Below are 119,567 nucleotides of genomic sequence, written 5' to 3' on the forward strand. Positions count from 1 at the left end.
CTCTCATAGGAACAGCTGCTAAATGCAGCGCATTTAAAGAATTTAAGCAACTGGACTTAGGAAACATATACGCTGCCAACCTCTAACCTCCCACCTGCAGGGATCTGACACCTTGCCGGCTAGGGAGCGCAAAACAAAGTAATAAAAAAATAAAAAAAGAAACCTCTGCGCCGACTTCAGTAGGGCTTGTCTGCAGGCTTGGAAGAATTTCCGAAATAAGCTTCGACGTAAAGTTGGAATGAAATCAGCTGGCTCGAAGCCAGAATTGCTCAGTGTAATTGGTTTTGGAAGCGGCTTGTAAGGAAATCGTTACGCAACTTGTGACACAGTGTTAGAACGTTAGAGCAGGATACGGAAGCTAAAAGCGTTCGACACTTCAAAGAATTCAAACGCGAATGCACAAGTGCAGAACGTCGTTGGTATGAGTGATCTGGGTCGCAAAGGGGTGATGCAACTAGACGACGTCTCGGCGTTAGATGCGCTCGGCAGCCGTTCGCGTCTCTACTTCTGCATCGTTCATTTCACTTCGCGTAAAGATGCTGCCATGCGCATCGCGTCAATTACGCATTCTCGCCAAGTGCGTACAGGCGGTTGCCGACTCACTCCCGAAACCTGTACGCGAGTTAACGCAATGCCGTAGATTATGACGTCATTCAATGAGGGTGTCCCGCCAGCCGCCGTGCCAGACTGGAGCCGGCACGCTAAACCGAGGGTGCCGAGGGAGGGGTCTCGTTATCGATTTATTTCGGAAAAGCGGTAGAGGCCGCTCCGGTTTCGTTTGCATCGATCGGCTCAGCCTCACATTCGTAAAATAATAGGTGCAGTACCTGTTGCGAGCCATTTAATGCGGGATACGGCGGGAACAGAGTTAGCGCGAGAATGGAATGACGCAATTCCTGGAAACCCGACGCACAAATTACGTCTGTCTGATAACTGAGAGGGTCGATTTTTCCCGCGGTTAGCTCGCGCGAGTTGGTGTGTCCTGCATGGCGAAACATGTACGGCGAACTGATTGAAACGCAGAAGGCACAGAAAGTGCGTTGTGCGTGTCCAGATTAAGCATGATTGAGTAATAAAAACAACAGCATATTTATGGAAGCGATACCAACTGAAGTAAGTAAAGGTGAAGTTGTTCTGCTTTCTCGATAAAGTCGTTTGCGAGCGTATAGTTCTTGTGTCGTGTCTTGCGCAATTCGCCTCGTTTGCATAACATCTTTCAATGCACTGCAACAACAAACAGCACACATATCAGCCGTTAGTATACTCAGTCAGCCTCTGCACATATTTATCTGCGTCCAAAAAATCTCGCGGTGAAATTATAATCTTGACCACGTTGCACGTAGGTTCGAACTGCTAAACCTAGGTAAAATCGACTTAAAAAATGTCGAATTGAATACGTCCAGCTGCCTCACAGATTTCCAGAAAAAAAAAAAAAAAAGAAAGACTCGTTCGAAACAGCGAAGACCAAATTCCAAAATTGTTTGTGGAAATTTCCAAAATTGTTTGTGGAACAGTGTTCCGCTTGTGCGCATCTGGACACCGCGTTACGACTATACCTATATTCTGGAGAGTGTTATGAGGAAACGCTTTCTACGTCAAGTGGTCAAGTGGATGCAGCTAGCACAGAACCGGGTTAAGTGGAGAAATATGGGAGAGGCCTTCGCCCTGCAGTGGGTATAATCAGGCTGATGATGATGATGATGATGCTTTCTACGTAGCATACGTGCTGCCGAAAAACGTTACTTCAGACTACGTGAAAAATAAAAAATTAAAAAAAAATCACTGCTAATTACTAAAAGAGAGCCTGGCTCTCTTAACCGGTCCATTTCAGGGGAAGATGATTATGATTCGCCTTTTGCTTTCCGTTCTGGTTCCCCCTCCCCCCCCCCCCCCCCCTTTTTTTTTTATCGTCAAGGGAAGAGGAGCAACGAACGATGCAGCAACCACGTTTGGATGAGAGCCAACTTCGCTGTCGTTAAAGAAAACGCTGGTAGTGCGCATTTGGGTTTCTTAAGACGGAGCTGTAAAGGAAAGCATCTGCGATTTGGGGCAGTCGTGATATCTAGTCTTCCACGAAGTAATAACCAGTGCTTGGCGGGATCGAATCCCGGCCTCGGCGGCAGCTTTTCGATGGAGGCGAAAAGCAAGGCGCCCGTGTGCTGTGCGATGTCATCATCATCATCATCAGCCTGATTATACCCTCTGCAGGGCTAAGGCCTCCATGTGCGATGTCAGGGCACGTTAAAGAACCCCAGGTGGTCTAAATTTCCGGAGTCCTCCACTACAGCGTCTCTCATAGCCTGAGTTGCTTTGGGACGTTAAACCCCACAAACCAAACCACACCAAGCCAAACCAGTGCTTGGCAGTGGAAACATCCATGAAATAAACTGCGTCGAACGTTATGCAGATTTTCGACTATGGGCATTCGTACTATCGCAGAAATTCAAGAACGCAGGATCATAGAGAATTTTTTGAAGAACGCCTATTATGAGCATCATTCTGTTAGCAAGAAATAGTAAGTAACTACATTGAATAGAATACTTTCTTTCCTCTTTTGCGAACATTTTGAAGTCTCAATTGGCTTTACTTGTATCAATGTGTAATTCAGCTAGAGTATGCTTAAGCGAAACGTTCTCATAGAACCTTGGCTGACCTGAAACCCAGACAATGGCAGCCGCGACAGGGGTATGTAAAGTTCAGATTACTTCTTTTAAATTTTCGTAGGAGGTATAAATATCACGATGAATCTTCTGTTGGAGGCATTTTATATTGGGTTTACTGATTATGATGAGAATACTCATTTTGTTCAACGTTCTCGTAACATAGCTCAAGATTCGACACTGATCTCTGCCGGTGCTTGGAGTACAGAGTTCGGAGTCCTCAAAGGCCATTTTCTTCAGTGCTGCCGCCGGCATGTCACTCCCTGTCGCAGCGCCTCTTCAGACCAGCCATTGTTTCTGGGACCAATCACTAAATGGCTGGCCTACGTGCACGCGCCGGTCGCTTGCCGCATGCGCCGGACTCCCACGCAAAAACGAGGCGCTTTTCGTCACTCCTTGGCAGAAAGAGGGAGAAAGAGAAAAGAGTACCGTTAAAAGGCGGCGCGAGTGGAGTTGCTAATGCAGCGCCGCGTCACGGCGGTCCGGGAGGCAAGAGAAGAAAGAGGGAAGGAGGCCACGAAGGGGTCATTGATTTGAAGGCGTGTCGCAATTCGGGGAGACATTGGGTCACCTTCTCGGCGGCCGCGCTTTGTCGCAGGAACGACGTACACGAAATGACTGGCATGTTGTCCGCAACAGTAGTAAATCCAGATATGCGACTAGAAAAATTACGCTAACCGCAACCGCGATGCTTCGCGGGTTTCTCTACTACAGCGGGCAACACGCACTATACGATGGAGTTCAAACGGTGGCCGACGCGCGGCGCTCGCTCTGCGTGGTGTTCGAGCGGTAGTTTCCTTAGCTCGCATGACATGACGTGCGTGATCTGCCGCGTGAGCAGTTAACAATGGATGTAGGGCCTGCGCGCGTTCGAGGTCCACCGTCAGCGCGCGAGGCGCCGGCAGCGTAAACACAGCGTGCAGGCGGCGCGGCTGCCGGCTGTGGCTCAGGCTCGACCTTTTGTTGTGACACACCCGCACACACCCCTCGAACGGCCGCGGGGGAGCGTTCGCGCAGGCTGTGACGAAAGCCGTGACGTCAACGTCTGCGCAGGGGGCTGGGCCGACGGGCGCATGCGTGGCACGACCGGGAGCTGCTGCTAGCGCTCCGCGACCCGCGGCTCTCGTTGGGCAAGGCACCTAGACACAGGGCTCGAAGCTCGCGCTCGGGGAATACGTGCGAGCCGCTGACTGCCGCCATGGAGACCGACCAGCTAAGGCTCAGCGAGATGGCGTACCTGCACGTTCCGGACAAGGAGCGTTCCAAGAGTCCGTCGCCAGCCGACTCACTCGCCTCCTCGGCCACCGACATCTCCACGCTTCCCATCCACGACAGGACTCCGCACCACGACGAACACGTGAGTTGGTTCGCTCAGTCATCTGCGCGGGGGTCACGCCAGAGGTCAGCCTCCCGGGAGCCAATGGGGGCTGGGGGCTCGGCCCGAACGGGGCCAGACATAGCGGCTGCCGCGCAGCTCGTGCAACGGTACACGCCGGCCGGCTTCCCCGGCACTAATTTTTCGCTGGACTCCATCGATCCTGCCCGGCTAGCCACGTATCTGCCACACTGCGGCAGGCAGAGGGTGAAAGCCACGTCACTCGACGATCACTATGGGCTCGCCGTGCTTCGGGGTTTCTCGCCGAGTGACTCTCCGCCACACGGCGAAGTTGGCGGGCGGTGAAGCCAGCTTGGCAGGACGGGGAGCCCGTACGATTTCGACGTTGCGTCCCGGGACGCAGCCGACGCTTGCGCCGCGCGCTTGCCTGTGCGGGCTAAATATATATCGGACCTCGGAAAATACCGGACGGCGCTGCGCTCCAGCCGGCGGAGTGACAGGCCCCCCTCCAGTGGCCCAGAGCCCCCGCAGCGGCGGCGACGCTTCCAAACTGCTAGCGGCTGATGCTAGAGGCGATGTCCTTCTGGTACAGCGTCGAGAACGTCCTTACGGTTCCGCTCCTTCGATTCATATCGGGAGCAGATGCAGTGGCAGGTGCAATTCTTGGCGGGCTTCATACCAGAGGTGTCCATTTTACTTTTCTCATTAAATTGGTATACCATTCGAGAATGATTGGTTTTTTATTAGCGCTGTTTCACGTCTCGGTATAACAGGGTTTTATTTGTAATAGTTAGTTATTTTCTGTTGTTAGAGATGCAACAATATGAAATGGAAATTCATCGGCATTCGAGAACTGTCGTGTTGCAAGACCTCAACGCCCGACTGACAGTTTTCCCGGGCCTTGGTAACGCTCTTTTTTCTTTTTGCGCGGTAGCTGCTGTTGGTAATCTATTGGGTAGAAATAGCGAGCGCAGTGAGAAAAATGCAGCCGAACTATGCAAATGAAATTAACATCTACAGTACTAGACAGGAAGAGCAAATTAATGAATGAAAATTTACTTTCGTAACATATGTTCACAAGCGAGTTGAATCTCGTGTTATATGTAAAGAAAAAAAAAATAAAATAAGGGATACATAAACACACATATTTCGCTTTGTTACTCTTTAATGCCTCTTGAAATGCCTTGATTAACCGACTTCGCACTTAAAAGCCTTCAGAGTGCGCCTGTGGTGATAAAAGTTGAGGTCGTAATGACCGTAATAAAAAAAAGAAATATGGTACGAGTCGCCAAATGATACATTGCTTATAAGCGTCACAGTTGTGACTAGTTATGCCTGATGAAGAAACTGCATTTGATTAAAAGCGTATCACATCCGCAGAGCTCCGGCGGGAGAGCTTCAAGTAGACGGTTTTTTGTTTTTATTTTTTGTTGCGACCTGTCTGGTGCATGCGCGACTTGACGCTTGATTCATTGCTCCTCCAATTACCCCCTTTTCTGTGTTGATTGCGCTTTAAAGCGATGTATTGCCACTTCAACACAGCGACGCTAATTGGGCTGCGAAGTAACAATATAAAAGTACAAAATAAGAAAGCCGCATTTCAAACTAAATTTCTTAGAATAAGCGCCCCTCTACTGCACATTACAAATTACCACGGAGCAAGCTGCCATCGAAGGAGATCTAGACACATTGTATCTAAATTGGCAACCCTTCTAGTGATGCAGGTGCCCGCACCGTTTTTGGCTGGACGTGTTTGCACCAGGCGATACAGACTGGTGAGATCTGCTTGCGAAATCGGCTGTTTTGTCTTTTTTCCTTTTCTTTTTATATTTAATCGTAGAATGCTGCAGGCTGGGCCTAAGTGTGGCTTTAAATATTTCATTCGAAATGTGGCTGGGAGAGGCAATTTCGATCCAGCTATAGACCTTCTGGAGATAGAGAAAATGGACTTTTCAGCTTCGAGCAAATGCAACCTTTCGGCTGTTCTAGTATCTCGCAAATGGAACCTGTTAGTGTAATATGCCTTGAAAACGCGTGCAGTTTGGTTTCAAAACAAGAGCCATGAATAAGGCAATGAGGGTACCGTTTCTTTTATCTTGGGAAAGGGGAGGGTGCAATTTTCAGTGAATAATGAGGTAACGTGCACCGATTGTTCTGAGCTCTCTTCTCGATGGTAGTATATCGCAGGCTAATGTAACGACCCCAAATTCTGTCTTGCACATAATTCGCTTTCAGCCACCCAACATTGAACACAAACCAAAGAGATCAGGGAGACTGGAAAAGTCACAAAAATGGTTTTAAAATGAATAAACAAACAAACAAATAAACGAAATAGCAAATAGCATTAGGCCTCGTGGCTGCTTGCACTTGATTGTCTAATGCAAACTGATATAGCGCATCATGGAGAGCATCGTTTTTATACTTTTGCATTCGCAGCTGCTCCGGTGTCATTGAAAGCGCGCTCCCAAATCTACGGTCTTCGGATCTGATGTCAGCCGGAAAGCCATTCAAGCGGCGTTTCGAAAAATACTTGCTGTTCTTTATGAATCACTCCCGATTTCCTTCTGAAACATTCATACAAAGACTTCAAGCAATGCCGTATCTCGTCCATATAATTCGAGTAGTATAAAACAGTGGACTGCTAGCTGCCGCCGTCTCCACAACGAAATGCAGAAGTGCGCGTATGCAACACAACTGCAAAGCTGCTGGGCAGCATTACACAGCAGCTGCAATGGCTACAGGGCTACGTTAAAACTCATGCGGTGTTTAGTTGTGTCTCCACGGCTTCTCTACAGTGATGAAGGTACACAGATTAGATCGTTCGCTCTTTTATTTATTTATTTATTTATTTATTTATTTATTTATTTATTTATTTATTTATTTATTTATTTATTTATTTATTTATTTATTTATTTATTTATTTATTTATTTATTTATTTATTTATTTATTTATTTATTTATTTATTTATTTATTTATTTATTTATTTATTTATTTATTTATTTATTTATTTATGCATGCATGCATGCATTCATTTCAACATACTGCCGTTCTTTTGAGCTCTTTCTGGAGAATGGGATTGGAGGGCATAGTGTCGAGAACAAAGGACAGGCCATTGTAAAATAATAGAGGAAACATGAACAATACAGACAATATACAAAGAAAAAAAAGCTCTAAATGTTCAATATTCGATAAAAAAAAAATATGTTGAATGGAAGAGATAAGAGCCAATTTGGCTGCGCGCAGCTTGGTGCTGACAGAGGCGTCGTAAAGAACAGACGAGTCATACTGTACGCTTATCTCCATTCACTTAGGCACAGTCGGATCATTTTTTCGCCATATCTCGTCACGGAAAGTTACTTTGCCCGCCTCATTGCAGTTGTGCACCCGTCCTTTGACGTCACGATGTTGCAGTAGGTTCAACATTCTCAGAAACCGAGACCATGTTGAACAAAGTATTGACAAGAGGCATAGTTAGTGATGATGTATGCAGCTCACAAGAGAGCGCTGTATAAAACTAAATTGCCATCGCCTCTTGGCACGTCGGCCAAGATGGAGAGGGTGCACAACACATAAAGAAGACGCGGTCTCACCTTGTTCACACCTGTGTGCGAGGGCTTGGTTAAGATATGGGGTGAGGGAGGGGAGGGGGTATATAGGGTTGGTCGGTCGGCAGAGTAACAGTGAATGAAACAGGTAACGCGTGGCCTGGACCGGCACGTGTTCGCGCATGGTGGGAGACAAACATATGAAGTGACGCAGGCGCTCCGCTCGACTAGTCAGCAGACACGCCACGCGGTGCAGTCGAGACCGTAGTGCCTTGTCATTAGCGGCCATGTCAAGGCTTCTTAGTCCTTTGTGTTACGAGGGAACTGATCATGAGGTCTCTCTTCTGATGTTTCTCACCTTGTTGAAAGTCCTTTGAAAGGCTTCGAAGCGATCAGGATTTATTACTACAAGCTTAAAAAGGAGCCTGCTCCGGGTCTTCGATGCAGCCAGCGATGACGTTTCGCAGAAGTTTGGTTAAGAAGCTTAAACACAATAAAAATCATCATCATCCTCTGAGTAGGTGTCGCTGCAAGCCGAACTTTATTCCCCCTTAAATTGCCCCTATTTGTTTTCATCCGCGACTTTGATAGGCCCTCCGGCACCCACTGTTACGTTTTTCTTGCGCTGCTATCGACTCTAACAGCGAACACAAAAGTAAAATAAAAAAAAAAGGAAACAGTTCTAATTCTTTCCAAACATCTTGAAAGCTTAGAAAACTTGCTGGGTAATGAGAGCTCTGAGGGCCTCTGACCACACTCTCAGCATCGTCGTGCACCGCCGCGCTTGCTTTCGGCTTTGACGTATCAGCCAATACTTAAAGGTGGGTAAATTAATGCTTCCCAGTATTTAACATCATATGCTTGTCAATAAATGATTAAGGCTGGTTATGCAGAAAAGGGTTGTTCAATTGGGGCTGCTCTTGACGACATGTACAGGTGTATATTTTCAGCTTCAATTCCAACGCCACTCACACGGTTTAGTATTTTTATGCTATATATATGTGTGTGTGTGTGGGCACAAAAATATTTGTATGAAAACATTCGCAATAATTCAATAAACTAGAAGAGAAAAATCACTTTTTTCGACAACGTGTGGAAAGAGTTACTGACAACTGAAAGTGTCCGTTATCGTAGAGCCAGTATAAGACTGCGGTGCCTAATTAACCTTATCGACATTTAAAAGCGAGTGACTATCAGCGCAGCAGCAATGGATAGTGATACCACGGTAGCATCGTTACTAACATTCTGCGCTTAAGCAGTGCGCTGCGCGGGTGACTACACCTGCACTAACATCTGGTTACTGAAACACTTTACAGCATAAGAAAAAAATATATATCAGTGTGCGCTAAGTTTGACGCGTACCTCACTTGCAGTAATCTTATTGTAAGCGAATTTGAACAGAGCGACTTTTTTGGAATGTCGTTGGACGGGCGCATAGAAGTCCTGCTGCCTATGATATTCAATACGCTGAGCTGACATTATATGCACTTGTAGTTGAAATACGTCGTGGCAGAACAGAGTAACAGCAGTGCGTGACTTGACGAACGCCGTGCGAACTTTGCAGGCTCTGTCGGCAGTATATAATGACGTTGTCTGAGGAGAGCTTGGCATCTCAGCTGCGTAGAGCAAACTAACTGGAAAGACGATTGCTTCGAAGAGCTGCATTAGCCACGTCTCTCAGAACGCAGTGACCTCTCGAAGAAGAAGCAATGTACGCGTTTCGTACATTACACCATAAGTATTTTTTTTCTTTAGTTATCTTCCTTTTACGCCAACAGCTAACGCAGCAGATAAACGGGTTCACTCACACAATATAGTTGTCGGGACAGTAGTTCTCTTTATCTGCTGAAGCCCTTAATCACAGGGGTGCCAGGGGTGCCCAAGAGCTCACTTTATTGCTGAGCTTTGCCGCGGTGGCGCAGTGGTTAAGATGTTCGACTACTGTGCCGGAGTATACACGGGTTCGATCCCTGTCGCCGGCGGCTACGTTTCAGTGGAGGCGAAACGGAGTGGAGTCCGTGCGCTGTGCGATGTCAGTGTACGTTAAAGAACCCTAGGTTGTCGAAATTTCTCGAGGCCCCCACTACGGCTCTATAGCCTGAGTCGCTTTGGGACGTTAAACCCTACAAACCAAACCAAACATTTATATGTCGATGTCATTTTTGCGCTCTTCATTTCATGGATCTTGTTGACGAGCGTTTTATGGCCTTATGTTGAGTTCTATTCGTTATCAGTTGTTTTTATAACTTTTAGACAGCATCGCTTTTTTAAGTAAAAACGCTAAAATTGGAGAGAAACTTAAACGAATTACATAAAATCCGTGCCCATAACGGTACTGTGGTGACGTGATTGCTTCAATGGACGACCGTAGCATAATCACATGATAGGGAAACATTATTGATGCGTTACGAACGCACACTACGCCAGAACCAGCAAAGAAATAGCTTTAAACAACAACAGCCAATTAGGCTCACTTCCGGAACGGCTTTAGCCAGCCTGACAAAAGTGACTCGCAAGAGGATTATCACGCGCGACTCCCTAGTAAGTTTTTAATCCTCGGTAATCGGCTTGACATCAAAGGCGATGCCGTGCTTGTCCCACTATGGCTGACAGGCAAAACGAGTTCACTACACCGGCCTTGTATGCCTGCCACATCTTCGCAAAGAGGCGAAAACTTCTTCAGTGACAGGTCCACAAGCAGGCACGTCTCCGGACCTATAGTGCTGCGCTCCCACTAAAATGTGCGTGAGGTTGATAACGGCTTGCGAAGCTCACGAATTCGTTCGCACAATTCACTGACAGGCTTTGGCGTTCTCTGAATTTTTGGGTGCCTAGTTTCACAATCTCTCTTCTTTGAAATGACAGGCGAAAATGAGGTGTAATATATTCTAAACAAAATTAGAGACACGATCGAGAATTCAGGCTCTTGCGATCTCCAAAGTCGCGCAATAAAACATGTTTTGTTTTTAATAGTCCCATGTTTAACGCACATACATAGCGCCGTATGGTGCTAATTAGAGTCTACTTCGTTGCTGATATGACACTTGCTATAGAGTGGCAATAATCTTCAATAAAGGAAGACAGAAAGTGATTAAGTAATTACAGGTCACCCAATATCTGTATTTCCTTTCTTCTACAGGGGGTTATAACGCGTAATTCATTGGGAACCTCACAACTTCTAACTAGAACACACTGTTATAAATGACTGCCAGTATGGATTTACCAAGAACAAGTCAACAGAACATGCATTACTTGATTAGAAGGAATATATATATATATATATGAGGCAATATTGAATCAAAGAAGCTTACTTTTGGAACTTTTGTAGATTTTAGTAAGGCGTTTGATACGCTTAATTAATCATAACACCATTTTTGCTAAACTAGAGCATTGTGGTATGCGTGGCCATTGTTTCTACCTTCTCAAGTCGTATATGTGCTCGCGATCACAATACGTCGTCATCAATAATTGCCGCTCTGATGTCCTACATGTTTGAAATGGCGTGCCACAGGGTAGTGTCCTATTGGCCCTATACGTTTTAACATATGTATAATTCACACCGTTAATATAAACAATAACATAAAATTTACTATTTATGCTATGACACCATCTTGTTTTGCTTCTCCATTGAACTGAATCATCTAACATAGTTGAATCAACTAACTTGCGAACATAGTATTGACTGCTCTGTTGAAATGGTCGTCCTAAAGTTCATTGACATAATTAAAAAATGGCAATAATATTTCATGCTAAAGTCAAGTTAGTTGGGAATGCACAACCTACATTTTCAGTGGCACGCAAATAATATGTCCAACCTTTTGCGTCACTTGGCAGATATTTTACGCCTTCAGTGTCATGGAATGTTCAGATAAACAAGGTCCATACCATGCTTTCTAATTACGTAGGTATCGCCTCTCACAACAAATATATTCTACCTGCCAAAACAAAACGACCCTTAATATGCATTCTTTTTCTCATATCGAAGGTATTGTTCTTTGGTACAGGGAAATGCCACTGAATTTACAAAACCTTTTTGCTCTGCAGGAGAAAATGCTTAGCCAGTACAAATTGCTCCTATGACGCCCCAACTCGTCCAAACGAATAAAAAAATAATACCAGTCCTTAAGCTGTTAGAGTACAGGTTTGCTTGGTTTTGTAAAAAGCAGATGGCACTACCGCCGGTGCCACACAACGCCCCCTACTCTACTAAATACCCTTATACGTTTGTGGCGCTTAGACGTAAAGCAAACTATGTTTTTGCTATGTTGAAATATACACATACCAAAACAAGTCTTCTCGTTATAACAACCTAAACAAAATTACTTTTTCTGCCCTTCGAGAAATGCTCATTGATTAGTTTGCAATGGCGATGAAATGCATGTGTCCACCATTATTATTATTTTTTCGCTTTCATTGTGTAATATTTCTCCTTTCTGTATACAGTTTTTAAACCGTGAATTGTTGATTCTATATACTGCTGCTTGTTTTTTGTCACCGACGCTTTTTGCGAGACAAAAGCGAAATAAGCATTCATTCATTCATTCATTCATTCATTCATTCATTCATTCATTCATTCATTCATTCATTCATTCATTCATTCATTCATTCATTCATTCATTCATTCATTCTATGTAACATTTGGGCACAAATGCTTCAGTCAGGACACACCAGTACCTATAGTTTCAATACTGCTCTCAAATTATTCGGCTCCCCTCGCCCGATCAAAACCAGCCAATCTCTTCTGCTTCAGCGGTCACCTGCCCTTCAACAGAAGTGGCAGTAAAAATAACCAAAGACAAGGCTTTTTCGTTTGTTCTTATACAAATAAAAATTAGCACTAGAATATTTTAATCGGGTTGCATTAAGCTTAAACTGAACTTCATGTCTGCCATCCACGAATGCAGAAAGAAAGAGCAAGAAATTTTGCGCTTGTAAAAACACTAGTTTTGGAATCCGTCCTTTCAGGGCTTTCCACGTGCCTGATCCTCCGGGTCTGATCGCTTGTTGAGGAAACCTTCACCTATGACTCATTGCAGCAGCTGCGACGGCTAACAGGAATTCCTGTCAGCCATGTTTTGCAGTCGCGTTGATTACGTCACTGCATCCATCTTCAAGCAACCGCGACTACTAAAGCAGGGATGAGGGAGAGAAATGGTTGCGTTCGCTTCATTTTGGCAAGCACGAGAGAGAAAAATATGCTTTAAATGTTGGATGGCGTTGGCTTTAAGTTGAAGCGAACTCGAAACGTTTATTTGCGCAAGACAATTCCGCGCACTCAGTGCTCTTTGACTGGTGTTTCCTAGCGAGATAGGAAGAGGAGAAAGGGGGAGAGTTATAAGAAGTTAACCACAACAATGGCAACCAAAACAGTGTTTTAGATGTCCTGTGGTTGCGATGTTTCATCGTCCGTACCGTCAAGCGAGATAGGAAGAGGGGAAGATGAAAGAAGGAGAATGGCAACCAGAAGAGTGCTTTGGATGTCCTGTGGTTGCGATGTCTCATCGTATTTCCAGTACGCAGTACGCCGGCGAAAAACAAAAACAAAAAAAGAACTAGCATTGTTCAATTCCACGCGTGGAAACAAAGTTTACCTCCGGCTTCCTTACTCGATCCTTTAGTTTTCATATTTTTCTCTCCCTCCCTCAGTCGACTCTCGTTTTCCGCGGACTGTGTACAGGCAGCGTTTTCTGCGTAAACGACGAGACGTGCCGCACGAGCACACCTGCTTCCGCTGACGACGTCAGCGATGAGCTTTTGTTTACTATACTTGTTATAGCCGTGTGTCGGACAGCGCCGTCTGGGCTCATTTATCAGCCTCAGCTTCCGGGACAGGCCACTCAGATTACCCACAAGCACACAAAAAAGGAAAAGAAGAGTAGCTCGTCGAAAATGTTTAGAATACGTTTCACATAGTTTCCATGTCCGGGAAAGCTCAATCGCTCTCCAGCACTCGCGGCGTCTGGGAAATTTTTAAGCTGCATTGTCGAACCGCTTTTGTTAGGATTTCGCCACCCTTATTTCTTTTTCTTTTTTAATTACTGCTATTCTGCAGGCTATACATCTTTTCATTCAATTCTTGGCTCATTCTTCCGAAGTGCTTTTTTTTTTTTCTGCCTGGCAATTGCCGCGTTTATGTTTTGAATAATAAAGATATCTTTGCCATTGTATACACAGCCTCCATAATGGACGCCATTTCATTCATTCAACCACCTGGTATGGGAGACTATGAGAGCGCGGCGTTGAAATATATAATAAAGGTATGGTGGTTCGTCTGAGACAAAGGTGATTAAGGACGTTTAAAGCGCAGCATGCCTGGAGGAGCGCTCAGACTGTAGAGAGCTCGGCCAGCAGCAGCAGTAGGTCGTAAACTTTTATCCTCTCTTCTTGAAAAGATATACAGCTATATACCACACCGTTAGGCATGGAATAGTTGTATCAGGCGTCCCAGCTAGATGTAACTTAGCTTTTCTAACAAAAAAGTAAAACAGCCTGTCCTATACCCCGGTGACGCGACATTAATTATTCCCCCGGGCGTGCTCCATTTGCGGACACTTGTTAGGTTGCATTCACTTCGCTACTCGCTTAATCACTAATCATGTAATTAGTGCCTCTATTATCTCACACATACTCACGACGATACAGTCGTAAGGCATCATGTTATGTGAAAGGCGTTCACCCAACGCAGGTATAAATCCTCTCTTTGATCAAGCCGTATAGGTCCATATGCCATCCCATATACCTACCCCCTGCAGTCGGGCTGACTCAGCCCGATTCGATGGTCATAGCATATACAGGAGCCCGACAGCCGGTTTTCAGCCCGATAGGCCGACTATACTCGTCGAGTTTATGTAAACTCCCTGTATGGTACCCTGTGGCAAACTTTTCAACCAGCAGTTTTAGAAGGCGATCTGCAAATTTTGAATCAATACTTTGTTTTTGAAGGCAGTGCAACAAACTTTAATTGTTTCATAATAACTAATTAGCTAACTTTACAGAGTTAAAAAGTGTAGATTAGGCAACGTGACTCCCAACAGCCTTAACTTGGTTTCACTGAGCTCCTATTCTCTGCCATTTTTAAAAACTTATTTAGCTGGGATACCTGATGTATGTCGCGCTGCGGACCGGCATCAGCTGAGCTGGTTGTGGATATTGTCGTCGCCTTTAGCAACACTCAATGCAAACAGATAATTTTTCCCTTTGCCTTAACGTGTATCACAGTACTTGTATGGCATCACTTATGACCTAAGGCCTCAATAAATTGATAGCACGCGGTTCTTGTAGTATGGTGACGAATTGGTCGAATGCAGGCTTACGGGCTTTTCTTTTTTGCCTGCCTGATGATCGGCTGCGGACAGCATCTGGACGAGACGCTTGCAGAGACTTGAGTCTTCAATGTTGACTCTGCTCTTTATAAAAAACCAACTGACAGAGATATAACCGAATAGACCACTAATTCCAGCAGCTGTACCGCCGTCGGCCCCTGCGCCATTCTAAAAAAAAACCCTTCAAATTGTATCGTGCACTACGGTCTGGGTTCGACAACAGGGTTGTGATTCCGTGCACTTTGGATAATTTAGTTCGTGCCAGATATGGTCAGGAACACTGGTATCTACTGGAATTGTGTATTGAACATTTGAACATGAACATCTATGAATATTTTTTATGTCGTCGTAGTAGTAGGATACAACTAAAGCAAAAATCGACAGATGCCTCTAAAAGACGCTCTTCAGCCAATAACATCGACCGAATTTTACGAAGCCGCGGCTAATCTGACTAGGCCATTTAAGTACTCTTCCATTTGGCGCAACCAGTATTGTCACGCTGACATACGTTCCCAAGGTGGTTACCCATGACGTCATGAGAATCGATCGACTCTACTGGCTGCAGGACCTCCTTTGAGGGGAATTTTCCACTTCACTCTTTAGTTGTATCCGGCTGCAGTTTCCGCTCCAATATAAAATTTTTGAGTGACGTCCGCTTTTTCGCGCTGGGCATGTGCTTATGTATTGACGTCATGTATATATTTTTTTCATGGAAATTCAGCTATTAATTGGAAGCCGCTGCACAGACTGCTCATGACTAATTCCACGATACGACGGGAAGCTGCTGTGGTCAACTTTTTAATATCACTTTTTTTCCTCGGGTTTTGCTCCTTTCTTTTAAGTTTCAATTCCTATTTGTATGCAGCTTACCTTTTTCGCTGTCTATTTTCTGTTCTTTCTGCTTCGTTTTGCTCCCCCTTTGTCGGCCTTGGGTAGTTGACGTGTGTCACTGTACACAACAGCACCTGAGGCAGCAATGACAACAACAACAAAAACAAGGCGCTTGAATTGTTATTTCATCACATGTGTGCACAGTCCTGGGCTTGCGCAAACCGCGGGGATCCCGTCGTCGGCCCCTGTTGTCCCATATTTACCGCTCTCCCACGAAAAGCCCTGTGTGCGGTCTCGTAAAAGCGTTCCAACTCCGAACCCCGATTCGGCGCCACCCCTCGGCACAGCTGGGCTCGAGTCGGAGCTACGGACAGCGGCAGCGCCCGCGTCAAAGTGCGCGTACGGACGACGACATATTCGCATCCTGGCGCCGGCCCGCGCCCAGTTGGCTTTTCGCCTCTCTCGACAGCTGTGCGGAGGGGCTGGGTCTACAGACCACAGCTGCCCCCCCCCCCCCCCCCCCTCTCTCGCCTTCGTAACCCGTCCTCATGGAACAAGGGTTGGGAGCCAGCTCCCTCCACGGCACTCAGCTGTGGCCGCCGCCGCGTTTAGTTCGCTGTCATCAACCTGGGAGAAATTCCTTCTATCGGTTGGAATGCAGCGACGGGTGTCTAGACTCAGTGTCCTCTTTGACCTCTTCGTGTATAGCTACGAGAAGTATTAGTGGCAATACTTAGTTTGCACGCAAGAAGCAGTTTTATTTACTCTGTCATGCTGAAAAGAAAAACATTGAAGGAATTATACCACGTCTCGGCAAATACTATGAAAGAACAAAAATGCACGCCTCTGTCTCACAGTTAGGAATTAACCACATACTAGAGAGCAACCAAGCGTTCTGTTTTACCTTGCTTCCACTTGTACTTTTCCTACTCATCCCGGTCGATGTACGTTCTATGACAGCTCCGAGCAAGCATGCAAACTCTCAACATTCAAATAAAAACAGTCAATATATTTTCGAGGGGCCACGCTATTCCACGCACAATGAATAAAGAAGAAACATCAGAGAGCCGCGTGACTCGCGATCTCTTGTGGTCGTTTCCGAAAGCTTGGGCTCAATCTGCACTAGAGTGCAGTTGAGAACTTCGCATGAAAGCCGCAAGGGGCGCGACAGTCGGCGAATGTTCACAGCAATAGCCAATAGCGGGTTGTTTCTCAGAGTACAAGGCCTTCGGTAAAGTTTCGAAGTGATACGAATAACCACTCCGCTGTTCGAGCTCTTCAGTTGCAAAAATCCTCGCAGACACAGCGTAAAAAAAAAAAAAAATAATAAATAGTACAAATACACAGGTCTAATATATAGCGGCCCTCAGATTGTAGCGTCACCTGTGACGGCAAAATGGAAACTATCTTGGGCTGATCGCCAGCACTAGAGCGTCGCCAGTAAGTCCTGACCTTTTTGCAAGACGACTCACCAACCGCTGAGGGCAATCGGATCTCTAATGCCATCATCCGACGTCGCCTTTAGTCTCGTGTTGACTTTCCGGTCAGCAGAACTCACTTTCGCGCCAGCCTTTTTCCGGGAATCAAAGCTCGGAGCTCAGCTGTCCACGCAGTAACGCTAAGGCGTCTAGTAACCCCGTTGCACTTTCTGCGGTGACGCAGGCAAGTGTTGCCTAGCTCCGCGCAGAGATGGCGGCACCAGACAGGCCTCGATTCGAGCTGTCTCCTCGGCGCGCTTTTCCAGCGCAAGTTTCGCAGTTTCACACACGATGCGCTCGTGCAGCGGTACCCTGTCGTACGGTGGCAGGCGATTGGACGTTTCAAAAAGTGGTGCAGCATGACGCCACGAGAACCCAATTTCGTACCTAGCCCGTCCTTTACTTTCGGTATGTGTTTAAATTCAGCGCGCGGTTGAAACGGGCCGCGTGTTTCGAACGAGTTTCTTTTCCTGCATTCTCCTCGTTCAGCACGTGGCAGCACGCCTACGCTCAGACGAGGGCACGGTTAGGTTGTGCATTTTTAGCAAGCGCGCCGTGTGACGTCACACATTCTCCCGAGACGCGTCTAGAAGCAGCCCGCATTTCGAGGTCTTCCTTTTGTTGGGCGGACAAATGGCGTCTTCGGCTTACGCGCAGAATTCGTTAGCGAGAAGCGGGGAAGAGGAGGATTGCAGATGGCTTAAGTGGATACGGCCGCATATCTATGCTGCTGCTATTTGTAATGAAGCCCACGATGTCTTTTCCTGCCGTGCTGGTAGATCTGGTGCTGTATTCGAAAGCATTGGTGACAGATATGCCGTCTTTGCCAAAAGATAACCTGTCTGGATGTGTTGCTTATTACTGGCAAAAGTGGGAAGACCTTACGGCTTCCTTAAAGGACTATAGAGACCAAATTTTGGTGTCATTTTTCTTCTTGTTAAGGATGCGTAAGCCATTCCAGTATATCAATCTGCACGCGAGTTTACCCTACGACCGCTGAATAATTTATAACTGAATTTTCTTTTCTCAAGAGTTTCGGTTTCAGCAGCCGAGAGATGGCTATGACGTCACAATCAAGTTTTAACGCGCGCCATGAAAAACAGCGGTATAATTGGAGATCCTTCACTTGTAGTGATTCCTATTCTTGAGGCAGATTGACTTCATCACTGTAGTGAATTTAAACGGCACAGAATTGATTATATACTTGTATTTTCATCCCTCAAGTGTCCTATGCTCGACTTTGACGTCACAGTCATCGATCGGCCGTTGAAACCGAAACCGAAACATATGAGAAAAGAAATTCGATTATAAATTATTCAGCAGTTGTAGGCGAATATGACGTGGTGGTGCGTGTATACAGTAATGTCTTGGGCATCATTACAAAGGATAAAACGCGCTATGCTCCTTTAAAGATCCCACCAGGCATTGACGGTTGAGGAGCAAGAGTTCTCCCTGCCTTGCAGGAGTTTATAGCGTTAGTTGCGGCATACGTCCTCCGCTATATATGGCTGAGATGCAAAGCATGGAACCCGTTCGCATTTGGAAAAGACTGTACAGGGCACAAAACATTACCTGCAAATGTAACAGCGTCGAAATGCACCCTAAAATGTTCTCATTGCCCCAGGTCAATGTTTCAGTCATCGCGGCCTTGTGCTGTTTCAAGGTAGGTCATTTTCCATCACACGTATACTGTGCGTGACACATAACCGTACTCCTTTCTTTCTGCCGTTCCATCCCTTCTCAGAATCCTCCCTCAATTCCTCAAGGCATGGCTCAGTTGTCCGCCTGAAGTCAGCCTCTTATCGTGCCTTTCCTTCCTGCGTAAACTCCCCATCCTCCCCTCTCTTTTCGGTGTACAGAACGCGAAGCAATTCCACAAATGGCCTATAAATGACCGCTCTAAAGACTTCGTAGTGAAGCACTCAATATTAATTTTAGACGACCTCTTAAAAAAGCATTGACACCGTATGCACACGGACTTTTCTGCACTTCCCCTCCATCGAAATGCAGGCGCCGAAGCCGGTGTTCGATCCTGCTACCTTTGGCTTAGCTGTGACATGCAATAGAAACTAAGAGCAATTTCCTTTCGCCTAATGTGTGCACTAATTATACGGACGGGGCCACCTGACTTTGAGCCACCTTAATATGGATACATTTTTGAAGGTAACTGAACTTCAAGGCTCCAAACCGTCGTATGAGTAATGTCTATATGTCACGCTTCATTGAAAATTTTTTGGGCCATTTTTCACGTCAAACGATACTCACAACATCAAGCCGACTGGGGTGTGTGTGAGCAATTTATGCAAACTCCAAAAAATTCAACCGCGGAAGAGGGACCATATTATGAAACAATATTTAGGCGGACAAACAAAATTCAGGTAGGCACAGGATTTTAACACGTGCATGACTGACCGAGGAGAGAACGCACATAGTCATTGTTGCGCCGTTTTTGTAATTCGTGTCTTTTGCTTCTGGTGTTGACACTCCGGCCCTTCTGTTCGCTCTTATTTTTCATTTAGGGCACCGATATCCTGATGAAATCAAATCAGCTTATTTCGATATGAACGAACGGAGTGCTTTTACTTTGTGATTATCATCATTCCAATCCATCCTCCCTCATTTTCTTCATTGCGCAGGTGTGGGCTATGCTCCACTATGTAACACTCGCTAGTTCGTTCCTTTTCCTCCCCGTTTTACAACTGTTACAACACTGTAAATGGGGTATTAGTCAAATATTTAGGTTTTTCAGGTTTTTCCCTTTCAAAATGACCCTTAAAGGGGGAAGTGCAACAGCCTAAATCATCACAGAGAAATTGCGAGCCCGGATTGGAGCCATAGTCGAACCTCAAGATAGCGTTGCAATGGAAGTAAATTGCAAAAAAGAAAGCAATCAGAAAGTATCGAACTCCAGAAACCGAAGCACAGAGTCTCGAGCACAAACCAACAGTTGTGGTACGCTGGGGGTAATGGGCGCACTTCACGGACGCTACCCTCAATTACCTGGATAACCATAAGCAAATGAGCATTAACCAAACTACAGTCTGTGAACTTACACAAAGCGAAACTGCTGATACCTACGCATATTATTCGGAGTATATAACGGTACCTCAGGTTCTAGACGACAAGCCAATTAGTTACCGCCGTGCCCCACATATATGTTCCGTGTTCATCTTCTTAGTGGAAATCATTTAACAATACGTATTTACTGCCGTATTGTAGGGGTAACACTAAGAGATAGGAAGCGTGCAGAGTGGGTCAGAGCAATAACTCAAGTTACTGAGGCTAGTGGAAATCAAGAAGAAGAAATGGGCATGGGCAGGACATGTAGTGCGAAGAGAGGATAACCGGTGGTCGCTTAGGGTAACAAACTGGATTCCAAGGGAAGGAAAGCGTAGCAGGGGGCGGCAGAAAGTTAGGTGGGTGGATGAGGTTAAGAAGTTCGCAGGGGTCAAGTGGATGCAGCTAGCACCGGATCGGGTTAATTGGAGAAATATGGGAGAGGCCTTCGCCCTGCAGTGGGTACAGTCCGATAGTCCGGCCGATGATGATGCTGCTGATGATGATGATTTTACCGGCTGCGCGCGGTTTCCCGGCGTCGAGGAAGGAGTGAAAAAGAACACGTACCGCTAATAGAGGTATTTAAACATACCAGGGTCGAGTATAAGAGGGAGAAGCGGTAACGAGTTCGCGCAAGCCCTTGGAACCGGAGCACTTCACGGGATCCTCCGCGAAGTGGCGCGAGCCTCCATCACTGATGGCTGTTACCTAAGCAAGTGTGAAGAGCGCGAAAAGCTTGGCGACCGGGAGCTGCAGGCCAAACCCACGTTTATAGCGCGCTCTTATTTCTCCCATATGGCGAACACTTGCGCACACACGGCCGCACCCTCTTATACCAAGTCAGCGAGGTTGCCGAGGTGTTTTATTTTAGGTTTCTTGCTTTTTCTGTCACGTTTCTTCTTTTCTTCTTTTTTACCTTCTTCTGCGCTCGCCTAATCTTCGCGCGCTTGAATGGAGGCGCGCGCTCAGTTATTTACGCGCCACTTCGGCTTATTTGCTCGATCTTGACCTGTTACGCTTAGAAAGGTCTGGTTTGTCACGTAGTCCAAAGTGCAGTTCACCGGCGTGTCTCCAACCTATGCCATACTGAAGACCTAATTAAATGAAGGAATGGCGTTTCAAACTGGGATAATTGGTTATTTCACGGACAGGCACTTTTGCGAATCGTAGTACTGTCAACAGGACTAAGGGTAAGAACAACGCATCAGCAAATATGCAAGATATAGGACATGACTGTGAATCTCAGAACTTCGCCGTTTTACTGCCCTTTTCTGAAATGTTCTGAGAGGAAAATGTTGGCGGTTGATGACGGGCCGATGCAAAATGCTACTTTCTTTTTTCTGCGCACGGAGCTGATAGTTCCGATAGCTCTGGTAGAATTTATGATACAGTGCTGAAGACCAAGAGAGATAATTGACAAGCTTTCCTCGACACCAACAGCAATCGCCTTCTCTTGGTCATCATTGGCTAAAACGGTGTAAATGAATGGGAGAATGTTTAACTTGTAATTTTTGTAAAGCCAGGAAGTGCTGCGAGATTCGAACATTATGATTATCACGGCCGACTCTTCTCTTCAAGCCACAGATCAGAGACGCACCGAATATTCAAAATTCGCGGCGGGAATCTTGCCTTTTCCGCGCCACTCCACATGTAGTGACAGCCGCGCAAATGTGAATAGTTTATCCAGAATTCCTCGCCTTATTAGTAACTGCAAAACTAGTTTTTTTTACAGTCATATAATTTTGTTTCTAAAGATTAAGTTCAGTGTGAAGATGAAACAAAACCACAAGAATGCTTATGAGTGAGTTATCGTATGGGCTAAAGCAGACGATGATTCAAGGAAGTAGGCTGTCGTGAAGGTGATGTGATAAAACCTTCGAAGCAATGCAGTTTGCGTCAAGGACATGTTGTCATTTCACGCTTCACCGTCTGAACAATGGCAGAGCTTACGATCGCTCACGAGGCGTTCCGTGCATGTTATTGCGGTCGCTCTCGGTGCGGAGCAGATGTGCGGCTCTTCTACACGTCTGCTGTTTTCATTATCAGCTAAGCACAGCGCACACGTTCTTTCAGCTAACGTAGATAGATTCGCATTAGTCCTAGCTGGCGCACGTGCAGAAAGTCTACCCGTTGTCCCGTCGTGAGTTTAGGTGGCGATTATGTTATCATCTTGAATCCTAACGCAAAAAAAAAAAAAAAGCTTGGCATGCTTTAAAGTCATGTTTTATACATTAGAATTATTTAATCTCCTTTAACAGTAAAAGACGAAAGAAATTTTCAGTACATCTTTAAAGACGCGTCGTGCGGGCATAGGCATAAAGCAGAGTTCGTTCCCAAGCGCCCGAAAGAGAAGTTTAGTTTAGTTTAGTTTATGGGCTGTAACGTCCCAAAGCAACTCAGGCTATGAGAAAATAGTGTTCCATAATCGTCAAATGCTCTCCTATCTCGTACAACGCATAGAACATTCTTTTATACCCCTATGGAACTCTCAAGTAGAACAAAAATCGCATTTCCTCGTTTTTTATTTTACAAAAAAAAAAAAAAAAAGAAGTTAAACCATAAACTTGGAGAACTATCGAAGGTGCACTTCTATATATCGATGTGAAAGCATACCCACGTGCTGAAACAAGTGCTAATTTCGGGAACCGTATTTCTGAATCGCCAATAGACTGTATGAGCCTGTCTTTTACAATTAATTCATTTATGTGCACGGACACGCACGCGTTGTTTTATCATTTATCGATGGTCGGTAATGAGTTAATTGGCTAATTTTATTTGTGCCAAGCAGAGAAGAGGAATACATGTATTTAGCATTGAGAAATTTTCCCCTACGAATTACAGCACGAAATGATTGGGGGAAATAAACTCTTAATTAAGAGTTATTGACCTCAACTTCCTCGGCATTCTTTTTCTTTTCTCTTGACGCTCCTCAAATTTATACCTTGGTATAAATTTGAGGAGCGTCAAGAGAAAAGAAAAAGAATGCCGAGGAAGTTGAGGTCAATAACTCAGCTTTTCAAAACGGAAACTGTAACAGTAAGAATGTCAAATGCAATGCGATGTGAAATATACCTTGGCACCGGATTTGTTTTGTACATGTGCAGGGGCGCTCAATGGCAAAAGGAACAATGACTTTTCACAAAAAGACGAATTAATCCAATATTTCACTACTGCTGTCGGTAATGACTTTTTTGTATTAGATGCGTAGATGAATTTCAGTTAGACCACAGGAAAACAGTGTGCTTGACACTGAAAATTACGCCGTAACCGTTTATCGAATTCTGAAACTTCTTTTCCTTTCATTTTCGAGGGACCCTTCGCAGTCTTGCGCAAAAGTAGAGAGATCAAGGGAACTAACTGAACGGCGTGCCAGCGTTTTCTGAGAGTGCAGTGGCTGTCTACGAGGTATGCATGCAGCGCCTTCCAGCTCCTATTGGGCCTTTATTTTCCTTCGTGGTTCGGCCCTATCCGTCTATCATCATCTCCGGCTAGCGGGATAACGTTAAAAGTTTTCGGCCACGGCTGCTTGGACGCAGTCCTCGTTCCTACTACGACTCTTGGATGCGACTTCCCAGCCGAGGTGCGTACGTGCGTCTCCTATGAGTGACGCATCGTCAGCAGCATCGCGTTTTCAGAAGGAAGAGGAGGGCGGGGAGGGTGAAGACCAGGCGGATGCCAGCCGACGAAGGCACGGAGGCAGCAGCAGCAGTCACACACGTCGGCATATAAACGCCGGCTGCCAGTGCTGCAGAATTTGGCGCTCCCCCTATCAGCGGCCATCGTGCGACTCTTATTTCGGTCCAAGGTCGAGGCCCGAGCTTCTCCGGGCCACGGTTTATTTAGACCAACAATCGCACACCGGTGCGGCGCTGCCGCTCGTCGCAGTGGCCGGCGCGACAGGTCGGGGCGCCGCATGAAATGACCCTCCTCTTCCCTGTCATCGCCCACGCTCTTCGAGATGGCGCTCGAGACGGGACAGTTATCACGTAGTCCTCTCGGCGAATGCGGGAGAAACGGACACCGCTTGGGAAACGGCGGAGAAAAGCGTACCTCTCCTACTTCGACAAGGGGTGGAAAGGACAGCTCATAGATGAATCCAATGCACTTCGCCACGTATTAGCCAGGCCCTAAGAGTCGCGGGCAATTAATGATGTCAGCATGCACGTTGACTTTGCGGACATACAAGGTGTTAATTAGGGTGATGGGAAGCCATCTTCTCGTTGTCCCGTATGTTGCGTGTGACAACGCGTGATAATACAACTGCATTAGGGAACACCATTCGTCAGTTCGTTTTTATGGGCATACTTATTGAGAATAACCACATTGACATGTAGAAGTGGCACCTACGTCAGATACTATTTGCACCAGAAGAATCAAACTGTAGCTAATTAAATCCTCGTTCACTAAATCATCGACACCTGAAGAAGGCCATGATGATCTGAAAAACATTCGCAGTAGTATGCGAACACTAGACGGCAGTGGGAATTGTTTTTCATTATCAGCCTGAAGGCACGTAAACAAGATACGATGTTAAAACACGCCTTGCGGCAAGTGTGCATGGCGCGATGGATCCCGCTTGGTGGCGCCTGCCACTGGGCGATGGTAGGGTGTCTTGATGCGCACGCCCCTGTCCGGCGTCGAGAGGGCACGCATCGAGACATCAGAGGTGATTCCATTCCTAGTGGTCCATTTGCGACGACGTGTCCAAACCGTCACCATATGGCACCCAAGTTTGCTCAGCCACAGCGCAAGCGAGCGCTGCGGGTAGCCCTCTTTCCATACCCGGACTGGGCGTTTCACGTGGTAGCCAATACGCTTGAAATTTGAAATTTCAAATAACTAGGCGATGTCGATACTGAAAACAACTTCTAGTATTTGGTTGGCGTTGCCTGGAGGCTAAAAATAAAGTTAATATTCCTAATAGCGACAGGGAATTTTTGATAGGACCGGATTGTTCCTAACGCCATATCCATTCTCGGAATGGCATTTTGCTGCTTATTGCTGATCACTTGGCACTTTCGGTATTCCCAAAAGTTCAGAAAGCTGGAATCAGAATGGTGAAGTGGCAACGTTCGACAAGTTTTTATCATTTAGTCATGCTGGATAACATTTCCTGCCTACAAGCAATCATCGAAAAGCACTCTTTGTCGTTCGATCAGCAGATTTGTTCATCGAGCTTCAGGAAAAATATGGACACATCCGTTTTAGTGAGAAATCACTACCTCATGAGGCCTAAACGGCTCGCGGTGTCGTTGCGTCACGAAATTGGCAAGCGCTGCGAACTCGTGCTTGGCTAATTGGAAGAGAAGGTGAGATCAGACTCCATCCAACATTACAGAACCCTTGAATGTCGAGTCACGACATGCTGACTTTTAGGCCACACAAGCGCCTTCATACGGTGTAATTAATGCGTGGTTTTATACTCTGTCAACAGTGGCAGCTTGGGCAATATACGTCAGAATCCTCCTTTTGAGCGTGCCCCTGGAAGGTGATGGCGACAATACAACGGCAACGTGAAATGCATCTATCATCTACAGAAATAAACTACGGCAAACTATTGTTTTCGAAAGTTATATTATGTTTAGACAAGTTAAGCTCTGTACTCTTTTTTTTTTTTTTATAACACGTGTCGCTACCTACCGACTTCTTTGACAGTCACTTCTGCTTGTATCGGGATGACAAACCTAGGAGCTTTATTTAGGCCTCCTGGAGTAACAAAAGGCGGCAAAATCGCAGCACCAACGTTTCACGAAAAAAAAAAAAATATTACGGGCGCCAGTAAAACCACATAAACGAAAAGGGAACAACGAACGGGTTGTCCGCAGAGGAACATAAAATGACTTCGCTTCAAGCTGCCGGAGAGTTTTGGCTGGCTGCCGAGAGGGGGCGGGCGTATCCCAACGGCGTGAGTGAAGGCAAGACAGATGGAGAACGGAGCACGGACCTCGCCGTGCGCGTAACGGTGCATTACCCCGCCCGACACGTGCCGCTTTTGCGCTGGTGTTTTCGGCACAAGCGACTTGGACACGAGGTCGGTGCGGAGGAGTCACTCGGCAGCTGAGAATGCGTGTGGAACTCCAGGCGAGCGTCAAAGGAAAGAGTGTAGCTTCAGCAAGGACCTCATGGAGCAAACGAAGTTTAACATTCTAGCATTTATTGAATTTAAGTTCAATTTCAGCATTTCAGTTCAGCCGCTTACTGTATATGTGAATAGAGTGAATAGAGCTACCCGCGGTGGCAAACCTTGAAAATGGCTTAGATAATAACGCTGACAATGATGGATTTTTGGGCGCAATGGCAGCTTTGTCTAAAGAATGCAATGGTACAAGGTACTTTTTTTTTTTTTTTACGCAAGGTGGGATCACAAACTTATTTCCCAAGCTCTGCGCTCCAGTGGGTTTGCTTCTGTGGTCAACGAAGCAGCAAATACTGACACAAAAGGTATTTATTGTTGCAACAGCAATGATGCGGTCCAGCGATATGATGAAGAGTCAGCACATCCGACGTCCCGAGAAAGTTGCGAGCAAGTGTGAATTCACGAAAAGGGAGATCACACTCTCAGAAGCCATATGATATGACCTTGCAAGGTTCGTTCCCAAGAGGCTTTGTTTCACCGGCGAAGAGCAGATGCGCACCGAAACGTCCGCACTATGCGACTATGCCAAGGTCGAAGTCAAAGAAACCCGTTGTTGTCGTTGTTTTTTCACGGCTTCTCTATCACGGCTTCTCGGAAGCTAGTGCTGCGTGCACTGCATGCTTTGCAAGTGCCCTCTCTTGACAATACTCCGTGCCATTGCGGGAAAGCTGAGGCTGGGAACACAACCTTGACCCAGTTCCCACAAGATTTGATGACATCACCACTGCGCATATCGATATACGTCATAAAATAGATACGCACATAGTAATGAATCAGGGTGTACGTGTTTTCAATATTTTCGCCGAAGTGATTTGAGCCCAGTACATGAAAGTACTTGCCCCGGAACATCACTTATGCGACTTTTAAACCCGGAGAGAACCAGTATAAATTAGGCTGGAAATTTAGTCAGCAACATACACAAGTGAAGGCAAGCCATGTGGCCTGGATGAATACCAATTTCTCGACCGTTGAAGAGTAGAATTTGTAACTAAAAACTACCAATTGCAATCGATACCATCTCGGAAACTTGCTGTATCTATGTGTCCGCTATGAGGCATCTGTCAACTGTCGCTATTCTTGTTTTAATCTACGACACATCCGATAGGAATCGTTACATTCGTTGTGTTTATAAAATTTCATTTCCTAGTTGAATCAACTAAGCGCTACCGCAGGCGCGAGACATATGTGGTCGAATCCAAGAGCCTGTCCCTGCATTACACACAGCACTATCTAAGTGACACGAGAGCGAAGCGGTCACGTCGTGTCTGCCACGCTGTTCGCTCCATTCCTTTATTGCAAAGGCTATCCCGGTTCCGGTTTTCATTTAAAGCTCTGGCACGCTAATCACCCTGTCAAGCCTTCAAGGTCCGGGGGCGTGCCAAGGTGCACGCTGGTTGTCCCTTCCGTCGATGACGCTGCTTGTATTCCGTTAATGACATTCGCCATGCATCGGCATATCTTTCACTGTTAGGCAAATTGCGCTTTCTAAAGCCGCTGCTACCACGCCAATGCATCAAGTGAGCACTGGACGCCGGAGTCGTGACGGAACTTTGCGCTTTCATCCTCGTCCTCTCAAGCTTACAACTACAGGGACGACTCATTTCTTCGGGCAAAAAAAAAAAAAAAAGAGAACCGTAACCCGCTAGCCTCCCGTGTTGTATTGCGCACAGCTACCGGGGCGTCCGTATAAAAGCCTGAAAAGAAGCGTACGCATATTGCAGACGAGTCCGCGTAAACATGATCCGCATAGATGACTAGCTAGACGGAACTTACCGGACTTAGTGTACATGGGTAGCTCCCGCGTTATGATTTAAAATGTCGATTCTCTTTCATATACGGAAAACTGTTATATATGCCACTCAATTTATGACAGCATAAATCACGCGCACTCATCGGTAAATTGCAGCTGAGTGAATAATTTGGTCCTGGCTGCAGAACAAAAGTAGGTTCTGGAGCGCGGGTGGCGTGGAAGTATATGTTTTCGTTAACGCCATCTATGAGTAATCTGTTTACTTATCGCAAACGAGTATCAACGCTAGAAGAAAAGTTTTGCACCTGCTAAGTCGTCCGAAGTTACTTAGGGATTCGGAAGTATAAAAAATGTATGGAACAAACGACAAAGCGAAAGAGTTTGTGCGCACTCAGCTCGCATAACAAAATGAGTGAGTTTACAAGTCCGTCACCATTTACTGGGGGGAGGAGGTGGAGGAGGAGGCCGCGGATCTGGGATGCAGCAGTGCAGGAAGGGTGGCTCACACGAGATGAGGCGCCGGAAAGGAGTCAGCAACACGTCGCATGTGGCACAATGTTGTGGTTTCCACTGTTTACAACAGACGAGGAGTGGGCGGGCGACCTCGCAGATGCGAGGAGGATCGGAAGAAGGAGGAGGCGCACGTGCGCGGACGCTCGTCGTCCGTTGCGCTCGCGAGAAGAAAGCCAGCGACCGCGTGCCCTTCGCGCCAATTGGGGCCAGTCGCGGATTGCCGGCACCCGATATTGTTCGCTACGCTTCCGCCACTTCACCCGGTTTCCCAGATTACGCCGTGATGATCTTTGTATGGCGCGTCTGAAGGAGAGAAAATGAAACCCTAGCGAATCAGGACAGCTCATAAGACTCGGGTCAATGCAAGCTCTCCTGAATGGCACAACGCCATGTTCCTAACAAACGGAAGTTCTTCTCAAATGAAGCCTTGTTCTGTATACGGCTATCCTACCATAGGTATTAAGGGAGAAAAGAAACGATGAGGTGATGCACGTAAGACTCTTAAAAAGGGAATGCGAGAGCATTCGACATCTCAGCTTCATTTTCCTTGCATGCTTGGGTCAGTTACATTGCGGCATTTGTCGGAACATCACCAAACACCCATTGTTGTTGAGGTAGGTAAGTGATGGTGGTGGCAAAAATATTAAGACTTTGTATTTTTTTAGAATGGGCCAAGGGACCAGTTGTTTTTAGTTGCCACCTGTGAATGGCGTGCTGTGATTGGTCATTCGTGATCACGTGACGTCTATGATGTCAGTACCTCGACCAATCAGGAAATTTCGTCTCACGACCGCAGGGTTTTGGTGTGACGGAAGCATTGATACCATGGAACTGAACACCCAGAGCGAACAGCTGGGAGAATGTGGCTAATCAAGAATATATTGTTGCGCATGCGGACGCCTAAGCCGACTGGTTGAACCTCTACAGAGAAACTGGATTGTTGTACACATGACTTGCTTTATATCGTTAGATTCCTTCCGGTTTATGAATTGTTAAGTGCGGCGAAGACAAATGCAGCGCACCGTTCTAGCAGTAGCTCATGCTACCTGGGCGGCTAGGTATAGTTGCAGTTAGATTTATATTTATCGGATGTTTTTAAAGAGATATAAGAAATGTTCAGTAGATAGCGCAGAGCTTGAACACGTATACTCGGTTCAAGTTAGGGATTTCAGAACTCCAAGCTCGGACTTAATGATTGATTAAATAGCTGAAACTTTGATGCGCGTTTGCAACCAGGTGAGATAATTTTTCTTACACGGGTGTGTCCACATGCGCGTGCTAAGAGATGAAACGAAAGTAATAGCCTTTTCTATTCTCGATCGTTCCTTGTTTATGCAGGTTTCGTGCAGGGACCTTCAAAGCCGTTTACGTGCTGTAATTACTAGGGGGCATACATCGATCACCATAAGGCGTGGACTCCTCACGCTCCCTCAGTAATATACTCCCTCAGCTCATCCTCTCCATCCCACGCATACTAATGTCAGATTTACGTTCAAAAAATCTCGCGAATATTTACATTCTCTCATACTCACTGCTCACGTTCACTGAGCTGTAGACGGGTCTATTGCGCGTCTAGAACCAGTTACAAGGAAACTTTCCAAAAGCTCCACTACAAACTATAGACCCCTTCACCCCCGCGCGATGGTAGCGTACATTTCTGGCTGTCACCCGACGATTAATAGCATTGTCTTGTAGACGGCTGCTGGGAATCTTCGCCAACGTTCACACGTCATCTTTTTTTTTTTTTTTTTTTTTTATCCTAATGAGCTTCCGGACCTCCCAGAAATTGGCATAAATTTGCAGCATGCAAAACTTATACATATAAGGGTCACACTTTGCAAGGCGCTCGCAGGTAGCTGCACTTGCAAAAACATGTAGTCGTCTGAGTTTTCCCCTGAACCACGCAAGTATAATGAAACTTTTGTGGCGTAGAAGAACCAGACCGACGTTATTGCCTGATGTTCACAAATATATTTTATCTGGCCTGCTCAGTCAGGCGGCGCTCAGCTAAAGTTCCATCTTGTCAGACGTCGAATCTGCGCTGCTCGCAGACCGCGCGGGAGCTCGCACTTGTCGTTGTCTTCGGCCGGACCATAGTCTCAAGTGGAAGGACGCTACACTCTCAGCCTCTTCGGAACTTTTAAGCCCTGGAAACTAGAGGCGAGTGTTGTTCGTAGGTTTGTAGCATTTTAGCCTCCCAAGGTGACTTAGGCTATGACGCCATAGTGGAGGGCTGCGGATAATTTCGATAGCCTGTGGTTCTCTAATGTACACTGACATCGCACAGCACACGTGGACGCCTTGCTTTTCGCCTCCATCGAAAACCGGCCCCACAGCCGGAATTCGATCCCGCGTCCTTGGATTCGGCAGTCGAGCGCCATAAGCACTGAACGACTGTGGCGGACGAAAAAGGTATGAGGAACACTTAAGCTTCGCCTTTAAGGGTCTGACGCGATAGTGTAATCTACCAGCCTACATATAAAGCACCGCTTTAACCAACAAACGTGCCTGCGTAGCCTATATTATAATTCAAGAGCAATGGAAGGTTGATTCTTATTCCACCTTCCAACCTCAGAGGAGCAACCCAAGTTGGTAGCTCCTCTCAACTTTCTGATATCATGTGGTTTTGTTGAGCCGAACAAACCATCGAAAAATCAGAGCCTGATGACGCCGACACCGAGACCGACGAGGACGCCAGATTTTCGTGACGTGCCATTTAATGCCATCGAGTTAATATTTGGAATCATGGTGACGCAGAATCTTCCCGGAAGCAAATCTGGCGCCCTACCGTTTTTGAGAAATATTTGTTTGTTGTGGCCGTGATAGTCGCATTGCTTCGTACCTCTTTCGCTTCTTTCCAAGACAGTGTGCGAAGATCGCTACTCAAAATATGACGATCATTTGTGGAAGCCAGGGTGACGCGCTGATGGAACTGGACACCGAGGCCTGCACTTTCGTCACCCGCCGAAACTCATCGGGGTTGCCAAATCTCGTCGGCGGGGTGAGAGCGATGGACACGCGCGTAGTCACATGAGAACGGCCGTCTCAAAAACTGTCCCCTCAGCATCGACGGTGGCGACAAAGACGACGGATGGGCGCGGAGTTGGCGGCGCGCCAGAGCGAGAAATAAAGGAATTGATCCCACGTGCCTCGAGGGCGGATGGAAAAAAAGTAAGAGAGATGGGGAATTGATCCGAGTAACGGACCTTCTCTCGTTGCTACTGGCATTTCAGGCAAACAGAAGAGACGAACCACTTACCGCCCTGCGCCCTGGAGCCATCAGTTGTGAGTAGGAAAGTGGCATACATGCCGAAGCGCCGTTCTGGAGACTTAAGAACTGTGCCAATGTGTTAGCACAAGGTCGGGAAAAGGTGGCTGCAGCAATAAGAACAAAAGGACGAGCAACGTCCTCACTTTTTTTTTTTGCAAGACGCAAACGCTGCTGGCTCTTTTCGGCATCTTGTAGTAACACAAATTAAAAAAAATGTTAATTTACTCTGCTAGGTGTAGTCGTTTTTCGCTTGACTACTGAAATGTGCGCTCTGGCTTTCTTAATTCAGGTTATTTAAATATATTAAAAAAAATGGTCAACTGTTCCGCTTACGGCGTTTACTGAGCATGGTCCACTTCCTAACCGAACCGTATTTCAAAAGAAAAAAAAAAGTTACAGCACAATTCTCAGCGCCTTGGAAGAGTGCTTCTCTAAAATGAGTTTTACTTGTATGACATGCTCGTTCTTGAGACGTTGCTAGCGCTTGAAGCGCTGATTCAATATAATCCCTAGTTCGTTGATACTCTATATATGGTGTCTCCTGTCATCATACGTACAGCTCTTCAAAGTCAGCAGAATTCAAGCGTGCTGCCCCCGTCTTGCGTTCTACGTAACCATGTGTGCCTACAAAACTAGCCCTGTAATTTTCGAACGGCTTATTTTTGTCATAGGCGAAGCAGGTGCCTGCACACTCGTGTTATCTCTAGAAACGACGCGTGAGCACAAATGTGAAGCAGTCTTCAGTTTCAAATGTCTGGAATTCATTCTGATAGCCCCATTGCGTTTGATATGGTCCTACGGTTTGCTCAAGCTATCTAGTGAAGTGGTCCATACGAACATCAGCATGGCTCCTGGTTCACGCGGTGTATGGAGAATTTAGCAGGCAGTAAAAGTGAAGTTTCTCTTCTGCGTACCTATCTTATGACGTGGGTGTCTTTGAAGCGTTTCATCATTGCGATCACAACCATCTCCTACGTGAAAAAACCTTCAACGATTACCCTCCAAACAGCCGTGTGCAGTAAAATAACTCGCAATCATTTCTGCAAAGCGCTTTAAAAGGAATATGGGCGCGAGAAAAAAAAAAAACGCATACCAAAAAGACATCTTGATCGATAGAGCAAGCCCTGCACGTTCCCCAACTCCCCCCGCCCTCCTGGATTCGCAATACCAGTACAGTTTCCAACACCACTCACTGCAGAACTTGGCTGCAATGTGCCCTTTCCTTCTCTTGGAATCTATTTAGCGAAACAAGAGCGTCGGCCACCTCTTTCCATTGCTTGCCACGCCAAAGTATCTTTCTCGGTTAAGCGAATCTGTTCAAACGGGTGCAACTGCTAGCAAGTAACTTTTGTCGTTACTTAAGCCAGCGCTAACACTACAGACAGTCCTGTCAAAGTGGAGCCCGCTGTTTCGGGGGTTCACCTAGGTGGGCTGTCACGCTGCCTCCGCTGGTGGCGTCCGTTTTCGACAGCCAGCCGCGTCAGCCGCCCCGGCTTGACAGCTCGACGGCGACCCACGCGAGCTGGCCTCGTCTCCTGGTCGGATCGACGCGCCCCGCTGCACGTCAGCTCGTTCGCATTCAGGAGTGCTCTCAGCGCGCGGTGACCTTGGGGAATGCCGGCAGTGACGCAGCACTCTTACGTAAGGTTCGACCTCGATCTGATTGACATCGGGGTGCGCTTATGTGTGGAGGCGCCGGGCCACGGGTTGACGTGCGCGGGCGCTCCGATGGACGGCGACCAAGACTTGTCTGCCGTCTGCATTGGAAACTGCGAGCCACCTCTGTCGTCACTGCTAACTGCGATACGTGCTTAAAACGTAGGCGCATTCTAGTTTTGCCATACGTACCGAATTTCAGAAAATAAAACGTTCAGGACGCTGGAACCTCTATAGTGAGACTATTTTTGTCCAACGGCAATCAGTTTTATTCCCCTGCTTTTTAGGGCTGTTGTGAACTATAGATCCATGCAATAGAAAAAAAAAAGCATAAAATATGACTGAGACTTCGCAGACATCCTGCAAACCCTTTATTGTATTGTGTTTTAAATGTCTTTGAATGATATTGGTATTTGAATGATATTATTCTATAAGAATGCGATTTTATTGTGCTGTAAGTCAATGTGCCGAGGCTCCTATCAATTAATAATTTTCTCGGATATTTATCGTTTGCCTGAATGGGCGGATACAGAAATGTAATGCGAATAATGCAGAACAGCCTGAAGATTTTGCTACCGTGGCATTTTCTTGGAAATAAAATAATTCCCTCCTTAGCACAATTCACCGTTGTATATGCGCAGCCTTCGCAAAAGGTATCCAGGCTGTCCTTACCGCTTCCATCCTATCAAGAACATTTCATCTATAAGACCAAAATGTCGATGAAGGTCCGCATGACGCCGGTTCCCCTCGCAGCCGGGGAGTTCTAGAGACCGTACCACCGCCGATCCACCACCAGCGCGCTTTTTCCATGGCCACTGCAGCCTGGCCACTTTCGGTTAAGTTTCGGTTAGGCAACTCAGTAGCTATTAACGCCAGACGATACATCGGCAATATGTCCGAATTACTGTTCTTCGTTTTCAATTGCAATCATTCGGAATCCAAAAAGAAAAACAAAAACGGCAGAAAATTTCTGGGTAGAGAGGAGGACTATAACTTTGAAGCAGCGTGGTGGTTTGAATCTTCTCTACTAACGACACCTGACATGAAGAATTTCTCCAGAGGCCTATACCTGCGTCTCTTTTAGGCAGAATAAGCAGCGAATGCAAATGATTCCTGCCCATTTTCGTGCGCCAGTTTTTTTTTTTTTTTTTTACTTATTTTTTTGCGACTGGCTGCTTAGCGCCTATAACCTTACCGCTCACGAGGAGCCGTCTTAGTGCAGAATAAAACTTGTTCCTACACTTGCTCTTCAATGCATTGCGAGCTTAGACTTTACAACGGAAGAAACGTGGGGCTGAATTCGAGCCCCACCATGAACATTGTAGAGTTCTACGACCAGCGCAGACGTTGGTCGTTGAAGTTTTTACAAGAACTGGGAATGTCGCGCTATAACACAGCTGAAGTATTTTTTAATCACAATAGCGGTTTTGACCAGTTGGTTCATAATTAGCACATAAGGACTAGCGCAAAAAAAAAAAAAAAAAAAAAAGATGACAAAGAAACGCAGAAAGACAGCGCCCGCCCTGAAGGTTTTTGTTGATTTGAGCTGTCTATGGCGACTTTGTTACCGATCGCCGTTCCGAAACTGCGAAGGTGCCTCATGCACCGCATTTAATTGTGAACATAGCTCCCCTATATGCGCTTGTTAGCAGCATCCGCGAAGCCAGTGGACCGTCCAACGTCTAGCACTGTGCAAAGGCATGTGTCATTACCTTATGCAGTTACCTTTAGAACGGAACATGCCCTGCTATTCCTTTCTCTGAAACGCCTCTTGATCATATAGGCTATTGGTGAACGAGAAAGGACTCATATTATAGTGCGTATGCGGCTTGAAGAAAACAGCACGCGTAATATGCAACCCTAGGATCCATCTATGTAACATACTGTCTCCTTTTTAAGGATAATTGAGGAAGGAACTTAGCGAGGATGTCACTTCGACTGTTTTCACCTTTAAGACCTAGTTCGCAAGAGAGGTTGCAAGTCTAACGAAAGAGGTTTGAAGGAGGACTTACGAAGCAGCCTCGATATTGCGCTGCACTACGTGCTTAGCTTATATCCCGCTTCAAGTCTCTATGAGGTTGTCGTAATCCTGCTTTACAACGGTTATGCAGTCTTCGTTGTTTGTACACCACACGCAGTAACTTGTCGACAACAGCGTTAAAATATCCAAAACACGTCTCCAGAGTAGACCACGTATTGAATCCTCCACCACAGCGCAAGCTTTGCGTTCCTAGCAGGTATAACGTTCAGTTCACCGAAGCATGCCACGCGGACGGGCTGCTTCGTAATGACGGTCGCTTTTTTTACAGCGACTTCATTCGCTCCTAATATTCGTTCTTTACGTGTCTTTTCTTTTTTTACCAAACAGGAACAGCGTTTCGAAAGCATCTCTTTTACTTTAAGCACGACGTGCGCAGCATCTGAAACGTGGCATTGCAGCGCGGTGCGTTCATGTCGAGACATGTTCACATGGAGGCTCTGTGCCTGAGTGTTCCGCGTTCCAACGTTACCAACTCTCGAGGAACGCCGGCATCATCCTGGTCCGCGTCCCTAGTTTCAGGATGTCGCAAGATCCAACTGTCTCTCGAGCCCGGTAAGCGAGAGCAACTTGTGCCTCCGCACAAGCACTCGAGAAGGAAGGTCTCCCAAGCATCTTTTATGGGGTCGGATGGGTGGGGTAGGGAGGGAAGCGGGGACCCGTTTACAGGGCCACACCATGCGGGATAGGGAACGGGATTCTCTATCTACGGCGCCTCATCTTCTTTCTTACACAATAATTGTTTTCGCTCTCTCCCTCTCTCTCTCTTGAGGAAGGCTGCGGAGAAGGCTTGCGTAAAAAAAAGTGGCTCATGATTTACTGGAATCGGTATATTTAATTTATGTATTTATTTTTGTCGACAGGCCTCCTGTTCTGCACACAAGTAAGTATGGTCGCTATATCTGTGTCAGAAGGCACTATATCGCCAGTTTCTCGTGAGATGCTTGGAATTTCGAGAAGCAATACCCTGTAAATGAGGTGCTATGAAAATACGCGTACATACTGCAGATGCTTCGGTATCGAGCGAAATATATGTGTCAGTTGATTGAACGGCTTTTCTGGAGCTCTACTGATGCGCTAGGCTGTTATAATTAGTACGTGCTACGGGTACCTGAACCGCTGCCACGCTGATCCTTATCTTCTGAAATTAAAATTTCACAAGTACTGAGAGTGCGCATACATACCTGAAGTTCTATTTCTACGCCTTTCCTTCGCCATGCCCTAACTTGCATCGTTTATCCGTTATCCTTACCGAGTTTTCTTGCATGTATGTATACATAAATGCAATCTATTATCGAGTATATCCCCAACGGACTTCAGACACGTGATGCTATTAATAATATACTGTCGCGGTATAGGTTCCTTTCTGCAACCTGGCAGCGAAATGCCGCACAAATTTTTGCTCTTCTGCTCACTGGCTTCGGGAGGAGCTAGGTCACCCATTTCAAAAGAGTGTTAATGAATGCGAAACTTCAGAATGGGCACGAAGAAGAGGTTCCGTTGTTTTTTGGATACCGCAAGCAACTCGCAACCTTACGTCACCTTATGGTACTAAACCGTCGAAGAGCGTTACGTTGACTACTTCTCCTGCAGGGCGTACCTGATCGAAAGTTTCCTTGATTCAAATATTTCTTGCAAGAAATTGCATAATCTTTTCATGACGGCTTCTTTCCGTTGTTTTTTGGATACCGCAAGCAATCTCGCAACCTTACGTCACCTTATGGCACTAAACCGTCGAAGAGCGTTACGTTGACTACTTCTCCTGCAGGGCGTACCTGATCGAAAGTTTCCTTGATTCAAATATTTCTTGCAAGAAATTGCATAATCTTTTCATGACGGCTTCTTTCCGTTGTTTTTTGGATACCGCAAGCAATCTCGCAACCTTACGCCACCTTATGGTACTAAACCGTCGAAGAGCGTTACGTTGGCTACTTCTCCTGCTGGGCGTACCTGATCGAAAGTTTCCTTGATTCAACTATTTCTTGCAAGAAATTGCATATTCTTTTCATGACGGCTTCTTTCCGTTGTTCTTTGGGTACCGCAAGCAATCTCGCAACCTTACGTCACCTTATGGTACTAAACCGTCGAAGAGCGTTACGTTGACTACTTCTCCTGCAGGGCGTACCTGATCGAAAGTTTCCTTGATTCAACTATTTCTTGCAAGAAATTGCATAATCTTTTCGTGACGGCTTCTTTCCGTTGTTCTTTGGATACCGCAAGCAATCTCGCAACCTTACGTCACCTTATGGTACTAAACCGTCGAAGAGCGCTACGTTGACTACTTCTCCTGCAGGGCGTACCTGATCGAAAGTTTCCTTGATTCAACTATTTCTTGTAAGAAATTGCATAATCTTTTCGTGACGGCTTCTTTCCGTTGTTCTTTGGATACCACAAGCAATCTCGCAACCCTACGTCACTTTATGGTACTAAACCGTCGAAGAGCGTTACGTTGACTACTTCTCCTGCAGGGCGTACCTGATCGAAAGTTTCCTTGATTCAAATATTTCTTGCAAGAAATTGCATAATCTTTTCATGACGGCTTCTTTCCGTTGTTGTTTGGATACCGCAAGCAATCTTGCAACCTTACGCCACCTTATGGTACTAAACCGTCGAAGAGCGTTACGTTGACTACTTCTCCTGCAGGGCGTACCTGATCGAACGTTTCCTTGATTCAACTATTTCTTGCAAGAAATTGCATAATCTTTTCATGACGGCTTCTTTCCGTTGTTGTTTGGATACCGCAAGCAATCTTGCATCCTTACGCCATCTTATGGTACTAAACCGTCGAAGAGCGTTACGTTGACTACTTCTCCTGCAGGGCGTACCTGATCGAACGTTTCCTTGGTTCAACTATTTTTTGCAAGATATTGCATAATCTTTTTGTGACGGCTTGTTTACGTGCTGGGGACGCCAATACTTGTAACGCATATACTCGACATATACGCTGGCCTGAATTCTGCTTGAGCAATCGTGTTCTGCGAACGTAGACACGCGTATATGAAATACGCGTTTTCAGACGACAGGGAACAGGCAGGCTGCCTTGACGGCCACTTCTGTCAGTTTACACAAGAGCGCGCTAGTCAAAGCGCTGAAATGTTTTCATTGTGCCATTTTTCATGACAGCGCGTGCTAGGACCTGAGCTTCTGAGAACTTCTTGCGCAGTGTACGTCTTCATATGGTTACAATGTTATAAAAATACTACGCATGGACACCCTCAGTAGATTGCTATCAAGTCGTCACTATAGCGGTTCCGATGTGTAAAACAACGCTATCAAATCCAGAAGTTCTGTTAGACAATTCACTTAGACATTCTTTAGGGTTGGTTGCAAAATAATAATAATAATAATAATAATAATAATAATAATAATAATAATAATAATAATAATAATAATAATAATAATAATAATAATAATAATAATAATAATAATAATAATAATAATAATGATAATAATAATAATAATTATTATTATTATTTCTAGTCCGCACGACACGCTGACATGGTACGAACGCCCTCTGCGAACTTACTACTTGCTTATAATGTTCCAGGCCTGCAACCTCTAGGGACATTTAAGCATCGTCAACGAACTGGATGACATGGCAGCACCACGTTGCTCTTGAAAGGACGAATCTTTCAGAGCGGGCGCTGGGTATACTGATCGCACTATTCACTCATCCAGCGTGATTAGCTTGCGCTGGAGACGGGGCTTGCTTGATGAGTGTTTGCTAAACCGTACGCAGAAGCGGTTATGGGGTGGAGTCTAAGCGGTGACAACGGCTTGTCGCAGAATGGTCTCCCTATATAACCTATTGCTTGTTACACGAACCTATACGGACGACTGCACTCAGTCACTTCCTTTTTACGCCAATTTGAGACCGTCCGCTTGCCTTCCTGTCGTACTTCAGCCCATTTACACAACGTTATACGTTGAATGTCGTCATACTCACGGTGCGTGACGAATGTATGGCTTGACCATCCGTGGCCTTTGTGACCTGTCGCAAGCGGACGCATGGATGTTGCGCAGTTATTCTTGGAAGACTAGAGGCGAGTCTCGAAGAGTGTCCTTAACTTCCGAGACACTTGAACAGGTGGCTTTTCTTGTTCACTCCGTATAGAAGACTCATGACGGACTTTCCTAGCATGCCTTCTACAGAATCGCTCCTCGACCGCCAGCGATATGGTCGTCTCACCTACCGTTGCCGATCGCAGTTAGCTTGATAAATCGAGATTTTTTTTCTGTCGTGGATTTTGCTAGCTGCAAATCAAAATGCGGAACTGTGGGTGTGTACTAACTTTTTCTCTTTCCTCCGTATTGATCTTTGGTAGATTCCATTTTTTTATTGTTTGTAAAGGTGACCCTATAAAACGTAATGCCCACACACGTGCTCAAAGGATAAAATTACGGTATATATATACGGCCAGATTTTGTGTCGAAATGAGCCAAGTCCTGCTGAATGCAAACTGGGAGAATGCGTAACCTTGAAATCGGCACACGCCGCAGTGTCATCTAAGCTGATAATATGTTTGATATGCTGCGCTGGTTCCGTTTTTGGATCTGGCTAATTTTGAAAAAAAAAAAAGAAAAAGAGGCTTCCATATATCGTACCTTCATTTTATACGCGTGTGCATGTGTATACATAAAAATGCAGGATAACATACCTTAAAAAAAAGGAGAGTGGGGGGGGGGGGGGCGGGGGGGGGGAGCGAGCTAAGGAGTATACATTGCTGGCATTCGACATTGACAATACTTTGACCGCAAAATGTTTTAGGACCGGCAGCCTGTCGGTTTCGATAACAGCCACATCAGCCTGTGGAACCACGAACTCATGTACTGCTCCCAGCACGTGTCTAGAGACGGAAGCAGTCCAAAAGGTGCAGATGGTGCACAGCTGGCTCCACGGGGTATGCGCTGGCACGTGAATGCCATGAAGCGCAACGCACGCGTTATAGGAGGGGCCGTAGCACGAAGCATTCGCAAGTGACCTTACTGTGTATACGCTACACAAGTGCATCTCTAAAGAGTAATAAGCGGAAATGCGCGAAGTAAGTGCACGCCGGAGACAACGGTACCGACTACGAGGAAGACTACGACTACTGGTACGTGCGTGAGTACCCCAAGTACTATACTACTACTATACGAGACAGCATATATATTTCGTGGTCAATGTGCACCCGAGTTGCGCATCATTCTCCTGGCTGTAATGGTCGATGGCCTGCTTTGTGTTGTACCTGGTGAGACTGCAAGGCGTTTGGGCCGTTCAGCTCCAGTTTGATTTCCTCTCCCTAATTTACATGAGAGCTAGTTTCACACTCATACAATTTCATACGATCGCATGCTGTCTCCAGTTTGAGATTGAATCTAACAAAACCTGATGAAATTTATGAAACTTTCATTTAGGTCTGTGTTCTTGAATGGGAGGGTAACCCAATACGACATCCCTGTTTTTAAATGTCATCTCAAAAGAAACAGCACTGTGAACTAAACTATAAACTATACAAGCAACAAGGCTTCAGTCGCGCGGCAAGCCAACGTCACGCTACGGAATTCACAGGTGTTCATTCAGCGTCGCACAGGGTGCCACCGAGCTCCGCGACCTAACATATTATTAGGTGTATTCACCTTCGCCAGAGCGTCTGCCGCTTAACTGCCATCCCAATGCTGCACTCTGTAAAGCCACTGCGAAGAGAACATTGCACCAGCGTGTACGGTTTATGCACTCATTTTATTATGTTCAGTGAGATAACTATTCATAAGGGCCGGGTTCGCAGACTAAACAGAGTAGCATTGGACAGGCGTCAACGACCTTGCTCCTCGCTCATTCTGACTCCCCCAACGTACGCTTGAACGAGTGCCGTGGTGCGCTAGCTGTGACACGCGCAAAGGTTACAAAAGCTCTGCGATTGTTTTTATGACGACCGGCATCAATCAGTCTCTCCTTTCTGCATGGACAGCGCGCTTAAGTGACGCCACTTGGATGTCCACCTGAAACTTCGCATTTCCACGACTAGGGGGCCGTTCCGCTTTCTGCCAAAGCGCATTTGTAAATTCCTTATCCTTAAGTTTTTTTCTTCTTTGTTTTAACTACAGAACCTGATATAATGCTGCAGACGTCAAATGAATCGCATCGCAATGCGCTTATTCCACCATGGACACCTTTGCCACAGTCACTCACTGCATGAAAGGACGAGATACGCTTTCACGGAGATACATATATGCACGCGTGGGCCACGCATGGCTTGTGCTTAACAACAGAGGCTGCATTAGCAGGTAGGGATCAGGAAAATGAGAAAAATAAAGAATGACTCCTGCGGAGCCAGCTGCATTGTTAGTTTTGCCCAGAAAGAGATAGATGGAAAGAGGGAATAAAAAAAAGAAGGAAAGGCGGTGAATGCGCCGGCGGCCACAGCCGTCCAGGACAGAGGCAGCGTTCAGCCGCGCGCACAACCCTTTTGGCGGCCTTCGCCGTACCCATCGCCTTTGGCTCCGCTGTCCGCCCAACAGGTTTCATAACTGCAGCAGCAGCGGCGGCGGCGATCATGCCAAAGAAGAAGCGATAACCATCCAAAACGCGCCTTGTGAGGAGTACATACACGCGCACGCTGGCAGTTCTATGACATATCCGTCGACCCCCCGCCGTGACTCCTCTGGACGCGCCTGTGGTGTAGTATAGTGCGGAGCGATTCGATGCCGTGATTATTAACTCGCATAAACAGCGTCTCAGGAAGGAGACGGAGAAAGAGCCGCGGACGTGCGTGCGTGTGTGCGCGAACACTTACGTAAGCCGGGGAGTGGGGCAAAGAGCGGGCAGCGGAGGTGGCGAAGAAGACGACGTTCAAATGTGGCGCCCGTGTACAGACACAGCATCACAGGACCCGTCCGACCAGCGAGAAGGAGAGTTCTTTCCCCGCCCGTCTATTAAAGCCCGGCGCGTGAGCGCACGCGCACATTCCGCAAGCCATGAGTGCCACGAAAGGACAGCTCGCCGCAGCCGCCGCAGCCACTCTCACAGCGGCAACAGGCAAGCGGAAAAAGGTAAGAGACTCCTTCGCACGTGACCCCCAGTCCCCCCGCCTCGGCCCTCTCCGTGAGGATGCAACAAGACGCCGCCGTGTTCCCCAGGAGCCTGCGTGAGACCGCTCACACCGCGAGAGGTGGTCATCCGCGACTATCCGCTGATTCATCCGCGCACGTGGGCCTCGGCACGCGACTGACTACCGTGTTTCCATCTTCGCTCTGTTTACACTTCGAACAGCTACAATACAAGAGATTGTTTTCATTCAAATCTTAAGTGTTTTCATATGATGTAATAGTTGCAGTATCGCACGCTTGCTTTTGACCCTGGGGGCTTCCCTCCGAGGAGTTCATTCTTCTGTGCAACTGAGCCATTTCCTAGATGCCGCTGGATTCCCGAAGCTCGTTTAAGCTACGTCGCGTGTTTTTCCCAACGTTAACGTCGCTATTGCCTCAGCGGGTTTGGCCCGCAGTAGTCCGCGCACAGCATCGCAGTTCGAAACGAGCTCCCATTGGATCGCAACCAGACAGTCTCAACGGAATTAGTCGTGGAATGTCCTGAATGCAGCCTTTGCTACATATGTATTCGCAAGACGAGCTGCAAACTTTAAGGTGAATATGTCCCAGAACTGTAATTTAGTCGTCATATTGCATGAAGTGGCTTCAACTGGAATAGAGGTTAACGGTGTCTGCAAACTGTTTCTCTGCCTGAGAATGGCTGGAGGTAGTGGAAACTCAAAGCGCAGGAATAAAGAAAGAGGCGTTTCCTCCGAAAAGACATTTCTTTTCGATTGCCCGCTTGGAGGAAAGTGAAGGGGGAAACGCACTGAAACGAGTTGTGAAACATGCCTGATGCTAGGCGATAAGCAGCACGAGCGTACTTCGACATAGCAAAGGAAAGTTGCAGGACAATGACGGCTCGGTCGACCTTGCGTGTAATATGTTCGGTTGGCATACAACTGCACTTGGAACAGTTTCGTGGCGTCAGCTAAGTAAAGAGCTGCTGTTGCAGGCCAACTTTTACTTATTCTTGTAGTAGATGGGGTGGAACTAAACTGCAGCTATATACTCACAATCAGTCAATGCCATTTCCTGGCATCTCTGTTTCCTACAGAGAAATATTTCGATGTCGTACTTTTCGAACGGAACCCTAAGCACTCCCACTAACGAGCTTGCATTTCTTATGCTGTGACGATAGCAGGAAGCTGGCAAAAGCAAGGGTAGCACCGGTATAAGGCATATCAATGGGAGTCTTGCTTTTGTCCATTAGGCATCGATTACGTTATTGAATAGTACCTCGCTTCATCTTTGACCGCGCCTGTTAGTGAGCCATTGCCTCCGTACTGTTCCTTGTTTAGAAGTATACGCGAACTTGGAGTCGATTCCGGATATTATTCTGCGTTACATACAAGGCCATTTTTGTTTCGTCATACGAAAACAGAATGCGAAAGCAGGAGCTCGAGAAAGGTAGCAGGACTAATGCGGCAGCAAGTGTTATTGAAGTGCCTCGCCCTTTCCACGGTGTGTAGTGGAAGTTACACAGCTGCTAGCCATGACGGCTCATATTCTTGAGTCTGTTCGGACGTTAAAATCATTCTTCATTGGTCGTCGCTTTGGCTGTTATCGTACATCGGGGCTGTCATGACTGCTGAGGTCACGGAGGCGAACCAGTTATGAATTGTTTGCAGGGACAGACAGGGATTCTATGCATGAATTGCCGGCGACAGGTGTATCCTTCTGGAAGTTAACAGCTCAAGACGCAGAGACAGGGACATGAAACAAACGATAAACTTCTGTCTCTGTCCGTACGTTCTACGCTGTTAACTTCCAGAGGAATAACCAACATGCTCAGTCTTCAGATAGGGGCATTCTACACTGTAGAACTAGCAGCCTGTAAGACTGTAGTGCGAATGCGGGCAACTCTTCAGCTCTATAGAGCTTTCGTAGTCAGGAGCGCTCGTGTCAATCCCCTCTGCTTCGGGTCCGAGCACCGACCACGCACTCTAAAAAGAAAAAAAAAAAGAACAATAATTTAACAATGACACGACGGCAATTCCCTAGAGTGTTATCGTGCTTTCGGTGTTTGCGTTCAAAGGTATGTGCTTCAAGCGTAACTTCAGTCAACGCCACGACAGCACTTCAAGACAATTTTTGGAGATTTTCAGCTCAGCATCATTACACGCAATACGTCCATTAATTCGTTTGTTACCGCCAGAGGTAACAAACGTTTGTGATTACCGAGGTTGCTAATACTACACTTCTTGAGACAAGAAAGAAAATTAAATACAACGTAAAGCGCGAGATACCAAACACCAATTCCTAAAGTGTGTCTCCGTAATCTCGAGGGGGTTTGAAAAAAACAAACAAACAAAAAAACAAGAACTTTTATAGGACGCAATCGCAGCGAGCTCCGAATGAGAAACCCTTCCACGAGGAGGGAAAGAGTAGCTGTCTGTGCGTACATAAAAGAGAGATGAAAGAAATAAATGGTCCTTTGAAACCGAGGTCATTTCATTTGCGGCGATGTGCGCCCTTGGCCACTCGGTGCCCTCTCGCGCAAGAGCGCGTCGACGGGAGCCGGACCCGCGCCTGGCTGCTGGTGATTGAAAGAGTCGGCCGGCGGCGTGGCTCCGTCACAACATAGTATCACTGCCGCCTTGGCGGCGCGATGTAATTTCGGCTTGCCTCGAAGACAGTGCACGGCGTGCCTCCACGCACCACCAAGGCGAGCGTTCCCGACAGGAAAAGTGTGAAGAAAAAGAACGGCATTTTTTTTTTTTTTCCTTCAAGACCGCTGGGCCGCGGTGCGCTCAGCACTGCAGTACCTGAATGAGCGAAGAAAAGATTTGCGCTGCCAGGAACCGATCACCCTCTGACAAGCTGCATTGAGAAAGCAGCGACACGGGTTGCCAGTGAAGGCGTATACACATAGCTTTCTCTTGCTTGTCCTTTAGCCAAGCACGCTGGCTAAATTCATTCGATATGATCGATTTGGCATTCGATACGATCGCGAGCAAGGCTAACGAGTGTTTACGTGCGAGGCTTCGAGTTAAGCCAGCAATCGTTCGCAGGAGGCCTGTCTGACTCGTATAGCGGGCCAACCCGGGATTAGGCGGAAGTTCGCAACAGCTCGGCTTGATTTAGGGCTTTTTCGAGCTTCGTTTCTGTCTTGTAGGCAGTCACCGAGTCCTGAGGACAAACCGGAACTGTCAAATAGCGAGGACAAATAATTTTTGCCAAGTTTTCGCCTATAGGGGAAGCCGAACAGACACTGAATGAAGTCATGAAAAGGAGCCCCTGTTTCTTACCTCCCGTACATGCGCATGAAGTGAGGGTCTTGCTTGTTTAGTATATAAAACCGCGCCAGGTGTTTCCGGTATCAGGTGCATGGATGAAAAACCAGGATGCTATTTTGTCCATTGCATCTTTAAGCACTGCTAGTTGCCTATATGTGCATTGCCAACGCAAACCATTCGCCGGTCATTACTCTCGGGGGAACCTTACCGTCCCCTTGCGGTCGGAGGGCATTACTACGAAATGATGGGGAGTGGCCGCCGTTGCAAACTCCGTTTCGGCTTTGTGTTGGCCAAATAGTGGGCGTTTAAACACACAGCTAACGAATGCACAAGCACCATATGCACTAGCGTGTGCGCCGGCGAGCCATTAGACCTGTTTGGTCGAGGCAATTTGCGCGAGGCTGACGGGCACGAGTGGAGAGTCTCCTGTGAAGCGCCGTGGGTGTGTGTAGCCTCGAGCCCTCCAAAAAGTATTCAAGGCGTCGGCTAAGTGCGCGTGCGTGCAGGGTTGTGCAGTGCTTGAAGCCTTGGCCCGAGTTCATTAGCAAGTTGTTAACCCTGGCTGACTCAAAAGAAGCGACGAGAAGAAGTCTCAAGCGAGAAGGAGTCGTCTGCTCGGTGACTCACTGCGAGGTGGTGAGGTGGCTGCGAGAGCTTAAAATAAAAGGGAAAAAAGGCAAAAGAAAATTTGTCGAAAAAAAAAATAAAATAAATTTAGGAAAATAACTACACGCAGAGCCTCTCTTTGCCTCACTCTTTGTCAAGGCGGCTAATTGACGTTGACGCGATGCTTTGACAAGAAAACGGCGTTCAATACGTTCTTGGCATCTTTAATCACATCAGTTGCGTTAAATGAACCACATGGTATATGGATCATCGAAACAGGAATCATAAGCAATAGTTGAAGCAGTATGTAATAAGGCTAGATAGTGCACGTTATAGCGGGAAGCCTTTATAAAAATGGGCTATAGGCCTTCTATAAACTTTTCATTATAACATTTTGTCGTCATTCTTTACACCTGTTTCTTTTGTTTATAGACACCATGTATAGTTATCTACAGATTAAAGTCTGTCCTCTTCATTTTCTTTCATGTTAGTCAATCTATATAGACTATTCATTGACTAAAAGCTTCATTTCCTTTCGTCTATAGACAGTGTCTAAACAAATGTTTAAAGAGATTGTATGTCCACACATCTAAACTCTCTATAGACCTTATTGACAGAAGTCGACGGACACTACGGGCTGCAAAAAAACATTTTGTATTAACCATCGTGTTGTCTTTCACTCTGGCCAGATGTATCTCTTACGAAGGACGATGACGTCTAATGCGGTACCGGCTCGCAGCTCAAACATGAATACTTTCGTCAAGAATTTGGACTTTTTGCAAGAGGTTGGATGAGGTGGCATGGGCTGTTGAGTGCCGCGTTTGGTTAGCTGACTGGCCGCCGGCAGTGAAATTTTCACGAAGAGAAACGGCCATTTAACGGCCAAAAAGCTATAGAGCTGCAGCTGAAAAATGTCAGCACTCAAATACTTGTTTCAAGTGAGTAGATTAAAAGGTGCAATCTAGGCGTTAGATGCTGTACACATCGATGGTTTAGTCAGCTTACTCAGTGAGCATCATAAAATTTTAGAGATTACTGATGTTTCGAGCACATAACTCTTACTGTGCTTAATTCCGAGAACTATATGGCTCTGAATTTTAACTAAGGTTTAGATCCTTGTTACTGGTGTTACTTACGCTTAGTTACTTTTGCAATCCACGCCGTTACATCAGAAGTGCTCAAGCATAGTGATTACATGTAGTACGAGCGAGAGTCATTGTCTACCCAACGATGTCTGGTCAAATCCCAACCGCGACGGCTGCTTTTCGACGTAGGTGAAAAGCAAAGCGTCCGTGTGCTGTGCTATGTCAGTGCAAGTTAAAAAAAAAATCAGGTGGTAGAAATTTTCGGAGCCCTCCACTACGGCTTCTTTCATAGCTTCAGTCACTTCGGGACGTTAAACCACATGAACTAAACCAAACCAGCAAGGATCACTTTAAGTTGCGATAGAACTCTTTTGATAATTGTACAGAACAGCGTATAGCTGTAGCAAAGCTATATAGATAATAGCGTACATGTACTGGACGTCTAGGGACATTAGTTATTTGTTGCCCAACTCTCATATTACGGTGACATTGCGAAACGCCGAGGCGCCAGATTAATTGATCAATGGCAGGTGTTTGACGCAATCATGGGCAGAAAAGCGAGCAATGATCATCTGCAATGACCAGGGAGGTGTCTGTCGAGCCGAAATAGGCGTGCAATAATAAACGCCTACGTCACTGAAGCGCGTAGTAAATGACTTCGAGCAGCGAGGAAGGTGGTGATCGATGACAAATGCAGTGATTAGTTCGCGGCGCTTGATCACAAAAAATAGGGCAATGCTCAGACAGAGTAGACGCAATGGTTCATTTGTAGATTGATTTACAGGAAAAGAAAGATGCATCATCTGTCACGCTTTTCAGTGGACACCTTAACCGCGCCGTTAGGGAAGGAATATCGCCTTAACTACAGGCCTCCAACGATTTTTATCACACGTTCCGAAAACTTCTGGCAACTCCCGACAACACCCGAGCCGAAAGTAGGGCACGGCGACGGCATATACGACCGAATGAGGTTTATATACGCTCTCACGTAATATTTTATGTAGGTCAACAATACGATCTCTGCAGTCGTTTCATACTCATATGGCCCAGTCACTCGTGCGCATATAGTGCGAAGGCTGTGAATTCTCGGCTTATAAAAATATTATTCGACGAAGCAACTCGCCCAGGGCCGCTGTGGGTTCCTGATTTGTTGCAGTTTTGCGCTGGTTCCAAGCCGAAAATTGACGACGGTGTAGCTACCGTAGTAAGTTGACAGCGATTGCCCTCGCACTCTTCACTTTGACCGATGGGAGTCGCCTCATTCGTGTCTTGCTTGTGACAACCTTCTTGATCGATATGGAGAGACACCGACCTGCCTAGAGTTCTTTCCAGGGCCATTGAGGAGGGCACGAGCTTCCTGTTTCTCCCTTTGACGTTAAAAAAAAAGAAAAAGAAAAAAAAACCAGCATGCATCGCTCGGTCGCGGACATAAGGCGTGTATACAGGAATCTATTTTTTTTTTTTTTCGGGACGAGCCCGAGATAATAACTCGCGTAGGCAGGAGGGGAAAGGCGGAGGAGATGCTGGGTCGTAGGCGCCCAACTGCAGCACTGCCAAGAATTTGGTGTGAAGGGGAACGAACAGAAATGAATCCCCTGCCCCCTCCCCACATCCTTGGCTGGGTTCCTAAGGACGCCGAAGAAAAAATGGACTTTTAATTTCGCACTTCATCCCTTCAAGATGGCATTTTTTCAATACCTTTTGTCAATAAATAAATAAATAAATAAATAAATAAATAAATAAATAAATAAATAAATAAATAAATAAATAAATAAATAAATAAATAAATAAATAAATAAATAAATAAATAAATAAATAAATAAATTAGAATAATGATTTCCAACTAGGGTGTAGAAATGGCACTCCGTTTAACGACTGTTACACCAAAGACCAGACAGCCTTATACCCCCTTTTACGATTGCAGCTAGTTTTCTAGCACCACAACATCGCAATGTGTCGTGAAATCTTAGATCGTCGGCCATGCTATAGCGTCTTTCATTCGCCAGAAAGATACTCATAGATAGTGATAAAGAATTTGCTTTACTGACTCTGCAAACAAATCATTCTTCCAGAAGCAGTTTCTCTTCGTTTACTTTCGCTTCACTCTTTTTTTTTTTTTCCCCTGTGGAGTTCTCCATTGTGACCTGAAGAGATAACGAGAGTAGCTGTAGAGACGGCTGTTTCCGAACGAGGGCAATTTTGCGGACTTTCCTTTGGAAAGCAGAGCAGCCCTCACGCGACAGCCGTCACGTCTGGCGCGATGTGGAGTCGCGTGAGTGTACTACGTCGATGCAGAGCGCCTTACGGGGAAATCAGATGACGCAGGAGGCGTGGTGGGCAGCGCGAAACAAGGAAGGCTTTCGCGCGTTGCGCGACGGGCCGCGGCTTGCTGTGGCAGCGGACACACTGACACGACCTGTCGGGTCGCCCCTTTTATACGGCGATTAACAATTACGTGATCGTTGAGCGAACCTCTTTCAGTCATTACCTATAGCGCCGACTGTATCACAGTCCCGGTCTCGCGTGCTCTGCTCAATTTTGCGAGCCGACAGCGCCGCGGGCTGGCCGCATCATGGGAGAAGCAAGAAGGAGGGACACGGCAGCTGCAAAGTAATTCGTCAGAAGTGCTGATTATATCTGGGGAAATAAACATCTTCTGTTTTGGTGCCAAGATAGATAGATGGATTTGTTGAAAGGAAAAGCCGAGAGGTTGGCCGGAATAATTCAAATCTGGCCTGCTACTCTGCACTGGGGAAGGGGAAGGAGAGAAGAAAGAAGATCATGATGGGTGACGATATGGGAGAAGGCATATGAAATATATATACAGACAGAATAGCTTGCCTTACAAGTACGAATCAAGCCCGCTGGCGCACAAAAAAAACGGCAAAGAACACGCACTGCCTGGACACCCTTCCCCTTGTCCTGCCATGCGCCCAGCAGCAGTTCCTCCGACAAAGGCCTCTTGTCCAAACGCTTCAAGGAAGCGGCTAGCACACTCCTTTCGCCCGCATACAATGGGCACACCAATAATATATGGTCCACAGTCTCTGGGATGCCACAAGTTGAACATTCCGGCGAGTCCACCTGTCCAATTAAATGCAAGTACTTGCGCGTGAAAGCCACGTTTAAACGAAGTCTATGTAGTAAGCATGCCTTGGTGCCAATGTGAGCCGCGCAGATGGTCGCAGCCCATCATCGGCGCGTGTGGAAGCCACGCTCTCTTAGCTCCCACTGAAATCATTCGCCTCGTGCCGAACGAAAGACTTGGGTGCGTCGGGTGTTCTGGGTGTCTTTCCCAAGAAGCGGAAGATGACTTTCCCGTACTACCTGATAGGGATCTACCCAGCATTGGACCAACGAAAATTCGGAAAACTGGAAGCAAATGATATCTCTCAAGACAGCGCAGCATCCTGCAGGTGCCCCATCACTGTTTAGAATTGATTCGCTCAGCAAACGTTTTCCTTTTACAGAATACATCCGTTCTGCGCATTCAGGCTATGGGACGAAAAAATGGTAGGGGTAACATTAAGAGATAGGAAGCGTGCAAAGTGGGTCAGAGAAATAACTCAAGTTACTGACATTCTAGTGGAAATCAAGAAGAAGAAATGGACATGGGCACGACATGTAGTGCGAAGAGAGGATAACCGATTGTCGCTTAGGGTAACAAACTGGATTCCAAGGGAAGGAAAGCGTAGTAGGGGGCGGCAGAAAGTTAGGTGGGCGGATGAGGTTAAGAAGTTCGCAGGGGTCAAGTGGATGAAGCTAGCACAGAACTGGGTTTAATAAGGACTTTTAAAGGTATTATGTGTTAGCATATTTGCTTCTTTTAGGGATCTAAAAAAGAGGTCAGATTTCAACGAGTGCGATTTCGCCGAGAAGTGAGCTGAGGTGGAAATGAATCTGAAAATTGCACAGTTGTGTTTTCTTTTTCTTGTCTCGAGGAGTGCATAAGCTGTTCAGCATCGCTGTATACGTGGCATTGGAAATATGCACGAGCACGACAAATGATTTAAAGCTGCCCGGGATTCAGGGAACCAGCTTAGATCAAATCGTAAAGGCAAGCAGTTCGTTGATGCTACTGATACTGCTGATTATTGCGTGGCGAGGGGAAACGCGCGGGCAGGCAGCAGTGCCCCCATATACGCACTTGCTTCGCATACGTGCGCGCGGCGGCGTACACTTTTTCCCTCGGATACTGGGGCAGGAGCGGAGCGTTCAGTGCTTCTCGTTCCTTGCCGCCCTCGTTGCCACCGTTTCTGCGGTTCATGGTGCCGCTGCGCGCATCAATTACACCATCGTCTAGTCTTCGAGCTTAAGTCTCAGCAGCAACAATATGTTGCCGATTTCCCGCGATTTTTTTCTTCGGGAGCTTCTGTGCGTCACCGCCCGTGCTGATTTTCATATTTTGATATCATTCACAACTTTTATACCCACCTACCCCTCTCCCCCAGTGCAGGGTAGCAAACCAGTTCCTTTACCGGTTAACCTCCCTGCTGCCTTTCCTCCTCATCCTCCTCCTTGATATCATTCTTGTTTATTATTACTAGTACTAGTTTTCTTTCTTTCTTTCTTTCTTTCTTTCTTTCTTTCTTTCTTTCTTTCTTTCTTTCTTTCTTTCTTTCTTTCTTTCTTTCTTTCTTTCTTTCTTTCTTTCTTTCTTTCTTTCTTTCTTTCTTTCTTTCTTTCTTTCTTTCTTTGGTGAAATGATGAGATGGAGGCATCCTGAAACGAAACACTATCTTCCAACGAACAGCGGCCGAATATGTTTCTTATTTCTCTCTGTGGCCTCTTGCGCGTTCCAGACCGCGGAGCCGTTGGACACTGGTGGCATTGTTTGGTCGTCAAGGGCGGGCTCTCATATCGCTAATCTCGAAAGCGGCAGGCCTCAGCGATTTCTCTGTCCGCTCACGCGCGTCTCACCCAGACACTTTTTTCAGAAGGCCATTTCTTCGTGTGCCACTGAATCGAAAAAAAAAAAAAATGGAAGGAAGTTGCTCGAAGCAGGTGAATCACTTGAGAAATGAATCATGAAAGAAGTAACAGAAGTCACTTTGCTCAAGAGATTCCAGACAGTGCTCTGCACGTGGACCGGCGTCGTTCTTTAAAAAAGGGGGAATATGTACCAGAACGGTACTAAGTGAGCAGTGAAGAGCTTTGAATTTACTTTGGCCACCTCGGTAATTTCGCTAAAATACCTTGCCACACGAAGGTCTCTCCATCATTGAGTGCGCGCCTTGTATCCGCACATTGCGCCGCACTGGTGAGCGGTTTGGACCGTTTACAGTGGAAAAACTCCGGGGCAAACGCATAAGAACAAGCATTTGCCCTGGCGAATAGGTGGGGCAGCGTGTTTTCTTACTGTAGTAGGCCCACGTCGTATATATTCCACACACGCGCCCCGGTGCGGAGCGCGTGAGCGGTCAATGCTCGCCATATACGGCGGTGTTTTCATCCTGTTCGCCCGGCCTTACGCCATGCATGCTTTGTGGATACGGACGCGTCCATGCGGTGTGACAGGAGACGGATGTGGACGGATCAGTGTAATTGTGTGGCCATACCGAGCGGTCTGGAGTGATACGACGTCAGCGTCGCCGCGTAGCGGCTCAAAGCCAGTCTCAAACTGCGATGCATAACTAAGTGCAATTTCTTTAGTGTGTACATTAAATGGCCTCAGATATACGTTGGTCGGAGTATCCGGCTGAAATTCGAAATTGGAGGGAGAATATAGTAACGAGCTTTTTGCCGGCCTTCTTCGGCAAAAGCTTACTCGAATAACCTGCTTACTCAGCATCACTGCCAGGTGCAAGCTTTGCATTAAACCTACGAGCTTGGACTCGGTGAGATGCAGGACTTATACACGCGTTCTTGCGTTGGTAAATGTGGCCGCATTGAAGTGCACGTGCGACTGGACCAAATTATAAGTTGCGAGAAAGTGTAGGACGAAATGGGAGAACGATTGCAGCCAATTTGTTCTTGCCTGGCAAGCTTCCCCAGAACCTTCCGGAGAGCAAACGTTGCAGCAACCCTCTATGGCCCCGGGAAGGGCAATTCCTAAGCCGATTTGGCAGACGCCGTGAGGAAGGGCAGGATCAATATTACAGCCTGCGCAGCCAAGCGAGCAGGAGACTGTTTCTATTCATCATGAACAGCGACCTTGCGTACATGGCAGTTCTTAAAGGCTCCACTATTGCTGACACTACACGCTACGTTAAGCTTGCACATGTAAGATAACTCGAACAATATTTTTATGCTGGTTACCTCTGTAGGCGTATGACGTGAAAAAATCAACTTCTGCCGCTTGACAATAACCGCAATAGTGCGACTTCATGCTTACTACTCCTGCATAACCTGTGGTCCACTTGTGTGCCTTTTATCGAAAGGAACTTTATAAGCTTATTTTCATGTACTCAGCAGTTTGTTTTTTTCTCGCGACTTTTGTAATAGACAGGAGTCTACAGTACGGTTCACTGATAAAGGGAACATGAGATCGTGTGGCCTCAACACTTTGCAAAGCACTGCCGCCGCCACTGGCAAGAATGGGCGGCACCAAGTGCGTATTCGGGAAGAGCAGTCGGCCGTGCTTACTGAGCACGCACCTTGTATACTATCTTTTGACGCTGGCTCTCTCGGCAGGACTTTGTAAAGCGCCGCGGCAACGCGGCCTCACGTTCCCTTTAATAATTGACTGTACTGTACGTCTCAGCAGGCACGCTAAGCGATCTGGTGACCCTGACCCCGACCTTAAAACGCGCGTGAGTCAGCTTTATAGGTAAACGAAGCGGTCGCAAATGACCCGCACTGATGACAAAGCCACGCTAGGCGATGCTGTACAGTGCTTGCTTCAAGAAGTGCGGCGTACGCTTGTCGACCCGTTGAAGCGCAATAGGCACCGGGAGACAGACGGCGAACGGCGAGGAGAGGACCGCAGGCAAAGTTTTCTGTTTTCCTTTTCTAGCTGCCCTCTTGTTTTCCGGCTTGCGTAGTTTACGTACGTAGCGACTGCTCGTGACGTTATTCCGTCGCGAGTGTTGTCGCAATTGTGTAGACTGTCCCCTCCTTTCTCAGTGAACGCCAGCGGCCGTCTGCGCAGAGGAGGAGGTAGCCAGCAAAGAAGAAGGGGACGGGTGTACATATACACGTTCCAGCTAATTGCGCACAGTGCTGGGGAAGCTACCAACCGAGTTCGCTGATGCGGTCACTGCGCACAATGCCCTGTAGCGTGTGGAGAGCTTTGCTCTTTACGTCAAAGTTTCGGCCGAAGTTTCGTTAGAACCAGCACGTCCTTCAAGTTAAGGTGCTTAACGGCAGTTTATGATGATTTAAGTATAATTATTTCGGGTTTAAGTCGCTGTTTAGGGCGCATTTTTGATCGTTTTGTCGATAAACTAACACGATTTCGCTAAACGATCCCACATGTCTAAAGCCGTCTTCAGCTGTTCTTGAGGGGCGTGTCCGAATGTGGTTGTTTCTTAAGGGAAGCTTGTTTAAACTAATAAAAACGACTTATACTGGCTTTTAGGTGTTAACATAATGTAGAACAACTAAGCCGTCTTTGGAAATACGTGTCGACGGTTCTGTGCGCCATGTCAGGACGTTTCCGAGGTTTTATGGTCCGCTAAAATCTTACCGTAGTCGTAAAACTATTTACTGAGGCGAGACTGCGACACCAGGAAAATATTTTTCACTTTCTGCAGGAGCGGCAGTAATGATTTTGAAAACAGATTAGGCTATGTGTGTGCGCATAGATATACGCAAGGGCGACAACCACATGCCCAGCTTACAACTTACTGGCAGGCGGTCTGCGTTGTTATCGTTTTTCTAATTACCAGCTCGGTGTGCACTAGACAATACCGTGCGTTTGCGTGCACCGCCATTCCTGAATCTTCTTAGGCTCACTGCATAGGTTCCACTGCACTGCACGCTTCTTCGTGGATGGAGAAGGCGCGGAGGCGAGAAAGTGGCGACGTCGGCGGCAATTTGCAGAGCGCGCTGGCTCGCGCTGGTCTAGTGTATCATTGCCACTTAGCAGCGCCGCTGGCGGAGGTTGCGGGCGTGTGCCCATTCAAGGCAGCCCGGTTGCCTTGGGCGACGTTGCGGCTGCTCCAGCTTGCGTCGCGGCAGCGATTCGGCCGTCACGGAATAAGATGCATTTTGCGCGCACAAGGCACAAGGAACGCCGAGACCGGTCGGCGAGCACGGGCACCTCGGAACCTCCGCAGGTCCACTGGAACAAGGGCATTTAGTCAGTGAAAATAACACGCGTAGTATAAATTTATTTGAATGCTAAGCACTTACAGGTCCAACTTTACCTTTCTCTGATATTTGTTGTAGCTTCGACTGAACACAGTGGTCCTTCCGGTGAGGCATTCGGTAAGGCTATAAGAGCCACGAGAAAACGCATGCGGTTCTATGAAGAGAGAGAGAGAGAAATTTAGTAAAGAAAAGAGGTGGAGAGGTCGGCCGTAGGTAAGGTGACCCTGACCTGGTGTTGTGCATTGGACAAGGGGAAATGTAAATTAAAAGAGAGTTGAGGTCCGAATGAAGGGTGGGGTTGTCATAGTACGGATAAACGGAAAAGGTACACTGGTACAGCACGTGAACTTGAAACTGAATCCCAGCAATGTTACGTTTCTAGGTTCTTTGAGGAGAAACCAGCACTGAATGTCTCAGGAGGAGTGAGAGTTTTTAAAATCTGTTTTATCTTTTTTACACAAATGCAGATAGGCAATAAAAGCAGCAGCTGCACTATAACGGTTTTCAGACTAAAAGATACCAGCTAGTCGAGCAAGATGCTTATATGGACACGATGAGATGGGTTCAAAAACATATTGTGTTATATGCGCAAACAGATCATACACATTACGAATTCCCATGAGCCGCTGCATTCAAATTGGCGAAGTAAGTTACTTCTTACAGGAACTAAATATTCCTCGTCGAAGGCATTTCTACCAAGGATGGAAATGGACCAGAGTTGGATTACGTCACAATTATCCGGTATGCCGCAGTTCAGGGCTCGAAATTATTTTCAATAAGCTGCGCTTCTATCAACCCAGATAAATATTTAGGCGCACGATTGATTTTGCATTTCGCCTTCGCTGAAACACGACTGCCGGGGACAGCAACGAATCCACGACTTTGCCATCCGTACACCGTAACTGCTGAACCACCGCAGCTTGTCAAGGGAGCAATACGATCATTAACCGTCAGGCGTCTCTCAAGTTGGATGGTAATTGCAGTGATTTCCTTAAACTAGATGCTTGCCACTTGCATAGTTTTTTTTCTTTTTCGTTCTTCTGTTTTGCTGTTAAGTGGTAACTTTGCTGCAATGCTGCAATGCTATGCGGGGCATGACGCTTGCGCGAGCCGGAACCGATGATCGTGTGGTACTCACCACCAAGGCCGCACATTTTGACGAAATCGGTTCCTAAACAAGCTGTCACTGCTGTATTTTAGTGGTTTAGCACTAAGTATGGATGCTCGAAAGGGCGAATGCTCATGTATTTTATCCGCATCAATCAAGCTCGTTGTTCGGAATTTAACCCCATAGTGTGATCCCGGCAGCATAATCACCGAGTGAACGAGGACGCACAAAGTTGTGCAGCGTTCGTGTGCTAGGGCGCCAAATAAATCGGAGGGGGAGGGGGGGGGGCAATTGTTTTTCTCAATTAAGCGAGAAAAATAACCAATATATAACAGGCATCCCCCCCCACGCACGCACACATTCACACACACACACACACACACACACACACACACACACACACACACACACACACACACACACACACACACACACACACACACACACACACACACACACACACACACACACACACACACACACACACACACACACACACACACACACACACACACACACACACACACACACACACACACACACACACACACACACACACACACACACACACACACACACACACACACACACACACACACACACACACACACACACACACACACACACACACACACACACACACACACACACACACACACACACACACACACACACACACACACACACACACACACACACACACACACACACACACACACACACACACACACACACACACACACACACACACACACACACACACACACACACACACACACACACACACACACACACACACACACACACACACACACACACACACACACACACACACACACACACACACACACACACACACACACACACACACACACACACACACACACACACACACACACACACACACACACACACACACACACACACACACACACACACACACACACACACACACACACACACACACACACACACACACACACACACACACACACACACACACACACACACACACACACAACACACACACACACACACACACACACACACACACACACACACACACACACACACACACACACACACACACACACACACACACACACACACAAACAAACACAAACACACACACAAACACACACACACACACACACACACACACACTTCAAAGAACTGCAAATAAATACATTAATACATACTTCGCTGAAAGGTGAAATTGTAAAATAGACATTGGGGGAGACTGTTCAACGAACAACCTGAGAACTCGGTCTCGTGAGCTCAGGTCTTTGTGGTGGAAGCGCGATTCAAGTGCAGACAAATTTAAGTCTGTAAAATGTCAGGAGTAGAACAAGAGGCCGTGCACTATTTCGTCCGGAACTGCTTCAGGCACCCTATGTTAATCAAAGGAAAAGTTACCTGGCCTAAAGTTTCGCGCAACAATTCAAGTCAGATCAAAATGGCATTTTTGGAATTTCTTTACATGCACCAAAATTTCTATACACGGAAGGTTGTCATTGTTTACATTCCACTGAAACTGTTCTGTCACGCACGTAATTGAACCCGCGACCTTGGGCTCAGCAGGCGGCCGCCGCACCCCCTAGCTGAATCAATGTGGCTGGTACGAGAGCATATATTGACACACTCCTAAGCGGCACTAATTCAATAAGACCGTTCGCAGAAGCAGAGAAACTGAATCCAATCAATAAACATGCAGTCACCCCATAGAAGCGGAAATTGGGTTTTGTTTTCGTCGTTCCGGATGTCCCATTGAAGAAAGGGAACGCGCTAAAACATCATTTGGTGCATTTCAGCGAAAAACAAACAAAACGAAACGCAGCTCACGCTTTAAGCCATAGATCCCGAGCAGAAAGCCTTGGCGGGATCAGTGGTATGAAAAAGAGCTCAATCCTCCGAAGCCGCTTGCTGCGGTGTCAACGAAGTGGGGGATAACGAAGAAGGCGCCGACGTCAGCGCCTCTGCTTTAAGTGAGGCTAAACACTTAAGTGGTAAACACCGAGCCGTCAGAGTCGTCGCGTCGAGCTCCCTGCTCCCGATTCCCTAAATGGTTCTTCTCCCGCTCCTGCTTTTATTGAAAACGTGGGAATAAAGCTAGCGTGCTTCAATTTGGGAAGGCTCATTGTCGCCTGCAAAGCTGGCAATTTCCGCCGAACCAATGTGTGGACAACAGGCAAATGACTCGGAAATGGTACGCCCTTTCTGTTGCTTCGTTTTTGCAATCTACAGTTTCACCTCTCTTGTTTCAATCTATCGGTTTTCAGAATGATGCTGTGGTTTATCTCGGCAGGATTTGTGCAAGACGCCCATCTTACTACTTTTGATTCTTGGACACACGTTGAGGCCACTTATCTCGACTTACCTAACTATATGAAAAGAAAGAAAGAAAGAAAGAAAGAAAGAAAGAAAGAAAGAAAGAAAGAAAGAAAGAAAGAAAGAAAGAAAGAAAGAAAGAAAGAAAGAAAGAAAGAAAGAAAGAAAGAAAGAAAGAAAGAAAGAAAGAAAGACGGAGTCCTCTTAATATTTTGCTTTTTCAGGCGAGAGGAAGGCCACTGTTAGAACTGCGTGAAAGAAAGAAAGAAAGAAAGAAAGAAAGAAAGAAAGAAAGAAAGAAAGAAAGAAAGAAAGAAAGAAAGAAAGAAAGAAAGAAAGAAAGAAAGAAAGAAAGAAAACTGATACTGAGGCTAGATTACGCCTCGTATAAAAGCATCCACTTTGACACTGAGGTTTGCTTGCGCTGCCTAAAAGCACATACGACCCAGTGTTCAGCACTGAGTGACGTCATAAAGAATAAAAGCTCCCCTGGCTGCCTGCCAGTGACCTTCGGTAGTACGTCCCAGATTATTCCTCCTGCAGAAAAAAAAAGATAAACAAATTAAAACGTAACAGAGGCAAATAACGGACAGTCATTTCTGTCCACTTCCAGCTCAGTCGGTCGTTTATTTCTTTCTTTCTTTTTTTTTTTTTTTTTTTGTCCCTGTTGTGTATGTCCGCATGAAGGGTCAAGGCTGCTTTACTGCGTCGCCTCAACTAATGCACGCATGCCATAGTCTTTAAACTGCCCTGACCCTTTGAAACACTATGAGCGCAGGACGTAAACAGAGCTCAGTACCGTCCGAGCTCGTTGTAACGAGATACCATCACAGAGGAAAACGACTGTGCGATAGCGAGAACGTTGGTCGCAACCTAAGCATCTCAAGAGAGGCTTTGCGCCGCGCTGGCTTCTGGACACGAAACAAACGGACTGGCAAGCGATGCCCATCTCTGAGCTTTAAAAACCCAAGTCCGTCGGCGCAAGCGCCACTGACCCAGCGTCGGCAAACGGATATTTTTAACTGCCCGCTTTGACTGCCGCTGCTCCAGTCGTACGCAGAAGATTAGAGTTGATTTTCTGCCTGTGTCGTCACGCGGGGTGTGTCAGCAGCTAGCCAATGGGGAGCCAGAACCGGCGCTACGTAATGAGGTCCGCATCGATCGCCGGCACTGCAGCCAACACTGTGTATGTGTCTGTGTTTCAAGGGCACCTGTGTTATGCCCGCGTGCCGGTGGCTGCAGCGGCGCCGAGGCGTTTGCTGGGGCTGTCGGGTGGAAAGTAAACGGCGTTCGTGGCCGACAGCGACAGATGCGCAGTTCACCGCTCCCAGCTATCGACCAGTGTTTGTCTAAGCTAGACTCTGCCGCGGCGGCCATGGCTTGCGCTTGCACTCAGCGCTTAATACTTCGAGGCAGGGAAAAATAGAAAGACAGAGAGACGTTGCTTCATCATCTCGTCAGTTTCGTCAGGGCTATACGTCTATCAGGCTGAAATATTAACCATGGCTCACTTGAGCTCTGTCGTCTACTTCGAAGGTCCGTTTGCTTCGCTCTGAGTTATTTATGCATAAAGGTCAATCACTTTATTAATGCGGCCTTGGTATATCATACGGCGAGTCGGCTACTTGACGCAACTTTGACTGGCCAAGCCTGCAGCTTCTCTCTGACATCCAGCGGTATCGTAACCAGACGACGGAGTCATCTTAATATTTTGCTTTTTCAGGCGAGAGGAGGGCCACTGTTACAACTACGTGGCTTGTTACGCCTGCAAGCTGTTACACATATTGTTTCTCTTTGTCAGGACCCATATCTTTCATTCTACAGGACAGAGTAGGCTTTTTGGAAGAGAGCATTGCTTGGTGGCTAGCTCCACGCGTCCCCGTAAGATGCCGCTTCAGATGAAGTTGACTAAGGCTGTATGGGGCAACGTGCTCTTGTGAACATTCATAAGAATTTTCTTAAACAGTTTATAATCAGTCTTCAGACAGTCTATGCAATTTTCTAGGGCGGTGCAGTTCTGTGAGCCATCCTCATTTAAAGGTCGATGCCCCCCCCCCCCCCCCATGGAAAACGGGGGGGGGGGGGGGGCAACACAGTCGAAAAAAAAAAAAGAAAGAAAGACGTCTAACGCAGTGCAACGATGGACAGGCAGGTCAACGGCGGGATCAGAGCCCGCAGTTTGTCACCTCGCGAGCACTTAGAAGGGTTGGTTCCGTCAGCTGGGCATAACGCACGTCGTCAGCGGAGGCAGACGGCGCGATTGCAGAATCCTCTTTCTGCTGTCCAGGCGTGTTAGCGAGCGGCACGGTCCGACGTCGCTTAGAACCTCGCTTAGTTCAGGCGGCAATGAGTCAACGCTAAAAATGTCGAAAAACGACCAGCCCGCTCACAGGAAAATTGGGCTTCTCTGTTCGGCTTTCTTGCCTTGCTCACCAGCCCACCGGTTGAAGGTAAAGGACGTGATGAACTTCACATCATAGGCTTTTGTGAAGCTAGAAATCAAATCCGCGCAAGCTCTAACACTCAGCGACTGTTCTGTAGATAGGTAGACACTCCGTTTCTTTGGGTTGTGATAGACGTCACCTTCTAGCCACTCCTGATGCGCCTCCTTCCAATCCTCTGTGACGTATAACCTTTCCTAGTTAAACAGTTATTTCGCTGTTCTCTGCTAATCTTCAAATCACCGTTCACGTTCTCTCACATTTTTAAAACAGACTAGGTACTACCTACCTTAAAAAACCCAGGATATTCCGGTTTTTTATGTAGCTTTCGAGCTCTGAGGGCAGATGGAAGGAGGGGCGACGTACCTGAGGGCTGTGTAGTCAGCCTACTGATAGTTCTCTGTGATATTTCTTCTCCTTTCATATTCTCGCTTTTAGCAGCCCTGAGCAGCTCTTCAGAACGCGGCGGCAGTTACCTTACCTCCCAGGTCTCAGCCACTACTGGTACAGGACTGAAACACGAACATTGTAGTAGGACAAAAAAAGCGGTTCAGTTATGTCACCAGCAGGTTTAAATCTTATTAATTTCTGACATTCACACCGTGAGGAAGTAAAGTAAGAGCAGCCACTACAAAGCACATAGTAGGGAAATGCCATCAGAAAAAGGCTGTCCGCTGAGCCCGCTTACAGAGTCAAGCCGTGTACTCAGCCACTGTACGGATGCAGTCGAACCCGCGGATATGTCGAACGCTATTATTTCGAATAGTTGGCTATACTGAACTGAGATTATTTCCTTGCAAAATTTGTGAAAAAAAAAAAAAAAAACCTTGGGAAGTAGCTCAGTATATCGAACTTAACGGCTCCACTGTGAAATCATGCATGTTACGAGGTGAATGTGTGGTATTCGCAAGAGCGATGTTACGATCCTTCGCGCGGATTTTCCACGCTACTTTTCTGTCATGCGGTGAAGCCATTCTAAGGAACTAAACTCAGATGAGCTATGTCGCGGCAGCGGCCAATGCAACGAACTAAACTAACTTAGCTAAACTAACTCGCAGAGGGCCCTCCCGTGGCGCACCTCGCTCACTTCGCTGCCGAAAACGTTACAAAAGCTAACTGTGCCTTATTTTACTAAGCGATTATACGTTTGCACTGCACTGGTAACTGGACATTAGACATATTATATTAGGGGGTGGCTGGTGACGGACCATCGTACGCGGTAGCTCCTGTGCTAAGCAGGTTAGACATACTGGCATAGCAGTGCCATCACGCCTGCAGGTGGCTCATCGATGCAAGAAACGTATCACCAGCAGGGGTGAAATGTATTACTGCTCCCATATTAGAGACCACATTTTTATTGCCGTCTTTTTAGACATCGAATTGTAGATGCTTCGAAATATTTCGCTGTAGCCTCCTAGTTCGATACACCCGTGTTCGATCATAGTTTGTTGAAGAAAGGTGGTAAAAGAACACATGCTCCTAGGCGGAAAAAAAAAATTTAATTTGATTCTATCTATCGCATTCAGTTACAGGACATTCTTCAGGGTTGGTTTTTTGCAATGTCGAAATGCGTTGTGGCAGAGCACTAACATAGTACATTTATTTTGTTTGCCCGAAGCATGGATTTAGCAAGGGTTATATCAGAAAGATTTCTTCTCATTTTAAAAGATATCGTATCGTATCGACGCCACAATAATCTCTACTGCTGTTTGGTTGCCTTTCTGTGCAGTACACTTCCACGATCTTCTTTCACTTGCATTATATAAGCGCTCGGCGTTCAAGAGTGGTCGCTCCCAGATAAATTGGTTGAAGGCTGCTTTTCACCTGAATGAGGTTAGGGGCAATTTCGACGTCACAGTTCGCGTGTTGCAGAGTATAAGTACACGGAACGGACATTTTCCGGACTATCTGTTCTTTGGTTCATCGTCATTCATGTTGGTTACCGCCATGCTTCGACGCAGATTTACGCAAATTATTCCACAAAGTTCTGGCAGATGAATGGTATTTACCTTACTCAAGCATAGTCGGCGCACATCAACTAAACGTCCAGTTCAAGTTTCCTGTCTTAGTGCATCAGACAGAAAGAAAGTGAGAAACAAATTTATTTCGACACAACATTAAACGAGATCATTTATTTACAAGCGACGAAATGAGAGCTGCAAAGATCCTTGGATAGTTTGATTTAATTTATGGCGTTCAACGTCCCAAAGAGACTTGGGCTATGAGAGACACCGTAGTAGAGGGGCTCCGCAAATTTTGACTAGCTAGGGCTGTGTAAATTGGAATGACATCGCACAGCACACGGGCGTTTTTCTTTTCGCCTCCATCGTGAAGCGGTCACCGTACCGCGGCCGGGATTCGATGCCGCAGATCCTAGGAATGGAGTACCAGTGATGGTTGGTTGGTTGTGGGGTTTAACGTCCCAAAGCGACTCAGGCTATGAGAGACGCGGAGTACCAGTGAGTTCTGACGGTCTTCAATGGAGTCTTTATGCCAAGCAAGTACACCAGTAGACTGAGATGAAAGGAGGGAGTTTGGTAATAGAAGAACAATACTAAATGTGAGAAAAAGCGTTAGTGAAGTGCTTTACACTCAGCAAAACAAGCACCAGCCCTGCTGTACTATAACATACAGTGATGGCTCGTCTTGGATTGTGCTCGTGCGTACATTTTTGAAGCACGAACATAAAGCAATAATCGGTGACCTTTCTCACGGGCCCCGGGGATGACCAGTGTGCGCCCAGTATGTGCGCGCGCGCGTGTGTGTTCGTGACCGCGAAGTTCCAGCCGATACTCGCGGGAAAGCAGCAGGGGCCTCCTCTTCAGCAGCGAGGCTCGCTGAAAGGCCACGGACGGTGATGAAATACGGTCCCGCACTCAGCGAATTCATTCGCCAGCCAGCTAACGTTTCGGCCCTCGTGCGTGGTTAAACAGACCGTGCTCGCGCGCAGCGCGGAGAGGCCTAATCACCGCCCTTACTCTCTCACGCCGGCTCTGAGCCCATTAATAACTGTCAAAGTGGTTGCGTCTCTCGGTCCTATACGGCGGGCAAGTAATTGCTTTTGACCAAAGAAAACATTGCTTGGTGTGCATGGCGGCGTGCGCCTCGCCACGACGACGGAGCCCGGCGGGCCACACCGCCGCCGAAGAACAGGGTTCGCCGGCCGCCGCACTATACGGTCGTCCATGAGCCCAGTCCTCCATGCAGCGCGCACCGTACGGAGGATAACGATCCTGCACGGACTGCTTTATCGCGTCCAGATCGGAACTTCGCAGAGGTGAAATTCCTCTCAAAAGTATCTCTCCAAGGGCGCCTGTTAACCAACGAGGCGCGGCGGGCGCTCAGTGCTACACAAAAGGCGCGGTGCTAGAAATTGACCCTCCCTCCCAGGGGGGCGATTTCTGCTGAAAAATGAACCCGCTCGCCGAGGGAGGCCTTGTCGTCACAAAAACATACCAGTCTGTTTGCGCTGTCTCAATAAGGCGCGATACTATCTGCTGGTCGACGTTGTAATACAGAAGAAGGCTCAAGCAAAGCTTGCAAGGATGAGCATGCGACTACGCGAGTTTCAACAAGAAGCAGAAGCGGCGTGTTCGCAGCTCGAACCTTACATCGCTAGAAAAACTTCGCTTATCGATCACTGTTCGCCTAACGCTGCACCAACGCCTTTGTACAAACACCGTCTTCTCGAATCTCGCCTTTTCGTGCACTGCTTTGGCCGACATCTATTGTCGAACATAGCTTGTTGGGCCTCGTTTGTGGAAATGCGCGCGTGTCGAAGGCGATTCACGCACAATTTTCACTTTTTAAGTATCATGATTATTTAAGATTTTAAGACTCATGATGATTATCATGAGTCATCTCTGCTTGTTCCCGGTTCTTGCTGGCACGCTTCTGCAGGAACAATCACCGTTGTACCGGCACGCCCGTTTTGCATTGAAAGCCGGCACCAGGAGCGCTACGGTGGCGTCAACGCCTTTGGAGGTTCGTGTGTCGCAGCACTGCCTCCTGGTGGCATCGTCAGAGGACACATTAGTGGATCGTTAGGCAGATCCTCGCATGACGACACAAGGCGTGACAGGAAAGCTTGGCGTTGATGGACGCGGAAAAAAGGCGGCGCTCTACAGCCGAGTGCCGCAACGTTTGCATACCTCGAGGGATATCTGCAGGCGTTACATGCTAGTATTATTTTATTTCCCCTGTGATGATGGCCTCCTTAAGAGACTTAAATACAGCGCAGAGCATGCTCACGCACCCCTGGTCCTTGCATATGCGAGGAATCTTGCGGAGTAGCCGCTATCGGTGGCTTCCTACACCATTCCTACCGGTCCCTTTGCTTTCCTGAGAAAAGAGTAGAAATTAAAGGCTGTCTAAATTTCGAGAGAGGTAATGGGTTGAAGACAGCGAAGAGGTGGTGCATGGTCATCAGTGTAATAAAAGACGAATAAGGGGTTAACCTCCTAATTCTAAGATTATTTTACACTGATTACATATTGACCCCCTATAAAACTTTTTAATACACTGACTGCATACTAACTCCTTAATTCATGTCTGATTTTTACATTGATGACCATGTACCACTTTCTCTCTATCTTCAACCCTGCTGCCTCTCCCTAGACATTTAGGCAGTCCGATTTCTATTCATGGGCAATTCCATGGCCGGCACTATGGTGTAGCATTTGCTTCATCTGCTGCGAAGTCTTCAGACGGATCACAGGTTCTGTCAGCTATCGGTTATGAGCCGTAGAAATTATCAAATCAATATCGATTTGCCCGCATGAGGTTCCTTACAAATGGCCGTAAAAGGACACGCCTGTCAGGAGTCAATGATAGCTTTTCACCCGTTGGGAAGATTGATGAAAAAAAAAAAAAAGAACCTTTCTAATGTGGCCAACACCGCATGCTTTATCCATGCGTGACAAAAACAAAGTCTGGTGACGGTACATGTACTACCGTTGACAAGAAAGTTCCAACTTCCAATACATCGCGCGATGGGTTCTCGGGGCTTTCCATCTACTACGTATTGCGCACGTCTGACTTGTGGCAGACAGGCAGGAAAAGAAACATCAAGTTAGGTAGAGGGTGCGTAGACAACATCAGCACAAGTTTAGAACGACCCACCGCATGAACATCACACACTTGGCGCGCTCCGCGGTGTTTACTTCGCTATTTCCGCGAGCTGCTTTGCTACTAAGGGCCAGCCTGATATGTTTTGCGCCTACGCTTCCAGAAAACTTGGCCCAATATATATAGTTGCACTCATAATATCTAGCCATGGGGAGATGTGTTGATCTCTCCCTCCCCACCCCCTTCTCTCTTTGTCCCGATGGCACCATAGGCCGGTGCATAGCGTAGGGATGATCAAGCAAGCTTCAGGAGTGCTCAACCGAAGTAAACGATTATGAACGCTAGCGCCCCAGAGTTTCCAAGTGTCGCCTTGATGACGCAAGTACCGCAGATCGCATTTGTATTTGCATCCGGGGAATGGTACCATGACAGGCACATGCGAGCGGTCCACGAAACGAGTCATCATGCGTCTTTCTCTGACTTGCCCGTTAATCATGCGGAACTATTCCCACCAGTCCATTTTGACAGAAAAGTTTCGGCTTTCGTAAGAAGCTCTTCATCACAGGGCTTCCTTAACTTCTCTGCCTTATTTGTGTTTTGTCTGCTTTTGGCAAAAACTGTTGTTCGTCTCCTTTCTCTCTGATGAATAAAAAAAGATCGAACGAATACAGGGCCGGCTTGCACGATAAAGTCCGAGCTAAGTCCAGACTTAAATGGTGTCTTTAGAAAGACTAAGCTTATTTAAGACGGCTTGTGTTTCGAACGTCGAACGCTTCGGGTTCATGTTCAACAGAGTGGCTTCCCAGAACGGCCTCAGCAACCACTTGGGGCATTTTTCCTCGTAACACAATCTTAAGCCGCAAAAAGCAATGGCACGGATTTTACACAACGCAAAATTGACGGAATGTGTACATCTTACAGCAGGGACAGTGCCAGCGCATCCCTGTATTTCCCTAATTTCTCTACTTAGACACCTGGCGTCCTTGTGTCTTAACCAAGACAACATTAGAGTCGTAATCATACAAGCGACTTATTCAAGTCAGGACTGAAGCCCAGTCTTGACTCCAGTCTTAAGCGGCCATGCTAGTGGCCTATTCTTTAGACTCCAGTTAAGTCTGGACTTAGCTAAGACAGTCTTAAGATTGTTTTGTGCAAGCGGGCCCAGGTGTCGCCGCCACCGGCCGATCGCGAAAGTAAACTGCGTGCGTCGAAACCGATTTTAGGACACGGATCCCTGAGGACACACTTCGTAGGCATTCCTTTTAAAATGTTGCGAACTCGCTCTTTCCTGTAAAGACGTCGCGAGTTTGAGTCTTCTGGCGGGAAGATTTTAAAACCCTAATTTTCACCGCGACAAATGTACTTTTGCTGCCTGTTAAATGTCAACATAGCCAAAATAGTCAAATAATATTTACTCGGAGGGAGTTGTCTTCAGGATTCCTTAAACCACAGTAAGTAGCAATTGGATAGATGTGAATATGAAAGGCGTGCACAGTCCGCGCATAAGTTCAGTCGTGGACAGTCACTGCGTGCCGAACTCGCCCTCTCCAAGTCCTGCGCGGCAACGACTAGCAGGGGGCTCTTGCAGCAAATCAGGGGCCGCCGCAGAGTCAGAACTGATGTATTCCTTACTTCCAGATACATACATCGGTGTCAGTAGTTTTCGTTGTTTGGTTACCACAGGCTGGCCATGATTCATTGCGCAAGACTATCCTCAGACCAAGCGCGCGCACTGACGCACGCCTCCATACGTGCCCCTGCACTGCCTGCACGTCTTCATCCTTCTCTCACCTAGAGTCTGTTACGCTGCACGGCTGAGACAGGCGTGCAAAAGTCGACGCACTCGCTCGCACGCGTACCAAGCGGAAACTCGGTCGCACTCACCGCAGCGGCGAGTGAGAGCTCAGCGCGATCGCTTTTAACAACGCAGCAGCAGCCGGTTTCATGTTAAGCGAACGTTCCAGAAAAACAGGAAAGCGGCTTGCACTATGCCGCCACGCGTATGCTCGCCGTTGAGCTAAGAATAAAACGTGGCGGCGGCGGCGCCGGGGGCACGGCCGTGACGTGTCCTCGGCCAGCCAATGGGGCGCCTCGGCGCCTCGGCACACCTCCGAGTTGATGTGCCAGCCGGTCGACATTCCCGCTCCAAGGGCTACGCACATCCGGCACGTCTTCTCCTTCTTGGGTTGCAGCGTCTTCCGGCTATGCCCTACATCCGCAGACCCGTGAGTCGGCTCTCTCCTCTTCCACCAGACAAGTCTGGCGGTTTTGGTTGGGAAGCGCGCAACTGGACAGGCGCAGACGCGAATGATTGCGACATCTTTTTTTTTTTTTTTTCAAACTATAGGGCGCGAAAAACTTTTACCGACGCGTGGCGCGACGTGTCTTGCATCTACTGGTGTGGTTGGCCGACGAGCTTCACCTTCAGTTATCCAGCAGAGCTAGTTAGTAATCTGCTCATGAAGTGAGCAATGTCGTGCCACAGCACACCGACGAGGCCGACTGGTTTTGAGCGGCGGCTGTCAAGTGCACTTGGTAAGGGTAATCGGGGCACATGACACTGCTAGCAGCTGCTGCCTTTTCCTCTTTGCCGCCGTTACCTGCTCAGACGCGCTCAGTCGTTTCAAGGAACGGGGTGCGTGTCGATGAAACGGAAGTCGGGGGCTCGTCTTCGTCGCAAGAGCTGCTGCCGCTGCCGGTCTCCCGCTCTGTTCCTACCCTCCTCCCTCTCTTGTGCTGCTGCTGTCGCGGTGCCGACGACGCATCAGGTTATCGGTGTCGGGTTGTTCGGTGTTCTGCCTGCATCGTGTCGGCAGACTACGCTCTCTGTCGGACTCTCCATTGTCGTCATTGCAGCGGCGCCGACCACGTCGCGTCCTGCGTTCTCTTCGACCACCGTTCGTCCCGTGTCTCCCCGACTGATCTCAGGCCATGGTTCGGCTCGAAAATGCCACGCTCGACGCAGCACGCCTGATCCCCATTTGGCACCCACCACCTGTTCGAACTGTAAGTGGGGGAACTTCAAGCGGCACTCAACTTGTTCGCCCTTACCGTGAGCATTGCCACTGAGAGGGCTCATTCATTTTGTCTCGCGTTGCTTACCCTCGTAGTAAACGTAAACCCAACTCGATTTCGCAATATGTCGGAAATCGCCGTAACTTGTTCAGTTTATTCTCTAGTATTACCAGCCAGTGTCGTTAGTTGAAGGTTTTTGTGCCTAATAAGTGTATGTGGGCGGGGAATCCAGCTCTGTCGTTAAGGGTCTGACGCGCGAACTTTAATGACTCCCGTTTGGCGGTACATCTTGCGTGTCATCTTTCGTGCACATGTGCTCTGGTCCTCGGCTAATTACAAATCTTTTGAGTTGAGCCTCTATAATACTACACATGCTCATTGACGAGCAGTATTAAGCTGCCACGTCATGTGAAGTTCCACCCGAAATAGTTGTAAAGCCCCCTTTAATCAGTCCGTACCAGCAGGCTTGCGTGGCCTTAGGACCCAAGGGTTCTGGAGGGTTGAAACCGCACCTCAACCTCCTATATATCGCAAAAAGCGAAGCCGGAGTTGGCACTGTGTCATACGTCACGTGTTCTCATGACGTCACCAAATCCGACTACCAGTGCTGGACCATGTCATCAGCCAACTACAACATTCCACAGGCATGCACGTGATTTTTCGCTCACAACGCCGGATTTTCTGGGGAGCGGAGCATTTAATTAAACACTGTCGCGTTAAAAAAAAAAAAAAAACAAATAAATCCTTTATAAGAGACGTTAAGGTCAGTGCTAGTAATTTGTGACAGCTCGCATTCATAACTGACAAGAGCTTATTCTCCCCGGCACGTCCAAGTTAAAGCTGTGTTATAAAGGAATGGAATGTGGCAGGACATGTGAATGGTATAGATGCATGCATACGTGGAAATTAGCCCGCGTGAGACTGATTAACGCCGAACACTGTTCGATCAGTTGGCACCTCATATCTGTAAGAAAAAAAAAAAAAAAAGCTGAGACACAGCGAACTCTTGTAATGCTATATCCTTCGATGTGCCCTGTTACAGTGTATGCAGTACAACGCAGGATTTAAAGCGGAGAAAAGGACGCGAACGATACGGGAGCATCGAAGTCCTGAACGTCAGCGTGATGTTTTGACTAGCGCATTTCAGCTTGCATCATCCCACACGCAACTACGGAGCTGGAAAGCGGTTCCTTAGTGTGCACGGGGTACCGTATACGCCAGCCAGCCGCGCGCAACGAGAATGCAGTAGCTGAGCCTGCACCGTTACGGCCGCACGAGGAAACCTGCTCTCTCCGGATGCGAATGCACCCTGTGAAGGACCGTTGAGGGAGATAGCGATCGATGTCTGAGAATGCCGCCGTCGCGGAAAGCTTATGCGACGACGGACGCGTTGGCCGAATAACTTAGTAGTCTGCTCTTGTCTTTACCTTTCATCATCAGGCCCTGATAAGACAGACAACGCCCTAATCTATAATGCAGGAACCATTGGACTTGCTGAGCATCGTTTGGTCGATTTGGTGGCATATGACTTTTTGAATTGCTCAATCTAGTTCGTCATCGTTACAACGCCTGCAGCTAAACTCGCAGCTCGTGACTTCAGGTTATGTTCGTGAATAGAACAAAAACAAAACGCTTGTTATCATGATTTGATGTAAAAAAAAAATACCACCAATTTCGGGCTAATGTCAGTGAAAGAACACTGGAGCGGCTTGGGCTTGTTTTGCATCAACTGTCGAAGAGATGGGGCGACACTGCCTGCAACACGCGTAGAAGTCAAGAAGCGAAACAAGAAGCAGATACTGCGATTGGCGGAAATAATCATTAGGGTAATCGGCTTGCGCATATCGACAGGGCTGTCAGAAATACGTAAGCAGCGATAAAGGAATCCTCTGTTAGCGTATACCATTTGCATGCGCTTGCATTTCCTCTCGTTAGCTTGGTAAACGCGGCGACACGAATTTGTTTCTATCGTGGCATTCTTTGCTTGAAAATAAAACTGAAGTACGAGCGAACTTTACCGTATATATACCGAATTTTATGGCCATGCTTGAGGAGATAGCTTGAGAAAGCCGACCTGTACGCCCTCTAAATTCTGGGTGTCGTTTTCGGTTTCATTCTACAACACTTGCAGTGCGGCTCAACGCGAGCGCCACATTGGTACGAGCACGATATACGTATACGTGCTCGTGTGTGCCTTGTATGTTCCCTTTGTAAGGTATGTTCGTTTTGCGCTGCGAGTTATTAAAATTTGCCAAAAATGTGTACAATACGTGTGGTGTTCACAGAATGATTCAGCAAAAGTTTCCAAAGCTGAGCAGTACACTGGGACTTCTTAGTATTTCAAACAATTTCTTGGTTCGTAGCACTGCACTTTTTCTCTGCATGCTGTGCTTGCATTTGCTGAGTACGGGCTCACAAGTGAGGTATCCATGTACAGTTTGCCTTAAAAATACGCAAGCCACCTCGCGAGTGTCCCGAGCCGTGACTCTCGCTCATAATTCTTCGGAAGAAAAAGCGGTGCTCCTGTTTTTGTAACATTTTATAAAGTGTCAGCGCCTTGACCATAAAAGTTTCAACTTGCAGGTCTTACAAATACGGTCTAACTTCTCAGAAAGGGACCGCACTTCTGGCACAGAGTGTGTGTTGTAGCCTGTGAGCAATGGAGCGGCCGTGACATTAGGCACAATGATTTGTCGGGAAACAGAACTGCAGTGCCCACAGGTTTGAAGTAGAGGTCCAGATCAAGTATAATAGGAAGTATCGCGATGTAAACTGGTGACGTCCATGGTATGATCGGGTATGGCGCTACTACTGAGTGCTCATAAAAACCCCTGAAAGGGCCGCATAACGCGAGACGGCCCAGGGTGCACGCCGTATATCAGTTTTAGCCAGTTCATAGTATTGTAAGCAGAATAAAGAGGTCTTATATATTATGCTCGGATCTCAATGGTGACGTGGGTTTTCTTTTTGTTTTTCTGGTCACTCAGAAAGAATCTGCGTCAGATCGTATCTCTGTAATCAACACAACCACAAAACCGCAATATTCCCCACCTAACCTAGTGCATTTCACCTCAGTGATTGTTTTCCCTGCTCGAATTGTTACATTTCGTCGCCGTCATCACCACATTGTCTCTGCCTCTCCGTCTACTCTTTCGCTTTACATAAGCATGTTGATCTGTTCTTTCTTCCGTGTCTGTGGTCTTCGACGCGTCTTGCGGATTGGGAGGCGCGCTGTCCGGCGGCCGCCGCCCTGGGTGCGGGGGAACCGGTCGCCCGACTTCCGCGGCGCAGACCTCGGTCGAGTCGCCAGACCGTGCATGAGGCTCTCCTTCTAGAGCTCTGCAAATTTGCGCGCCGGCAGAACAGGTTTCCCGCTGTCTCGTCGGCCTGGCCCCGCATCTGGAAAGGCTTAAGTGCCTGAGCATATGTTCCTGAACGCCCAGCCCCTCCACGAAAGCTGCGGTGCCAGTGACGTGCTCGCTATGATCCCATCAACGGGCGGTCAAGAGTTGAGCTCATGTCTAGAGGGAGCGAGGTGCACGTCTGGGGAGTCCACACTTGTCTAACCACCAAAGAAGCAGACAGGATCTTTGTAACACTGTATCACTGCTACTGACAGTTCATTTTTTGCCGCCCCAGAATCTGTGCGAATATTTCCCGTTTAGAAGGAGAGGTTGTAGCACTTAAGTTAATCGCAGAAAAGTCCCCCGCCTTTCGTGTCACTGCTAAAATTTAGTCGAAGGGATGCAAAGAGAATTGAACAAGAGATACAGGATGATCTTGATGTGGGCGCTTTTGCCGAAGCAACGCTTTGGTTTTAATAATGCCTAGATTTACACCCAAAAGCACCCTCAACTTCAAGGGAAAGTGATGAAATTCGGTATGTAAGAGCTTATATCGATAATTTTTAGATAACTTCCCAGATGGTGAATACTGCAACGAGTTTTGGATGCCAGGATTTTCTGGTAGTGGTCATGGTGCATTGCTGGCTGTAACGAGAGCGCTGCAACAAATCCACCTTAGCAAGGAAGTTGCCTTAAACGAGGTGCATATTTCATTCATAGCTCGAAATAAAAATTGGTATAGAATTTTTCGCTTTGTACAAAAGTAAAAAAAAAAAACACGAAAGAGAGACATTCTCGCGTCCATGTGCATCGACCAAAAATGCCCGCAATTTTTCAGCGAGAATAAGCAGCAACAACTGAACTATGAACACATAACACTGAGAAGACGCCACGCACGTTTAAAGACGTGTTTTTCATTACGCCAGGGTAATTGTGCGCGCTCGTATTTCACCTACTGGCGTCGCGAAGCTCACTTTATCACAATGCGAGAGAGCTGATCTAATTAAAGATAGAGGGGCTTTAGATCAAAGGAGAACCCAGCGCTCGCTTTCACCAGAGCGATGCCAGTATAGAAAGGGAGAGAATACATATTCAGGCACAGAAGTCTCTCTGCTGCCCGTGGTCAGCAATTGCACCGGGCTGGGGCAAGAGAGAAGAAAAATAGGCGGCGCGAACCATCGCTGTCGATGGTAAACGAGCAAGAGCTCCGGCGATTGGGAGCAGAAAGCAGGCAAGCTCGTGAGCAAGCACTTCATTCACTATACATTACGCAACCTGCCCCTCAGGTAGCGGCTCCATGGAGACCAATAGCGCTGCGTGGAAGGTCCGGCTAGACGTCATGGCCTAGCATGGCGCCATGCAAAGCGCCTAGAGCCACTTCAAACAGCGGTCCCAGATAAAAGCTGGCCCGCGTCTGGCGGTAGGGTTGGCATCTGCCATTCCTCCTTATCTCTGAGTTACGGGACGTGCGCACAGCCACGTGTTTCGAACAGAATTATGCACAAACGTATTCAAGGAGCTTTTGTGTATTTGCTTGTGTTTAGGTAAAAGCGGGCTTTGTGCCAGACGGCGTTACTTATAGTATACGGTGATCTGTCATGGCTTAATGGTGTTCTTTAGCATTTAGCATTTAACAAAGAAAAAAAGAGTAGTGGGTGCAATGCCAAGAATAGAGCTGGTTTGTCTGTATAGAAACGACAGACCGATGCTGAGCTTTCGTCATGAGTACGGTGACTCTCGTACATATGCCACCATATATAGGGCTGCTCGGCCGGATTATTTTCCTTATATTGCCTCCAACGCCTTTAGTCGAAACATTTCATTAACTGGTAATAAAGAGCTTCTTAACAAATGTTCTCCACCAGGCCGGTCTGTGCCATTCACGTCACACGCTAATTCGTGCGCTTGATCCAGAGTTCGACGAGCACTTCAAGGGCGGCGGTACCTAGCCACACGCCAAAGCGTACGGGCGATCCGGTGAGCCGCGTGCGGTAGTGCACGTGTGGGCTCCAGCGACGTTTCCCTCGCCCATGTGCCCGCGTAGGCGACCGAGCGGCGTCGCTGTAGACGACCCACAAAGCTGCAACCGCAACGAGTGCACCATTTGGGTCCCGATCGATGTCCTTGGGACAGTTCCCGCCACGACATCGACCCGCGTCGTTCGTGACGAGTCCCGTACGGGAGAGGGCTCGTCTGGCACAGCCCCCCGGCGCGTGGCTAGAGGACGACCCGGACACGGCGCCATGTCCCGGCTAATCGCGGCCGCTCGGTCGATGGCAACAAAGCGCTGGACTGTGCAGCAGTGCAAGATGCCGACTGTTTGTGACAGCGATTCGCATGTCCCGGGCAACTGGATGCCGCAAGGGCAAGAAAAGTGAGGGGAATGTTTGTGTTCGTGCTTTGGAGAAACGCGCTGTGGTCCAAGCCCCTTCTTTGCACACACGTTATTCTCAAGTCAACTGTTCAAGAGAGGAAAGCATACATGTATGGGCAAAGTTGTCGGTTAGCTTTATATATTGCACTGGCGGAGGGAATAAGAAAATTATACTTGCATAGGATTCTGCTGTCGGTAGTGAGAAGAAATGCATACGCACAAGACAGTTCTACGATATACTGATTTGTATTTGTGAAGTCACTCGTGCCAATTATTCAACGTTGCAGAACTGTAAACAGCGTGCAGAGCATGCCCTGTCTCTTTCTGTCATGTCGTGTTTCTCTCTTTGTGTGCGATTAGTCCCTTTCCAAAAATTGCAGAACTCTTTATGATGAACTTTCGGATCAGAAAGTTTTTGTATCTCACTGCAGAATCTGCGCTGGAGAAATGCGTAAGCCTCAGCGTTGCTCAGTTGTCCGCGAATTATGTCAGCGGGATTTCGCACGTGACAGATACAGCGCCTTTCCTTTCCTGCAAACCAATTACAGAACGCCGGTGAACTTTGATGCGTGCAGCGGAACGCTGTGTTCGACAAGGGGTGCGCGATGTACCGTGTGTAGCAGCAACGCTCAGGCTTTCGCATTTCTGCACTGCAGATTCTGCAGGGCTCCCAACTTTTCAGACTGCAGGTCGTTGATTACCTCTCTTTACAGACTTTCTAACAATTCCCACCCATTTGTGCACGCAAATCACGCCTTTTCCCGCTCGTTCACGTTGTAAACATTTCAAATTTCCCGCCACCGGAAGTTAGGCCTACACCTCAGGAAGTCGAGTACCATTTGATCCGGTTTGGATGTCGAGATACTCCCCCCGGCTATTTCGACGTGTCATTGACTTAATTGGATCTGCTGAACTAACTCCCACCAACCATTTTGTCACCTGCACACCTTTCCCTGACGCTCTATCCGATGCTACTATTCTTTTTCCGATATACCGACCAGTTCCTCTTTTACAGCTCCGACAAGGTCATGCCCACACGAAACCCGCAAACATAGCATTAAAAACATGTTCACGCAAAGCGCTGCAGTCTACTCCACAGTGCAGTGCCAAGGTCGGCCCGGTGTTGACCTTGGCACTCGAACCGTTGTGCAGAGATCTCCCCAGTCCTTCCTTACTATCGCTCCCGTCTACTTGTCCTCGAGCTCTGCTCTTGTAGTTTTTATTTCCGCCGGTCGCAACTCGGCGGCTTAAGATTTCATCTATAAATTTCCGCGTCTGGCGACGTCTTTTCCTTCCTTTTTATGTTATTTCTAAATAAAGTGCTGCAACAGCTACGTATAAATAGCTGGTGGCACAGAATCGCAGAACACACAAGCACATTATGAGAGGTTCGGAAAGCAGCGAATTTCCTCGGCAACGGAGAAAACGAAGGTTACAGGCGGGCACTTGTCGTTATAGTCCGGTCTGGTGCGGGGCAGTCATTTCTGCTAGCAATAAAATCTGACGAACGGACGCTACTTTTCTGCACTAAGCTGCCTCCTGCACCCACACAATAAATTGCTGATGTTATGCACGGGATCGCGAGAACACCACCTTTGCCGACACAGTGTACGTGTGAGACAAGGATGCTGCCTTGGGTGCCATGCTCGCTGCGCATTGATCGTGGCGCTGCGGTTTCGGCAGAAGGTTAAAAGTACCCTATCATGCGACTGACAAAAAACTGAACCCAAAAGTTGGCGCATGGTAGGTAGTCTTACTTGCTTATGCGCCATTAAACCCAACTAACAACAACAAGTACAGTTCTTTTGCAATATTGAATGACGTTTTTATTAACCGCTCATTCGAAGCTGCCAGAATCGCACAGAATTTCCCATTTTGCACAATCATTGAAGTTGAACGATTTTGATAAGTATACGTTATGTGTCGTGCACTGCATTTAGGATGTGTAAAGAATTTCTGAGAATCACAAGCATGTTCGTCACGAGTGGTGTTCCTGATTGGAATGATTTCTACGTACCTGGAGTCAATTCTTATATTCTTTTTATTACGTCCAGAGATTACGAGTTACTCCCAGTAATTCGTTCATTCCAAAATGAAATGGTATCTGGAGGGTGCAAACTATATAACTACCGAATGTTTTTCTTTACCATACGTCAGGAAACTGCACATCTGTCCCGCCCGCCGTGTGACGTCTTACCATAAATCACAGAAAATTGTTTTCGAAATGAAAACACTAATTGGCTTGTGGAAACTCGCATTTTCAGCAAAATGGTTGCGGCTGCTTTAGCAGGGCTTTTCAGTAGGCGTAACTTGTTTTGCCATGACAAACGTTGACGTTGTAAATATGTTTCTAAAGACGTTGCTTTAACGTAACGTTATTGCAGTTTTAGCTATTTGTCATGATCTTGAGCGGTAAAACAATAACACAGGTTGGTCATCATCATCAGCATCAGCCTGACTACACCCACTGCAGGGCAAATGCCTCTCCCATATTTCTCCAATTAACCCGGTTCTGTGCTAGCTGCATCCACTTGACCCCTGCGAAATCCTTAACCTCATCCGCCCACTTAATTTTCTGCCGCCCCCTGCTACTCTTTCCTTCCCTTGGAATCTATTTTGTTACCCTAAGCGACCATCAGTTATCCTCTTTTCGCACTACTACTGTTCCCAAGGACGCGGGATCGAATCCCGGCCTCGGCGGCCGCTTTTCGATGGAGGCGAAAAGCAAGGCGCCCGTGTGCTGTGCGATGTCAGTGCACGTTAAGGAACCCCAGGTGGTCGAAATTTCCGGAGTTCTCCACTACGGCGTCTCTCATAGCCTGAGTTGCTTTGGGACGTTAAACCCCACAAATCAAACCAAACCATCTTTTCGCACTACATGTCCTGCCCATGCCCATTTCTTCTTCTTGATTTCCAAGACAGGTTGGTATAGATAAGAGAATAGACATTGACTATCCAGTGGCTTTTGGCGGTTTCGCAAGCATGTTTCTCTCCCTGCCTTTTATCCCCTCCCCCAAATCGCACCTCGGCAGTCCGCCCACTTCGCCTGCTCTTTCTTAATGACCTTAATCACTAGAATTGCAAACTAGCGCTCGTGGTGTCCGCTCCTTTTCTGTCCCTGTATTTAGCGCTAGATACCATGTGCACTGACTCTAAAGGTCACCAAGTAGCCCAACTGTCCGCTTTGAATTGCCAACGCTAGTTTTCATTTCCGATTGCAGAGCTCGTTGCTAAAAGGCTAAACGTTCTTCCATCTTCTGCTCCGCAGGGCCTAACACGGCACTTGGTGTTCGCCATTGCGGCGGCGGCGCTCGGCTCGGCCTTCCAGCATGGCTACAACACAGGCGTGGTCAACGCACCTCAGAAACTGGTGGAGGACTTCATCGAGGACACGTACAAGCACCGCTTCGAAGAGGAGCCAGGCGAGGGGACAGTCAAGTTCGTCTTCAGCATCTTCGTGGCCATCTTCTGCGTGGGCGGCATGATGGGTGGCCTTCTCACCGCCTTTGTAGCCGAGCGTTTCGGGCGCAAGGGAGGCCTGCTTCTCAACAACATCAGCGTCTTCCTTGCGGCCATCCTAATGGGCGCTTCTAAGGTGCGTACAGCGACTGTTCTGATCATTGCCTGGTGTATCGTAAGCTCCAGCCCTGCGAGTTAGAGGCGTTGCGCGGGTGCTGTCTTCATACGGTGGTTTTTCGTGGGGCGTTTCGAACGACGCAGTGCAGAAGAACGTGCATTTGGGCTCGGATACTCGCATACAGCTGCTCAAGTTGCTGCCGTAACGTAACGGGTACTGTTCTCGAAAGGGGGTGCTCCGTTATGCGCCACAGACTTGCAGAGTATGATAGACTTGTCGGAATGGTAATGTAATACTCATTCATAACAAATATGCTGTCTAGAAAAGGAAGATTGGTACACTTGCTATAACGCCTAAACAAAAGAAAAGTTTGCTATGGCGTAAACTTTTGTGCATTTTACTGAATTTACTAGTAAAAGCAGGGAAACATTGGACAACGAGCAGGCTGATTGAACCTGCTCTGAGACATTCATCGGCGAGCGAGTCGCAATACTTTTACTCGTTAAACGATAGAGGGGCATGCAGGTTATCACCACTGCTCGTACTGCATGCGCTACACCATTATACCAATGTCCTCAATTATAGTTCTTATTTTTGTTTTTGTTTTTTGGCTGGCAACGCGATCCTACGTTTTATATCAACAAAGTGGAGCTCTGCGCGAATATACAGTCAGGGTAGCCGTGACATGTAAGTATTATGACAGAAAAGTAGTGAAAAAATGAGATGTTTGAGTGAATTTGCCAGATTTGCTCAAGTTGGTGTCGCCAACAGGAAATTTCCTAAATTTATGAACCGGAGCGTCCTCTCTGGGGAAAATACTTTGAGGCTAACAAAGGTGCTCGGTATGATACTAAGGACTAGGTACAGCCTGCAAAAGATTTTTAAAAATCTGGCCCCAAAGGGGTTAGCACCGAAAGCTCTGTCCTCGCCTGATATTCACCTCTTGCCCCAGAACTCTGCTTTAGAGCTCGTCGGAAATTTTAGCACCAGAGACAGCTGCAGCTTAGTTTAGTATTGTATTTGCGCTTGCTTATATCAATGGCCAATGTTTCAAGCGCCTTTTACAGACTTTGTGAGGTCATGAAACGAGCCCGACATAGCTTTCTTGTAACAGCGGTCTGCATTTTCCTTTTGCTGAAAACATTTTTTTCCCAGTCTGTCATTCTCTTTTGCAAATCTGCAAGAGACAGTCCATGCCGATGTCGTGAAATATCCCTTTTCAATTGGAATAATAAGTCAAAGCCACACCCCGGCAGTCATCATGTGCAAACATGGAATGGAGGCTGACGACGCTTATTAGTGGCACCACTGCAAGGATCACGTTTAAAGGCTTCAGTATTCATTTCCGACCCCGCGGTACAAGTTCGCATCATTGCCTGTTCTCTGGTTCTCTGGAGGTCTCTGAGTCAACAACGTCCAAGGGGAAATCCAGTGATTTCAAACAATTTGATTCAAGTGACGGAAAGTGTTCTCTCTCTCTCTCTCTCTCTCTCTCTCTCTCTCCCCGCAGTCTGCCCGCTCATACGAGATGCTGATTCTGGGCCGGTTTTTCGTGGGCCTCAACTCTGGCCTGAACGCGGGCTTGGCACCCATGTACCTGACCGAAATCTCTCCTTTGCACCTGCGGGGCGCCGTGGGCACCATCTATCAACTTGTGGTCACCGTGTCCATCCTGGCGAGTCAGGTGCTCGGTCTGCCATCCGCCCTGGGCACGGCCGACCGGTGGCCCGCGCTCTTTGCAATGACCATCGTGCCCAGCCTGTTCATGCTGGCCACTCTGCCTATGTGTCCTGAGTCGCCAAAGTACATCCTCATCAACCAGGGCCGTGACGTGGCTGCCCAGCAGGCCCTCACTTGGCTGCGCGGAACAATTGAGGTTCACGACGAGATGGACGAGATGCGTGCCGAGTTCGAGGCCATCAAGATGGTGTCTAGGGTGAGTCTCCACTGTGGGTAGGAACTGTGCTAAAATAATGGTTCTTGATCACTCTTTGCGAAAGAAAGCAGCTGCCACAAACGATGGCCACGTCTTATTACTTTAGTATTTAAGGGCCCCAAAAACGGTGTGCAGAAAAAGCGTAATTATGAAAGTTTAGTTTATTAATTTAAGATACGTGAATTTACATCTATGGCATGGCACGGAACTGTCACAGCAGTAAATTCGATTCACTTTAGCGTATTAGGAATAAAGAAACAAACAAACGGACAACGAATTCAAGGAAAACGTAGGAATGTTCATATTGTCCTTTTAATATACACTGTTGATCGATGGTTAATTAGCGTGCCAGAAAAGTAACCGTTAAGCAAAATAGTAGAAAAAGAAACATTTTGTTAGTGGGATTGTTGTTCATGACCTCTGTATACCGCGTGTGATGCTCTACGAACGAACCTGTGCCTGCAGCTATCTAATCTACTTACAGGGGTACTCATATTTCTTGTAACCTAAGCACTAACGGGTTCACCAGCGCCACCCTCGTTCATAGCGGTGTACATACGACGTCTCATATTACCACGAGCTCAATGTGGAACGTGATCGTTTCTTGGAGTCTTGGTGTCATATAGGTATAAGTATCACGAGAAGGCATGAGAGGCTCTTACAGCTTCCGGCCTCGGCGTTCGACCACGTTTCGCGTGGCACTCGTGATATCCGTCGCTATGGACAAAGACTGTGCTGGTGAACACTTTCGAGCTTAGACTAGGCGCAAAATAAATACCCCTGATAGTCAAATATTGGACAGTTGCACCTATAGGTCAGTTGGTATCTAGACCATCTAACGCAACAAATGGGGATCATGAATTCGGATCCCATTGGCGGAATGCAGTTGTTTTTCATTCCAATTTCTGATAAGTTACTTTTTCGTGTATAAATGATTATACTACACATTTCTGCATTAATCAACACCACAAATTAAAAATAAAAGAGAAGCAGTCTCTTATGCTTTCCTAGGCTTCGCTGTCTGTTGCTTCCTTAACATGTATTTGTTTTGGTGATTGGTTGCTTTCTTAAAATGTATTTGATTTAATAATTGAGAAATTAATTCGCCGTGCGCACAACAAGACTTTGATTTCCATTCCGCAGTCCGCGTTTTGCTTCATTAAGAGAAGGACGACTTGAATTGAGGTAAAGAATGTGTAGCAGTGATATTTGCTTTGCGTAAAGTGGCGATTTACTGCCCGCATCCAGACAAGCTACTCATACATGAGAAGTTAAAATAAAACTAGGACCAGTGGTGTGTTTGTCGCTGTAAATATGCGTTCGATGGTAAATCAGAAGAGACGGCTATTTAGTCATTTGATTTTGAAGGCATTTTGGTGCTATGTGCCTCACAAAGCTTAGGAATTGCTTTTCAAGGTACCAGCACAGCTGAAAATATTCGCAGTGCTCTCCGTAGCATTCTTTTTTTTTTCTTTTGTTTAGCCTATTCAGACGCCGGACACAATCGCGCATTGTGCTTCTTCTTCGCAGGTGACCCTGTACGAAATGATGCACAACATCACGCTACGTATCCCGTTGCTTATCTCCATCATGGTCATGCTGTCCCAGCAGCTGTCTGGAATCAACGCAGCCATTTTCTTCTCCACCGACATCTTCCTTTCGGCCGGCCTTACTGCCGAAGTGGCCATGCAGGCTACCCTAGGCATGGGCGCTGTCAACGTGCTGATGACCATCGTGTCTCTGGTGCTGGTCGAGAGAGCGGGCCGCCGCACTTTGCACCTAGTCGGGTTGGGTGGCATGGCCGTCATCACCGTCATCCTGACGCTTTGTCTGGCACTGCGCGAAAGTGTGCCTGGTCTTTCCTACGTCAGCATCGTGGCCGTCATCGGTTTCGTGGTCATGTTCGCTACGGGTCCCGGCTCCATCCCCTGGTTCTTGGTCGGCGAACTCTTCGGACAGGGTGCACGACCTCTCGCCACAAGCATCGCAGTGGCAGTCAACTGGAGCGCCAACTTCCTCGTAGGCCTCGCCTTCTTGCCGCTAACGGTGAGCACGCACACGTGTTTCCTCTCTGGATCAGACCAGTGATATGATTAGAGGCAAAAACTGGGATTGTTGTCGTTAACTGAAGGACGGATCACAAGCACAACTTGGCTTTGTGATAGCACACGCATATATACACTGCACTTCATGTTCTTTCTTGTTTGCTATACGGTTTCTTTTTCATCCTAGCTGGATTTCTTGCTAATACATAATTAAGGCTGCATTCCTGCCTTCATAATCGCCGACGCTTGCATTGCTGACTGCATCATTCGCCCACCGTTGGCAAGGCGTAGTCGATATTTGTTTTGTCTTGTAGCTCGCAGTAGTGGAGGAGACCGCCTCATAAATGGTATTAAGGTACATAACTGTGGCGTTGGATTCAGCTACAATCCTACTAAGTAGCTGATACTCATACATCGTTTTTTCTAGGCAGCACTGGTGAACTAACGAAAACAACAACAAAAGAGAAACTGAGCTCAATCAAAATTTTCCATTTTTTAATGCACTGAAAGGAATCTAACCCAGCGCTGTGCTTGATCAGATATTACGATTTCTAGCTAATGAAGCTATCCAAATAAAAATCATGTCTAATTTTAACTTGCCGCTGACATAACACTTCGGCCTGTGTTGCCAGCACTTCTGCTGAAAACCTCAGCTTCGTTCTTACTTTCGCATGTCCACATGCTGATGCTTTCATAACACGACCAGTAGCGGACGGGCACCTATTATCGTCCAGCAACACCGTAGTTGCATGCTGGCACAAGGCGTTCCCTTCTCGCTGCCATCGAGTGCCTTCACAACTTGAGCCTGTTTGCTGCAAGGGTCCTTGACTTCTCGGCGAGCTATCCTGCTTGTGATGCAGTGACATTTCTATGCTCGAAGTAGACGGTACATGGTGGCATGCTAAACGCAGAGCAAGGTATGACCGAACAAAGCATACACGTCAAAAGCGGCTCGGTTCTCTCTTTTAGGCTTGTGCTGCGATGTTCCTCGCTGCTTTTAGCCTGTGCCCCGCCGCGGTGGCGCACTGGTTATGGCGCTCAACATGCTGTACCCAAGGATGTGGGATCGCGTTCTGGCCGCGGTGATCGATTTTCGATGGAGGCAAAAAGCAAGGTGCCCGTGTGCTGTGACATGTCACTGTACGTTAAAGAGCCCATGTGGTCGAAATTCCCGAAGCCCTCCACTACAGTGTCTCTCATAGGCTGAGTCGCTTTGAGACGTTAAGTCCCATAAACCAAACCGCTTTTAGCCTGCCGCCATGTTTGGTTGGTTGGGAACTTTGGGATATTCACGGGGGGTGGGGGGGGGGGGGGGGGAGGGGGGAACCGGACACGGGTTATGCCGGCCTAATGTCGCGGCGGCACTCTTGGTGTCCGGGGGATGGGGAAGTGGGATGTTGGGAGGGGTGGGGGGGGGGGGGGGGAGCCAGGACTTCCACGGTAGCGTTGCTTGTGTACATGATCGCTCTGCAAATCAAGTGATGGCATGTTTTCTTTTTCTTCGCTCCCTCCCAGAGTGTAATGCACCACTACACGTTCCTCATATTCACGGCATTGCTGGTATTCTTCTGGATCTTCACCTACTACATGGTGCCCGAGACGAAGAACAAGAGCGTCGAGGAGATCGCGGCGCTGTTCCGCCAGCGGGCGTACCACTGAGCGGCGGGTGGCCGGCCCTCCCCCTTGCGCAATAGCGGCTGACGACAAACAGACGCGGCCCGAAGCACAATAAGAGGACCGCCGCAGTCGGCCCCCGCCAACTGCGGCCCGGACCCTCCACCCACCCACCCGTTACAGGGCCCGCGGCACCGCCGAGCTCACCAGCCCCGAAACCTTTCCCCAGGCCGCCGGCAGAATAAGGGCGCCGCCGCCGCCATACGTGCTTCTGGAACTTCTCAGCGAATAGTTTTACCTCGTAGCGGTCTTTCTCGTCAACTCTTTTAGACCGATGTGTGTATGTGCGTGTGCGTGTACGGCTTGGCTGCAGACGAGCGTCGTGTGTTTCTGCCTGTTGGTCGTGTTGTCGTTTGTCGTTGGCTCGTGTGTCTCTGTTTGGTTGCCGAGAAAGTGAGGCCTCCACAGTCCCTGGAAGTCCCCGAGCGGCGCTGGGCGTCGCTGAGAATCTGGTGCAGCTTATTCTAGGCCGCGTGGCATGTCGTCAGGAAGTTTTTAGTTGCCGACCCCATCCTACACCTTTTATCCCCCGAGCGTCAAACCCTTTTAGGTCATTTTATCCCGCCACGTCCACGCTGAGCTTACTGAGCGATCAAAGACATCTACTAGTGGGATCTCGGAGCCGAATCTCAGGCCCTTGCGGGCCGTGTCAAATCTCAAAATCTTGAGGTTTTGTTTTTTTAGTTGAATCTCGTCAGAGCGCTCCCACACGGCTCGTGCGCACGTGGACGGGTGATGTATAGGCGACTTCCATCGATGTTGGTCAGATAACAGAGTGGTCCGACGCGCACTTGTGATAATACTGGACGACCTGCGACCGATGCTACTTACTCACTGTACGCAGCAGTCTGTGCGAGAGAGAGCCGCCTTGTCCGCCGTTGCGGCCCTAACAGCAGCTGTGGCAGCAACCAGTCTGCGGTCTTCCTCCTGTACAAACGTTGCCCAATAGAGCGGTACACAGTAATAGAAACCCTCCCCGTGTAGGCTCAGAGTGTAGACTGTCGTGTCTTCTCAGTGCGTGCAGAGTGCGGCATCCCAAGCAGCGCCTCGCCCCCACGCGCAGTCGAGGGGTCCAGCGGCGGCGGCGGCGGCGCGCGTCGTTCGTCGCCAGTCGTTCGTCGCCCGTCGCGGTCGTTCGTCGCCGCCGCCGCTGCCGGCCGCTGTTAGCCGAAAGCGCTGCAGGGCGACTGCAGTACCCGCTGGACGGTGCAGTTAGCCCGCCCAGTGATCGAGCGGCAGCTATATTTTCTCTCGACACTGTCTTTAGGCGGCGCTACATTGTACATAGAGGACGGCATTTATTTTTGTGCATATAGGAAGGCAGCTGACAATACGAGAGCGAGGAGCTTAGCAAAGGTGTAGTCCTCCGCGGAGGCTGCAGCAGTGCGTGTTCACGGGAGTGACCACTAGTTGTACATACGTTGCGGTAATAAAACAGATTGTGCACCGTCTTATTCACTGTTGAGTGTCTTCCTTGTGACGTTGCACGTAATGTCAAGACGCCACATTGATGGACCATTTATAGAATGTCCCATTATCTGTGAATGTAGGTACGTTTATTAAAGGCCTCCGGCCAAGCATCCGGGGCAAAGTAGAGAGCATCAAGGTAAGACTTCACTTCAGAATCGCACTGGTTCGTTATCCGAGAGGAATATTAAAGTTATCATGCATTCGAGCTGGAAACTAAAAAGGACAAGGCGTACAGGGATATTTTCAGGTTTCAGGTGTCCTAAATATATCACGCAGTAACCGGCTGTTGCCCAGCGATTGAGTTGACTCAGCTGATCACTCTTTTGTGCAAAGCGCTCTACAAACGGAACTTTGGAAGCGTTGTGAATGCTACATTATAATACATATAAGAGAGCACCACCAGATGGGTACCACATTGGATGTTCATGTAGTGTCTTCTCGAAGAAGCTTTAATGCCAAATGCGGCACATGTATCAGTGAAATAAAGTGTGACATTATCAGGTAGAGCATTCCAAGTGCCCAGAAGCTTGAGCGCGGTGAGTTCGCTGCGTCTTTGCCTGCGACGAAACAGACACCAACTAAAGGAATGCTTTCCGCTTGACCTCAGTGTGGACAGAAGGTAAGATTCACATTTGTGCTGTAAGCAGGATAACGCAGGGATTTGCGCAGCAACGAGGACTAAGTAGCCGCTATAGTGGCTTCCGGATTAAAATTAAAAAGTAACATAGAGCTTACTTCCCGTGAAGCCGAAGTGAGTTTCTGTATGTGTGGACACTTTTTTGCTTCTGACGCTGCTATACCTCTTCAAGGCCAAATAAATATGCAATATGCTTTCACTTCATGTACACACCGAGTCAGCAATCGCTCCGAGAAAACCTCTGACTCACCCAGAGTAGGTGAGAGCCCAGCTTGCTAGCCGAGTTTGTAGCAACACTTGTGCTTCGAAGAATAACTACCCTTTTTGTCACCAAAAAACAAATCTGCTTTAATTACTATTATTTTATTGACAAAAGCATCAGCCAGCGCTACGAAGCCTGCAGTAAAGTTCATACCTCCGATATCCTTCCAAGCAGAATAAATTCCTGAATGGGCGCTAAAGTCTCGCTACACTATATAGTGCCCGAATCTCGCCTAGTGGCTGATTTTTTTTTTTTTTTTCTATGACATTGAAAAGGATAAGGCCAGCGACGAGGACGAAGTGCTTGTGCGTCGTGCGGTTGCTCTTACCCAGGCTTTCTAGCGGTGTGATGTGTTTTTCAGCTGTATTCTGTGCCTTGTGCCCTGGACCTAGCCAGGAATCATGTAACTATATTGGCTGTCATTGCGTAGCTCTGTCTTTTCTTTTTTTTTTTTATCCCGGTGGTCAGAGTTTCGTATGTCATTGCATTTTCAGGTGCACCGAAGCCTTATTCAGTTATGTTCAATCGCAACTTTTATGCTGTGTACGAATATCTAACCCGTGCATACAGTGCGCATGATAAAATGTGTGGATATAAGACAAAAACACGTTAATATGTGAAGGAGGCGTGAACAACAGGAAACAGACGAAGATAAATACAAGCAGCCACCAGTACTCTGGATGATTAACAAATGATATGACCTTCTAGCAAAAGTTAGGGGCAAACCAGGAAAATGTTTACGGCAGCTTATTTACGAATTATGATCTATGCATACAACGCATGAACCGTGACTCCGTTTTTACACAGCACATTGGGCAAGCCATCCCTGCAAATTAAATATACGCTAGGCTTTTGCTATTTGAGAGAGAGTTTGTTTCAGCAAAATACCACAGGAAAAACGTTATTATCAAGTGGTCACTGCGCCACTGAAGGTTGCAACCTATTGCAGGCTGTTGCTTGTAGTTGTGGCCAAACATCCCGTTACTTTGTGGCGTAGCTAATGGCTTTGTTTAGGCATGGAACGTTAACTAGCTCCTGTTCATGGGCATCACCAAACAGCAATAATGTAATGACAGCGTACTTTTAATTTTTTTTTTTCTTTTTTTTTTTTTTTTTTTTTTGCTGTGATTTCGCAATGTTCAGTACACAGGACACACCATTTGCGATACCGGAGGGGCATTTTTATGAGTCTGATGAAGAATATGACTGGTTCTGAGTACAAATATTTAGATTTGTCATAATGCAGTTGTTTCTTTAAATGTGCAGGCAAATATAATCTTTTATTTCTGCTCGAACATTCGAATTGCACTTTCGAGCATGGTTATTGCTCAATTTCATTAGTTATCTGCTCAGCTGTTCTCATGGAAGGAAACAGAATGATGCAAATGCTCGTAGAGACAAGTACAAGACAACATGGGTCGTGCAGAAGAAAATAAAATAAGCCGGCCGGCGATGTAATTAAATATGCTCGCGCAATTAAGAGGTCATTCATATTTTACAGTTGGCTGATGGCTGTAGCGTTCCTTCCTGGTAGATTGTCCAATAATGGATCCCCGCGATACATTAGTGGTGCGGGCGGAGTCTGACTTTGGACTCCATCTTACCTTATGTCCAATAATGGAGACAGCTAAGGACGAAATTCTTTAATGCATCTAATATCCGGTTTCCTCGGTTCATGAAACACCATGAATAAATTTTGAAGCGGCATACGTTCATGAAAATTAGGAATCAGCTGTACTGTGAGCTAGCAACGCGAAATACGGAGACATAACAAGGGTTCTGTTGCGAAGGCAACCGATTACGCGCGTAGATGCAGGCGGCCACACGCACCTCTGTACAGGTACGCGCAGTTTTAGACACGACCGCCAATCGTTGGTCATCTGTCGAGCAGGCTCGAATGGCGGTTTATTCGCACCATACATTTTGAGAACCAGCTCAACATGAAGAGTAGGCTCCATTCGACCGCCGCTAATTCAGCAGGGCAGGTATTTTATACATGAACCTTACTTCATAAGTGTTTGCAGTTGTCCACGGATTCACAGCACATCTGTCGCTACTCGCGAAGCGTGAGCCTACAGTGCACATTGTCCCAACAATAAAGGCGACAAGGCGGACACATCCGCGGCATCCCCGCGGGGTCTACGCATGGGCTACGGACTGATCTGTTTTGAACGACTGCGCGCCAGCTAGCGCTAGCGCTGAAGCAGCTGAAGTTCAGACATTGCCACGGTGTAAGAATATATCTTGCACCGTGGACACGGTGTAAGAATATATAGGTGGGGACACAGCACGGGCTCTGGACGCAAGTTTCCAGATGAAGTACCAGCCACGCTCCTCCGAACCGGGCCGCTGATCGCAGCGTCAGCGTCGATGTAGCGGTGAATCTTCGCTGGAAGAAAAGAACACATACATCGATGATGCCGTTGCGATAGCAACCTGCTGATATCGCGCGGCGCGTTTCTCCTGTGTGAGCCGTTTGCGTGGCCCGAACTGTTTCCCCGTCGTCGCCAGAAGCATCACCGTAGCACTTTATTCTTAAGCCGTGCCCACTGCATCACTGCAGAAGCGAAGTCCAGAATAATTTATTGGCTTGTCAACACTATTGACGTAATTTACTCCTAACAACAAAGTGAAGAAAAGGTTGAAGTTGCACTTTATGTTTAAATATGGGTGAGTGAGTACTACATTACTCAACCATTAAGTCATCGTTATTCAATTGAAGGCACCGGGGAAGCAGTTTTCTCACTTTGGATAGCGTAAATAGAGCAGAGAAAGCGAATCCTGCGTTCGGTTGGGCGAATGGGAGAAAAATATAAAAATTCACAGGTTATTCTTAACCACTCAATGAAGGAAATGCAACAGCGCCCCATACCGCTTCTCTATCGCATAAATAACTAAATCACTAACTTGCAAACTGTTTGGAAGAATGGAATAAGCAAGCGAGGAAAAGTACGGACGAGTTATGTGTACGTAAACCGGAACAAATGCTGCCGTGATTTACGGCTTTTTTGCCTCAAGCAAGCTCAACTGTCTTCAATATTTGCACGAATCCCGACTGCACGAACGGCTGCACGATCTGTCTATCTATTTATGCTCATCAACTGATTTATATGCGGCTTTGGTGCACCACATCACATTACTGTTCGCCAATCTCCAACGTAGATTCAAGAAAGCTGTTAACCGTAATTTTACCTCTATTGTTTTGTATTGAATAAATTATACTCGGTGTTCTTTTTCTATTGTTGTGAAATTCTCTTCCCCTCTGTACTGTACCGAATACACTGAGGATAAAAGAATGAGGAAAAGGAAAAAAGAAGCTAAGGGAAGTAATGGTATAGAGGAAGTGAGAGGGGGGGAGGGGGGGATTCAGTGGGAGCTGGCATAATCCAGTTAGAGGACCTCTAATTTAGGGACGGAATAAAGTAAGGAGCAAACTAAGGATGAGTGGGAGCACTGATGGGCGAACAAAAGATGCAAAGTCAAAGAACAAATGAAACGGCCGAAGGTTAATGCTTTGTTGTCAAAGTGCCGCCGCTTATGCGTGCAGCAGGTTCAAATTCCGCGCGAAACATTATTCGCCTTCTGTGCTTTTATTTAAGCATTCACGAAACCTCAGACTGATAAAACTGCGGTGACTAATGGACCCAGACAAAAACAACGCGGCAAATATATTTTTATCTCATCATCGGCCACAGTTTACGAGAAAATGGCTCTCAAAAAGTGTGTATTCACCATAGAAAAACATTGCCTCCCACTACGTCACAGGCCGCTGAGCGAACTGCCATCTCGTACGGCTTAGACTAACTAGGGGACTTTATCTGGAACCGGCGCGGTACGCTGTGTCCCCACCTATATCTTGCACCGTGGACATTGCCGAGAGACCAGTGACACCTGGCAAGCGCCGCAGCTAACAGTTGCGCTCGAGGAAAAGGTAGCACTCACTCTGTACAGATGGCGACACAAGTTGCGGAAGTAAGCGAACGCACGCAATTATGCATATATATGGGGTTGTGTGCGGGGGAGTGGTGGTACTTCCTTAGCTGACAAATTTGTTCGCTGGTTTGGCTCCACTGGTCCAGTGTCCTTCATGTTCGTAAACTGGTATGAGTTTCCTGTGAAAAACAAAATTCCATTGGCATGGCATGTTTCTTTTGGTTGCAGTTCGAGTTGAGAAATACTAAGCAAAATATGCAACACAGGGGCAGAAGACTGCGTTGGCGACCTACACCAAACAAGAAGAGCAGGACGATATAGACAGCAACAAAATTTGATGCCATAACTACAGCACATATTTCGATGAATACAGGAACTACGATTGGATAGAACGCTGTTGTAGTCTTCAGCACGAACGGACATTAAACACTGGTAATAGGTTGCCTTAATTAACATCCAGTGTCAGCGCTGGCATCAAGGCGGCCTGCACGAAACGTCCTCTGAAATATTTTGAATGCCATATAAAAGGGCGGCATTAAGAAAACTCGCACAATGTTTGATCTGCGGGACAAAATTACATTGTAAACAGTGTGAACTGCGTAAACGTTGTTTTACAACCGATTTAAATAGTATATTACCATCAGAAATTTGAAATATATAGCTTTCTCTTTCGGTACAGACGTATCAGAGCTGGTAAATCGACATTAGAATACATGTTGTGTTAACGGCAATCTGCTTTTTGGATTTAAATAGTTAACTTCCTAACTGTCGTATTAGGTGGTGTATTTGGGAATATGTAGCGCGATGCCATTAAACATGAAGGAAGGAAAGAACTTAGGAGAGGCCCTGACGTCACTTTTTTGAAGCCCGTGACCGGACGCTGCAACGCCTCTCCTCCTCCTTTCCTCTCTGCCTTTTCTTTCTCCGCGATGCTCACGAACCTTGGGCCCTTAGCAACGCTGTTGCTAGTGGCCCGAGTTTTCATAGCGACAGCGATGCCGTTGCTAATGGCCCGACTTGACTAACCCTAAATTTTGACGTCACTTCCGCCACACTTCTGCCACACTTTCTCCAATGCATTGGGAATGGCAAGGGCCTCTCCTTTGTTGTTTCTTTCCTCCATGCCATTAAAACAGCTGTATCATAGAATATCGAAAACATGATTTGCCTCACCGCGTATGCGGGCAGTCGTTCACTGCAACTCGAAGTTCTATCCCTGTAGTCCGGAGTTGCTATTGAGAAAAAAAAAAAAAGAAGAAAAGGTTTAGTGACATTATTAGACAATTCTACGGAATTAGACAGAACCGTATGCAAAAATGTGAGTATACAAAGACTGAATGCGTACAGAGGCAAAGAAACGAAACAAAGTAGAATTGCGGGAAGATATTCCTGCCTGAGAAACAGCTTAACCATACCTTTTAAGCGCTCTATTGTAGTGTTGTTCATGAAAAAAAAAAATCTTTTTAGGTAAATTTTATTACATGCAAACATTTTCTGCTGAAACTGATCAAAAAAGTGATATGAATCGTTGTTATATTTTTCCTTCTACATGTATAGAAAGCAGCCCATCACGTTTGGATAGTTCATCTGGCCTTATTAAAGCAACACTCCGAAAGCTTTTGATGTATTGGTTGAATACCTACGTCTTTAGACATCTAGAACCCGTCAAGTTGAGACATGCCAGGTGTCTATAAGACAGTTAGTCAGATATTTTAACCATCTGCTAAACATTGCGTCAAGTTCTAGATGACAGTTCAGACGTCTAAAACTTGTCTAGTCAACTTGTTTGAACGTATGCGCAATCAAGATGGCACATCTAGTCAATTCGTTTCAAGATATACGCAATTAAGATGGTAATTAGTCGTCACATAACTAATTTAACGCACTGTAAAGTTTTGGTTACAATATATCCTGCAAGATGGCCTTGTAAATGTCACAAACATACCTGCTACATATCTATAAAAGGAACTTAGAATCCATCAGAGCTGTTTATTTCGGAGCTATAGCACCATTATTTTCTCTTTAGAAGATATCCATGAATACCTTGTGAAGATGCATTTAAAAACATGATTAGAGGTGGCCGTTGATATTTTACCAAATCAAGTGTGGTAACATAAAACACGTTTTGACAAAAACAGTTACTGGCTAGCTTGCATCTATTATTTTACAAGTCGGAAACTCACAAAAAGAGTCAGCTTGCTACACATTGTTCAAGCGTGAAAATGGCTTTGAAAATTCTGCACTTCGTATGGTGTGCAAGCGTCTTCTGCAGTATTAACCAAATTACAAAGTGTTCATTTATCCACACAAGAGCTAAAAAAAGGCTTACATATGAAAGATTAGAAGAAAACGAAACAGCCTGTGTATTTGAATGAAAAAACCGAGTTTCATAAAGCTATAAGAAAGCAACGCATTCAGTTTAAAACTGGAACGGAAGAAACGACACAGAACTGAAAAATAAAAAAAGTTAGGGCCAAATAAACATGTGCATTAGAACTGGAAAAACAAACGTAAACCTAAACAATGAGCAGTACAGAATTGTTCTGCTCATTGTTTAGCTTTACGTTTGTTTTTCCAGTTCTAATGGTTCATATATATGGTGTTTTTCCAGTTCTAATGGTTCATATATGGTTCACATATGGGTACAGAAATTTTCGAAATGCTTACTGAATCACTAAAAATGGTTCTCTTTAGTACCGCTTTGCTAGCGCATAGTGAGTTCCCAGGCAGCATAAATTACTGGCCCGATACTGGATTGTGATAAAAACGTTTTGATCCTATATGGGGCCTGACATTGCAACGCAGTACCTATATCGGGCCGGTAGTTTGTGCTGCCGGGTTTAAGCTTACGCTAGCAGACAGTTGCGGAATGAGTTTTCTTGATAATGGATCAGGATGTGCCCTAAGCATTTTTAAACGATAGAAATTTAGTGCGTTGGCACCACAGCTCCCATTGGCCGATTTCTCCGACGTCTGTCTATCTGAAGCCAGGAAGGCAGGTGCTGCCAACTTAGGCAGTATTTTTGAGATGAGAATTAAACCCCATGAGGGAACAAAGGGTGGACCCTTGAGGAGGAGGGAGGAAGGACCGTTGGGTCCCGAGGTTGACACCATAGGCCATGTAGACACATTCATATCACTTGTTTAACGCGGGGTATTATTTTTGTGTCGGGCGGACTTTCACATAATGTGGGTAATTACGGTTGTACTCTACTTGAGTATTTCCGATCCAAATCCGAAGTTGTAGCCGTAGCCAAAGCAGGTTGGAGGGCCAGTGCACCTAATTCGCATTTGATCTAACCACGCAAAATCGGCCAGTAGTTTTCTTTTTCAATGTCATTGTCGCGGACCTTAGGAGTGCGATCGGGCCGAAAGAATAGACCAGACGCCAGCTGTACCCATGCGGACGCACATTTAATACACTCTAAACCACACAGACATTACTCCACAAAAAGCTAATTAACAAAAGCTAACAACCAAGCTAATTGGCTGTTGCGGCTAAGCTAATTTGCCGCGGTCTTCTAAAAATACACCCCTAAACCCCCGGCTCTTACAGTCACCAGCGGCTGCGGAGCAACGCACCATGGAGGCGGTCACTTGTGAGGCAGCGGAGGGTGCTAAGAATTTATGGTTAGTGAGGGAAGTCTAGGAGTGCTCATTGAGGAACTTATGAAATGGGATGTCCTAGGGTTTAGTGAGATTAGGAGGCCAAATGAGGCATATATATTGTACTGAAAGGGGCATGTACTGTGTTATCGAGGCTTACCGGAGAGGCGAGAACTAGGAGTAGGCTTCCTTGTCAGTTAGTATATAGCTGGTAATATAGATGAATTCTATAGCATTAATAGGGTGGCAGGCATAGTAATTAAGCTTAATAAGCGGTATAATGTGAAGGTTGTATAGGCCTATGTATCTACATGTAGTCATGATGACCAGGAAGTTGAAGCTTCTACGAAGATGTGAAATCACCAATGGCGAAAGTAAAAACGCTGTATACTGTACTGATGGGTAACTTAAATGCCAAGATAGGCAAAAGGCAGGCTGGAGACCAGGCAATGGATGACTATGGGATTGGCTATAGGAACAGCAGAGGGGAGTTATTAGTTGAGTTCGCAGAACGCAATAATTTCGGAGTCATGAATACCTTCTTCAGCAAATGGAAAAATACGGAAGTGGACAATGGGAACACTAAAAAATGAAATTGACTTCATATTGTGTTCTAACCTGGCATTGTGCGGGATGTAGAGGAAATCGGAAAGGTGCGATGCAGTGACCACAGGATGGTAATAAGTCAAATTAGTTTCAATTTGAAGAGGAACGAAACAGGTTAGTAAGGGAGAAATCTACCAATGAGTTAGCGGTGAGAGGAAAGGTAAAAGAATTCAGGATCTCGCTACATATGAACGATACCTTCAGAGATATCAATAATTACTGAATGCGCGGTAGAAGCAGGAGGTAGTATAATCAGAAAGGATACCAGTAAATTGTCAATTTACACAAAAAAAGATTTGATTAAGAAGCTTCAAAGTATGAGATCCTCCAACCCAACAGACAGGATAGAACTGGCAGAGCTATCAAAGGCAATTGATATGCAAAAGGCCCGACCTAAGTAAGTAAGTATAACACGAAGAAAATTGAGCATGCTCTAAAGAACGGTGGTTGCCTTAAAGCGGTGAAAAGTAGATTTGGCAGAAGCAAAAAAAAAAAAAAACCGGGTATATGCGCTAAGGGACACTGATATAGTACTACTAATAGGGATAAACTAACCAAAGTAGCCGAGGAGTTCTATACTGACCTAAACAGTAGCCGAAGTAGTCAGCACAGTAATGAGATTGGTAGTAGTGAACAACAATCAGTCTTTCCACCAGTAATAAAGAAGGAGGTCAAGAAAGCTATAGAAGCAATGAAAAGGGGGAATGCTGCTGGAAAGAGTTGTAGTTAAGTGGATTAAAGGGTAGAGAGCTCTTTATCAAAAAATGATAGGGGTAACCTTAAGAGATAAGAAGCGTGCTGAGTGGGTCTGAGAAATAACTCGTGTTGATGAAATTCTAGAGGAAATCAAGAATTTCATTGTGGGAGGTCAGGCTTCCCTGATCTCCAGCAGCCTCTGCATCTCTGGTTTCCCCCTTGTCCTACGTCATCCCGCACCCTTTTAAGGCGAAAGCCTTATAATGGCTCCTGACTCGCTATCGTGTCCGTCCATGCGTCCGCGAGAACTGTTCACTTCTTCGCGAGATTCCGGGGGATACCGTGGGATTCCACTCGTTAATCACCCTGATGACGTCATAAGAAAATACTGCCTCCACCGGGAATCGAACCTCCATCCCTCGGATCATCGGTCGATAGCTGCAACCAACTGCGCCACGCCTGGGATAATAAAACGCACATCATAATTCTCTGTGTCCACCTTGAGGACGATAGTAGCGGGATTTCGCGAGTGACAGATACTGAGCCTTTTCTTTCCTGTAGACCAATTATCGAACATTTATGCGTTCGACGGAACAGTGGTAGTGTTCGACAAAAGGTGCGCGATATACCTCGTGCAGCAGCAACTCTCAGGCTTTCGCATTTATCCACTGCAGATTCTGCAGTGCCATCAGAATTTTATATCCTCGACGTGCGAGATCGCAACGAGCTGTGTGATCGACATCGATGTACCTACAGCGTCAAGGTTTGCTTTTAGCGGCAGAAAAGTGTGCAGTAATCGCATTTACGGGAAAATGTGTTAGTCGTTACCCGATTATTCTTCATGACTTGTGATACCGTGCGTCTCAAGACACAGATTCTTGGCAGTAATTATTGACCGCCGACTATCATGGTCGAAAAATATTAATATGGGGACGAAAAGGCTAATCAATTTTTGCCGTGTTCTTCGTTTCATAACTGGCGTCAAATGGGGTCCAACTGAGCGCTCCTTACTAAGGCTTTACGAGACTCTTTTTGTTGGCTACATCTGGTACATTCTCCCAGTGCTATCTAATATGAGCATTTCCTGCTTGCGGACTTTAGAGAGCGTGCAAGCGCAGGCACTGAAAATATGCCTTGGACTGCCCAGATGCACCTCTAAAAAGGCACAACTGAAGAGACACATGCTCGTCCAATATCCATATACTTGTCACACGAACCACTTCGTGTATATTTACAACCACTTACACGACACCATTTTCCTCCACTGAGCAAGATTCTGGACGAGCGGCCGTACTGCAGTTTTACAAGTGCATGCACTCCGCTGCCATCAGTCGCAAGTATCAACAGGATATGTCCTTTCATATAGTCCCGCCCAACCACCATGGGTGATAAATAAACCTTTGGTGCACCTTCGTGTTCCCGGAATACTAAAGAAATCAATGGTGCCACTCAGTGGGCTAAAACAATTTACTCTGACGCACATATGGTCAGAATATCCTAATTATATTCACGTCTACACTGACGGATCTGTGTCAGCACAGGCATCCGCTGCAGTTGTCGTGCTCAGAAAAAGACTCCACGTTTCCTTTTGGGACATACTTCTACGTCAACCGCTGCTGAACTTTTGGTCCTTCGGGAATCCATTCGCTACATATGTGGGGAACCACCTCAAAACTGCTGTATATTCGCGGACTCAAACACTGCTATGCAAATTTTAGAAAATTTTTTGCGCCACACCGCCTACCAGTTTCTGGCACTAAACATTATGGAGCTCCTTACAGCCCGACTGCAAGGTCACAAGATAATGTTTAAATGGCCCTGCCCGCTGCGGGCTCCATGGAAATGAACAGGCAGATCTAGAAACAAAAAGTGCACTCAGAAATGGCCTCCAAACAACTGTGCCTTTTTTTCAAGAGTGGATACGACGTGTCTTCTGATGAACTTATGAAGTAGGCTATGGCAACTTACTGGGCCCAGCCGGACGCCCGGCACGTTCGCCTATAAGAAGGCTCGATCGAACATTAATATTTTATGTTTCGCGTGAAATTCCGCACAATCATGCATGCTTGTTACATAAACTGCGTTTAAACGTAGCATTCACGCGCAGGTACTTGCATTTAATTGGACAGGTGTACTCCCCGGAATGTTCAGCTTGTGGCATCCCTGAGACTGTGGACCATATATTATTAGTGTGCCCAATGTATGCGCGAGAAAGAACTGTTCAATCAATCAATCAATCAATCAATCAATCAATCAATCAATCAATCAATCAATCAATCAATCAATCAATCAATCAATCAATCAATCAATCAATCAATCAATCAATCACGTCTTAATTTTTTTTTTAAAGGAGGAGTACGGGACTAAAAGCTCGGAGAACTTGACGAGGTCCCAATCCCTTAGAAGTCAGCAAACAGCAAGATGACGGCCAGTCATACATCAAATTTACAAAAATTAGACAAGTAGCAAAGAGCGTGGAACAATGCACACTGCAATTGGCAAACACAAGAAAAATAAATAAACGAAAATGCCCGTACTAATAATCCGACAATAAAATAGAAACTGTCGATAAGAACGCGAAGAAAATGGAATCCATTAGTTTAGTCCAGCGAAAAATCAAGTTGGCAAAAACATTTGATGATATATCCTTTTGGTGACAGGTAGGATCAAACTCCTGCCAGTTTAGCAAGTTTTGCAGCGAGGGTGGCGTGTAAGATAGAGATCGTTCATCATAAGATGTTCTAGGTGTGGGCACTAGCCACATTTATTTAATTTATTTATTTCTGTATTTATTCGATACGCTCAATCCCATCGGGGATCGTAAGTACGGAGGCACGAAAAAATAGCAATGGTAATTAATCGAAGTACACAAAAAATATGACACGAGATTATGCATAAGAAGATACGACTAGTAATTAAACAAGAATGAGGAGCATGTGACAAGATTTTGGCAGACAAATAATACCACAAGCGAAAACACAAACGGAAAGAATAACTTCGTAGTGACAGTATATCTGGTTTAACGATCGCTTGCGTTCCCCTATAATTTTGCAAGACGAATAGCATAATCCCTGTGAAACTTAACAAAGTCTTTATAACTTAGCATCAACCTATAATTGTACAAGGAAAATACAGAAAGAATATCATGTTTTGGAAAAAGAGGTTTCGCGGAGAAAGTGTAATGAACATCAGCAATATAACGCACGGCTCTTTTCGGCAGCAAATGTAGCCTGCGCAAATTTGTCACACCAGTTGCGCCCCACACCATTATGCAGTATTGCATGAGAGATAACACTAAAGCATTGTAAAGAATGATTTTCACTTTGGTTCTGGACGTTTCCTTGAAGCGTTTGGACAAGATGCCTCTGTCGGAGGAACTACTGCTGGGCGCTTGGCAAGGCAAAGGGAAGGGTGTCCAGGCAGTGCGGGCTCTTTGCCGTTTTTTGTGCGCCACCGGACTCGATCCGCGCTTGTAAAGCGAACTGTCGTGACTGTATATTTTCATATGCCTTCTCACACATCGTCACCCATTATGATCCTCTTTCTTTTCCCCTTCCCCTTCCCGAGTGCAGAGTAGCAGGCCAGATTGTGATCATTCCGGCCAACATCTCTGCCATTCCTTTCAATAAATCCATCCATCTATCTATATAGCCTCGACGTAAATACACGTCATCCTTGTCGTCGTCGTAGTCATCGTCTTCTCTTCTCCATCAATCACCTCTTGCCACATCGCCGAATACTTCTTCATTGTGTTTATCCTTCAATTTGTACACGCCATACTCCAATCGTCGTCGCCTTCTTTTCTCCATCAAGGCTCTTTATTCCTTCTTAGCCTCTTATATGTTACAGCCATGTGCATTTATACGAAGTTCAGAAAATGAGGCCCTTAAATATCGTTCCCACATTAAGCAGTACTGATAGATACTGTAAATGACCCCACATAAGAATCGTTTCATTTGTCCTGTGTGAATTACCACGGTCACGTTGTCATGCTAGCGCATCACGCAGGGGAAGTGAAAGGCCTCCAGAGAAGGCCTCGCGAAAAATTAACTAAGAGTGCGTGACTATAGCACTTTAATAGAAATGAATAGAATAACAATATAGCTTTCCTGCCGTATCTAATATCGTTAATGTAGATAAGTATAGTACACAAGTAAAACAGTGGAAATCCGAATCGAATTTTCGCATCATTATTCACTACTTCTTCGAATATTCATATAAAACGGAAAACTGGCTAGCAGAATTACAGCTGTCACCAAATACGCATCCCTAAGCCAGTGGATTTTACTTTCCTATTGTCATGTTGTGCCCATAGCAAAATGATCTTTTTGCTAGAAGTGATGACGTTAAACAAATTACTTTTACATTTTAGTTGATGGGAGGACAGGGGTAAAGAGTCATACTGTGGGATATTGGGCATTAGGACAGATTTTACTGAATTTGACTGAGTACTGCTGTGTCTCTTAGTTTTAGACGCTGAATGTATGAGTGTCAGAAACGTGGTTGCATGAATGGACTTCATCGAGGTGCTAAGTGTTCTGAGCACTCTCGCTGCGTAGACCGACCCTGTCAGCATGCGGAGTACTCTAGTGTGTACCTAGTTTTGGCATAGCCATTGAAAAAAGAAAAAAAGAAAGATCTGACGTGATGCATTGAAACTTACTGCCTACTATCCGAAAACAGTTTAGCCTAACTTTGAGAATTCACTATTTTCTTTGTTAAGTGAACTGGGCAGGTGGATAATCGACTTGCTTTTAGAAAGTTTCAAATATTCATATACCATATGGGTAGCACAAATTGCGTTTCTTATGGTAAGAACAATACAATTTTGCTTCTGCCTAGAGAACAATCAAATAAAGTGCATGAAACCTCCGCCCTTGCTCGTTAAACAAGAACGCTGTCTCATTGCTGCTTAATGTGCTTCAGCAGCATGGAAGAACAGGATGCGAGAAATTCCTCAATGTACAGTATACCCTTTTCCGAACCATTCCTTAGCGTTGTTAGAAAATTGCACATTTCGTACCTATTTGCCCCCTTTAATGAAAAGGGGATCTAGTAAGACTGTGCCATGCCTCATAAATTTAGGTCACACACCCAAATGCACATCACATGGTAACAAAAATGCTACATATATACTGTCTACAGCAGCCTAAAAGGTAAGTGTACCTTATGTAAAACATTGCGAATAAACCATTTAAAGAAAACGATACTAAACCTCAAAGTCGTTATTTAATAAAATGGTCCACCAGAACTTTTGGCAGTAGTTTAAACTGCATCACGAGACAATAAAGCATGTCAGCTATAACAATTAAAATTGCTATGATATGGCTTTATAGTCACTTTTTAATCTATGCCTTTGATGACCAAGTCAGCTCGCAGCAACAGCATGGTTCTGCAGCAGGCAGTATTCACTATCTAATAACACTAAAATGAACAGTGCACAAAGGTAATTTAGTATTTGTTCATCCAGCAGACAGTGCGCAAAGAAATCTGGGCGAAATGCTATGGCATTGCTCGACAGCATCGAATTTTTGCGACCAGCTTTTTCCTCATGTAGAGTTTTCAAAACACATATATAGACAAACTGCTGAGGCTCACCCCTGACAAGACTCGTGGAATTTACAACTGGTCTTAGGAATGCACTAAGAAGAGGAGCCCACGTAAATCTCAGCCGGTGTAAATAGATACACGGCCTTCTTTCTCTTTCAAAAACGAAGCTACATATATGATAACAGCTAAGTAGAAAACAAAAACAAAACAACAACGAACACACGTGGAATACGCGCATAGAGTTTAAAAGCAGTGAAGACGACCCGTATACTTTTCTTGTTGTCCTTACTCGGTAATGAAGATATACCTGTAAACTGTGTTAGCATATCCGCACACAATTTGTTGGCCTCTTTATAACCGTGTACATCAGTTTTTAGCCACTCTTTTACTTCTTACTGAATGTCACTGAATATAGCAAACGAGCTCCTAACCGGGAGCCTTGCTGCTTCTGTAAAATGTAAAAACAATATGAGGCCGTAAAATGCGCCATTCTTCAGAGCACATTACAGGTGCACACAAATCTTGCCGTTTAAAAACACATCGTTGCCAAAAATAGCTGTTGTGAAAAAATAAATCAAATCTGCGTACTCTAATAAATTTGATGTATGCTGTCTGGTTAGGTAACGTCGCGTGGAAAAATCACGGAGAAGTGATTATGCTAAACTAGAAAAGCAATTATTTAAGAGAACTACAGTTCTTATTCACAGTCAGGTGGAAGAAGTCAGTCGACTTAGTGCGCTCGTTGATCTCCTGGCTGAGTTTGTGTAAATCAAACAACTCCTGCTCTTGATTTAGGTCAAGTTGGGTGTGTTACAGGGTAAGCGTTTATACTACCGATCACAGCATGAACAATTTATTCATTTTATTTCGCTTGAAAACAATTGGCAACGCTATCTGAACTTCTGTAGAAATGTTTTCACATCGATACTGGTATAACTGTTAACGAAAACTTCGACATTGAATGACGAAATGATGTGAAAGACGTGAATACGAAACAGCATGTCCAGTACTGATCGTAGCTGAACTGTCTTTGTGCAGGCAGAGAAGATATATAGTTATGCCAAACACGAAATTTCAACCTATGAAGATTTCATGTGGTCGGAAAATTGCTGACTACAACCGCTATTTCTGTGACGAACACACTGGTGTGTTCAGGTGGAAATCTTGTGGCGGGAGTTCACCAGGAGTTCTGACCGGAGTTGACTATGGCGACGAGGCGGCCGATGACGAGCAGCTGGCAGGAGCCGGCCCCCTTGGCCAGCGTGAGCAGGGCGGCGGCGACGAACATGAGTCCGCTGTTGAACAAGAGTCCGCCCTTGCGGCCGAACCGGTAGGCACGCAGGCGGTGAGCAGGCCGCCGAAAATGCCGCCCACGCAGAACACGGCCACGAACACTCTGAACACTATCGTCACCGCGCCATCCGTCGCTGGCTCGCCGAAGCGCTCCGCCAGCGTGTCGTTGATAAACGACTTCAGCGCCTGCGGATAAGCACGAAAGAGATCGCTCCGCTACATCGTGGCGTGCAGAATCTGACAGCGAATTATACAGCTACTGCTTCTTTGGTCATCTGTCGAAGTGAAGTTCAATCCCAATGAGGCGGTATACCTGCTTTATTGTATGTGAAATGTTTATGGTTTATGGCGTTTAACACCCCATAGAGACTCAAGCTATGAGAGACGCCGTAATAGAGGGATCTGGAGATTTCGACCCCATGGGGTTCTTTAACGTTCACTGGACATTGCACATCACACAGGCGCCTTACTTTTCGCCTCCATCAAAGAGCGGCAACCGCGGCCGGGATTCGGTCCCACATCCTTGGGCACAGAATTCTAGCTCCCTAACAACTGCACCCCCCCAACAGAATGAAAACATTGTGAATAAAGAAATAGTGAAGGTGACGAATATACCAGATTTACATTCCACTACAGCAGCTAAAAGCAGGCAGTAAAATGTACGAATTTTAATGTGATTTCAACCCTAAAATAAAATTTTTGGTTGAGAATGAAGCATTGAAGAAAGAGGCACTGCCCATACCTAATAATATTTTTAAAAGAATCGTGGAAAAAAATTGCATAGAGGAATCTAGGTTGCGGTCAATGCCTCTATGGAAGAAGGTGTACCTTAGTGAGAAATATCTTTAATCTCTTTCTTGGTGTTAAGTAAGCTCTGGTTCTGCAGGGCGACGGAGCAGCAAGGCTAGTTTAGTTTGGTTATAGGGTTTGACGTCCCAAAACAACTCAGACTATGAGAGACGCCGTAGTGGAGGACTCCGGAGATTTTGACCACCTGGGGTTCTTTAACGTGCACTGACATCGCACAACACACGGACGTTTCGACTCCATCGAAAAGCGGCCGCCGCGGCAGGGATTCGATCCCGCGTTCTTAGGTATAGCAGTCGAGCGCCCTAATCACAGCGCCACCTCGGCGGGGCGAAGAAACAAGGCTTAGCGGCGGGAAGGTTGGGCTTGTTGGGCAGAAAAGTGCGCATTCATAGCACGAAAAACGCAGGGGTGCAGGAGAGGGAACGACGTAGCACTAGTGTTCGTGTATTGTTTCGTACGTCCCCATCTGTCTCGTCCATTGCGAAAGATCACAGATAGCCTTCTCTGTATACATGGACACAAGTGCTCACCAGAATCTTCTCTCGCATCCCTTATATATATATATATATATATATATATATATATATATATATATATATATATATATATATATATATATATATATTATATATATATATATATATATATATATATATATATATATATATATATATATAGCCATCTTCAGAAGCCCTTGACTGCCCCCGGAGACCAGGGAGACGAGCACTGGGCTATCATGAGCAAGTAACACTGGAGCTCGTGGTAAATTGTCTGAAGCCTTGCGAACCGTGCAGCTTAGTAAATAGCCTGTAGCAACACGCGATGGCCACCCTCAGTGAAGTAGCAACGAAATAACAGCTTGTGGGGCGAGTTGGTGCATAATATCCACAACTGCGGCGCAACGTAGACAAACACGTAGAGAAAGAAAAAAAAAATCACAGGCGCGCACTACCAACTGTAATACAAAACGGAACCTGAACTTCCTCTCACACTCAGCCACAACTTCCTCCTCTACTCGCAAGCATACATGGGAAAATTACTTTTGAAAAAGAATAAATGACATTACTAATTACTTTGCTGAAAATTGAAGAAAAGTAATTAAATACATTACTCATTATTGCTCCCAAAAATTATTGAAATTACATTACAATTCCCTCTACTGCGTAATTCAACTACTTTTAAATTACTTCCTAGTTTCCATCCATGCAAAAACTAAGCAAATCTAGTAAACAAGACAGCAACTTGTTCTCCAGACGCGAAGCACACACGTTCTTTCGTTTTTCCGTCAAATTCCGTCCCAGAGAGCTATTCATTTTCTCTTTCCTACAGCAGTAAAAACAAGAAAATAACAACAACAACAACAAAGCAGAAGCATGGTCGAACGATCGTGAAATGACCGGAAAACCCAGCGTCTTGCTTGCCCGGAACTGTCTCCGCCATTTGAAGGCCCGAAGGCGCTAGGTTAATTATTGCTGCCGCAGTCCCAAGAATCGACGTTGGCACCTTGCGCCCACTGCTCAGTAATGCTTAAACCACTGTGGCTAACGTCATGGACCCTTATCTACCCCAACCCCAATCCTCCCTCGTACCGTGGAGACGAGTGTAACCAAGCCCCACTGTGCCCTAGCCGACTCAACAGGGAGTGCCACTGCGCCGCGCTCAAAAATAGTTTTCAACTCCGGCCTTCTTGCACCATCTGTCCCTTTGGCATTCTCTTGACAACTTGTAGCTTGCTGCTTGAAGAATGGTTGCCATGGAATAGCCGCACATAGTGACCATGCTGCACGCGAGGTCTCAGACGCACTGTTCTGCTCAATTCTGTCTCCTTTTGCCGATCCATTTTACGATGGCTTCGGCTTACCGCATGTCGTTCCTGCATGTTTTCGCGGCCCTCTACTTTGTTGTCTATTGGAGGAATAGTGGCGCACTTTAGTGAAAGTAATTTCGAAATGAAGTGATTACTTTTGCTGCAAAATTACTACCAAAAAGTAAAAATTTACATTACCAAATTACCGAACCAAAAAGTAATTCATTACATTACAAATTACCAAAAAGTAATTAAATTACAGTAATGCCATTACTATAATTCAATTACTGCCATGTCTGCTCCCAAGTACATCACACTCGCACACCTCTTCTTTTTCAAGCAGATATGTCTAGCCAACAATAAATGTTAGCAACCCTCACAACCAAGGTAGTGTCCAAGCAACGAATACGATGTCAGTGATGGACTTCGCATCGCAACCGTATTTTTGCCATTCACCAATCAGTTCGAAGCGCCAGACAGTGATAACGGAAAGGTATCAGTGACCGCCAAAGCGTCTGTAGTGTAGTGAAAACTGCTGCTACTTTATCTCTCCAATAGAGTTTTCTGCCGACGTTCTTCTCCTACTTCATACCGTTCGAGGTGATACCGCAGAAGAATGCCTTGCAATACTACCCCGCACTCTGCCGCCGGCTCAGAAGCAAACCGCCACTGTCGGGCGTGCCGACAGCAGGCAGGAAAGTAGAACACTTTGCACACTGTTGCGATAAGCGGCCGTCCCGTAACACTACAAGCAGATTTTGAGTTAATCTTTGATGAGCTTCAGTGCTCTACGTTATATCGCTGCTTTCGCAATATACGTAGCTTGCATATGCTTTTTTACAGGAAAAAATGCATCGAAGACACGGTGGCGGCCATTTTGTGTTGTATATAGCACGGTGAAAGGCGCAGCAAGCATGTATATAATCGGCTTATCGCCACCTGCCATTGTTTGTACAACGAAATGACGCCTATGACGTCACATGAAAAATTCACATACCCCGGCAACCAACCTCTGTGATTTACTGAGCACGCCAAGTCGCACCTTTCATTCAGACAGACCTCTTTGTTACGGCTCAACAGATGCGACACGTGCTTTGAAAGCAGCTTTTCCTAAATCATGCATACTTCATGGCACATAGCGCGACTCATACGCCAGGGACGTTGACAAAAGAAGGAGCACCCCTGACTATACGGTGATGGTAGTGAAAACGTTTATTGGTTCTTGAGCCTTATAACCTTGCCTATAGTGATTGGCCGGCTCGATATCGCTAAGGGTGGCCGGGAGCTTGTGGCTCTCAGTGACTCTTAGAGCCCTGCCCACCAGCTCCTTTTGTGCAGCCGGGTCCAAGCTGGACACCGCAATCTCCCATCGCTCTATGTCTGTTAGTTGCAGGGTGGCTGCAGCTCAGAGCAAATGTAGAGGATAGGGTGAAAGTCGGCTTTGGGTGCCCTGCAGAGTGTGCGGTTGTGCCCGGCCAAAGCCGCCCAGAAATTCAGCCGGATGCCAAACTTCTCCGGCGAACGCCTTCTTCACAAACTCCGGATACTTCTGTGCAAAGCACCGATGCACTGGAGGCGAGCCGTGCCAAGGGGAGATAAGCGACGTGTTTGAACATGAGCTGAGTATCCAGACTGATCGGCGCCGTGGCCCTGGCGGTGGACCCCTTCTTGCTCCGCGGCATATTTGAAGCAAAAGCGCAGCAAGCTCTCCCATTGGTCCTGCGAAAGTGCTTCCGTCGGATTGGATCATTTGAGCGTCAACGGTTTCTCGGTTTACAGAAACCCAAGTGCTTCCTTTCAATACTTCGAGTGTGAGTTCGTCACTAGCGTCATTCGGGAGCAGTTCGCCCCCTGAGAGCGGACGCGGCTAAATCTCCCCGGCCGTCGCTGCGCGAGAACAGTCGCTTATGGCTATGTTAGCTTTCGGTCCCAGAGCCGATCTCGTTGTATCGATGCCTGTAAATAGTGTATAAAGCTTTTTCTTCATCTCACCAGCGCCGACTCAGATTAATCGCTACCGCCCAGGGAGCTGACAGCACTCGTTCACGAAACGGGTGACGAGCGCTACGCAACCAATTCCTTGGCACAACCCTGTTGACGGTGCGATACTGTGTGATAACCAGACATGGCAGTAATTGAATAACAATAATGGAATTACTGTAATTTAATTATTTTCCCGGTAAATTGCAATGTAATGAGTTACTTTTTCAGTTTTGTAATTTAGTAATGTAATGAATTACTTTCTGACAGTAATTTCGCAACAAAAGTAATTAATTCCTTTCGAAATTACTTTTACTAACGTGCGCCACTGCTCCTTCAATACACAACAAAGTAGAGTGCCGCTAAAGCAGGAATGACGTGCGGCAAGCCGATGCCATCGGCAAAAGGAGACAAAATTGAGCAGAACAGCGAGTCTGAGACCTGTCCAGCAGGATCACTTAGTGCAGTTGTCCCATGGCAACCATTCTCCAAGCAGCAGGATACAAGGCGCCAAGAGAATACCGAAGGGGCAGATGGTACAAGAAGGCCGGAGTTGAAAACCAGTCGGGAGCGCGGCGCAGTGGCACTCCCTGTTGCGTCGGCTAGGGTGGTGCCTGGTTACACTCGTTACCACGGGGCGAGGGAGGGTTCGTGGGGGTGACCGGTGGAAGGGTCATGACGTGAGCCACCATGGCATGAACATTGAGTGCAAGGTGCCAACGTCGATTCTTGGGACTGCGGAAGCAATAAATATCCTAGTTTCTTTGGGCCCTTTAAATGGCGGAGTCAGCTCCGGGGGCAGCAAGACGCTAGGTTTGCCGCTCATTTCACGACCATTCGACCATGCTTCGGATTTTTTGGTTCCCTTTTTTTTTTGCGGTTGCCTTATTTTTGTAATGATAAACGCTGTAGGAAAGAGGGAAGGAATAGCTTTCTGAGACAGAGTTTCGCGAGAAGAGGAAAAAATTTGTGTGCTTCGCTTCTGGAGAATAAGTTAGTTTAAGTTTACTAGGTTTACTTAGTTTTTGCATGGATGAGAACTTCAAAGTAATTTAAAAGTAATTAAATTACTCACCAGAAGTAATGAGTAATGTAATTTAATTACTTTTCTGCAATTTTCAGCAAAGTTGGAGTTGGAGTTTATTTCTTTATTTTACAAGAAAGGGGAAGCCAAGGCAAAAGGCGACAAGCCTGACTGGGCCTTGGCTCCCAAAACAGATAACAGCAGACAACAGCACACACCTCTAGTGTATACAAGATATTAAAAAAAAAAAAACATTATGCAACACTTACATACGATATATAAAAGGTTAAAAGGTATCAATACATGCAGCATTCATTGGATATTCAAATCAACAGACCACGCACTCAATAACCTAAATTTCATAGCAAAAAATATTTACACAAAAAAGATTGCATATGAGAAAAATACAGTTACTACCACCATTGAAATTATAGGGAATATTCATTTAAATATTGTTTCACGTTCTTTTTAAATGCTCTAGGTGCCAATGAAAATTCCGCATTTGGTGTGTTGTTGATAAGGGATGGCACCTGAAAAGTTAATATCTGTTTTCCATAGTTGGTTCGAGTAAAAGGTACAAGTTTTTTTTCGTGTTCGCAGATCATACGTTACTGTAGATCTATCAGGTAGAGTAGTATACAGCCTTATAATGTAATTTAATTCCTTTTCAAAAGTAATTTTGCCATGCATGGTGATAACCCCACGGGCACAACATTGCATACAGGGGAAAAAAAGGCCGGGGTGGATATGAGCAAGCTGAGCCGGAGATAGAAAGATACGGAAATGGAGCTGACACCAGGTCACCTGCTCGAGTTAGTGTGGGGGCAGCTACTGGAGTCGTTGCTTCCTGTAGTGGCGAGTAATTTCGTTACAGATAACCAGGCGTTTGCGTGCACTGCCTGGATCTGTAGCTGGTCTTGCTCGATTGACGTGCGCTCGAGCTGTGTTGTGGGCAGCTTCATTCCCTGGGCTGCCGTATGAGCAGGTACCCATAGAAGTCTTTGGAACGTTAAAGCCCACAAAAGAAACAAACCCACAGGAGTTCAACTGCTCTGGTCAGAGGAGGAGTAGAATTGAGAATTTTGAAAGCAGGCGTATGAATCCTGCCCTGTGAAAAATTGCGGATTGCTGTTTTTGAATCACTAAATATTAGTGTGGCAGTAGTTGAGGAGACTTTGCCAAGGCAATTGCGGCTTCCTCTGGCTCTAACGAGGACGGAGCTTTGATCGAACCAGAAACTATAAGGTGAAATGTTTTGAAACCACGCTCAAGGAATAGGCTTGATGAGTAGCATTATCCTCGGCGTCCACATAGACTGCACATGGTATCTGCGCGATAGTGTTTGTGCAGCGCCGCGGCTCTGGCTTCTCGCCGAGCCGAGTTAGGTTGTGGACCGGGTGGGCGTTTTTGGGGAGTGAATGAATTGTTAAAAGAGATTTGATTGCTCCCTAGCTGGATTACATGGGTCTGAGGGAGCTTATAGGGTTGAGACCTAGGAAGAGAGAATATGCCCCCTGTTGTTATAGATTATAGACGTTCAGCTTGTGCTGTGCGAGTGGCTTCGATGAGCCCATCTAAGGTATTTTGAATCCCCATTAGGAGCAGACGGGTATTCGACGTGTGTCTGGGGAGATTGAGGGCCGCTTTATAGGCTTGCCTGATTAGTGAATTTACTTTTTCTTCCTCCACCTTGGAAAGAAACAAGTATGGAAGGGGGTACACCACTCGACTCAACACGAACGCTTGTATAAGGCGGCGGAGGTAGTGCTCCCGCATCCCCCGGTGTTTGTGGCTGCAGTCCACCTGTCAAACTGGTGGACTGCATGTGTTGGTGAGCTTAGTAATGGTTTGGTTTGGTTTGGTTTGGTGGGGTTTAACGTCCCAAAGCAACACAGGTTATGAGAGACGCCGTAGTGGAGGACTCCGGAAATTTCGACCACCTGGGGTTCTTTAACGTGCACTGACATCGCACAGAACACGGGCGCCTTGCTTTTTGCCTCCATCGTCCTCGGGAACAGTAGTCGAGGGCCGTAACCACTGCGCCAACCCGGCGGGGGGGCTTAGTAATGGTGGAAGTATCTTGCCGTTGTTCTGAATAAGAATGTCCAGTATACGCACCTTATCAAACTCGGGAACTTTTGTTGATCATCAATGTTGACTCGAATATTGGGCGGTGGACTCGTGTCTGTGCGGCACTTTGAAGGGTGTGAGAGCAACAGCTCTGATTTACTGGGTGAGTAGGCGAGGCCCACCGCCGCGCATGCGCCGCGACGATGCCCGCCCCAGACTGGAGCGTTTCTTCGCTTTGACCGACATTACCCGTGGAGGTCCAAAGAGTAATGTGATCCGCGTAGAATGAGTGGGAGACGTGTGGGATAACTATCTGGGCTTTTGCCTTAGGAATGGGCATAATATTGAAAAGAAAGGGAGAGAGGACTGAGCCCTGAGGTGTACTTCTGCTACTAGTTGTATAAGACTGGTGAAGAGAGTGAACCGAATGTTACAAAAGAGGGCAAATACGGGCTGGTTGGTAACGCTGTTTACTCGATTTTTAAACCGAATGTTATTTCTGCCGTCCGGTTGCGAAGGAAGTCCGCTACATAAGAGCGCATTCTTCCTTCTACTGAAAGATTTGAGAGAGCGTTAATAATCCACAACGCTTATTTACCACAAGAAGAAGTCTTCCATTCAGTTTGTAGGCCAAATGCTGAGCGTGTTATTTTGATGCTGCGTCCTATCTTGATGGATAGTGGTTAGCGTATGCTGCTCATAGAAGAATCTGGTGGAGCCAAGTGCAGTCACATTTATCAAGGTTACGCGGCATGTGAATGTCACAGATAGAATCAATGGTGTCGAAGAGGACTCTATAGATCGACCACAGAGCGAGGCTTACCTGATGAGCTCAGCGCCCCCCCCCCCCCCCCCCCCCCCCCCAAATGGGCGTTGCGCACATGAGGTAAGCCTCGCTCCATCACTCCACGAGAGAAGAGAATAGGGACCACATGAGATTAATCTCCGTGCGTGGCCAGCGCTTTGCCATCGTTAAGTTGCCTCAATGACAGCGCGCTGCTGGCCATCGAGGCACCATAGCCGTCCTTATGATCACCTTCTGAAATGCCCCAATGAGCAGGCAACCAATGTAGCTTAGTGTTGTGTCCTAGCTCACAGGTTTGAATAAAACTATTAGCACTGCGCAGTTTTCTGGCAATAATACGAGACCGTGCCTGAACCATGAACGTTTAATACTAATTTGCTGCTGCACGCGTTTCGCAACGTCCTACAGAACATAAAGAATTTACCTCAGCCTGGCGAATGAATAGAACTGTGATTTATACAGCTGGCTGCAGCGTTACGCGCTAAGAAAGGTCTGCTAAATTTTCTTGAACGCGACGGCTTGAGGCTTCATCAGAGTATGTGTTTAAAAAGATCAAACGTAATTTCAGTGCTCGCTGACGAACGTCGCTAAAGTTGTTAAAATTGACTATCCAGTTTTTCACGGAATAGATGGCGGTCGACGCATGTGACGATGCCGTTAATGCGGTCGTTAATGCGTGCAACGGAGTTACTGCGGCTTAAGCGGGATGACGTTCTTGTGGGTGGTTTAAGTAAATGATGTCTTGACGAACGATAAAAGAAAGAGGAAGGAAGGCATAGACGCGAAATTGCGCGGTGGCTTGCGAGTGCTGGCAGGTCGAGGGATCATTTTATTTAGTAAAATGACGCTGGCATTCCTTGAGTATTCGATGAGATGGCACGGTTGGCGCAGTTTTGGATAGCTTCAAAATCTGAGGGGAGTTATGCTTGTGAAGGATTCCAGACAGATGAAGCGTATTCTAATTTGGGCATACGAATGATGTGTATGCTATTTTGTTTTTATTTCACGTGGAACAGATTTCAAATTGCGCCTAAGAAATCCAAGTGTGCGCGATGTTTTGGAACAGATAGTGTTAATGTGTTGCCCATGATAGTGATGACGTAATGTGCGCTGTAAAGTATAATAATAGAATATATACAGCACATTGTTCGACTGAAATTCATGTAAGGCTTGTGCAGGCGACTTAAGCAGTCGGAAATTAGCTGACGTTTTATGTGCCAGCCTTTTACAACCGTACCGCTGATACGTTTTAACGTACCAAAGCGATCCAGGCTATATGGAAGGGTGCGCGGGGGCTCCGGAAATTTCGACCACCTGGGGTTCTTTAAAGTGCACTGATATTGCCGTGTACATGGGAGCCTTACTTTTCAATGGTAGCGAAAAGCAGCTGCTACCGAGATCGAATCCTCGTTCTTGGAGCCAGCAGTCGAGCGCCCTAACTGAGCAATTCTAACGGTGTTCTTTACACTTGGGTGCCTGTTCCATTTATTTATTGCGCCTGGAAGAACGATGGTTTAATTACAGATGCTCAACAAGGGATTTATGTTTTTTTATGGCTACGATCTCCTTGTTGTGAAATGTACATTGGAGGTTTAAAGTAAACGTCACATCACTGTCATTTCTTATAACTTATATTAATATTTATAAGTTATCCTCAGTTATAACTTATATGATTATTTAAAAAGTTATCCTCAGTACGCTGCGACGTCACTATAGGCAGTCCCAGCCGGACTGCTTTTTTACCCCTTGACACTGACGCAGCGTGCTGCGTGATTTTGAATTTCGCATTTCACGCTTTAAGAAAAGCGTAGACCACTGCGGAATTGTCCGTACCTTCCGAAGCAATGTGGGCAGCATTATGAACCGACGCCGGGAGGGAGTATAAATTGCGAGGGTTACTTTGTTGTGTTAGCAAGGCTTATTACCCTCACAAAGTCCGAGCCGACCCTAACCGTAACTTCGGTGAGGGCGGACGGCACGGTTATTCATAATTTCTTTATCGTTGCACAATGAATGGAACGAAGGTTTTGGCCTGATAAGCATGTTCACGCGATGATGGATATTCTACTCATTGCATATACACACTGACTGCAATTACAGTTTTCACACGTATTAAGTAAGATGTATTGTTCATGGTTCTGAATTCGTGTGCAGTTTGTTCTGAAACTTGGTAAATATTTTGCTCCATTAGCTTCGTCCTCGTATTTACTTTAAGTGCAACGGGCTGCGTTTTGGAGAAGAAAGGGCTTGACAGACATGACAGCCTTTTCACTTCCTCCATAGCCCGAAGCGTGACAGAAATGGTGCAATGTAGATAACCGTGTTCACACAAAAAAAAGCTTTGACTGAGCGCAGCCAGAGAGCTGCCTTCCTTATGCAGGGTCCAATATATTCACTCCACCATGTGCCCAGAGTTTGACTTGTATTGAGAGCACTTCTTTTTTTGTCGGCTTTTTTCCTCTAAGTTTCATACACTGACCTCGAATAAAGTCATCTTCGTGCCCAATGCGTACATTTTCTCTGAAGTGTTACCATATGGACGAAGGTACCCCAGCACAGCGCTGAAATATAATTTCGTGTCTGCAAATATGCATGTAAACATAAAAGAGAAAATTAGAAACATCAAATCAGAAAATACTGTTTAAATGTGAGCAAAATTTCACGCAGTATCACTGTGAAGATCAGTTCATTTAGAAAGCCTAGAGAAATTAAATGATAAAAAGAGTGCTTTCGTTAGGTAATTCTTTTCGCTGCCCTTGCACGTGTAGGTACCGCCCCGCCGGGATGGCGCAGTTGTTACGGCGCTCGACTACTGTTCCCAAGGACGCGGGATCGAATCCCGGCCTCGGCGGCCGCTTTTCGATGGAGGCGAAAAGCAAGGCGCCCGTGTGCTGTGCGATGTCAGTGCACGTTAAAGAATCCCAGGTGGTCGAAATTTCTTGAGTCCTCCACTACGGCTTCTCTCATAGCCTGAGTTGCTTTGGGACGTTAAACCCCACAAACCAACCACGTGCAGGTACCATGGCAGCGTAACATCAAGTTATAATTTGAGTCCATACTACAGGCATGACAAATTGTCCTTTCATGCATAACCTTGTCCAGATACGTTTACGTTTAAAAACGACTGAAAGCTGGTAACTTCGGCAGCGTCGTCATCTTGTCTGATCTCCTCCTCCTCCTCCTCCTCCGGAGGCAAGCGTGCCGGACGTGACCTCTCGCCGCTGCGAGCGCTATCGGCGGAACGACGATGGCAGCGCCGGACGACGAAGACGGTGCCAGCGCCTTGGGACCTGCCTCCGTCAGACATCGCGCAAGACAGCGTCGGCGGAAAGAGGCTGTCCGCATAGCAGCAGGCGATGCCCTATCAGCAGCAGCAGGTGAGCGAGGGTTTTCTCCTCTGCCGAGCTGACTCCTGTGCTCTGAGCGCACCCAGCAGGACTGCACGCGAGGCTATCCAGAGAAAGCGAATTGCTCCGCGTCCAAGATAACCTAGAGCGTGAAAAGTGCGCAGAGACACCAGGGCGCGAATTGCTTCGTATATTCGCTAATTTAGGCCCTGATATCTTATGCCCTCATATAGTTTTCCGACCGTGTAACTCCATGTGGCCCAAATAAGTGCCGTTTTACAGATTGTAGCCGACGGTGCTCAATTTACAGTCAAGCATCGAGCTGGCGAAGTCATGGGCAAATCAAATTTTCCAACCATAAGTCGGACGTAAGGTGGCGAATTGGGGTAGAATAAGGTGTAGCTTAATGGGATCAGGCATAATGTAGGGGACCTTAAATTCAGGCGTGCTAGCGACTGATTAGCACAGAAATAAATAAAGCCTTGTGCTAAGGCGTAAGAATTATATCCTCTGGACATTAAATCCACCATTTAGTCCTTGTTCCTGGTGCAGTGCATTGCGGTCAATCTTTCCCAAATCCTTTGCTGCTTTGAGTAAACATCTGTGCTCACGGAAGAAGTGAAGGCTTACATTCATTGCTTTCGAGAAATGTCTAGCAGAATAAAATCAGAATAATCTGGACATGATTCCTGGTGCGGATTTATTTTGTGAAATTCCCTTGCAAGCTCTATGACGCAGAGCTTAAAAGTCTGAACTGAACAGCGAAGGTTTAGAGCATTCGAGATGTGTTCTTACTCACATTTTATGTGAATTGTTTCCGGAAATATATACTCACGCTATCATCACTACGTGTAGAGATAAAGCGTATTGTTTGGTCATTGGTCACAGACTTGAATGCTTCGAGACTGCTGTAAGCCCAGTTGTTGTTCTGCTGTTCCTTCTTCTATGTGCCATATTTTACATTGGTGCAATGGATCATGCTTCGTTGATAGACTTTTATTGAAAAGCAGCGGTCCTAACTTTAATTTAGCTTTTGCACCGAGTTCGCTTATTGTCGTATTCCGCGGAGACGACTTGGGCATGGGCTAACGTTTGTCCAGGGCCTTCGATTCTGTCTCAGAGAGAGGGTAAAATTTTTAAACCCGATGAAATTGTTTTTTTTTCTTTTTTTGCAATATAATACAAAACGTATGTCAACGGAAGTCCCGGTTAAGATTAATTATGAAGCACTTCGATGAATGCATATTTGCGGACCTGCCTGTTTTACTAAGCTCACCTGACTACACGGGAGCCAGTTGGTTGATCGTCATTTTCAAATGTGCTACTTGGGGAACCCGATCGGACAAAATTACAGACGACACAAGCGCGCACTTGCTGCTGTTTTATTGCACATTTATGAAATTCTTATACAGAGATGATGTCCTATCACGAGGCTATATCCATCTACGCACGTGATCCTTTCCACATTGCTGCTCAACTCGCATTTGTACTCCCAATGATATAATGATCGCTATCTCGGTTACAATGAGCGCTAACGATGGGAAGCTTACACATGCTTTTTTTTTTTTTCCTGCTGTTGACATGAAAAAGCTTCTACAATTCCCTTGAATTGTTTGTTTTACTTGCATACTATTGATGTTCCGTCAAACGAAGTGTTGTGTTGAGTTTTTGGCACATAGGCAACGAAGAATATCATGTGTCAAATACAAGCTTTTTTATCTTCTTTAATGCGTAAAATGAAACGTTTTTAGTATATTATGACAAGGAAGTGATTACTGATTGGCATCCACCCAAGCAAAATTATATGGTGACAAAGGAAAGCTATGTAGCTTTCTGAGAAGCTCCGTGGTTACACAGAAATTCTTCCTGGTCCTTTGAATGTTTACCTTGTCATCTTTGGACATTAATGACATCACAAATGATTCAGCATCGCCGATTCGTCGAGAAAACTAAAAACAGATGAAATTTCAGCATTCGACAAGTGGGTTATGTCGCAGGAGTAAGCAGAGATGGAATTGAATGTGTTCATTCTAGAATAGAGTAAACTCTTCTTTTCTAACAGTTCGAGTTCTGTGCAAGAGGTCGATATGTGGTTCACGGTCAGCTCACATCCAACTGTTTCGCAGAGAGTTTGCCAAACAGAGGTTTACCCTTTTGCTTACATCGGTTACGATGCTCCGCTAAATTCTCAGGGTAATGTTTCCACATTCATTATTATTTTAGAGTAGCCTCGTGTTCACACATCTGCCCGATTGTCCGACGTATCGTTCTATCAGCTGGTAAAAAAAGAATGGCTGGTCACCGCATGCTCACAAAGTGTCGCACGGACTATAGAAGATGACAAATAACACGAGGTGAAAGCGGTGTTTAGTCTCCCCCCCCCCCCCCCCCTCCCGGTCAAAAGAAGAACAACAATAAACAAACAGAAACAAAGTATACGAGGAAGAACAGCGTGATATACGCAGAGTGAAATCACGCACGGTGAAAGACTCAGATCTTGCCAAAAAGACATCATATACAGAATGCCAGCATCGTGCAGAAAACTAGACCAGACAGCCGAGCAGATTTGTGCGCACAAGGCTACTCCAATATAATAATGGCTGTAGAAAAATCCCCCACCCTGGTAATATAGCGCAGCACTGTATATCGGTGCAAGCCAAGGTGCGAAACTTAGTTCGACAGAACCGCAATAGTAACCAAAGAAAATGAGACAATTGTAAGGAAAATATTTGAAGCATTTTTTTTTATATCAACAGCAGGCAAAGAGCATGTGCAAAGTTCACCATCGGTCTCGCTCGCTGAAACCGGGATAAAAATGATTAGGAGTACAAATGCTAGGTAAGCGGTTATGTGGAAATTATCAAATGCATGCGGGAATATAGCCCTGTGATATGATTTAATATTCGTACGAAACTTTTTCATAGGTATGGAATGAAACACTTGCAAGTTTGCGATCGCGTCGTCTGTCCTTCTGTCCTCTCGTGTTCACCAAGCAGCGCATTTGAAAACGATGGGAAGGATTTCCTCTGAACCAAAAGTAAGTCAAAAGTGAAATCTTGTTACTAAGTGCCCTTTGGTACCAACGACTAAGTTACATGGCGTTTATTCGTTTTCATGGAGACATAGTTCGTAAACCTAGTAATATGTGTCACTTTTACCAGCCATTCTTTTTTTGAACGAAAGCTGATGTTTTCTTAGCATTAAATATTAAGCACTCTCCAAAGGGACTGTTAACGATTTACGCCATTCTTTATTGTCCCCCTTTAAGGATTACCACAGACGCCATTTATTTTGTCTAAGTAGCACCTAAGTGTGACCAAAAGCCTTTAAGTACATACTAATAATTCAGATACATTTAAGTTGATTGTATGTGTCACAAGTATTATTATGCAAGTTTGGAAACAAGTCAGCCTGGTTATAGTGGCGCTATGATCTTTTTTTATGGTTGTTTGTGAATAACTTTGTCTTGTAACTACGCCGTGAGTCGTTATGGAAATTTGTTGGTTAAATCACATCGACCTGCAACTCGGTGCAATGAATTGCTAGGGGTCGCTTAGCTAATGGCTAAATACAAGTCATAAATCCACGCGCCATGGTGATCACACGATAGTGGCCATGCCAGGCTCAAAGAAAATTATCCTCCGGCATCAGTGGCGTAGCAAAACATCTATGCTTTATGTTACTTGGAACGAAGAAAAAAAAAGTGTGCTGCTAAAACAAAAATATATAAAAGCGTTTCTGTTCAAAATAGCTGCACACTTTTACGCCCTTCAAAAAACTCCATAAATCTCTGCCTAAAAGATCAAAACTTGGGCCTGTTCTCATCTAGCATACACTTTGCTTATTTTACTAAAGACTCGTGGAAAAGTGCCCCCCCCCCCCCCCTCTTTTCCCCAAGAGAGCATAAAGGCCAATTTTCTTTGAAGAGTGTGGATTCCAAGCACGCGTGTACTTTGAACACAATTCGCTGTGCTATTTAGCTATGGACTGACTGAAAGCCATCTAGCCCGGATCATCTGGATTTTGCCTTTTCTGGTTACATAAATGCTTTGCAATCCAAATGAACACAGCAGAAAACAATTCGAGGCATGTGTAGCACTCACGAACAAAAACCAAAGTATGGGAAAAGAGAAATAAAGTGATCATTATTCAAGCTAAAATGGCTGCTGAAAAGCGATGAGAACGCCCTTATTAAGACAGCCGAAACATAATATAGGAGACGTCAAGCAGTTAAACTAGCTATAACTCTAACGATGCGTAGCAAGAAAAGTTACGCCATATAATGAGGGCTATAACAAGCGCTCCGGGCTTTAAACACACGTTGCTCTCCAGGGGCCAGTTCTGACCCTCCCTGACCTGTGCGGAGAGAGACGTGGGAAAAAGAGTTCGCTTGCATTTTCAGCACAGTGAAGCGCGCGATGGCCGTATGGCGCAACGACGCTGTGGGGGACGTTCACCATCTATTATGGATCAGAGCGGGAGCAATTCCGCCTAAAGCAGCGCCCATCTGCGCAACAGGCTCTCCGCAGAGACCCCGGCCTCGCCACGACGCTATGCTCGAATCGCCCCTTTTATTTTTTACGCGTTGGATGGGAACACTGACAGCGGCCGATGCAGCATCTCTACTTAATGGAGGTCTTCCTCGCTTGTGGTTTCGCGGTTTGGCGCAATGACTGCCCTGCTTCTGGCTGATAGTACGAAAGACTGCGTCATTGGAGGAGAGCGCACTAATTTAAGGTGGCACTATGTGTGTGTGTGTGTGTGTGTGTGTGTGTGTGTGTGTGTGTGTGTGTGTGTGTGTGTGTGTGTGTGTGTGTGTGTGTGTGTGTGTGTGTGTGTGTGTGTGTGTGTGTGTGTGTGTGTGTGTGTGTGTGTGTGTGTGTGTGTGTGTGTGTGTGTGTGTGTGTGTGTGTGTGT

At 46.5% G+C, this 119,567-nt stretch overlaps 2 protein-coding genes across 5 annotated transcripts in view; both read left to right on the top strand.

Annotated features, from left to right (window-relative positions):
- Window positions 1-3,696: 3,696 nt before the first annotated feature.
- On the top strand, window positions 3,697-86,201 carry LOC146197044 (solute carrier family 2, facilitated glucose transporter member 1-like). Of its 3 annotated transcripts, none has more exons than XM_084598760.1 (5): window positions 3,697-4,017; window positions 78,791-79,117; window positions 80,610-81,035; window positions 82,566-83,081; window positions 84,596-86,201. In XM_084598760.1, the coding sequence occupies exons 1-5, from the start codon at window positions 3,859-3,861 to the stop codon at window positions 84,737-84,739; spliced, it is 1,572 nt and encodes a 523-aa protein (XP_084454886.1). In that variant the 5' UTR covers window positions 3,697-3,858; the 3' UTR covers window positions 84,740-86,201. The 3 variants fall into 3 exon arrangements, with proteins under 3 accessions (XP_084454886.1, XP_084454887.1, XP_084454888.1); XM_084598761.1 differs by lacking the exon at window positions 3,697-4,017 and adding an exon at window positions 68,876-69,014; XM_084598762.1 differs by lacking the exon at window positions 3,697-4,017 and adding an exon at window positions 69,202-69,795.
- A 28,356-nt stretch (window positions 86,202-114,557) lies between these two features.
- The window catches only part of LOC146197045 (solute carrier family 2, facilitated glucose transporter member 1-like), a 48,428-nt gene continuing 43,418 nt past the window's right edge, over window positions 114,558-119,567 (top strand). The window contains exons 1-2 of one of the 2 annotated variants that reach the window (XM_084598763.1): window positions 114,582-114,680; window positions 117,575-117,687. In XM_084598763.1, the coding sequence (XP_084454889.1) occupies window positions 117,661-117,687 (27 nt within the window). In that variant the 5' untranslated portion in view covers window positions 114,582-114,680; window positions 117,575-117,660. Of the gene's footprint in view, window positions 114,681-117,574; window positions 117,688-119,567 lie in introns of both variants that reach the window. The other variant, XM_084598764.1, reaches the window with a different exon arrangement.

This window comes from Amblyomma maculatum, chromosome 3 (genome assembly GCF_055883805.1).
Source record: "Amblyomma maculatum isolate TAMU_Amacu chromosome 3, ASM5588380v1, whole genome shotgun sequence".
Classification (NCBI taxonomy): Eukaryota; Metazoa; Arthropoda; class Arachnida; order Ixodida; family Ixodidae; genus Amblyomma; species Amblyomma maculatum.

Coding starts and splice junctions, on each gene's coding strand:
- LOC146197044 (XM_084598760.1), top strand. CDS start 3,859: ATGGAGACCGACCAGCTAAGGCTCAGCGAGATGGCGTACCTGCACGTT. Junction 4,018..78,790: donor CTCCGCACCACGACGAACAC/GTGAGTTGGTTC, acceptor TCTGCTCCGCAG/GGCCTAACACGGCACTTGGT. Junction 81,036..82,565: donor CCATCAAGATGGTGTCTAGG/GTGAGTCTCCAC, acceptor TCTTCTTCGCAG/GTGACCCTGTACGAAATGAT.